Source organism: Lampetra fluviatilis, chromosome 12 (genome assembly GCF_964198595.1).
Source record: "Lampetra fluviatilis chromosome 12, kcLamFluv1.1, whole genome shotgun sequence".
In the NCBI taxonomy this organism is placed as follows: Eukaryota; Metazoa; Chordata; class Hyperoartia; order Petromyzontiformes; family Petromyzontidae; genus Lampetra; species Lampetra fluviatilis.
This window is the reverse complement of record NC_136286.1, coordinates 11,236,468-11,377,574: the sequence shown is the minus strand read 5'-3', so window position 1 is coordinate 11,377,574 and position 141,107 is coordinate 11,236,468. Positions and strand designations below refer to the sequence as shown.

Sequence of the window (141,107 nt, the reverse complement as noted above, 5' to 3'; positions counted from 1 at the left end):
GGGCTTCATGGGATTTTCAAAGAGTAATTGTATGCTTCAAGAAACGTTTAACTTTGCTTATTCACTTCATGTCACGCGGTTGACACTTATTAAGTCCCTTATGTACCTCAAGATAAGTTAGCTTTCAAAATATTTTTTTTATTATTTAGCCACGAACCTGCAGCCTCCGCAGGCTTTACCACACTATTGATATTGCCGATGAGACGGGTTTTCACATCTCACACAAAACCACAATACCAGTTTACTAAAGGTTACGTGGCATTACAACCATAGATTGGTTGTCATTAATGATAATAGAGTCATATGAATATGAAACACGTAATAGCTCTAACCTGAAACATATCTGCCAAAGATGTTATTGAGGACCAGAATAACTTATGCTGGCTTAGTATCATAAAACGTTAATATTTTAACCGTGTTTTTCCCAATATGATACTGTAAAAACTCTAATCATTTCTATTTTAATTCAATATTACATGTCTTTAATATGCGAACAACTGTATACAGGTATTGGAATAGCAGTCATACTGTGTATTTTATTTTACTTTTATTAATTTAAATGTTTTACCTACGTGACTTTACCGAAAAAACCTAAGATTATGAATCTTTGCAGTCACGAAAGCTTCAAATCTAGAATTCATACTGTGTAGTTTTACATTGCAATTGAACGTTGCATTGAAATGTTGAAGTGTTCAACATGCGCAAGTGCATTAAGTGTCCAAGATGCACGTGGATATTTACTTAAAACCAATCATTTTTGGCTGGAATATTGACATGAGCAACACCCCCCACCACCCTCCAAGCATTCCATGAATTATGAATCACGGTTGTGAGTCTATTCATGCTCTATGTTTTTCATGTGGTGGTGCCACGAGTGGCAGGCTATAGGTGTGATGCCAACCCATTGCATAAAATATGCGAAATGAAACACATTGATTCCTAAAATCATAGCTGTGGTGGGGTGAGTCACTCCACCACAACCATTATTCCATGAAAAGTAATTTCATAAACTGCAGTCACCGGTTTTATGATTAATTTCCTGCAACGATTTCACGGTAAAAATGTCCTTCAATAACTCGACGCGATGTTTGTGCTCCAAAGACTTGTAGTCGGCAGAATACAAGGAACTCCAGAACAACATGACAGGTATAAACCAAAAGCATGTTGCAAGAAGCTTGGACAACAATTTTACAACGTTATAGAAATGTTGTTTTCACCGCACTAATGGGTACAAATAAAGGTCTGAAGGGAATAACAAAGCCACCCACTGTAATTATCATGTCCCCTGCAAGAAAAGCGAGATGATTGCGGAAACTGGGTTTGTCATGTTACCACTTTTCAGAGCAGCAGTAATGATGACAAACGCTGAACTGTGCCCAGCCTGTCGTGAAATAAATGACTGCCTGGTGTATTGTAATGCCCAAATGAAGTCAGTAGCACCGTGTAATGTTTCTGTTGCGGTGGATTTCCTCGTCATTTTCATATTTCAATTCGTACTTCGTACTGCAAATCGTCCGTGCCCATGGATTGCTTTTTTTTATTGAAGGTATAACTCGGTTGTCGTCAGAGTGGCTGTTAAGTGAAGTACACGGGCTTGGGGAAGGACCTGTTGCTCGACAAGATGATGGCCGGTGGGCGATACTAATGATGGAGTGGCACCAATAGGGGGAAACACGCATGAGAGGGCATCTCCTACAGAGATGGAACAATGACATCAGCTCATGTGTTGGCCCGTAGATAGATTGTTGCATTGCGACACCGTGAGAGATGGCGATGACCTGAAAAGGCCTTAGTCCAGCAGTGGTTTGATCATGGCTGATGGTGATTTAGGGGAAGGCCCAATGTAAAACTGACTTTAATTTCGGCGGAAAAGAGGCTGACGTCAGATACGGTCCAATGTGAAATTGTGTCACTTTTAAAGCGATAGAATACGATACCAACTTTGAGGATCTAACAATTGGCCTCCAAGCTTGGGTTCCGTTACCGCTCCTAAAATGCACACATATGGACCTAAAAGCATATCCAGGCCACACATTTTGGGTATTAAATTGCACCACAGGCCGAAATGCCCACATTGGCCTGGGTCCCCTTGCAGTGTGAACCACGGAGCTCTGTTGTTGGAGTGTGTGGCCACTCATTCACTGGTTGTTTTCTAATGACGTTGCATGGAAAGGCGGAAAATAGTTAACAACCAAGTAAAGAAGAAGTGAGAAAGATGGATAACTAAAGAGATAAAGCCATTTAAAACGGGTACGTTTTAGTCGAGATTTGAAGGTTTGTGTCTCAGAGATAAAGCCATTTGAAGCGGATACGTTTTTAGTCGAGATTTGAAGATTTGTGTCTCAGAGATAAAGCCATTTTGAACTGATAAGTTTTTAGTCTAGATTTGAAGGTTTGTGTCTCAGAGATAAAGCCATTTGAAGCGGATACGTTTTTAGTCGAGGTTTTAAGATTTGTGTCTCAGAGATAAGGCCATTTGAAGCGGATACGTTTTTAGTCGAGGTTTTAAGATTTGTGTCTCAGAGATAAAGCCATTTGAAGCGGATACGTTTTTAGTCGAGGTTTTAAGATGTATAAGTGTTCTTGGAAGTCCTGATCTCGAAGGGCAACGAGTTCCAAGGAACACCGAAAAAAATGGACATCACTTGATCATTTATTTCGTTCAGAAACCCCCACACGTGATTGTGCACATCCCTTAAACCAGTTCGAAACCTCTGTCGAGGTGGAGTAGAGGTGGAGTAAGAAGAAGGAGATTCGATCCACGTGCTGGGGTGAGATGGGTATCATAGAGCACTATGGTATCGCAGGATCGCGAGTGATTGCAATGAGATGCAGAGGCCTTCCATCCCGTAGTCGATACAGAATGGCCTCCTGCTGCTGCTGCTGATGATAATTATGAATTACAGAAGGCCAATATTTGTTTTCCCTTTGGAAAGGCGCAAATAAAACAAATATATCTAAACTTAGACGGGGCAAAATATGTATACAATGAGAAGTCTAATTCTTGTGAACGCATTTAATTGCATGTGCATATAAACAAAATGTGTATTCATTGACGCAGTACAGGCTATAGTTAGCTGCGAACAGCTACGCATGGGATGTTTATGGAGTATGGTAAATGATCCAATGAAAATGTACTTGTCGACTTAGTTTATGTGCGCTGCGGTCACATAAACAGCACATTTAAGCCTAATACACGACAGTATATCAGATAGAGTCGAACGCTTATTACAGTCGCATTATATAATAAATCAACTTTCACGGAATTATGTTTTTAGAAGACGTTGGTTCTTGGAAATCTGGGATTATCAGAAGCTTGTGTTAAAAATGTGCGAAGAACTGTAGCAAGCGTAGGAGGCAAATCCTCAAGCAAGTTTAGTTACAGCTGTGCTGAAGCATAACAAGCACACACATTCTTGTGCCTGGTCCGAGATTTTGCTAAAATGCTACAGCCCCACACAGCAGGAAATCCACTTGGCTAAACAACAGTTCATTCTTAATCAAGTCCTCATCCTCCTCCTGCGTATAAAACAACAGTCGTCTTACCCCGTAGTGACAACAGTCAAAACAGAGGTCTATACCATCGTTAGCAAATTGAGAAAGATAGGGTAAGTGCAGCGAGCGTATTTGTTGCGAGCACATAGTTTTACATTTTAGCATAAAAAGCCACGTTGGAGTCTTTGGCCACCCAATTGGCTCTCCGACGCGTGTCCGGGTTGTGCCGCTCATTTTTAAATCCTTTATATTAAGTTCGCTTGCTTGCTTAGGACCGTGCAAATCTTTCGGTCGTTTTTTAACCCACTTCCCGTGATCCAATCGAGCTGACATTTTGCACACAGACTCGTTGTGCGTGACAATGCATTTTCGTGAAAAAAAATTCCAAAATTTTACACTGTTTAGGGAAATTTTTTAAAATATTTAATTACCAATTGTTTAATGCTGCCAGACAATCATCTGACCCATAGGTGGCAGCCATCTCAAGCCAGAGGACGAGAGGACTCTAGCCGCCCCGATGCCACGCATATAAAGGATTTATCGTGAAAAACTTTGTTTTTACGGGTTTACTTGTTCTTCGTCGCGATGTCCCGACGTTCCGCTTCCACGTGCTTGGGAGCATTTTAAAAAATGTGTTCCTGAAAAAAAAATCTCCCGGAACTGGGACTAGGAGATCAGACATCATGCGAAACAAGACGCAGTACCACTGATGATCATGGTTGACTACGTACGGTGCGAAAGAGGTTCAACATACATACATACATGCAGTACAACGCACAAAAAAACGAATCGGAAAGAGCTACATTGCGCAATCGGAAGAAAAAAAACCGACGCAAGCAGTATTTTACCAAAAATGTCAAGGTTAGTAATTCAGTACCACCCCAGAGTGTGCGAGAATTTGAATGTTTATGTTCATGTTAGCACGTGTGCAAAACACACACAACCGATATGTTTGTACTTCGCAGCTAAGTAAACACGAGCTTTTAGAGATGTGAAATGAGAACTTTCGAGATTTATGAGAAAGATGTACGGTTCATTTCTCAGATTTACGTTGTCACGATTTAAAATAGGCATGTGGCAAACGTCTTTTGGGTTGACTGGCAGCCTCCTTTGGATCCGTGGCTCAAGCATCTCGTCTATAGCCCCAGGGCGGCTCAGGCAAAGCAAAAAACACAACAATTTAAATAACGTAGCGCAAGTCTCAGAGGTGGTCTCAAGGCTCAGGGGTCAGTCAGAGCGTAAAGCCGGCACCGGGCAAGAATCCTGCTTTTAAATCCGGGCAGTCACCTGTGATTAAACCGGCCTCTCAAGTGTCACAGAGTGAGTCGATGGTCTCGGCCAAGTTACAAATGACTGCAAGCATCGCATGAAAAAATTGCGGGGTCAAACTTCTTTTTGGCAAAATTCCAGCCTCTGCCATAATGACATTTCTCTGTCGTAGTGTGGGCGGCGGGAGTGGCAGCGCGCCGCGTTATGAACCTGGCGACCCGAGTTCGATTCCCGTTCACGGCCAACACCGGTGACGATTGTCTGATCCGGGCCTGGGCCTTCCCTAGGTCGACTCAGCCTCAAATAGTCACTTTAAGATGTTTTCATGTTTTTGTTTTTTGTTTGTTGCGGTTGCACCCGATTCAAGAGCCGAATGGCTCACAGGGCTATACCAAATAAATGAAACAGAAAAAAAAATGAGTACCTGGTGCAGTGTGTAAATAAATATTTCTACTCGGGAGACAAAGGCAGCCGGGCGTGGTGCTGGCCACCCACCCCCCTCCTGTGTGCCTTCCCGGCCTTCATAGGTGGTGCTCGCTAACAACTCTTGCCCCAAAAGTCTGTCAAGGCTACACAAGGGATCTTTGTCTTTGTCCCGAGTGCGTGCTTCAAATGTGTTACTTGAAGGGATCTCAGAAGCCACTCGAAGAGATCTTCTCCTGGGGGGGCTGCTCTTTAACAGAGGCCGGCACTGATCTGCAGGAGCTCTCAATGAACGCTTCATCTCATGGCCTCATTCCATGAGCACGATTTGGAATAAAACTGGCGAAAGGGCAAGTAATGGTATATATATAAATATATAACATATACAATTAGAGATTTTTTGTTACCTTTTAAATGTCAGGCTTATGGCACAGACAATCACCATCTAATGATCTCACAAGCAATGAGGAGGATACAAAAGAATGACCGCATGAAACTTGTGTTTATGTTCAAAACACATTCCTGCGGAGGGAGCTGGTAGGAACGTTGGGTTGCTCGGTCAATGGCCAGGGGCAACGGCGGCGTGGTGTATTCCGCAAATATGGCCGACTGTGAGGGCGGGCACAAGCCGGCGTGAGTAGGTGAAACGTTGAGTTTTATAAGGGCACCACGGGGTGACCAGCCCCTGCCCACCCAGCCCCACCCTCCCCACCCAGCCCCTCCCCACCCTCCCCTCTCCACCCAGCCCCACCCCTCCCATTTTTGATGCACGACGGACGGACACAATAATCCCCTGTGGGCTGGTGTAACGAGGAGGTTCCTACCAGTATAATAGCATGCTTGACTGATGGCGTTAGAGAAAGGAAGGAGAGTGGAATGCCTTCATCAGGATGCTATAGTCAATAAGAAGATACGCTCGCCTAATGGTAAAATAAGTCCACTGATCAGACATTGAGATACATACGTTTTAGTATCATTACTCAGGGCTTGCTTGCCTGAAAAGGTTTCTCACTTGAAACTGTCGATGTCGTTTTTCCCAGGAGATCCTCACTGGGTCTCAGTGCTCTTTTTCAGGAGGCTTCTCATTTGGGATGTTTGGCCAATCCCTTTATTATTATTATTATGAGGAGTATATTGCAGGTAGGGGGAAAACTGACTTACGCAGAAGAAGAAAAACACACGAAAACAAGGGCAAAACGCTCAAAGGTTAATGGCAGAAGGGTTCACAACTCGATTCGCCGTACTTTCATCTCCAGGCCACGTCACAACCCAGCGTGTTGTGGAGCTTTCATAAATGTGCAACCCTCCAACTCTTGCCTTCAAAACACGGATGTTGCCATCACGCTCGGCGTTCATTTGTGACAATTTCATAAAAATTTACACAAACGAAGTGGGTTACGTGGAAATTGAGTTCCATTCGTATTAATACGCGCGTGAATGTGTTATGCTGAACTTGTGAATGTGCTAAATGTTCGCCTAAGTTTGCCTATGACTAAATCAAATGGAATGTGGCCGATTTCATAAGATCTCAGAAGCTATGCAGAGTTTAACCTGCGTAGTGCTTGGCTGGGCGACCACCATGCACTATAAACAGGTCTAGTTGTAGGTTTTTACCCTTTCAACTGGTACAAAAACTGACACCTTTATACAAGGCATCATGTTTGCAATAACCACAATACAAGCAGTCAAAATGCAAACAAAAATAAAACAACTCTGATGATGATAATGATATGCACTGCTTGTATTGTGGTTATTGCAAACATGATGCCTTGTATAAAGGTGTCAGTTTTTGTACCAATTGAAAGGGTAAAACACTACTACTATATTTTGCCACTGGTAAAGGAGATGTCTCATAGTGTAAACAGGTCGTCATAGGCTGCTTCAGGGCCATGTTGTGAGCAGCAGAGGGCCGTGTAGACGAAACAAAACAATCGTTGTCCCGTGCTTTTATATTCCTGCATCTTATGCTCCACGTCTTCACCAAACCTCACTGATCAACATGGTGAAGTATGGCCAAACAAACCCCCATTGACCCACACGGTGTGTGGAGGCCCTCATCCCGTAGGGCATTGCCATAAGGGGCTCTACACGTACAAATGTAAAAAAAAATGTATTTATAAAACCCTCCATTCTCTCAATGGGAAATGTTGGATTACGTGCGTACGTACGGTGAACTTTTTTCGCACCCTACGTGGCCAACCGTGCTTCATCGGAGGTGCGATTGGGGTTGCGAGCTGTCGGATGTGTTCTCAGTGCAGCGGTGGCGTTGTGACGGAGACAGTTCGCGTGACGCCGTGGGAGGAGTGCATCCGTCCCCGCTGCACGTCTGCTCGGCAGCAATTACGGGACGAAAATCTTTTCTGAGGTCGGCGTCAGACGACGAAATCCCGCGCCCGATGCGACGCGAGATGCCGTCGGCCCGTTTCCACGACTCATAATAAAGGTGTATGGGTTAGATTGCGTAAGTATAAATGTGTCGTAACCCTCCACCACCCGACAAAGCCAATTAGTAAGGGATTTGTCACCTAAACAAACGCCAATTAGTTACGACTTCAGCCCACCGATGTGTTGGAGAGTATATCCACCAGAGGTGGGACAAAGTCATTGTTATGCAAGTCCAAGTCGAGTCGCAAGTCATCAAATTCATGACTCGAGTCTGACTCGAGTCCAAGTCACATGACTCGAGTCCACATCTCATAGGTGGGACAAAGTCATTGTTATGCAAGTCCAAGTCGAGTCGCAAGTCATCAAATTCATGACTCGAGTCTGACTCGAGTCCAAGTCACATGACTCGAGTCCACATCTCATAGGTGGGACAAAGTCATTGTTATGCAAGTCCAAGTCGAGTCGCAAGTCATCAAATTCATGACTCGAGTCTGACTCGAGTCCAAGTCACATGACTCGAGTCCACATCTCATAGGTGGGACAAAGTCATTGTTATGCAAGTCCAAGTCGAGTCGCAAGTCATCAAATTCATGACTCGAGTCTGACTCGAGTCCAAGTCACATGACTCGAGTCCACATCTCATAGGTGGGACAAAGTCATTGTTATGCAAGTCCAAGTCGAGTCGCAAGTCATCAAATTCATGACTCGAGTCTGACTCGAGTCCAAGTCACATGACTCGAGTCCACACCTCTGATATCCACAACATTTACAGTTTGAGTACGACGTTTCGCTGGTAATTACATCCAGCAACATCGGGCGATTTGACATAATAGTTTTTTTTCCTTCATGGCCCAAATACGGGGTGCTTCAAAAAAAATGTGAACACTTCTGAGAATTTGCAACAACACCGCAAGAAATGTGCCTCCGGGCTCTGGAGACCACCTGGAGAAGATTCCAGGCCACGTGTTGACAATGATGGCGAACAAGTAGAGAGTCTTTGACTTTTTGAAGCAATTAAGATACATTTGTAATCACGTTACAGTGTATTATTCGTTCTTTTTACATTTTAAACGCTAGTCCCATATAAGTGTTAACTTTTTTTTGAAGCACCCCGTATATCCAGATAAGTTAAAAACAAAAACATCCACGATTGGATGCATGGAAATACAAAAACCGTCCGTCAAAATTGTACAACAAAATGAAATCCAAACTTGCGTGGTTTATTTTTCCGAATGTCGGCGGAGAGGGTCTGGAGGAGGCTGAGTCCCACCCCCTGTTGAAGACTCCACCACCTTCTCTGCCTTCTGAGAGTGTGGCCTTGACGGAGCTCCACAGGTTGTAATGAAAAAACACACAAGACAAAGATCCCCCGTACAGCCTTAACAGACTGTTAGAGCAAGTGCTGTTAGCGAGCACCTATGAAGGCCGGCATGGCACACGTGGGGGTGGGTGACCAGTACCACGCCCGGCCGCCTTTGTCTCCCTAGTGGTAATATATACACACTGCACCAGGTACTTATTTGAGGCTGAGTCGCTCCCCACCCAGCCCCACCCAGCCCCTCTCCACCCTCCCCTCCCCACCCAGCCCCTCCCTCCCCACCCAGCCCCTCCCTGCACGACGGACGGACACAATAATCCCCTGTGGGCTGGTGTAACCAGGAGGTTCCTACCAGTATATCATTTGTTAACCAAGGAAAGCCTCAGTGAGTCTCATGACTCTTTTTTTCAGGAGGGTCTCGCCAAGTCTTGACAGTAGGGAGAGATGCTTGCTATGTATATCACAATTGAGTAATGTGCGGGTAATTTTTTCTAATTTGCCAACTTTTGGACCATGTCACCAGCACACAATGACCTACATCATGGGCAATCTCTAACGTCGTCTGCGAAGTAGGCGGTGGGTATTCATGCGGCTGACACTCTCGGCGCGGTATTAACCAGGGCGGCAGCTGTGCTGCTCCACCGACCACTGGTCCATGTCATCATCGTGTGTCCCCCCACCCCCAGTTTGTGAGCCCCTGGTTTTGTGGGTGGCCACGTGAGCCAGGCCGCGCTACACCGAGCCGGAAGACCAAACCGACAGATTCCTAGACAACCACGCAACCGCCCGTCGCTGCCTTGAGTTGATTTCTCTACGTGGCGGCATTGAGCTGCTCTTTGTCCGGGAGATACAACAACAACACCGGGGGGTAGGGGGTAGTGTGGGCTGGTTTTGGTTGCGTCATTCGTGTTTGTGACCGTAGGAGACAGCCTAAGTGAGACGCGCTTGGGCAATGCTGTTGTTAAATATTTGCCAAAAACTTCATATGACATAGACACGGGTTTCAAAACACGACTTTTGTCATGTTATGGGTTACGGGGCCTCTGCCCCAGTCAAACAAAGAGGAGGATCCGATTGGCAAGATACATCGATAAGTGCGAATTACATAAGTGCGATACCCATCCTCCCGCCGGATATTTGAAGAATTATTTAGATTCATGGCAACAATTTCATTGAATCAAGGGATTGTTTTTTGTCTTGGTTTAGTCATTTTGTTTGCATGAAATTTTTTGCCGTCTCTATCAAAGATGTTTTTTGTGCTGAGTTGTTATATCTCTAGCTAGCGCCTGGGGTACCTTGGGTGATAAAAGATGAGCAAGTCTGAATAATCCTTACAACGAAAATTGTGATTCATTATCGAGGTTTTTGGGTTAGATCATGTAAATATAAATGTGTCGTTAAACACGCCACCATCCGTCACAGTCAATTAGTAAGGTTTGTCACGTAAATAAAACATGCCAATTTCTTGTTTGAAGAAGAGTATCCTCCCGTTAGAGGTTAGTCAGTTTATATGTATGCGACCTAACCTAAAAGCCTCCATTATGGATCATATTGGTCGCGAAATCCTACTGCGCGTTAAACCAAAATTGTGATTGAATTATTGTCTTGAAGAGCGCACATGGGATAATATGAAAAGAGAGCATTGCCCCCTTGAGTCAGAATTGCTTCTGATCATTGTTTGTTTTAGACTATATAGTTGGACTGAAGAGAAAGGCTCTGTAGAGTTGGTTATGATAATCCTAATCTCCGGGGCCTTAGAATGCTACTTAGGCTTCTGCCTGTGTGTGCAGCCAAACATAGACACGGATTTTCAATCACATGGCATGTGAAAACGAATGCAATTATCAATAGGAATTGTTCAGCTTTTCCTTCACATGAGGTATATTTAGTGAACCCATATGATTACAACATTCTTTTCACAGAGCCATGCACTGTAGATGTAAAGGTGCAGCTCTGAAATGACCTGCTCACGCTGCTGCTGGCAGAACGGTTAGAGCTCTGTCGAGCCCCTCTACTGCAGTATTTTGGCCTACTCTTCCACGGTGGCCAGACGTCTTGGAGGAGGTGGGAGCACCTGTACAGGCACTGCAGTCTTTTTTTCAAATGGCACAGCATCAGTCGCAGTAGTCATATTTAATTAAACAAGGTACTGTGTGTCGTACTGGCACCGTTCATTTTCCCAACAAAAACGTCGCAGGAAACTGCCCCAGCCTTGACATATTTGGGGAAATTGGGCATATGGTGCGCTTTCCAAAAATATATATATCGGCCCTTCAAAAAAAAACGAACGTGGCTTGTATAATGAGAAGAGGGCCTCAATGTGCCAGGTTACAAAACCAGCTGTTTCGAAAGAGCTCTTTGGTTTCGCAAACTGGTGGAGTTTTTTGTTTCACCGTGGGTGCTGCATTCACCCCCTTCTCCCACCACCCCCATAAACCCCCCTCGGCTGCACGAGCGAGTCAGAAACTCCCTCCCCGTTCTAGATTTGAAGCTTTCGTGACTGCAAGGATTCATACCGAAAGAACTAAGAGTATCCCTCCCCGTTCCCCACTCCGTGGCATAGGATACAACGCGGCTCTCGGGAAAACGGTCAATTCTCTGCGTAAAAAAATTAAATCTTCTGGCGCCGCATCGCCATGGCCAAACCCCCGTTGATGTGGAGTTGGTCGGCAAAATTGATCCTGTTATGCGGAACGTTGGGCGGATAACGCTCGAGTGAAATTTGCAGGTAACACCGAGGATAACAAGCGCCGCTATGTTCAACAGCCCCCCCTCCTCGCCCCCACTGTACAGGGTGGTTAAAAAAGTGAACACTTATATGGGACTATCGTTTTCAATGGAAAAAGAACGGATAATACACTGTAACAGGATAACAAATGTATGGTAATAGTTTTAAAAAGTCAAAGAGTCTCCATTTGTTCGCCATCATTGTCAACACGTTTCTGGAATCTTCTCCAGGTGGTCTCCAGAGCCCCGAGGCACATTTCTTGTGGTTTTGTTGCAAATTCTCGAAAGTGTTAACATTGTTTTGACGCACCCTATATTCTACCGTATTCGTAAACTGTAAATACTGTCCATAAATAACTGTGGAGTTTGTAAGTCAAAGCGCGGAGAAGCTCGAGTTATGGGGATGCGAGCCGGGTCTTGCGAGTGCAGGGTGCCCAGGAATGTCGGAGGGCAGTGCAAATGTTCTGATGTTGCAGCTTGTGGCTTTTTTTGTGGGCTTCGGGGCGAGTTTCATAAAAACGCAAGGTCACGTGATCTGCGAAGGTCATAAATGTGGGTTCTCGTACACACAGAGAACCCAGTGAGGCCTGCATTCTGGGGAAGATGGACACGTGCGCGTCACATTTAAAAGGGGTGGTTGTATTATTGATAATTGTTTTTTTACCCTTCTATCTGGCAACAAAACTGACACCTTTTTTTACAAGGAGTCATGTTTGCATAGACCACAATACCTGCAGTCATAATGCAAACAAAACTCGGTTTCAAAATATCAGAGTTATGTTTTTTTGTTTGCATTATGACTGCAGGTATTGTGGTCTATGCAAACATGACTCTTTGTAAAAAAAAGGTGTCAGTTTTGTTGCCAGATAGAAGGGTAAAAAAACAATTATCATATTTTTTACTGGCAAATGAGGTTCCAATGGTGGTTGTATTATTGTTATTGTTTTTGAAACCGAGTTTTGGGACAGTGTGGGGACGGCAAGAAACGATGCATTGTTGTTGTTTGCTCCAGAGTTTAATTTTTTTATTTATTTATTTAAAGTTTCGCTGCTTACAAGCCACCCTGAGTGTTATAATCTGTGACTACCCAAGTTAATGAGGTGCCGAGTAAGAAAACACACACACACACACACTAGTTCTGCCCTATTTGTGATCTCAAATGTGAGGGGGTTAGCAAGTTAACTGTGTAGCAAGCAAATGTGTGTTTGCAAGTTGTACAATGTAAAAAAAATACTCTCACAATAGAATAGGAAATGTGGGTGCCCCTCAGTTAAGTCTAATGAAGTATACCTCTAAATAGAAAATTAACCATGTTATTACATTAACTTATTATTTTGCCCCGACCAACGTTACTTATCGTGTGCTGGCATGCGATTGCATGCTATTAGCTGGAGTTGGGCCACAAACAAAAGCATACTCGTAAACTTTCTCCATTTCTGCAGAGGTTTTGGCTTCACCGTCCCCTTTACTTCCTGAGCGGCCGCGCTAAATCAAATCGATTCACGAGAGGCTGGTACAACTGCGATTTTGGTTAGAGGCCACATTGGCGTTCAAAGCTTTTCGCAAGGTGAAGTGTGGCCCATAGCGGTGCAGCGTCTGCAGTGAATTCTAAAAGCCAGACCCAGAAAAGAGAAATTAATAAGCCAGCAGTCTTTTGTTTAATGTCTTTTTTTACGGCAGCTGTGGTCACGTTAAAGTCAGAATAATAATAATAAACAGGTAAATGCGCAGTAGATGTACAAGTTGAGACTTTTTTTGTCGATCTGCTACCGGATGAGGGCTTTCCATGCCATGTGGGGAGTCATGGGAAGCTTTTGACCAGTGTAGAGTCACCATTGAAGTTAAATGTGCAGGGCAGATGTAATCAAATTGTAAATATCTGTGGTCATTATCATTTTTGAGGGGTGGTATAAAAATTTTGAGAAACAATAATGAGAAAACAACAGCCACCTAAAACTGCTTTATGCCCTTTGAAGCCTCGGTCAATGTGAGTTAGTCATCAATAAAATCATTTATCAACCCATCCATCTCCAAATATTATTGGGCGAGAATGAACAAGTTTAGTTCTTCTTTCATACCAGATAAACATCAGCTATTGTCATCTCCGTAATACACTGCAGGTGGGATGGAGAGTGTGTAACGTGGCTTGTATTACAATATTTAAAGAGTGGGCTTCAGAATGACCACAGCATTATTACTTTTTTCATTACACATCAAATTTATAAAGTTTCACGTAAATTTCTGTCAAAGTTGGCAGCGTAAAATACATTTTAAGAAATCCTCTACTTCAAACACGGTTAACACTGCGAAACAGCCGAGCACGGCTTATGCCCGTGCATTGCTCATTCATTGTGCAAAACGTAATTGACGGCTGGTGAATAAAAATGATCCCATTTTCCTGCGAAATTTTCCGCATGACTGGAAATGCAATTAAAGTTCATTAGAAGGCGGCGAGCGGCCAAACACCAAGGGGGCACGTCGGGGGCCTGATCCCTCGCGCAGATGTGGCCCTGTGAGGACAAGGGGGTTTTAGGCGCAAGCGCCAACTGTTTCTCAAGACCTTGCATGTTGGCCACGCCCTTAAATCTGTCCAAGCCCTCTGGCGGACCCCGCTGCAAGCCCTCAGCAAGCACCGTTAACAAACCATGCACAAATAATTAATATTATTAGTTTTTTTCGGTAAAGTCACGTAGGTAAAAAAATTAAATTTTAATTAATAAAATAAAAATAAAATAAAAATCACGACGTTTCGGAAGCAACACAAGCTTCCGTCTTCAGGTGGAACCGTCACAGCACGATAGCTGCATTTACCTACGTGATTTTACCGAAAAAACCTAAGAATATGAATCTTTGCAGTCACGAAAGGTTCAAATCTAGAATCATGCACAAAGAAGCTCAGTTTGCATTTCATATCATTCGAATTCAGAAATTAAAATGTCTATTTACTTGTGTACAATTGCTGTGTTTTGTGCCGTCATGCTGTGTGCAATGATTAGCACACTAGACCTACAATCCAGAGGTCACCGGTTCTACGTCTGCTGGCTAGGTAGTTGAAGCAATGAGCATAAAACCCACTCGTCTGTGTCCACTCAGCAGCATAAATGGGTACACCACAGTCGATTGGCGGGTCATGCGCAGTGGGGTAAAGCGTGAGTACCTCTTGTCCAAATCAAGAATCTGGCCAAAATTAAATGCAGAATAAAATGTAATATGAACTTTTTTTGATGGAGTTTTTTGTGTGACTAGGCTGGGACCACGAACTACACTTGAGAGCCTGGTTTAATTATCAGGCAGCTTCTCAGATTTGTAATGCGGGCGAAAGCGACCTTCCGGATGTGACGTCACGAGGAGGCGGAGCCAGGTGACGTGGGTAAAAGGTAGGGGGTCCTTAAGCGGGAAACCGGAAGGAGAAGTCAGTCGGGGTGTGAATGGAAAGGTGTGGGGCCACGCGGGCGTACGAGCCGAGGGGGCACCGTCAGAAGCGGGAGCCAACCCTGGGAACAGTAGGGAGCTACTGGGAGGTGTAAAGCTGCAGATAGAGATAGGCAGTAAGGCTGTGTGTGAGGGGCAGCGGGGTGGCTGCCAAGAGTCGCAGGAGCGACGAGAAGGCGAGACAGCACGAGGCTGTCAGAGCTGCAGCAGGAACAGCCAAGGGAGCTGTGTGAGAGTACAGCAGCGGAGCTGCTGTGGGGGCTGCAAGAGCGACAAGAACAGCAGCGGGGCTGCTGATGTGGACTGGAGTGACATCGGAACCAGCACAGAGAGAATAAGAGAGACAGCCGTGTGGGAACGCAGTACGGACCGAATAAAGGACACTGAGCCAGAGATCGTGGTCAAGTCTTTTATTACACTGGGGTCAGAAGTGAAACGGCATGTCTAAGCAAGTAAGGAAGAAAATTCCCCCGGCGCCAGCATCGGCTTCTTCGTCCGACGACGACGAATTCCCTCCGACCACGGATTCTGCTGGGGTGGTGGAGGAGAGCCCTGCTGAGGCGAGCACGGGGACGGGCGTGGAAGATGTCGGCGCGATGGCGGGTCCGTCAACAACATCGGACGCTGACCAAAGATGGCAACAGGTGGCAGAACAACTGGAGACACTCAAGGACGTCCTGGCGCATCTATGCCACCTCGTTACGCCAAGGACGACGATGGAACGAGAAGGTGCTCCACGGGCCGCCACGTTGCCTGCCCTGCCGCCGCCATTGGCCACGCGGCAAGAAGACGCCATCTTGCGCGCTCCGCGGCGCCAAACCGCCATCTTGGCCACGCCGCGGGCCGACGCCATTTTGAATTTGCCTCCAGAACAACCATCATTGGAAGACGGCGTGAAGAGGAGTCGGAGTCGCCACCTTACTACAGTTAAAGAATTCTCTATCGGGGGCGATTGGAGCGCTTTCGCCTGCCGATTTTTGGCGGCGGTTCGTTCAGCAAGATGGACCGATGCGGAGGCCTTGGAAGTGTTGCCGACTCTACTGGACGACGAATCTGTTCGATTTTTCCGTTCCATAACGGCCGATAAGAAGAAGACTTTATGTGGAGTTTTTGAGGAAATGGCCGACGCCTATGAGCCACCTGACGACGCGCATCGGCGATTTGCTCAACGACAACGAGCACCCGAAGAATCGCCCGTGGCGTTCAGGGGTGCGGTGTTGGAGCTGGCCATGGCAGCATATCCTGACACGCCACAGGATCTGCTCGAGCCTCTCATATTGGGAAAAATGCTGGAGCTGTCTCGGGATCTGGGGATCCCCATGCCTGTGTGTGGGCATGAGAAGCTCACGTCCCGGGCGGCAGCAAAGTGTCTGGATGCGCAGTTTAATCTCCGTCGCTGGAAGCAAGTGGCGGCATGGACGGGTGGGCCCGTCAAGGAAGGAGGCGCGATGGGGTGGGACCCCACAAGGGCGATCTATGTGCCGGATGAGCGGGGTCCACAGGAGCTGACGGCTGCCTCCTCTCCATGGTCGGGACGCGGAAGGCCGGGGCCGCGCGCTACGCCATCGAGACGGGGCCGCCGGGATGCAAGACCTGCGCTTCGGCGCAACGAGGCCGATTGCTTCCGCTGCGGCCGTAGGGGCCATTACGCCAAAGATTGCTGGGCCCGCTTCCCGGGTCCGCCGCAGCAGGAGCCCACAACACCGGACAAGCCGACCAAGGAACCTCCGAAACAGGCATGTCGGCACGCACCAGACACTCGGCAAGGCTTTACACCTCACCCACCACCTTTGTTGCGCGATCCTATTGTTGTTGTTAAAGAAAGGCCATCGACGGGGCCTTGTCAGTCAGTTACGCAGTGGCGCAAATTGGCACGGAGAGTTGTCGCGGCCGCTACGGGTTCGTCCACTGTACCGGGGTCCATACAAGGTGTGGACGTGCGCATTTTGGTCGACTCGGGAGCGTCTGCGACTATTATATCGTATGTCATTTTCCATCTGTTGGGCATTCCGCCGGGGGCTGTGCGTCCGGTTTATGGGTCTTGCGTCGCTGCGAACGGGGGTAGTATGGGTATCGTGGGCCAGGTGGATGCTAAGATATCTATAGGGGATGTGTCGGCTTCGGGCGTTGTGTTAATATCGAGATCTTTGGCGGTTCCTTGCTTACTAGGCACGGATTTTTTGGCTAAGATGCCCATTTTGATTAAAATCAATGAGAATTGTATTGAATTGCCGGGGGGCCGTCGAATCTCGTTTCTGCCGTCGCCCTGGGGGCGACCTGCTTCGGCCGTACAGGTGCAGGCGCTGTCCGTCGCATCTGTGGACATCCCACCTGGTTCACAGATGCTTATACCCTTGCGGTATCGGAAGCCCCTGCCCAATCGGCTAGGAGCATTAGGGGTCTTGTTGTCACCATCCGCCACGATAACAACGGGATTGGCGTTAGTTGGGGCACAGACCATCGTCCGGCCGGATCAATTACCGGTTTTACAGGTGCTTAATGCGGGGGTGGAAAACATCCGTGTTCCGGCCGGTACGGTTGTGGCACATGCCACTACGGCGTTTGCGACGCACGATTGTCCGCATCGCCGAGGAGTGGTCGCTGGTGTTTCCGAGCCAAGGGGTTCGGATAATCGTTGGATCGCTACCTTATGTGACGAAAATTCTTCCCTGTCCGTGGGGCAACGTGATGCGCTGCGTAAATTGTTGCTGACGTATTCGGATGTGTTCAGCTCCGACGATTTGGATTTGGGACGCACATCGTTGCTTTCCCATCACATTGAGACGGGCGACGCTGCCCCTATTCGGTTAAATTCGCATCGGATGAGTCCAGCGGAGCGAGAACACGTTCGGGGGGCGGTGGAAGACATGTTGGCTGCGGACATTATATCGCCATCTAACAGCCCATGGGGCGCTCCTGTGGTCTTGGTTAAGAAAAAGGATGGCAACTTGCGATTTTGTGTCGATTTCCGGAAATTGAATAAGATATCGGTGGCAGATGCGTACCCCCTGCCGCGTATGGACGACTCCCTTGACGCATTGTCGGGGGCTAAGTTCTTTTCCACACTGGACCTCTCTTCGGGATTTTGGCAGCTTCCCCTTGACGAGTCCTCACGGGAGAAAACCGCATTCCGTACGCCGCAGGGGTTATTTCAATTCAACTGCCTCCCGATGGGATTGAATGCGGCCCCTGCTACATTTCAAAGATTGATGGAGCTCGTTTTGACGGGGTTGCAGTGGGAGACGTGTCTTATATATTTGGACGATATTATTGTGTTCAGCCGCACATTTGAGGAACATTTAACGCGGCTGGAGACAGTGTTCACGAGGATGCGCTCTGCCAATTTGAAATTCAAACCAAAGAAATGCCACCTACTGCAACGGTCCGTCCGTTATTTGGGGCACATTGTGAGTGCAGAGGGGGTGTTCACGGATCCGGAAAAGACGGCGTGTGTCCGGGATTGGCCGACTCCGGCCTCTGTGGGGGATGTTCGCCGGTTTTTGGGATTTGCCTCGTATTACCGAAGATTTGTGCCGGGGTTTGCGACGATTGCGAGGCCCTTGCATCTCCTTACGGGTAAAGGACGGAAATTTGTTTGGGGAGAGCCGGAAGAGGCGGCCTTTCGGAGTCTGCGTGATCTATTGGCTACGGCCCCGACATTGGATTATCCCGATTTTGATCGCCCTTTCATTCTTGATACGGACGCGAGTGACACAGGTATTGGGGCGGTATTATCACAGTCTAAAGGGGGCGTAGAGCGCGTCGTGGCGTATGGTAGCCGAGTCTTGTCGCCTGCGGAAACACGCTACTGTGTCACTCGTAGAGAACTTTTGGCGGTTGTTTTTTTCCTACGGCAATTTCGACCGTACCTTTACGGTCGTTCTTTTATTGTGCGTACGGATCATGCGGCCTTGCAATATGCACTTAAAATGGACCAGCCATCGGGACAGTGGGCACGTTGGTTGGACACGCTGCAGGAATTTTCCTTCCAAATTCAACATCGGAAGGGAGTGCGCCATGCGAACGCTGACGCACTTTCCAGATTACCAGGGCGCGCCCCTTGTAAATGTGCGTCGGGGACGCATAGGTGTTCGCCGATTCTGAACCCCCCTCAGCCGCTTACGTTGGCCGTCGGGAAGTCGGATACTCCGATGGAACCGGGACCGACTGATGGGGTTTTGAATCTGCCGCGGTCTGTCTGGATTCGGGAACAGATGATGGACGAGTCGTTGTTGTCCATGCGGAAGCGGTCTATGAGGGACAATGGGAGTCCGAGTTCGGCTGTGGGGCCGCGAACCGCTCTCCGAGATGGTCTGCTTATGTGGCAAGAAAGGTTCCAGGAAAGCTGGCGTGTGGTGGTACCAACGTCCTTGCGATTTGAGTTGATTAGAACTCTCCATTGTGACACACTATTGCATTTAGGGGTGCAGAAGACCTTGTTGACGTTACAACGTCATTATTTTTGGCACGGCATGGCGACAGATGTCGTAGGGCACGTGCGCGCGTGCCCTGAATGCGCCCGGCGTAAGCCGCCTAAACATCCTTACGTGCCGCCTCTCCAGTCGATTCAGGTGTCTCGAGTCAATGAATTGGTGGCACTGGACATATTGGGACCCTTCCCACCATCGGCGAGGGGAAATAAATATTTGCTGGTAGGGGTTGAGTATCTCTCCCGTTGGCCGATGGCCTGGCCGTTGCCCGATCAGTCGGCCGCGGCCATCACCGACGCCTTTTTGTTTGGGTACATTATGGACAAGGGGGCGCCGGAGAGACTCCTCACGGACCAGGGCCGAAATTTCTCTTCTAAATTATTGGCTGAAGTGTGCGCAGGCCTTGGGACTAAGAAGATACGGACATCTCCATACCATCCGCAGACGGATGGTATGGTTGAGCGGCTGAACAGGACATTGTCTGCCATGCTTTGCCATACTGTGAGTGAACAGCAATCGGATTGGGATCTGCACATCCCCGGAGTGCTTGCGGCGTACAGGATGACGCCCCATGCGGCTACAGGGTATTCGCCGTTTTACCTTATGTATGGTCGGGAAAACGTGCCTCCGGTGGATGTGCAATTGGGTACTGGGGTGAAGGGACCTCGTAAACCACTCCCTGAATACATTCAGGACACGGTTCGCCGGGTTACGGAGGCGCGGGAAAACGCCCGCGTGGCTACGGCCAAAGCCCAGGCCCGGAACGAGCGGTATGCTCGGCGGTCTGAGGGGGAGTGCCCCTGGAAGGTGGGAGACCTGGCCTGGCTCCATTGCCCGCAGGTGCGGCCGGGGACCTCTCCTAAATTGCACAAACCTTGGCATGGTCCTGTGCGCCTCATTGAGGTTCCCAATCCACAGTCGGCGCGCGTTCAGTTTGGTTCTCGCCGTTGGTTTGTTCATACGTCGCGGTTGAAACCATATGTTGCTCCCCTACGTGATGCGTCATCTCCCAATGTTGCCTTGCCGGGGTCTGTTGCTGCTGACTCTGACTCTTCCCCGCCTGTGTCCATTGATCTTGCTGGAGCGCCTGTCGTACCTGTTCCAGACAGGCCGACCGTGACACCGCGGGGGAGGAGTGGGCCTGTTCGGAGGGCGCCTGCCAGGGCTGCGGTACCTTCAAGCCCGGCGACCCTTCCGACCCCGCTGCAGGCGCATTCGCGGAATACGACCAAGACTGATTCGTCAGGGACACGAGATGTCGGTGGACTTCCAATCGCAGCAGGGGAATTACCCCCTGTCATTTCTCGTGTTCCATCGCGTCCCCGTTCTACAAGTGGGCCGCCGACCGTCCGGGACGGGCCGGCGACCCGCACTCGTTCCAAATCGCTTACGTTTCGTTGATTGTATGTTGTTATTGTTCTTGTTCTTGCCGTCGTATTTATCGCATGCTTTCGTACGTTCGTCGATGTTACTTGTGTGTTGTTCTTGTTGTTATATTGCATGCTTAGTGTCCTTTAAGGGGGAAGGTCGGTTCACCGCATTACGCTTTGGTGTTGTTCAGCCGAGGTCGGCTGGGTTTTTTCTATGGGGGAGGGTGGTGTAATGCGGGCGAAAGCGACCTTCCGGATGTGACGTCACGAGGAGGCGGAGCCAGGTGACGTGGGTAAAAGGTAGGGGGTCCTTAAGCGGGAAACCGGAAGGAGAAGTCAGTCGGGGTGTGAATGGAAAGGTGTGGGGCCACGCGGGCGTACGAGCCGAGGGGGCACCGTCAGAAGCGGGAGCCAACCCTGGGAACAGTAGGGAGCTACTGGGAGGTGTAAAGCTGCAGATAGAGATAGGCAGTAAGGCTGTGTGTGAGGGGCAGCGGGGTGGCTGCCAAGAGTCGCAGGAGCGACGAGAAGGCGAGACAGCACGAGGCTGTCAGAGCTGCAGCAGGAACAGCCAAGGGAGCTGTGTGAGAGTACAGCAGCGGAGCTGCTGTGGGGGCTGCAAGAGCGACAAGAACAGCAGCGGGGCTGCTGATGTGGACTGGAGTGACATCGGAACCAGCACAGAGAGAATAAGAGAGACAGCCGTGTGGGAACGCAGTACGGACCGAATAAAGGACACTGAGCCAGAGATCGTGGTCAAGTCTTTTATTACAGATTTAAAGCCAGCATCTCAGTGGTGCCATCTCAGCTCTTCCACTCATCCAACTCCCAATGTTTTTGCCTACAGGCTTTAAAAAAACACGTTGTCCACGTCAAATTATAGCACTGTACATCAGACTAAAGTTACTCATGGCAAAATGAATACAGGCCCGTCACGAGAAATGCGCCATTCCGGTACATAACCCGAACCCAAACCCTTCTCTTTCCATCCTCGGTCACCATTGTCAACGTGAGGATGTTCTCCTCATTCTAGATGATACCCTGAGTTATAATATCGACGAAGCACACTTCGCTTGTATTAATATTTATTGAGGACGGAGATTAGATCCAAATACATGTCACGTATGAAATAGGTGGCTGAAAAATTCACCACAAAATTGCATTGCACTTGAGGCCCATGTTGCACACTCTAAATGAAGGACGTGGGCAGGTGCTCCAAATCGAGGGCAAGCACATTTATTTATTGTAGTTAATATTAATCTTGTGAAGAACCGCACCGTCACTCTGTAAAATGCAACAGCGCATGTTACACGCAGCAATTCTTCCGAGACGCCATTAACCATGTGGCTGGTTTACACGTGCGGTTATTCATTAAACCTGCCAGCCAACTACAGGCCCGACTCGGTCATCACATGCTGCTGTACACACATGCATTGATGCACTGCACAGCACATCAGGACCTTCACAGAACCACACTTTACTCCCTTGCTGCACAAGGACATAATTAAAAGAGTGATCCATTCCTAATGTGCCACACCCAGGTACAGTTATACCCCCTCACCCAACTGTTCTCGTCAGGCCTGTCTGTAACACTGAAATGTAATTAAAAACACAAACCAGCATTTCTACTCCGAAAAATACTTGCGGTGCCTCCATCTCCTGGGGCATGCGCTGTGTTGCTTTAGTCTCTGGCAGGAGTCATCATCCTTGTCCGCAGGCCACATGTTCCCTAGTACGAATCTCTATCCCAGAGCCTCTCCCAGATCCTACGCTTTACGGGAAAAATACAACTGTTATTGTAATTGCACAAACAAGCAATTTCCATTTTAAATATCGCGTGCTGTTTACTCAATATAAGCATCACAGTTTCCTCGGATGTTGGCCAGCACTGTTTTTGCTGTTTCAGGAACTGCTTGTTTGCCTGTGGTCAGAATTATGAAGCACCAATTCATCATCAACAGCCATAGGTCATCCACCTCTGGATGAAAATCTCCCCAGGCTGATATGATTCGTCATGGTAGAGTAGTAGCATAGTGTGGTCGGCATGGGACCTCATGCAAAGAACTAAAAGGAGTCCGTTGTCTTCCTTCCCCCTCTCTATAGCACGGAACCAAAGCCACACTGGCCCATAGGCCCCGGTGCAGTTACACTGCCTGCACACTGCACTGCTATGTCACTGCCTCGTGATTCCACAATGCTCCAACCCATCTTGCTCCATCACATGACCAGATCTCTTTGCTTCATCTCCACTGTCGTCGTCCTCCTGGGCATGTGCTTTTGATTGGCTGCCATTCCATCACGAGTCTCATGAATTGGCCATCATCCCATCGAGCAATGTGTCCTATCCAAGCTCCTTTACTTTTCTTAAGTTTCAACATGATGGCTGTAATTTGCATTTGTTCCCTGATGTTTTACACTTTGTCTCTAAGTACAATTCCCAAAGTTCATATCTCTACGCTTTTTTTTCCACACTTTTGAGGCCATTATTAAAATAAAGAGATAACAGTGCATCTTGGGCATATAGTATTACTGCAACAATAAACTACTGGTTTTCTTACATATCAGGTCAGGAAATGGCCTTTACTGATGTTAGCAGATATAATTCCAAACAATTCAGTGAAAGATTATGATACTTTATGTCAACTGGTGCAGTGGTTTGTGCACTACGCTCGGAACCCAGTTTAATTCCCGACCGTGGCCAATTTCAGCGGTGAGCGACACCCGAATAGATGCCAGCATTCCCCAAACATTCGCAAACCCACAATGACGAGTTTCATAAACTACGATCAAACGACTCCCATGACCTATGCACTCTGGGGAAGCTTTCAACCAGCAGCTGATTGCAAAGGGATGTTGATACATTATCTTATCTATGTTTATTTTATAGCATGATAGTGGTTGAGATAAACAGTGGGGTTGTTAAAAGGTGGTGGTGTAGTATTATTAAAGGACACTGCACATTCTCACACGTGTCAACAATTCTCAGGCACAATTTGTGCAAGCAATTTATTTTCAAACACCATGTAAAAAAAGAAGCTACGTAAGATCTCGAAACACATTCACACTTATGCGCAAGTTAATAGACATCCTAATCATCAGTCTTTAGTAAGGATTATATTATGACTTGTTTCCCCATATATAGTTACACAACAGGGAGAAAGAAAACCCTTGGCAATATTTACTTTCCAAAAACCCGATACCTGTACAACAGTGTTGTCACTGGCAATGCCAAGATTTTTTTTAAATTGGAACACTAATACTTAAGCAGAGCCTGGAATCTTAACAATCCGAAACCAAAAGCCATTTAACACGCACAGACTGAGCAAACACACAAACGACCAATTATTGTGTAATTCTTTTTAATGGAGCGAGAAAATGGCATGGGTTGGCACGACACAAGCATTCTCTCTGCGCTCATTATGCCGCCTCCTGCATGTGTTTTTGATAGCGAGCACAGAGCAATTATTTAACGTTGCACCTGCCTCCTGGTGCGAGATTCTGGGAAAAGAATTATCGTAATAAAGTTGAGCGTAATTGTGGTATGGTTGGCTTACACGTCAAAGCAGTGGGGATTATTAGACTTTGACAAACAACGCCCTGTTCGCATTTACGGGAACACAAATTGTACATTGATGACATTTTTTGCGCAAGTTATATATTTATTTACATGAGCGATTATTAAAGTCTCATAAAAATATTTCTTGCCATTAAACAACCTTTTATTGGCTGCTTATTAATAAAAAAAAATGCCGTACTTTTTAAATAATTGCCAGCAGCAAATTGTTATATATATGGAAACGAATTCAATGCATGAAAATCTGTTCAGTGGCAATGTTAATATCTAAGTGAACATGCATGGGTATAGGCTGAAAACTATTTAACTGGATTGAATCTAGAACATACAGTTCCAGGCTCTTGTGCAGAAACTTTATAACTTAATTCATTTGTGATCGTATCGGAACATCGCATAAATGTTTGGATACATTATGCACTAGCAGAGATTCCGCAATGCAAATAATTTGAACAAATTCAAACAATGGCACGTTACCAAGTGATCAACTCGTCCACTTTTACCAATCTCTGAGATCCACCGCAATCTGAGAGATCCACTCCAATCTAGACATCCATCCCAATCTTTGAGATCCACTCAAATGTCTGAGATCCACTACAATCTATAAGATCCACTCCAATCAATGAGATCCACTCAAATCTCTCTCTAAGATCCACTCCAATATCTGAGATCCACTCCAATTTTTGAGATCCACTCCAAAATCTGAGATCCACTCCAAAATCGGAGATCCACCCCAATCTCTGAGATCCACACCAATTTCTCTCTAAGATCCACTCCAATATCTGAGATCCACTCCAATTTTTGAGATCCACTCCAAAATCTGCGATCCACTCGAATCTCTGAGATCCACACCAATTTCTCTCTAAGATCCACTCCAATCTGAGAGATCCAATGCAATCTCTGAGATCCACTCCATTATCTGAAATCCACTCCAATCCTTGAGATCCATTTCAATCTCTGAGATCCATTACATTCTCTGATATCCACTCCGATCTCTGAGATCCACTCCAATCTATGAGATTCATTCCAATATCTGAGATCTACTCCAATCTCTGAGATCCACTCTAATTTCTGAGATCCACTCCAATATCTGAGATCCACTCCAATCTATGAGATCCACTCCAATCTATGAGATCCACTCCCACATCTCCCAAAGCTCTTGGACTGGATATTAGCACTTAACATCACACTATAAACGGTATTCTTTCTTATGCTATTATATTATCGACAATTCACTTGTGATCACCTTTAGGGTAACGAATGAACACGTCAAAGTTGATGCTCATTATCGAGGTGAAATTCTACATTCCCAATGCAAAACAATACTTTCATTTAAGTAAAACAAGAAATAGCTGCTGCTGCAAAACATCATTGCCTCCACAAATGCGAGGGCTTTTGTAATATGATGGTGACATTGGCTGCACGCTTGGACACCTGAAACTCCCAAACCGGCTACCCAGGCTGCACTACTGGAGGGATGTCAAGCTGAATGGTTTGAACTGCAACATGGCAACAGAAGTGCCCTTTCTGACCCCCCTCCACGTTCCCGGGGGTCAGAACATTGAAAAACACTTGCTTCTCCATGAAGCTTCTTGCCATACTGGGTCACAGAGACAAAAAACAGCAGTGATCTGTTTTTTTTTCAACGTATACTTTTTTCTTCAGACTCGCAAGGCTGTGTCGCGCACATTGGCGACAGGTTGACGTGAAGAAATATATTTACATTTTGCCCGCGATAAAAAAAAAGATCAGAATTCCCATGGCACTGCACACAGAGACGGAATGTCAACAGATTGTCAGCAAGTCCCAGCTGTAAGACGCGTGAGCTTCTGCAGCTCGTGGCTATGCACGCAAATTCTTAGAATTGCTTCGCCCGGAATTATTCTACAGAAAATGTGACGGCTGGATTTCTGCTGCGTATCGACACGATGCAATTAGCGAGGTTGCTCAATGTCCGAGGTGTTAAACAACTAGAGCCTGTTTCCTTCAATCCACAGACGTGTAAATATGTAACACAATTTTTCAGAACCAAGTGATTAATCGGCATACAGGAGCTCATAATTTGTTGTACACTCTTGCAGCAAATATTTGTGAGAATGTTTTTGAATAAAGAGTTGTGTTTGAATTCAAAGGGCCTTATGTGTTAGGGGTATGTTTTTTTTTTTATCAAGTAATCATATGTAATCGTAAAGCAACTTCTTTTAAAGGTAAGATTTACATTTTAAGTAGCATGTGTGCTAACCGTCTATGGGACAAAAAAAATAGGTTTTTGTAGCCAATACAATGATCCATATTTGTGTTTTGGTTCGACCACGTGGTGGTTTTATGCCAAACTTTTACAAATATGAAAATAGGTTTTCCCCTTTTTCTGGCAACAAAACAGGTGTTAAGATGTTAAAACACCAAACTGAAACCTAGAACAAGAAATCACGTTTGCATTAAGCACAATACTTGTGATCAGAATGCAAACAAAAAACATACTCTGATAATATATGCATTGTCTTTGAAACTGATTTTACAAAGATATTATACATTCGTGCCAATGCATGGTTCAAATGTTGACCAATAAAGCTCATGGATGCTGATGAACATTTCAATAATCATAAGTCTTAAGCCACTGTTGCCCTTTATTGGTCAGAATGTGATCAAAACATTGGCCCCATATACATTATATTTTTTATACTCTTTGGTTCTTTCGGTAAAGTCACGTAGGTAGAAAAAATAATCGATCACGACGTTTTGATCGCAACAACAAGCGAGCTCACCTGAAGATGGTCGCTGGTTGTTGCGATCGAAACGTCGTAATCTATTTTTTGTACCTACGTGACTTTACCGAAAGAACCAAAGAGTATGGATTTCTACAGTCACGAAAGCTTCAAATCAATATTATATTTTTCGTAAACCTGACAATCTTATCCGGTGTTAGAGAGTAAATGACAAGGATTTTGGCAGAATCCTACCACGTGACCTCACCCAAGAATAAATACGGAACATCTTTGGAACCTGGTCTCTCATGCAAAACATTGCAGTAAGTTCCAAGGTCGCTGTTGTAATTTTTTTGGAAACAAAATATAAGTGAAAGATTTTTGAGTAAAGCCGACTTTATAGAAGTAAACAATAGTTTTAAATAAACCAAACAGGCCAAAATTCTGCAGATGAGTAGCTGTAATCTGTATCTAACATTAACCATGCAGCTGAATCAGCCGCAGAGATTACCTTGAGGTTCAGGAAGTGAAAGCTACAGAAGTTTTGCTCTGATCCAATACAGATGGCTCCAACAGATGTCTCCAGAGGAGTGGCACTGTGAGATGTTCGAGCATATTAAGCTCAGACACGTGTTAAATGCCCCTGTTGGCCAATATGTTTTGGATTTCATGCGTACGTGCAATTACCGATGTGCGTGCATGAAGGTCCTTAATGATCGTGAGCAGAGGGTCAGGGACTCCGAAAGCACGAAGAACAACCCAGAGCCCAAGCCTACTGATGGTATCATAGGCCTCGACCAAGTCAATAAAGCAGAGATGTAGGTCTTGTTGGAATTCCCTACACCTCTGCTGTAGCAGACGGACAGAAAATATGGCATCCGTGCAGGACCGCCCTTTCCTGAAACCGCATTGGGGCTCCGCAAGCCTCTCCTCAACGTGCCTAGCAAGGCGATGTTGAAGAATCCTTGCCAGGACCTTTCCCGGCACACTGAGGGAGTGAGATGCCCCTGTAGTTGTTACAGTCTGTGCGGTCGTGGTGACGTCACTGCCACTTAGTGGTGAATGGCGGTTGTTGTTGTTGTAGTCAATTACAAGGGAAGGAAGGGATGTGTTTTACTGGCAACCTGGATGCAATTCAGCGAGAGGTGCACTGCCAGGATTGCCTCGACCGCAACTGTCGTTTCCATTGTACACAGTGGCACGAAGTTGTAACAATGTGGGTAAGATAATGGTCTGTGCCCATACATGCAAACCGACACAGCCAATTGGCTAAGGTTTGTCACGTAAACAGAACATGTCAATACGTGACAAACCTTACTAATTCGCTGTGTTGGGTGATGGCGAGTTTAACGACACATCTATATATTTACGCGATATAACGCCCAAAAAATTGTATTACCAAATATAAACCTTTTGCACGTCTGCATTAACTACACGTACTTGTGATGAACATGCAAACACACACGCTCTGATAATATTTGATGCTTCGTCTTTCAAACTGATTGGCCTACACCAGAGACAGCAGCCTTCGTTATGGCCTAGTCTCACCAGTGTCAGACCAGAGAACGCCAAAAGGCGAACAGCACGTGTGGTTGATGCAGACTTGATTGCTTGCAAAAGGTTTATATTTGGTGTTTGAACATCTTAACACATGTTTTATTGCCAGAAATGGTAAAAACTGTTCTTATTTTTCATCCATTGATACTGGCAACAAAGATCCCATGATATAGGTGCTCACCAAGCAATGAATACTCTGATAGTGCATTGTCTTTGTCCTGTTCGACTTTTGGCGCTCTCTGGTCTGACACTGGTGAGACTAGGCCATAACGAAGGCTGCTGTCTCTGGTGTAGGCCAATCAGTTTGAAAGACGAAGCATCAAATATTATCAGAGCATGTTTGTTTGCATGTTTTTATTTTGAAACTTGGTTTAGTATATGGGCAGTGTTTAGTCTATGGGTAGTTTTGAGTCTATGGGCAGTGTTTAGTCTATGGATAATGTTGAGTCTATGGGCAGTCTTGAGTCTATGGGCAGTGTTTCGTCTATGGGCAGTGTTTAGTTTATGGGCAGTGTTGAGTCTATGGGTGATGTTTAGTCTATGGGCAGTGTTGATTCTATGGGCAGTGTTGAGTCTATGAAATGTATTCCAGTGGAGGATGCAAGAAGGCAAAGAGATCAACAAAGAGATTCGGCATAGGGATATGGAGGGACAGAGATAGAGAGAATATTGTGAACGAAGAGGATGAGAGGGGATGTAAAGAGAGGTGAGAGAGGCAAGATCAGCTGGGCCAAGGCCATGGAGAGATGTAAAGACGTCATGATGTAAGGTCTTTGAAAAGACAGCGGTGGAGTCAAACGGGGAGCCAGTGAAGTTGATGGAGGAGAGGCGAAGTGTGAGATTTAAATTGGAAATGGAAAATAACCCGCGTGGAAACTTTTTTTATTTGTTGGAGGGGAGTGAATGCGTCGGCAGTGAGACCTAGAAAAAGACAATTGTATCTTCTTGGTTCTTTCGGTAAAGTCACGTAGAATGGAAATAATAAAATAAATAAAATAAAACATAATAAAATAAACAATTGTAGTATTCCAGACGGGTAGAGATCAGAGCATGAACCGGGAGTTTTGGCGGCCAAAAGTGAAATGAGATGGCGGATTTTCCTGACATTGAAGAGATGAAAGTGACAGATGCGAGCAGCCGCGGCAATGTGTGTGGAACAAGTGAGGGAAGAGTCAAAGGTGACACCGAGATAGAGAGCAGAGGAAGCAGGAGCGAAAGAGAGAGAGAAAGGAGGGAAGGAGATGGTGGGAACGGGAGGGGGAGAGCCAGAGGCCGTATAGAAAATGAATGATGTTTTGAAGGGATTAAGAGAGAGTGGAGCGCCATCCGGGATTGGATGGCAGCCAGGCATTGGAGATGCGAGCGGAAAGGTCAGGTGAGAAAGAAGGAAAGAAGAACAAATTAACCCGTAAAAACAAAGTTTTTCACTATAAATCCTTTATATGCGTGGCGGCTAGAGTCTTCTCGTCCTCTGGCTTGAGATGGCTGCCACCTATGGGTCAGATGATTGACTGCCACCATTAAGCAATTGGTAATTAAATATAATATTTTTGTCCTAAAAAGTGTAAAATTTTGGAATTTTTTTTTTCACGAACATGAATTGTCACGCACAACGAGTCTGTGTGGAAAATGTCAGCTCGATTGGATCACGGGAAGTGGGTTAAAAAACGACCGAAAGATTTGCACGGTCCTAAGCAAGCAAGTGAACTTAAATTTCGATTTAAAGCTTTCGTGACTGCAGGGATTCATCTTCTTGGTTCTTTCGGTAAAGTCACGTAGAAGGGAAGTAATAAAATAATAAAAATAAAACATAATAAAACAATTCTCACGACGTTTCGGCCACAACGCAAGCAGCCATCCTCAGGCGAAGAATGAAACACCCCAAGCTTGGAGCGTATATTTAAGCTGGGTTAGAGGGGGGGGAGGTGGGAAGAAGAGCGCCTAAACAAAATAATTTGCATATCAAGAGGAATTCAGCATATGGAAAATGCGTAGGAGGTGGGCGGGGGGGGTTCCAAATCAATACTATGCCCGTGCATTATGCAGGATTAGCAGCATCAAAGGGGGGGGGGAAGGGGGGGAGCATTAACAAAGGAAAGGAATGTTAATAGTATGTAGCTGTAGTTACTAAACAACCACGTAAAAAACTACAGTATAAACTGCATGACAAACTAAAGTATAAACTACATAGCATCATCAGTAAACTTACTATACTCTACAATAAGCTGAGTTACTAACAGTAAGTAATACATGAAAAATTCTACGTTGTAAAAAATTATATAATATGCTTCCATCTAAACTTTATTCTCTTACATCACACGCGTCTATACCGTACTATATACTTCCATAGGCAAAACCAACATTAAATTACATACTGTATGTGACTTTACCGAAAGAACCAAGAAGAAGTGAACTTAATATAAAGGATTTTAAAAAGACGGCGTGGGTGTCGTCGACAAAGAAATGGCGAGTGGAGCAGAAAGAGGAGAAAATAGATCGAGAGGCGAAATATCGAGAGGGAATAGTAACGGACCTTGAACCGAACCTTGGGGAACATGGACATTGAAAGGGGAGGGCGGGGATATGCATGCGCTATGTTGCACTTATTTTGCACCGTACGTAGCCAACCGTGTTAATCAGAGGCGTGGGGGAAGGACAACAAACTAAACACACAACAACACATCTAAAGTGAATCAAGGAGACGGATGATGTGCGATAAGTAAGGTCAGACTTGATCCGGGAGAGGGGAGTGCAAGAATGCCGAGGTCGGAGAGAGAGTGAGAGAAGGGGACAATGATTGCGATGCAATATTCCAATTGATACATTTTCTTGGTAATTTTAGATCACGACACCGGCACAAATGATGGCCACGTGATCTCTAACATGCACTGTGAAGCAGACACCGCCTATTTTTAAATCCTTTATATTAAATTCACTTGCTTGCTTTCTTGCGTGCTTACGACCGTGCAAATCTTTCGGTCGTTTTTTAACCCACTTCCCGTGATCCAATCGAGCTGACATTTTGCACACAGACTTGTTGTGCGTGACAATTTATTGTCGTGAAAATTTTTTCCCCAAATTTTACACTTTTTAGGAAAAAATTATTATATTTAATTACCAATTGCTTAATGGTGGCAGGCAATCATCTGACCCATAGGTGGCAGCCATCTCAAGCCAGAGGACGAGAGGACACTAGCCGCCACGCATATAAAGGATTTATAGTGAAAAACTTTGTTTTTACGGGTTAATTTATTTATTCCTTTATATTAAGTTCACTTGCTTGCTTGCTTGCGTGCTTACGACCGTGCAAATCTTTCGGTCGTTTTTTAACCCACTTCCCGTAATCCAATCGAGCTGACATTTTGCACATATACTCGTTGTGCGTGACAATTTATGTTCGTGAAATTTTTTTCCAAAATGTTCCACTTTTTAGGAACATTTTTTTTCATATTTAATTTTTAATACCAATGTGATAAAAATGAAACTCTTACTCAAGAAAAACAGAAATGAATAATAAAATTAAACCAATGCCACGCATATAAAGGATTCATAGTGAAAAACTTTGTTTTTACGGGTAAATTTTTACAGTCGATGCAGCCGCAGCATTAACCGAGGTGGCTGCTAAAATTCGAACCGTGAGCCTCTGCGTCGAGCGGTGAACGTTTGACTTGCTGATATAAAAAAAAACATTTCGCTGTCACCAAATAGTTGATGCTAGAGAACACTGAACAAAAGGAAATGTGCACACGCATGTTAAACGTATGTGGGGACTAGGTGAGCTGAAGAATATTTGTATTTATGTATGTTGAACTTCGTTCGCACCGTACGTAGCCAAAATCGCTAATCGGAGGTAATCGGAGGTGCGTGGCATAAGGACTCTTGGGTGATGACCCGAGGTCAGGGCTGCTTGAGGCTGAGGTGATTGAAGGAACCACAAAGCCAGTGACCTCCGAACGCTTTGATTTAATCTCGCCATCTTTCCCAACATTCTCTTCCTCTCACTCTTCGGTAAAGTCACGTAGAAAATAAAATCAAATAAGAATAGAATACGACGTTTCGGTTGCACCACAAGCAACCATTATCAGGTAAGAATGATTGATAAAACACAAACGCGGGAACAGCATAGGCAGACACACGTGCACAAAGAGAGAGACACACAAAGACACACAGCGAGACACACACCAAGACATCGATCTCCACTCCGTAGTTAATTGAGTTTCACCCCCCCCCCCCCCCCATGAAGCCTTCTGCACATCTGCACATAATCAATCTTGTTCGAACAACGCCGCTGGTTACCTGTGTTCTTCTCTTTATTTTGGTCAATGCCTTCATCCCCTCATCTGTTATCTGCGTAGGAAAAGTTGGGTGGAAAATGTTCAGGCGAGTCCAAACAGGTTCGCAAATGTGCAACGCATTAACGCTGCTCATTACCGCGAAGTAAATCACAGTGGAAAGTGCAGCACGTTCCTCCTGCATGAGCCATCACGGTGACCCCCGAAGAGAAATCTTATTCCGCTCTGTCATGCGAGTCGTTATTATGAACGCTGGCCTTGTTGCGTGCTTAATTTCACGAGCAAAACAGTAATATAAAGGAGCATGGGCACACGCAGACAACAGCACTAGCCAGCAAGTAGAGACCACGCGGATGCAGAGGTTGTTGCGCTTGTGCGTGTTGTGTACCGGCATGGTGTCTGACGTTTCGATCAACATGCCCCGGGAACTTCAACAGCTGTGTCCTGGAGCGTCGTGCACATGCAGCGAAACACCCCACGATGTACCAATAGGGGGTTTCCCCTTTTTTCTGGCAACATAACTGACACCTTTTGCAAGGAATCATGTCTACATTAACCGCAATACTTGCAGTCAAATGCAAACAAAAACACAATGCTCTGGTAATTTATGCATTGTCTTTGAAACTGATTGGTCCACACCAGATCCCACGATGTGCTGCACGCAACCCGAAACCATGACGGAGAGTTGTGGACATCGTCATGTTCGAGGAAAGGAGACATCTGTCAGAGAGGGGAGCTGTGTCACAGTGTCTAGTTAACGCAGTGCGCTGCTGCCGACCTGAGTTTGATTCCCATCCACAGCCAGCCAACATCAGTGGCGGCTGAGGGGCCGTCCATAAATGACGTCACGTGATTTTGGACGATTTTTGACCCCCCCCCTCCCATCGTCACACGGCGTCACAAAAAGTCAGACTCCCCCCCCCTCAAATATGACGTCACAAAGCTCTGCCCCCCCCCCAAATAAAACACGCTTCAAATCGCTTTAAACTATTGTCATTGTAGTGCGTATTTAATGAGTGCTGCACTCTGATGTTGTCGAATAATTTTTTTTAAAAGTCTATTTGATTAAGTAGAACGTGTTGTCTATATTTATTCAAAGCTGCGCATTTTAATGTGACGTCACATTTCTCACCCCCCCCCCCCTCCTCGTCACACATCGTCACAAATGTCTGACCCCCCCCCCCCCCTAGGTGCGTGACGTCATTTATGGAGGGCATGGCGGTAGCAAACGTCAATATCGCGTATCCTCGCCTCTCGCGTGATCTCAGTGCAGATGCATCTTGCTGAGAGAGAGAGAGAAAGAGCGAGAGAGAGAGAGCGAGCGATAACACAATGATTCAATGAGAGAACATTGAGTCGGCAGCATCCGCGTGAATCTGCCGCACGGACCTTCTCGTGCTACACGAGCCAGGCTCGGACAGGCGACAGGGCAAGTTTGGCTAAATGAGCGGTGGGCCGCTCCATTCCGAGGGGCCGCTCGGTTTGGAGAAATTGCAAATGTGATGAGAGTAAGGAAATTATCAGTTTGAAAATGTATTATTTTATTACCTCTAAACATTTTAAAAAAAATCATGTTATTACCCCTAATGTGTACGCTCCATTGCTTATGTACACTTTCAGTTGGCGGAAAAAATGCTTCCTCATCGGCCCATTTGTGTGTTTTTTTGTTTGACCCAGCCCCAAAATGGGCCAAATAAGACCGCGCCGCGATTTTGGCCCGGTGTGTTGACAAAACGCATGAGCTAATTTCTAGCCCCAGTCCGTCACTGTGCACGGCAAGGAGATGGCGGTGCACAGTATCCCATCGACACGACCGCGGCGATTCTGACGGCTGGCTCAGCCTTTCGCCACCGCACTCAAACAAGACAAAGAATATGGCAGAACAACAAGAGGGGGGGAGGAGGAGGCCGGCAGGAGCGGTGGCGAGAAGAAGATAAATTAATTGCAATTGCAACATCCACAACACTCTTACTTGCTTTTTAAAAAACTAATTTATTTAGAACTGCTTTTAGTTTTTTTTGTCTTTCCCGAGCACCTCGATTAGCACGGTTGGCTACGTACGGCGCGAAAGAAGTTCAACATAGTCCATACCTGTCTAATAGGTCAACAATGGATTGATTGTGATAATTATGCAGATGGTGTGCAGTGCGTTATGGGTTTGGTCTGGAAGCCAATCCCATAATCTCGCACACGTGGGGACACCGCAGATGAGCTAGCGCACAGAGCCAGGAATGATTTTCTAACATTCTGCATGGGATTCAACTTTCTCGTGTTGAATCGTTTGTGGACTTTAGGAAATTAAAAAAGCCAGCGAGCGAGAGAAACCCCCGATGGGTGTCTAAGGGCAAATTGCGGTGAAACAAAAATATGCACGCTTCTGGCAGAAGCATGAAAGAAGTCCCAAGCTATCACACCACTTTCATCTCCCACTGCTGAATCGCAAATCTCCCAGGACAAAGCTAACCCCCACCCTCATCCTCTCTTTAATAAATATAATTGGTGTTGCACGCAGGTGCCAATTGTTCAGTTGTGAGCTGTGCAGCATGTTGCAGAGAGAGCTTGAACATCAAACCTTGAGCTGTCCAAAGCCCAGAATACTGACTCTTGCATACACGTGTGTGTGTGTGGGGGGGGGGGGGGTGCTCATAGATCAACTCAGCCTCAAATGAGCACCTGTTGCGGTGTGTTAATATCGCCACTAGGGAGACAAAGGTGGTCGGGCACGGTGCCGGCCACGCACCCCCTCGTGTGCCGTGCCGGCCTTTTCGGTGCTCGCTAACAGCACTTGCCCCAACAGTCTGTCAAGGATCTTTGTCTTGGAGAGCCTATGAAGGCTCATATTTCAGTTAACCAACAACTTCGTTGCACGCTCGCAACAACAACAGCGGGAAAACAATATCACTCACTCACTACGTGTGTACGGTGCTGGAGACGAAATTTGTTTAATTTATTTTCTTATTTAGCAGCCCACAGTTCGCGAATGCATTTGCTCTGCATGGCAGGTGCTTGAGCCATTGCCATGCGGTAGAAGGCCCCCCACCCTGAGTGGCCGATTTATCACACAGAGCCCTCATTCAGCACATTCGGGGCTTGCCTCACACCCACGAGCATTTTTGACATCTCACACGAGAGCCCTGCAGCAAGGGCACTTTTCACACTCCATTCAGAACCCAGTGGAGTCATCCACCATTGAGTTGTGTTCTTTCTCCCAACATTGCCCCCCCCCCTCTCATGCCAGGTGTGGGCTGGCAGATGTAATTGGAAGCCAGTTTGTGGAGGCCAATGCATTTGCGATGATCTGGTGAGCGAGTAACCACACCCGGCCCACACGCGCGTGCAGTTTTTATGTCAAGAATCTGGACCCTGAAATAACCTGAAATGGCCTGAAATGACCTTAAACAACCTGCATATGTAATCACGCTTCATATGTTGTCCTTCCGCATGCAACATATCATGGCCGTGTCGTTTAACATTTTGGCAGGAGATGCCCAATGGGCTCGTCAGTGCCACTCAATAAACAAAACATGGCATTTCATCTTTGACTACTCCTGGTAGACACTGGTTGAAAGTCTGGCTAACTCGCGAAGTAGGAAAGAGCCAGCCCACGCCAATACGTCAGTTATATTTAATTAGCACGTGCACACATCATTGCATACTTATACGGATGTCTTATTGTCTGCCCCTTGTCAGTCCACTGTTGATTGAGGTTGTTTGCCTCCCCATGCCAGTCATGGGGAGGCTTTTTGGCCATACTTCACCACGCTGGTCAATGCAGGTTGGTTAATATGGGACACAGGAGCAGTTCCGTTATCGTTCGCCGCTGATGTTCGCATTGGCTGCTGATTAAAACCTCCCGGTTCACAGGGCAGTGTAGTCACCGCTGCGCCGACACTCCACCCTCTAAAATCTCTCTGTACGTACAATAACACTGGTCAACACACTTTTTCTGGCATAAGGTATTCTAACGGGTTTAAGGTAATTTTGGGGTGCTGATTCCAAAAATCTGGCATCAGTTTTTGTCTATCACATCAGGTTTTTGAGATATCAAATATTGCATTTTCAGTAAAAACTGCAGAAGAAAAATATAAAATAAATGTGGATATCTACATAAAATTATATTATAAACACACTATCCTAAAAATACAGCACCATATTTTAACACTTAAGCAGTCACTGACTGCTTAAGTGTTAAAATAGACTGCGAATCCTGTACGTCACATTCAATGGCCCATCCATTAACGTGTAATCATGAATTAATGTTGAAAAGTTAAACCGTATTGTACAGTAATTCGTTTGTCATGGGTAACAGCTGACATTTCCCGTAACGTCTGGGATTTAGATTCTGTTTCATAACAGGCCTTGTGTTCGCTTTCAACACATTAGAGAATTGTCCCAATGTGCTGTACAGTGACGAAACACATCCACCCAATTCAAACGTCTTCTAAGAACAAAAGAAGTGAACCCCCTCCCCACCCCGCCCAGACAACGAAATAAAAGCGTCACCATCCTCCATGCGAGTGCGTTGCGATTATAACCGGGGTCAAAGCCCCCCCCCCACTTCGTGAGAGATGCAAAAAACTCGGCATCGCCTCGCCTTCCTGATTCCGTCAAACAAAGGCCGCTTCGCTTCCACACGAAACGGGGGCTCTATTGCCAAAGTCGTTGCGGCAACCCACACAGCGGTTTTGTTCCAGCGGGCGAGATAGTGTGGGGGGACTCGGTCAGAATTGGAAGCTCCCCGTTGCGCTGGACGAGGCAATGAATGAGGGCTCTTAGAGCTCTGGGCTTGGCTGTGGCTCTTGGGGGGGAAACGGAAGTTCGCCTTTCGTGCAGAATGATTCTGTGCGACGGGTGAATTTGGCGAGGCGTTTTGCTCCGAGTTTCTTGCGGCAACGCTGTCATTCGTAAAGTCATGGACTAGATGTTCTTCAGGCCTCGAAAATCTGCTGGTAAGTATAAGTACGATTATGATCATTGTACAACTGACAAATATTGGATTGTTTTGTATTCCCTCGGACGACTTACAGATTTCACCAGGATGGCAACCTTGTACAAGGAAAAATAACAATCTTGGGAAATCTAGGACAGGTAGTACACTTGCATTGTGCTGTGATTCTGCTTTACGACAAAAGGTAGGCACTAAAGACACCGCATGGCTCGGAGTGAGCTGCCAATCCTACTCAAAGGCAACTTACGCGACATTGCGAAACTATGTGTCGTGATTTAATTTATTTTATTTTATACCTACGTGACTTTACCGAAAGAACCAAAGAGTATGCCAGGGAGTTAAAATCTTCGATAGGCAGGCAGACTGCTGTCAAGACAGCACCCCACCAGTCTACCCCGCTCCCCCTCTCTCCACCATGTCGTGTGGTTATTGCAAACAGTTTTAAATATTTTTCGCCTGCTATGCAGTCAAACGGCACACGGGTCTGAAGGGAGACATGCCAGCCGTCGCATGCACTTGACGATATTAAAACGCGACACAACAGCACGGGCTACATTGCCAAGTTGTCACTTAGTGTGTGCTTTTATCTTGGTACAGAGCAGAAACTGGTGATTATGCAATAGAAAAAAAAATATCCCGTGTTTGTCAAATATGTCCCGTTTAGTTCACCTTGCCGTTTCTCTCATCCTCCGTCCTGGAATTAAATGAGAATTGCATGATTGATGCGATTGCTCTGGTTACAGCTAAATAGCGTTAATGATGCAGCAATTACACACGTTTCCCAAGCTGATCGAGTTACTCTTTAGTCTAACCTCATGTCAGTAATCATTGCCTAGTTCCAAGACAATGAGTAGCACCACCAACAACAACAGGTAATTATTCATAGCTTTAAGGGATGGTGTTAAATTAATTCGTCCAATGTGTATTTTCGCACCATACATAGCCAACGATGCTCATCAGAGGTGCGGGGGGGGGACAACAAACTAAACACAAAGAGCAGTTCTGAAGAAATGAGTTTTCAATCTCGATTGAAAAGTGCATAGCTCGAGTGGCTTCATAACATCGGAAGGAAGAGCGTTCCAGACGGCCCGCAGAAGCGCGCATCTGACAGAGCGCGATGCAGCGGCCGTCTTTGTGCGATGTGCCAGCCAGAAGCCGCTGCGTCGGGGACGAGTGGTTGTGAAACAGTAAAAGGGAAGGAATTGAAAACACAAAGGGGCCGCCAAAACTACAGCAGCCTCGGACCTCGAACAAACTTAATACCGTACTCGTTCCGCACAGGGCGCGGACAGCATACAGCTGTTCCAAGCACAGCATATACAGCTGTTCCAAGCACAGCATATACAGCTGTTCCAACCACAGCATATACAGCTGTTCCAAGCACAGCATATACAGCTGTTCCAAGCACAGCATATACAGCTGTTCCAAGCACAGCATATACAGCTGTTCCAACCACAGCATATACAGCTGTTCCAACCACAGCATATACAGCTGTTCCAAGCACAGCATATACAGCTGTTCCAAGCACAGCATATACAGCTGTTCCAAGCACAGCATATACAGCTGTTCCAACCACAGCATATACAGCTGTTCCAAGCACAGCATATACAGCTGTTCCAAGCACAGCATATACAGCTGTTCCAACCACAGCATATACAGCTGTTCCAACCACAGCATATACAGCTGTTCCAAGCACAGCATATACAGCTGTTCCAACCACAGCATATACAGCTGTTCCAAGCACAGCATATACAGCTGTTCCAACCACAGCATATACAGCTGTTCCAACCACAGCATATACAGCTGTTCCAACCACAGCATATACAGCTGTTCCAACCACAGCATATACAGCTGTTCCAAGCACAGCATATACAGCTGTTCCAACCACAGCATATACAGCTGTTCCAACCACAGCATATACAGCTGTTCCAATCACAGCATATACAGTTGTTCCAACCACAGCAAAAACAGCTGTTCCAACCACAGCACATATACAGCTGTTCCAATCACAGCAAACAACTGTTCCAACCACAGCATATACAGCTGTTCCAACCACAGCACATATACAGTTGTTCCAATCACAGCAAACAACTGTTCCAACCACAGCATATACAGCTGTTCCAACCACAGCACATATACAGTTGTTCCAATCACAGCATATACAGCTGTTCCAAGCACAGCATATACAGCTGTTCCAACCACAGCAAAAACAGCTGTTCCAACCACAGCATATACAGCTGTTCCAATCACAGCAAAAACAGCTGTTCCAACCACAGCATATACAGCTGTTCCAATCACAGCAAACAACTGTTCCAAGCACAGCATATACAGCTGTTCCAACCACAGCAAAAACAGCTGTTCCAACCACAGCATATACAGTTGTTCCAACCACAGCATATACAGCTGTTCCAATCACAGCAAACAACTGTTCCAAGTACAGTGTACAACTGTTCCAACCACAGCATATACAGCTGTTCCAACCACAGCATATACAGCTGTTCCAACCACAGCATATACAGCTGTTCCAAGCACAGCATATACAGCTGTTCCAACCACAGCTCCCCTTCCACCTACACCACTTGCACGGGCAATTTCTGGCCAGCACAACGACAGCATGAACACTAAAGCGGCATATTTTCCCTCAGTCAGCAATGTGTGTGTGTTTTTTGTTGTTGTTAATATTTGCAGATATTTGTTTAAAGTGTAGTAATAATTAAGCGTACAGCATTCCTTCCTCAAGTGCTGAAGTGTGTTTTTATTTGGGCATGGGGGTATTCCCACGAGGAGCTCATGTGTGAGAACCGTTCTGAAGTATTATTTTAGTTAAGATGCCAACATTTGTCCCAGACATTTACGAAAGTTTTCCTCACAGTCTTCAGCAGCAGTCTGTATTTTCATGCCCGCTGTGGAATGAATTGGCAACATTTTTTTCGTGCCATTTTTCCCCCCGTGTAATATTTGTAATACGCCGAGATCAAAATGAGTGCAAAACTTTTACGCGTAATTCTAAGCCACATTGACAATTGTTTTTTTATTGTGTATGAAGCACATTATCTGTGAATATCAACATGCGCAGTTTTTACAAGATGTAATGAACGTTCGTAATAGTAACACGTGTGCATATTTACACAGCATCATATCAAAAAATTGCAACCATAATCGTGAAGGTATTACTTTATTGAAAGGTGATCTCTGAAATTAACGTTGAGGAAAAGTAAGCAGACTTTGTCAGGACTTGTTGCTCGAATAGCTAATGGCCGATGGTCAGAAATAGTGACTGAGTGTAATCCAAGGAATGCTAGAAGCTAAACAATTGAACCATTTTTTATTTTGTTTTTCCAGGTAAGGCTCAGATGAGCTATATTGCTCTTTTTCAGAAGCTACCTGGCCAAATACTCTAAATCCCCCCCCCCCGTATTTGGTCTGCGAGAACGAAAAACATTCATTATGGAAGAGAGAACGTCCACCGAGGGAGATGGAGTGATGAAATCAGCTCGTTTGCAGGTGGATTATTATATTGCAAGATTACATAGTGAGAGATGACGATGGCTTGGGGACGCCTTCGTCCATCAGGGGATTGGTCATGGCTGATCATGAGGATTACAATTTAAAATATGCCTGCCACTCTTCTGTGGCTAAATCTGATGTTATTTACTGGTAGGAACCACCTGGTTCCACCAGCCCACAGGGGATTATTGTGTCCGTCCGTCCATCGTGCATCCAAAAATGGGAGGGATGGGGCTGGGTGGAGAGGGGAGGGTGGGGAGGGGCTGGGTGGGGAGGGGATGGGTGGGGAGGGGAGGGTGGGGAGGGACTGGGTGGGGAGGGTGGGGCTGGGTGGGGGTGGGAGGGGTGGGGCTGGGTGGGGAGGGGCTGGTCACCCCGTGGTGCCCTTATAAAACTCAACGTTTAACCTACTCAGGCCGGCTTGTGCCTGCCCTCACAGTCGGGCATATTTGCGGAATACACCACGCCGCCGTTGACCCTGGCTATTGACCGAGCAACCCAACGTTCCTACAAGCTCCCTCCGCAGGAATGTGTTACGATACTGAATGAGCAAGCTGGCAACGAAAGGTATGGGGGAAATGTATTAATTATTTCACTTAGGAGCAGGTCAATCTCTCATGACATGCAGTTACTAATTAGCAGGAGCTGCCTGTAGGGTTTCATACGTTCAAATCGGTACAATGTTATCTGCTCCTATGAGACCGTGAAATATGTTGAGACATTATAAAAGAAATACACATTTGCGCGCGTTACATTTTTTTACTTTGCTTAATGTGCACATAGCCAGCCATTCTATATTATAAGGGTTGTCCTGACAACCGGCACAACCATATCTTTATGCCTTTGGAATTGTATTTCTTAGCATGGACGTAGAGCGATGGCTTCTTCACTCTGACATTGAGAGGAAAGATTTGTTCCTTGTTTATTGCCGTTGCTGTGCCAAAACGTCGCGGCTGAAGAATTTAGCTAAATGTAGCGAGGGGGCAAACTTTGGGGGTGGGTGCACAGCATTCAGAATCCCATGCGTGTGGGCATAGTTCAGGGGCTCCCAGCGACCTCCCACTGCTGGGCTCGCAGCGGCAAAGCCAGAAAGCAACACAGCAAACGTTACGGGTGTTGATAGTCATCTAGTTTCAGGCAATTCTATAACAACAACAAAGCTCATCTTCTTGGTTCTTTTGGTAAAGTCACGTAGAAGGGAAATAATACAATAATAAAAATAAAACATAATAAAATAATTCTCACGACGTTTCGGCCACAACACAGCGTCCTGAATGATCATTCAGACGCTGTCTTTCCGACAGACCTGTTCTTCACCTGAGGACGGCTGCTTGCGTTGTGGCCGAAACGTCGTGAGAATTATTTTATTATGTTTTATTTTTATGATTTTATTATTTCCCTTCTACGTGACTTTACCGAAAGAACCAAGAGGATGAATCCCTGCAGTCACGAAAGCTTTAAATCGAAAAACAACAAAACTTTCCTATTTTTTTTATTTATTTGATTTTACCAGGTAAGGTCCACTGAGCTAAACTGTATAGCTCTTTTTCAGAAGTGACCTGGCCACAAATGATAGCTCAACGAAGTGGCTTATCATCATGTGGACATTTATAGCGGCCAAATACGTTTAAACGCACACGTTGATTCTTAATGTGGAGGGAAAAACCGATGGACCCGGACAAAAATGCACACTACTCGTGATGTGTTTTTATGGAGCATTATGGATAATACAAAATAAATAGACTTACATTTGTCTCTTCGCGTATACATGAAATCGATTTAATTCACCGGTCTGCGGCCTTCAAGACGTACATTGTATTATCTAGCAGCATGTATTTAAGCAAATATTGGCCTGGTTCTCACTGACTAGATTCCATCAGCAGAGTCAGCCTTGTTAAACAAATACTGCTGGGTTCTCAAATGTTATTGGCCAGGTTTATATATATTCACAGTGGGGCACTGTTCAGGGAAAAGAAAAATATTGAAATACTATACAGTATATATGAAATCATTGTACACTGTATTGGTGAATTATGGGGAATTAAACATCATGGAGATAATCCACGTCGTGGGTTTTTTGCTTTTATTATAATTTTTTTAATCTTATTTTTTTAATTTATTTTTTTCTATTTTCGTGACTTTACCGAAAGAACCAGGAATATAAGACAATCCACTGTGATTAATTGTTGCAAATGGGAACATATATTTGTATTTTTAAACAATGTGTGTCAAATATTCGTAAACTGGCTCCACAGACCACTCTCCCTCCCCGCGTTACCGTTGTGCGTGTTACCCGGATCCCTGGATGACAAGCGCTACAATCATAACAAGCTGCACCTGTGCAAGGCTCGCACGTTCTGTCAAACCTTGACAAGAGAGAATTCATCAATGCCCGCATGCAACAGCGGAAGCCACGGGCTCTTCAATTAGCGACGAGTGCCACAGCAACCTGCTTTGTGCACAGGTGTGGATACCAATCATCGCGAAGTGCACAGCGCAACACGATGGTGTTGCTTTCTGTTATAGGCAAAGATCTCCCCCGACTGTTGGGGCCAGTGCTGTTAGCGAGCACTCCATGAGGGCCGGCATGGCACACGAGAGGGCGGTTGGTGACCAGCATCACGCCCGGCCGCATTTATCTCCATAGCGGCGAAATGTACACACCGCACCAGGTACCCATTTGAGGCTGAGTCGACCCAAGGCAGGCACCCAGTGAAAGTGACCTGCAAATATCGCTGGAGTCGATCACATCACCCTCAATGGCTATTCATTCCTGCAACAGTCGATTTGTGCGCCTGCCTAAGCGCCAGTTCGACTGACTGCAACGAGCACAGGTGTCAGGGCGCTGTCATCGCCGGCACTCAACCATGCGAGCGCATCACACCTGCGCCGCGCATTCACTCACCTCTGCCTGACTCCGCCGCTACCAACAGCACAACGCCTGCATAGCAGGCTCTGGCCACTCTGCGCCACCGGGCAGCAGAGGCCACATTCACAAGAAGCAACATTTGGTGTTCTTAAATTTCGAAACGTCGTGAGAATTATTTTATTATGTTTTATTTTTATTATTTTGTTATTTCCATTCTACATGACTTTACCGAAAGAACCAAGAAGATTTGGTGTTCTTGTAGAAGTTCTCACATCATACCACGCTCTATATTTGAAAACCGCCCTCAAGTTGCGTCCATTTCAGAGGCCGCGTTGGTTTGGCCGTGGCGAGGGATGCAATTTTATTTAGTTGGCATCATGGTCATGGAAGGCAAGGAGCTGTAGCGTTAGTCCGTCCTTCTCCTCATGCCAGAAATCAAGTCACCGAAGTAGTTTTTTTTTCTCCCTTTAAAGAAAAACTCACCGACAGAGTTTTCAGCATCAAATGCAGCTCTCGTTGTTGGTCCGCATGTCCCCATGCCGTGCTCAATTATAACGCCACACTCAGGGTTTCTCCCACAGACAACATTTAATGAACCGTACTGTGAAATGAGTGGAATTTTGAAACCCACAGTAATTGGGAGAACATCATTATCCATTCCCGAGCAATATTGTTGGCCAATCCTAGCCCAGCCGTGCAGACCACCGTCAGAATGTCCTAATTCTGTTAGAAAAGCCCCTCAAAATAAGAAATCTCCACAGCCATGATGCGTGTGGCTTCTCCGATTGGATCGATCATCTCCAGGATACAAGCCCGAATCGTAGAATCTGGAAGAAAAAAAAGATGTCATCACAGGAGTTGGATTGTTGGTGCAATTAGACTTGTGATTTGAATAATGACATTTGCTCCTTTCTGGACGTGAGGCTCAAATTTGCCACAGCTACTAACGTTACATGAAATGCAGCGCTTGTGCACACATCACAACCGCCTAGCAAACTGAACCCGACTACAAAATGAACCTTTCCTCATTATGATAGCGACACGAAGCTGTGCATAGAAACAAACCCAGACGGCGGTCGGCAGTCACGCCCAGAGTGTTATTACATGGTAATTGCTGTAATTACGTGTGACTACTGTAATTACCCAACAATTACCAGGACAAAGCTCGTTACTTAGCAATTACATCGCTGTTACTATGTAATTATCTCGTGAAATATATATTCATACAAGCATTACTTTTAACCAAAATGGAAAAATCCAACCCGTCCCTGCAGCCCCCCCTCCCTGCCCCCCCTCCCCGCCCGCCCCCCAAAGCTCTTGGCCAGCCGTACCCCCATTTAAAAAGCACCCCGGAGCTCCCCGATTCAGATTCGCGCACTCGCTGGCCAGGTGACATCCGTGCAAATCTGCAGTGGCATTGGGGGGCGAACGTTGTTGCATTGGACCAACGTTTATTTTCTCTCGTGTACCCGAACAACTGGGCATCAAGGCTCTTCGTGCACCATGGAACACGGCGGGTCAGTTGGGAATGGGCAATTTTCACCGCGGCGACCGATTGAAGGCGCATGGGATCTGGCCATGACCTCCGCCAGGCCCAAGAGACCCAGGGAAGTGCGAGACATGTGGAGGGCGTTCAGCCAGGAGGCCGTTGCGGGAGACGGCGTGGCCACCGCGCATCACATCGCCACTGACCACGTGGTGTTCGGTCGCACGCGTGGAAATCAGGAGGGCAAAGGTGTGGAGGTGTCCATGTCAAGCTATTCTGCAGAGCTTTCCCATGCTGCGAGGACTGGTGGTAGGTGCACTGTGTTCACCTGCGCTGTATGGGGTGGGGTGTGTGGTTGGGTTGTGTTTTTAACACTTCTAGCGCTGTAGTGCTACTTTGTGCCGTGATTTCCATGTTGCAAATGCTGGTGTGGAGACTGTGGTGCTGGGATATGCGGGTTTATTTTTTAATGTATTTTCTCTGCCGGCCGTTCGCTGGCATTGATTGTCACGTTCTTGCAGGGTCGTACCCAATCACTGGTGTCGTTTCCTCAAACATAATCTGACCATCTATATCATCCAGCCCATGACTTATTTGGGTGCTATTTACTGCAATTAGCGTTCGTCAAAAATATAATTGTAATCACACCTCTCACAATGGGCTGAAATAAGCCCCACCTATATAAACCTACGTTAACTTAAAATCAAAAGATGACACACAGGTGAAAATTACACGAGAGCTTAAGCAACACATGGGAACTGTTTCAGGCTGTATAAAAGTAGGAAAATAAATGGTTTGCTAAACTTACACAATTACACTCAATGGCAATCACCTGTGCCGTTTTTAGGACGTATAATGAAATCATGGACACGTAATGCCCACACGTTTGGCAGCGAAGAACATTGCCACATCCCCGCAATCTGAAATAGGCGCGCGCAAGAAAAAAAAGGACCGCTCAAGCAATCGGCGCGTTCATGAGACCGGGTCAGAGAGTGCGGGGCTTCTGCTGAGCGAGCCGGGAGCCGCGCGGTTACGCCGGTGCCACATTGAGCTTCGATCATTCGTGCCCGCGGGATGCGTTGACGGCCCCCTTTTTGGTTCCAATATTTGGCCCACTCGCTTTAAAATAAGTAAATAATAATAATTTACACGAGAGAAATAAAAACCCCGATCCCAGCACTAGTCTGTGTAAGCGATGAGAAACGCGTCAGGGAGAAAAGGGCGAGCACGCTAGAAACTAATACGGGTAAAACGTACTCGCTAATGAAGGAAATGTATTTATGTGGGCAGGTAAAAGGCGATATTTTTTTGTTCACCTCTATTGAGCCAGGTAAAAATAATAAAACCTCGAGGTTAAAAACCTATTTCGCGAGGGGGGACCGGGCATGTGAGGCATGCATGGAAGGACCCAAGGCGCGTGCGGGGTCACGATCGTGCCTTTCGCCGTCTACGAATCACCTTTTGCGTGTACCATTAGCAGGGCTTCGTTTGTTGTTGTTGAAGGTATTTCTTTATTCTCATGTCCGACGTGTGGTACATTCCAACAACAACAACTAAACACAGAGTCTGGCACGACAGGTCGTCCTAGTTTACAGGGCTCGTTCTGGAGATGTCACAGGGTTGGCTGATCTTTTTCTTCAACGAACACGCGAGGAGTGGGACCAGACGACGTTGTGGGGGTGGGGGAAGGGCTCATATATGGGGGCGGGGGGGGCTAAGATATGGGAGGCCTAGGAGCCGCGCATGTTGACTGGGAGGAGACCTCACCCTGTTCACTCGGGGTCTGTCCTGGTGACACTGGGCCTGACGGTCTCAGATGTGAGGAGGATTCAAATGGGTTGGTCCCGAATGGATGCCACGTGCTTTTAAAGTCTGCCTCGTTTCCTTTCAGCACGCATCCCCGCTGGTCAAGAGAGGCTCACCGAACTGTTTTTCAGCGCTCAGCCCCCAACAACTCCAGGTGAAATTGAGCCCTGACTGTTAAGTCCACTCACGTTGAGCAACGCGTTCCTCATCATTAGATCACAGCCAATTAGAAAGGATTGTCACGTAAACAAATACGTGGCAATGAGTTACTACTTCACATTCATATTTACGCGATCTCACCCAATTTCTTTTTATGATGGACAATATAATAATATATAGGGTGCCACGCTGGCGAGATGTTAACTACCTCGCTTGGTATAGAGGAGGTCGGGGGTTCGATCCCAACCATGACGCCTGTTCATTTGGAGTTTGCACGTTCTCCACGTGGTCGCGTGGATATTTCCCTCCAAATGTAGAATCAAAGAATCAACACATCACGCGTTTATAGTATTTGACTGCTATAATGATGATAAGCCACTTCGTCGAGCTTGCAGTCAGATCTCTTCTGACAAAAGAGCAATATAGCTCAGTGGCCCTTCCATGGAAAGAATGATAATAAAAATAACACTGGTCAACACACTTTTTCTGGCATAAGGTATTCCAACGGTTTTAAGGTAATTTTGGGGTGCTGATTCCAAATCTGGCATCAGTTTTTTGTGATATCAAATATTGCATTTTCAATAAAAACTGCATAAGAAAAATATTAAATAAATATGGATATCTACATAAAATGATATTATAAACACACTATCCTAAAAATACAGCACCATATTTTTACACTAATGCAGTCACTGACTCGCAACAACTTGCAATCATTAGTGACAGAGTTAATTTCTGGTAAAATCAATGAAAATGGGGTATGCCGATAGCATAAAAATGATGTGATAGAGCAAATTTGAGATCAGATTTGGAATCAGCACCCTGAAATTAGTCTAAAACAGCTGCAAAAGTCCAGGCCAGAATTTGTTGTTGTTGTTGACCAGTGTAATTAAACATTACTGTACCAATAGGGTTTTGCCCTTTTTTCTGGCAACAAAACTGACACCTTTTGCAAGGAATCATGCTTACATTAACCACAATACTTGCAGTCAAATGCAAACAAAAAACAATACTCTGATAATGTATGCATTGTCTTTGAAACTGATTGGTCCACACCAGAGACAACTGGTCGCGAAAGCCCACGCGTTGAACGTGTTCTGCTCGTCCGACAGACGTCGTGGAGCGTCCTGGCTCGCTGCTGCACGCGGAGGTGCTGCGGAGGGAGCTGGAGGCGGCGAGGCACCGCATCGCCGTGCTGGAGAGGAGCAACAAGCACCTGCAGGCAGACAAGGAGTTCCTACAGAGCGTGCTCAGCAAAGGAGGCGAGAAGCTCACGTCTCAAAGCCGCCCTCGGTGGAAATTCACAAAAAGCCGGTCGCTCCGCTTCGCGGACGTTACCCACTATTTGTCGCAGTAATGTACGTGAGAGCCCTTGGTCAATCCACTGCTGGATGAGGGCCATCCCCACGTCGTGGAGGTCGTGGGGGATTTGACCATACTTCACCTCACTGGCCAGTGCCGATTGGTGAAGGCAGGGAGCATAGAAGAGTACAATACAATTTAGTTTTTTTTTTCTTGCAGCGTCCTCTTCTGCTCGCAGCTTAGCCTATAAGACACCAGCCGTGCGTGGCGCTCACCCATGCAAGATCTATACAGGCGCAATCTTCCATGATCTCACAAGATCGGGTGCATACATTGCAGGTCATTGGGTCATAGATCTTACATTCATAGGTATCATGGTTTAAAATCTGTGTATTTATGCTTTGTCCTCATGCTCTCCCCTTGTTATAAATATTCATGTTTTACGTTGGGGTACGGTCGGTAGTGTAAGGCAACGTTAATGTGTCATGCACCCTTCTTTTGAGCAGTATTAACTGACACAAACGGGCCTCCCGTAAAGAGTGTCACAGGCACAGTATATCCATCTTGACGCAGCTGCCCAGTTAAAAGTAACAACTTTCGAACTTTAATCGAAAGGAACAGGCAAACGCTACTGAACCCAAATATGCAAATTCAGAGAAGTTGTTTAATTAAAAACAAACTGCAGGTTTGTGAGAAGTGTTTCCCCCCACCACCATCCCCCCTCAAATAAAAACAAAAATAAGCACGCATATAAACACTGTTGGCAAATTTGCGTAGTGCGCACAGAGAGACAGTGAATATGCGCGCGCAAAGCTCACATAAGTGGCCCCATTGACCACGCGGCGCGTCGAGTTGGCACGCGGGACGCTTCGAAAAAAGAAAAAGTGTGCACGTGACTGCCTCGGCTCACGGCTGGGCACGCTCCCAACGAAAACAGCAGCACGCGAAGTGCGCGCACCTCTCCCCCGCTCTGTCACCCAAGAGGGGCAACAACACGTGCCATTGTGTACGCCGCAACACAAGACGATTATCTCGTAACCCAGTCCCGGCCCTGTTTTTTTTCTTTTTGGGACTAGTTCGCCAAAGGGCACGTAGGCTCGCAAACTCGCGGTCATTTTAGTTTCTCCGTGGCTCAGGAGCTTTCCGTCAAGAAGCGTATTGCGCACTTTTCAAACAACCGCAGGAATTTATTCGGGCGGCCGTTGCGTGCGGCTGGCCTGCAGAGAGGTTTTTTCTGTCTTTTTTTGTTGTTGTTGCAGGTTTTTGACATCGAGAACTATGGCACGTGCGCAACTTGCCCTCTCTTACCCTCCTTGAAGTGATTAATTTTCTGATTAACTCGGCACGCTCACTGCTCCGCACGTTGTCGTGACGAGTAACATGTAACCCGACGACGGGTCGATGTGAAGCGGCGCGTTAGAATGCGCCGCTCAGCCAAAACTTTGCTTTTTTTGTTTGGCGACTGCCACGATGCTGGGACATGCGCAAAATAATCGCCTCTCCCCTGGTGCCGGTTACCCCAAACCAGGATGAGATGAAGCACAACTCACAGAGATCATCGTACAGCCTCTGATCTGACCAATACCTTCCAATTCCCCCAGCTCGCGGCGTGCTTGCTGGCACAGAGCATGGCACATCTAAAAAAAACCCAACTTTGAAAAAACTGTTGGGTGGGGAGAGAAGCCAATGGAGCCTAGCGATATGGCAGAATAGCTACCTCCTGCTGTTAGGGCTGGACAATCGGGCTTAGAGAACAGGCCAAGAAAAACCGTTAAATTTAGATTTAACAACAGCGAAGGCACAGAATATTAGTACAAGGAGAAAAACAATATATGCGGCCGATCCCGTGCAATAATAGGCCTTTTTGGCTTCGAACAAGAGAAGAAGAAGCCATGATGCTAGCTGGCCATGAAAATCTCACTGTGACACTCGCCATGTGAGGTGTAGCCAGCTTGAGCACAACTGCCCGCGGTGGCACATGTCTGCGATACAGCGCTTTGGAGGCGAGGGTTGGTGCATCGCGTAGGTTTGTGAAATTCCCAAACCTGCTGGGCTGTGAGATGCCAATTAATGGCAGTACAGTAATTGAATTATTTGCATCTTTCCGTGTGGAGCTTTGGGTATTATCTCCTTGCATGCAAGGGTCTTCTCCAGGTATTATGGTTTCCTCCCAAGTACCATTAGATGATCGCTCAATTTGGCCAAACTGGACCACAATGTATGACCCTTGAACAAATAGTTTTGGGACTCAGTGATAATTTCATTGTCATTTAAGTGTCAAGTCCTGCTTGATAGCTCAAACAAGTGTTCTCCTTAGTGGTTTGTATTCCAAACAATACTGAGCATCAGACTTTGGTACTCAATGTAACTGAGAATCCAGTTGCAGACGTGGCCATTGTGTTACCCTCTCTCTATATTACCTGCATATGAATTAAAACCATGTCCATCAAGGCAAAAACAATGTTCATGCTCAAATCTGAAATAAGCCAAATTTAATTCAATACATACAGTCATTTGGTGGCCAGGCAAAAACCATCACCTCAATACACTTGAGAGCCCAGGTGGGTGGCTGCCTAGAGTATGCCCTTTATAAATCAGCGTGTCACATGCAAATGTGACGTTTCTAACTAGGACTCCTATCATAAAGAGAGGGTCTTTGCCTGTGCAATCGTAATTCCCCAGCATTGAATCAAGCAGGGCTGACTGTTGATGAGACACTGTTGAAAACAGTCCAGAGTTTGCTTGTCTTAAAGCAATACTGCTGAAATGATGCACTCCCAGAATTATGTGCGGCTCATGGGTTGCGCAACAGATACTTTTATATTTTTACGTGGAGAGACGGAGATGTGATGGAAACATTGTCCGGTTGTTGATTTTGTTGTGTCGAGCATTAGCTCAATGCTCTGACCATTCAGCCACCCAACCACCTTATCATATTTTCGTTGTTGTTGTTGTGCGCGTGGATTGTTTCAGGGCAGACATCAAGCTCCAACAAGGCCCCGCTGCCAAAACGGTGCCGTCCCACAGCGGACGCCGACGCGTCGCCGCCACCGTCGCCTGGCGACTCGCAGAGCAGTTCCTCCTCAGACACGGCCGACGGAACGGACCCAGAGGCAGGCCGACACGCGTGCCCTCCAGGGAACTACCACCGAGGCTGCAGGAAGGCGAGCAAGGGGGGCTGCGGGAAGGAAGGCTTACGCAAGGGCATCCGAGGCGAGTGCTTGGATAGATGCCACGAACTTGTGAAATTCGTTTTGAATCAGTCGACCTTTCGGACTAGATGTGCACCGTGTGTGTATTTTTTTGTGAGTGGTTCAGCTGGGCTGCGGAGGAAATCAACTTGGATTAAGGTCATACAAGCCTCGTTGTATGTACTGGGATACTGTTTCCCATATATATGAAATATTACGCGACTGCCTTATATTAATAAGCGCAATTAAAGAAAAGCCACTGCCCAATAACTCACCTAGTCCAGTATATGATGTATGTTATTTCCTTTCAGGCAGTGTTCATGGCAAATATTGAGTTTTGTTATTTGTACTTTTCATCCACTGCCAATGCAGCACTACATATTAACATATTAACCCTTTCCCATTCGATGACGTACGTGCATGTATATGTACTTCATCAGAACGGAATCGGAATAAAAACTTAACTAAAATAACTTTTCCAGTACGCCTTCAGGCCGGAAGAGCGTGGATGCGCTCGTAATAGCCCAGTGCATCTTTCTGAATGCTCTCTCGTATCGTCGCAACAGTCAAGTCGGTGGAGGACGTCGTCTGGCGCTACAAGAAGGTGCTGTCGGTGTACCAGAAGACGAGGAGCGTGAAGCGTGCTTGCGAGAAGATGAACGTGGACAGGAACACCATTGCCCTCACGGCCCCCATCGTTGACCTGGAGGTCGTGTCGCCCGGCCTCTACGCCGCCGTGGGGCCGTACGACGGGCGGACGGAACGTCTGCTCGACTTCTCCCGCCGGTGCTGGCACGCCATGGACGAGGAGACGCGCGTGAACGTCGACAAGATGAAGGCCGAGGGGAAGCTGCTGCCCATCAGCTACAAGTTCAAGCGAATGGCTCCACAACTGGCTCCACAGGCTCCACAGTGAGCGGGGTCCATCTCCCCGGCCTACTGGGCCAAACTACTTTTTGGAAATGTACGAGATTTTGTTCATGAAATCTTTAATTAAAATCTACTCTCATGCCCTCCAGCGTGGTCTAGTTTGCGGGGAAGGACATTTATTTCTTAGGTGGGGTCAACTTTTTTTTTTTAGTTTTCACCATACACCAGCGAATGCCACAGGTAGTGTGCGGTCAAATGATAATGACGCTGTTCCATCATCTGTACAACGAACTCCAAAATCTACGTGTGTGGAATTTTCAACGTTTAACCATTCATATGCGTGGGTTGTCTCCTCCCACAAGCCACACACTCATTAAGTGAATCGACCAAACACCCTTATGTAGCAGGGCCCTCCTGAAAAAAAGTCTCAAGACTCAATGAGGCGTTCCTGGATAAATACAATGTATTACTAGTATTAGCATTGCTATATAAATATGCAATCATAATATGAAAAAAATTGTTCCAGAGTTATACAACCTAAAACTGTGTTTGCAGCAAACGACTAAGCTCTATATGGAAGCAGAGGAGATACCCACTTTCCATTTGCACAAGAGGGCCCTCACGGTAAGGTGGGATTACACTATTTACCGAGCCAAAATAATGAAACTTTGGCTTCTTAAAATATATTATTATGGCTTAGAGCCAATAGTAGCTGGCCAGGGAATGAGTTTAAAGCGTATTGTCGTACTCATCGCGCGTGGCGTGAGTGGCACGGCTCGGGTTCTGTAGTGGAAAAAATAACCTGGCGCCTCCTGAGCCGAGGTGGGTCTGGCTCAGGACAACTCGGGCGTGGTTCTGTTGTAAGGACAAAAAGAGATACAGGAGTTCGAAGGTCAAAAAAACCTGACATCTAATTCTGTCTCTATTGTGTCGGGCAGTGCTGCCTCAGTCGAAATAATAAACCAGGCTTTAAACATAGTGCTGATGGAAAGAAAGGTCTTGCTAGAACGGTTCTGAATGAACCTGGGATTTGCTGATGCCCTCTACCATTCAGAGGAAGGGTTTCAAGGCACCATTTGTAAAAGATGCTCAACAAATAGAGAACATAAGACGTGGAGCCTCTTGGCCCCCGGAGACCACAAAGGTTGCCTTTGTCTGATGATGATGATTCATGAAGAGCGAATAATTATGAAGGGTCAAACAGTGCATTAAAGTGTGGCAAACCATGACTAAATATTGCACCAGAGAGCACGTGTGGGGCTAATCAAGCTGTCTCATGGCCAAAGTCTCGTGCAAACATTAGATTTGATGAATGTTTGTGAGTAAAATATAGCACTCGGTGTGAATTTATCCATTATCTTGCTGTGTTCGTCAGTTTTCCGTAGAGGAATGTGATGACAAGCTAACAAGGAATACGAAAACATCACACAATTAAAAACACAACTCAACATCAACTAAAATATTGCAAGTTTAACAGCAAACATTAACAAATGTGGTTTACTTGCGTAAAAATAAATAGATGTTTAGAAAATATGACATGTTTATGCGGCCACTTCCTCGTGTCCCAGTAGTGATAGAAACATTGTTGAGATAAAAAAAAACGAGCTGCTATCCACAGACCAATATAAATGTTCCAGCGTTCCCCGGCTCAAAATAACGACTGCCCTGTCACACAAACGTAACATATTTCTAGCTTTTCATATCGAGACATCAAATATCTTTCCTGGGGAAGGGGGGGGAGGGTAATGGCACATTGATGATCACATTGCGCCGTCAACCCAGAAACCTGAGTTTGATTCCAGCCACGGCTAACATTCGTGGCGAGTGATATCTGAACTAGTCCTGATCACCATCCACTCTCATCGCCAAGCCACACTCACCAGTGTGGTGAAGTATTAATAAATAATCCGCATACATTACACGGCGTTTGGAGACCTTCATCAAGCAGTGGACTAACAAGGGGTTTTCATTATTACTGGAGTCAATACATTTTGTTTTTTTATCGGAAATAGGTTTTCCCCTTTTTTCTGGCAACAAAACAGGTGTTAAGATGTTAAAACACCAATCTGAAACCTTTTACAAGGAATCATGTCTGCATTAACCACAATATGCAGACATGATTCCTTGTAAAAGGTTTCAGTTTGGTGTTTTAACATCTTAACACCAGTTTTGTTGCCAGAAAAAGGGGGAAAACCTATTCTCATATTTTGTTACTGGCAAAGGAGGTCCCATGATGATATATTTTGTATTGCTTGCTAAATGCATTTCTGATTAACTACATCGACTCTGCAACCGTCCAACAGTGGTGATCCACACGCTGAATGCTAACAATTGTAGTCTTTGTGCCCCATGTACCTCCGAAGAGCAAATTGCCACATCAAGTGTAAGGTCAAGAAGTCATCTTGGCCAATGCTGCTGATGCTGCCACAATCGATAAATTAACGTCCCTTCGTCAAACTATTGCTGGATTAGTAATGTGGGTTGTCTGACTATACTTTGCCATTCTGATCGGTGCACATTGGTGAGTTGGGGGCCCAGGACCCGGTTTAGATATTTGCCGAGGTGGAAAATCGAACACGGGCCACCAGGTTCTCAGTGCAATGTGCCTCAGCTCTCCCCCTTACGTCATACATTACAAGGAAGCACTTTTTGAAAATATCTGACCAATGGTGGTAAAGTATAAAATGCACTCTTTACTTTGTTGGTCATGTTATATCTGGGCTAATTCATTGACGTTTCAGGCTGACTTCAAGGCATGTGCCTAGTCCCCTCGGATGTCAATTCATAATTTTCACATTACCATGCTGTCTGTGAGTTAACAATGACTAAACTGTGCTGTGTTCAAATACTAGTATGGGTATATACTATGGTTCTCTGTTGTAACGTAGAAAATAATGTAACCAGACACAGTGTTTGTGGAACAAATTTGTTCATTTAAGCAGTGCAATTAAGTGTCAAGTTTCTAAAGTTTATCTTTCTGAGGTCATCTGACTTTTACTATGAGGTCGTGTAAACTACAAAAAAATTCACCTCTCACGGGCCTCTGAAGGCCATTTTTTTCCCCGTTGAATAAAAACATTTAGAAAGCAACTTTTTGTCCTGTTACATACGTTGTATTTCTTGCTCCCTTGACAATTATCTGTACTGGCTATTTTAAGTTAATTAGACATTTCGGAGCCAACTTAAATGTAGAGATCGACTTTGTCCACATGACAAACACACAAGCACACGTTTGCGGTCCTTGAAATTGCATTGTTTTATCATTTAAATGACAGTCGCACGAGTGTAGCTTTCACCAGCAACGCCAACAACCATGCATCGCGTGGTTGTAAAGTGAAAGGTGCGTTGGCTCTAGCGCTCTACAAAGACAAATGTTTGCCACGGATGGGTGAGTGGAGACAAGATGGGGTTCACGTTGAGACCATAGTTCTGGGATTGCTAATCTTGGCTTTGGTTCCTGGGTTATCCAATGTGGCAGTGACACACGTGGCCCGGATAACGCCAACGATCCGAAACAAAGCTTTTGAACAATTTGAGAGGAAATTAACCAAAACTAGATTTACATTTTTTTTGCATTTTCAAAGAATGTTCAGGAGCTCAATTGGACCTCGAATGTTTCCTCCTAGTTTCCAGACGAACTCTTCAGCAAAGACTAATGGGATGTGTTTGGTAGAAAAAAGGCCCTTGATGAGAGCTTCGTGAACCTATCACGCACTCTGAAAGGGCGAATGTTTTTGCACGTGCCGTACCGCGGACTTTTCCCATTGTTATTTCACGCTCGGTGCGGCATAACAAAGCCCGTTAAATCTGCCAAGCAGACCGTGTAAGTAGTTGTGGCATAGCAGCGACACACTCGGGATGTTTAAAAGCAGCTGCGCAAACTCTGTTATCTGATTTGAGTGTTATTTGTGGAAGCGAAGATCAATGTTAATGCACATCCTATCCGCCTGGCCAGCGCAGGCCCTCTGGGTGTCCTCCACACGGCCACAATGATGTGGTGTTCAAGGTTGATTGAGACTCTGACGGTGGGTGACAAGCCTCGAGCGCTTTTATTAAGATGCGGTGTGTCTGTGCGACGCGGCCCTGGATTCTGTGTGTGCGCAAGCACTTCCACAGTTTTGTAAACACTGTGGGTGAAGCGATGGACACCCCCCCCCCCAATGAGTTGATGAATTACCTCTCTGATGCACTCAGTTTATTCACCTGAAGAAGCTCGCAGCACACGGAGCAAAGCGTTAGATATCGTGCCAAACATGAAGCGGAACAAACCGACAACATCACATAACTGCATGGCACAACGGCTGTAACCCCACGCGGTTGATCTGATGGGCTTGCAAACTGCACCGCCGTAATTTGATCAAATGATTAATCATTTTATTTTTACACATCGCGAGGAATGGCAGCATTTGTATTGGCTGCCGCAGAAGCATTGCGAAACCATTATGTACAACAAACATTTTAAATAAGTAAATTGAGAATTCTTACACGTACAATTGTACGGCTGCTTCGTGAGCTTAAGAATTAATATTAATCAACAAATTAATGCATCTCTACCACCCCGAGCAAACGCTTAACTGAAACCTCCAGTTTGGACTCGGAACTTTATTGTCACTGAGAAAAAAAAAATATCTCAATAATGAATTCGGCATAGTGCAATATATCAAAAGCTTGTCTACCCGACAGTATAAAAGGGGTGCACCTCAGAAAGTCGATCAGCAGGTCACACATGTTGGGATCATTTGTGGGTACTCCTACCTCTACCACGAAGTCTGGATGGTCTGAGGGAAAAGGTCAATTACCTCCCCCATCACCATTCGAGCTCCCCCTATTCGGGAACTTTCAGCCATCAGTGGCATGAGCAAGACAAGGCAGGGCTGCACCTGTGTGCTTTTGAACAATTTCACAAATTCTGTGACAAAAATGCATTTGAAGTAATGGTAGGAGATTGAGTGCATTTCTGCACGGATGCGAATATGCGCAACACTCCACTGGGTTCACTCAGAGCTACTTAAACCCCTCTCGGTGTGCTGTCAAACCACGCGGTACGGTGACAGTCCCAGACTTTGCGACGTGCAGCTTAGTGTAACCCCGCATCCAGTCAAACCAACCACCCAGCTGCAGCCAGACATAAAGAAGGCAGCTGCTACACAACAATCGTAGGCTTAACCGAAAGCCCACCCATCTTCGGAGCCAGACACTTTCCATGGCCTGAGATTGCGAATGCTATGGATTGCCTGCAGGAAATAACAGTAGTTACAGAGCCATCTGTGAAGGATCAAAACTTGGGATGCAACTCCCATGGACATGTTTTGAAAAGCATGTTTTCTTATTTAGCTTGTCATTTAGCACGCAATTTTTTGCAACCTTTCTTTCCGGTTGCTTTTTTTGACTCACACGCACAGTTGAAGTTTGTTGTGGTGCATGTGTATGAAATAATACATTATTGGATTTATTTTAAAGCGGCTAAGCGCTCGATGGATGGATTATTGCATTTGAGGATTGTGAGTAGTGGTGGCAGCTTGGGCAGGTCTTCGTCCAGGTGTGGTATGAACATGGCTGACAATGATGACTAAGAAGAACCCATTGCATCAGAAAGAATATATTTCAAGGAAGACCTGATTTAGAACAAGGACGGGATAAAATGCAAGAAAATGGTACACAAATAAAACAATTAAACGGTAAAATAAAATAGAAACTCAAAGATCTACATCATTGTTTACAGATTGAATATATGGTTCAACTGACCGAGTGACAAGGCATTTTGCTTCAATAATGCAGTCACACTATCTTCGCTGAGATTCTAAAAGGTGAAGATTGGTCGTGATGGACCAATGTCTAAGTATTATTAATACAACTGCAAAGTGGGGCTCAAGATAAATACTGTATGAGCAAAAACAAAAGTCACGTAGAACCGAATTTGGCTCAACAATTGAAATGATCTGTTAGTGGGACACAGCTGGAAACAATGAATATTTATTTAAGGTGGACTGACATCAAAATGACGATATAAAAACGTGAATAAGAGCAGGTTAGAGTGGTATTACTTAACATGACTTATGGATCAATAATGTGGATATTTATTTGAAGATGGAAATAAAGCTGAAAACGTCCCAGAAACCGCTTATAGGTGCATGCTTCGAATTACACCGTGAGACGAACAGAGGAACACGTGCATAAGATAATGTATGAAAGTTATATACATCAGAAAACCACATGGTCTTTGACAGTACATGTGTGTAACTAGAAGTGATGATGGAGGACGGCTGCGACTGGTGACTGAATGGCAGCCAAAGTCGGACGCCACACGTGAGATGATAACCACCGTCGAGATTAAACCACGTGAAGGTGCTAGATGGGATTGTTGTATCGCAGAATCACGAGAGTGGCGACGACTTCGTGAGGTCTTCAATCAGCAGTGGACTGATCATGGCTGAAGATAATGAGGATATAAATCAATGGATATTCTTTAGAACTAGATACTCGCTTGTTGAGATGAGTCTTTTTTTTTTGCGAGGGAGATATGGAGAAAAGACCTGGAAGCATGACGCTCTACGCATAATTTTGGGCAATCTTGTTGTGAAACCAATGTTGGGTGATTTGAACTCTGGCTCTTGTCGCCATGATGTTTTCATCTGGCAAGTTATGAGACACACAATCAATACTTGTCTCCTCCTTTGAAGAGATGTGAGGCTTCCAGTCCCATCTGTTTCTTCTCAAGATGGCAAAGTGAACATGGGGTTGTGAATCGATCATCATTCCCGTTAAATGTTGGCGTGAACGACATGCATTCGTTTTAAGATTAATACTTATATAATGTCCTGAAAATGGCTCGCAACATCTATAGGAATGACTAATCTGGTAGTGGTGGTTGTGGAAAAAGCATGTTTTAAAATCCATATTGCTGCGTAGGCTTATGATGTTGCACTGTACCGCTTTCCGTTGTGTTCTTTGGCATATACCGCACGATATTCGACATGAAGTCCGATTTTGATTTAAAGCTTTCGTAACTGCAGGGATTCATATTCTTTTTTTATTGTTTTATATGTATTATTATTTTATTATTTCCCTTCTACGTGACTTTACCGAAAGAACCAAGAATATGACGTCAGATGTTTCGCTCCATGTGCTGGAAGCTTCTACAGGAACGGAATACATTATTTCAGATGTACATGAAATTATGTACGTGAAATCGTTGTTATACTAAGAAATAGTGATATCACCTACGAATACGACACCTCTAAGGCCATATATGCTATGTATGAGAGGAGGTCACACATACATAGTTATAGTTTACAATATAGTAAAATGTATTATTTGTAAAAAAAAAAACGTTGCTTCAATAAAACTGTGCACTCATTGTAGAATAACATTTCAATTATAAGAAAATGTTTCGTGTAAACATTTTTCATCACAGGTATCCCATTCGCTAAAATATTGTGACAGTTCTTGCATAAACAAACGGAGCATATCGTTGCTTTGGAACATTAAAACAAAATGAAACATTTTGTACTCCTTTAAAAAACACACTCTGGAAAAAAACTGAACCTTTCAGTTGTCAGATGTCATCAAGCCTAAAAATTCACAACTTTCTTTTTCTTGCTCCAACTTTAAAATGTTCAGTGCGTGTACATAATTAGGGGAAGCATGACAACTGCATACCCCAGCTCAAGACACCCAAGCTTCCAATTTTTTTTTTTAAACCTGTCTCACGTACTCCTTGCCTAATTTCTGTGTTCAACATTGATCAGAATTAGCCAGACGGGAGCTGATGGGGGTGAGCACAGAGGGACTTCGTTTTAACCTGCGGGCAAGGCGGGCTTGTGGCCCAGACGGAATGCTTGGAGCCAGACATGGAGCAGGAAGGGTGGGGGGATCACGTTTCTGCCAGAAACACACGGGATCCTGAAAGCGCTGACTCGGCACGTCTGCAAGAATTAATTTTAAAACGTATAATTGCACGGCACGGGTTTCTCATAAAAATTTCCAAGAATAAACCACCCAGAGGCTTTTTTGTGTGTGTGTGTGATGTTTCGGACAACTGTGGTAACGAAAAAGATGTCTCGTAGCTACATTCGGAAAAGTTATATCGAATGCAGTTTTTGCAAATTACTTGAAATGCAATTAGATGAAAAAATGCTATAACTGTGTACTGTTTAGAGATGTTTTAAACTAAATCACATTACATTATTATTGCCCTAAATAACCCAAATTACTTCTGTATTAACGTCAATGTTTTATGCACTCTTGATTATGTAATGAGCCTACAATGCAGCTAGGACTGTGTTCAAAGGCCATAATAATTATACATGAACGGTAATGAAGTGGAACTTTAAGCAAGTGTAATTGCAATTCCACTTTCTAAGTCTACATTGTTTTTTTCATGGGAAAATGTAAGTTGATGTAATTCAAATAGCGTTACAGGAAGTTCGTTTAAATGCTTCCCCGTGCAAAAAAAAAAACAAGGCAGCTTTTGTTATACACTGTGTGATTTCATTAATTGTATTCTTCTGTTAAAACAACGGTAAAATGTTATTTTGGCCGGCAATAGGTCTTGTGACTTTATTGCCAAAATTACGTCTCATAAAGCCTTAGATCCAGCTATACCTTTAATATTTGTGCATATAAAAAACGCATTAGCCAATATGGATAAGCATTGAAAAATGTGGAAGCTTTATACATTATTTCCCAGGTGCAGGTTTTCAAAGAACTTGAAAAATCGCCTGTTTTTGTGATCTTGGTCCTACCAACCCACAAATGCATTTGACGAGCACCCACAATTCAAAATTGTGGCCTGGATGTGGGGTATCCCAAGGCCCTGAGGTGTCATCTTTGGACAAGAACCAGCTACACTATATTCCCATGCTGTCGGACAAATTATACAAAAGATCAAAAGTAGTCGACAGATGTTCCAAAGGTTAACTTCCATCGGATCGTTTAACATACGATTTTGAGTAGGAATTTTTGTGTTGTATGTCATTGTGGGTTTGTGCAAATGTAAACGGAGGCTCCTTTCATAAACGGTGCATGAAAGTTTGAATTCGTTTAAGTAAATATGTGCACAGACGCGTGACACACGCGAGCATTTTGCGAGACGTTTCCTGTAAATGCATAAATCACACTCACACCGTTGACCCTGCAGATCACAGTGGACTTCGGAGTTGACCTCCCGAGGGCCCCGATCAGCTGAGCCGTGACTCATGAGGGCAGGATGATGTTGTTTACCTAATTTCACTCGCAAATCCACGCACGCACACTCCGTTTGATAGAAGAGTCCCCCGGGGTGAGGGAGACTGCTCTCCGTGCTGTCTGGCTGATGTGCGGTGCTCGCGCAGATGCATTACCTTCAGCTAAAGGTGCAGCCCTGCAATTGCGTGCTCACGCCACTGCTGGCGAAGAAAGCCCATGTGAAGGGGGCATTTGGCCTACTTTTCCCACCCTGGCTGGACATCTTGGAAGAGGTCGGGGTACCCACACTTTACCCCACCACACGCAAACCCTGCTGATTGTCCGTGGAGTACCCATTCATACTGCTGGGTGGACGTAGGCCCAGGCTTTGTAAAAAAAACGTGCACCATTGTTTCAACTGGCGCGCCAGAAGGTCAACTCGAACTGGCGACATCTGGATTACAAGAGGCAGGTTTTTTTTCTTCTAACCGTTAGATGCCAGCAGCATGCCTTTACGTGGCAAGAAAAAAAATACATTTGACTCTGCCCTGGCTGTCAGGAGTTGACCAGACTTCACCGTGACCCACACAGGCAGAACCAATCCCGCACGGCGATTAGAGACGCCAGTGCTTATACCCCCACCCCCACCCCTGCTTGCAATAGACTCCAGTTTGGCCTTCAACAAAAAAAAACGCAATGACTTTTTTTCTTGTGACCTCAATGCCATTAAAGAATCCCCAGTGCGGTGGGCCAGGAGGAAGCTATAGAAAGTTGGAACTTTGTGTAAAACATCAGGCAGGCATTTCAAATGTAACGCTGACCTTTTCGCTTTAAGTTGTTCTAAATTGTGAAAGCCCGCGTGGAAGTATACCAGATTCCCTGACCGAGAATTCCCATGCATGTGTGCAGTATAAAGAATAAGATACTTTTAAAGACCATTACAGCCCTTGTCAATCCAGCAGTGGATTGACAAGAGCTGTACATCTACATAGGCATTCTTTGCCATGTTAATAGGACGAAGCAGACCTGGGCACAGCAACGGGTTTAATCTATTTACGATGTGACATTGCTAAATATTTGTCTTTTCATCTCTTTGCTTTACGATATATCTCACGGTCATCCTCCCGTACTGAAAAGTTAATGAAACGTTTTGTTTGCCATACGAATGAAGCAGAGCGATAAAGCATAACTCACGCAGACGTTTAATTAAATGTGCCACAAATGTGTGATCAGATATAGCACAGAGGAGTTCTAAACGCTGACAAACAAAAAATGTCACTGACTCATCCGGGTTGTGAGGCGGAGGAGGAGGCGGAGGCGGCGGTGGCGGTGGGTGAAACATCACAAGACAAACAGTCTGGTCACGTCGAGTCAAGAGAGGCCCCCCAAACCACAAGAGGCAGGCGTCTGCTGCGCGGATGAGTGCGGCGATTGATGAGCCAAGTCCAGCAGCTGCTCCCCGTGCAGCAGCAGCAGCAGCATGGCACGAGTGTTTTATTCTGCCATCGTTATTGCACTGCCGCTGTAAGGCCACATCTTGGACAGACAGTTCAAGTTCATTTATTAGGTATAGCCCTGTGAGCCATTCGGCTCTTGAATCGGGTGCAACCGCAACAAACAAAAAAACAAAAACATGAACAAGAAAATATCTTAAAGTGAATGTGTGACTGAGCGCAAACGGAAAATCCAAGAAAAGACAGCAAAATATTGCAGAAAAAAACACCGTGTACACCAACGCTGTGTGCAAAAATCCCAGACAGACACACATACGAATTGGGGGGTGGCGACGCCCCATCAACCCCCCCCCTCACCATCTAAATAACCTATTAACTACTTTTTAAAAAGTAATACCAAAAAAACACAGGATGCGTAAATAAGTCACGCTTCGTGAAAGCCCCCTGCGATAGATTGCAGTTACCACGGCAAACGATTATTATCCTTGAGGCAGAAAATAATATACATCGGCAGGCACGCGTTCGACGCATTAACAATCAAAAGGGGGGATGGGGGGGGGTTTCGCTTGGGACAGGTCGCAAGGCTTTCTCAGAGCCAGATACGAATCTTTCCAAAACATTCAAAAGGGACGGGAATTTGCCCCGGGGAAGGAAGTCGGAACAGAGTGGACGCGTGAGGGCGGCTCGTTATTTTGATGCTTATCCCAGTCGATAACCCACCCCCTGCACGTGTGCAGGGTGTGAAGTGTTGTGCAAAGAGGTCCCGGGGTGAGGAGAGAGCGACAGGGGAGGGAGGGAGGCAGGGCCAGGAGATGCGGGCAGCAGTGCGCGGTCAAATGCCAACGCAGGAGGAACGTGCACGGTTGTCGCCGTAGCTAAGGCGACAACGCAAAGGGATATTCATGGCCAACGGAATTGCAACTGAAAATGTCAGCTGCGGGTCCTTTTAATAGTGCTCGCCGCTATTTCTATCGCACTGCTTTCCCACCAATCTTCCCCCCTCGGTTTCTCCCTGGCATGGGGCACTAAGCGGGTTCCCGTTCTCGTGCCACGAGGCGCTGTGTGGGTCCCTTCCCCCCCCACCCACCGCTGTCTTGACGTGTCACATTGTGGGTGAGTTCTCGTGACGTGGTGGTCAGTCAGGGTGGGAACAAAATATTTCACAACAATTTTCCTGGAATTGGCGGCATCGGTGGAACGAGGACCACAGAGGACGTGGGAGGAAAAAAATAAATGGTCCGATGCCTTCGAAGAAAATTTTCTTAAATTGGGAGTGGATAGGGTAGAATAATTTACGGGATCTAGCCCCCCAAAAAAACTTTATTATGGATGATATTGGTCGCGAAAGTCTACGTGATTAACAGCGTAGAATAACTGTCTGGAACTGGGAATCACACGCCCAATACGCAGATAGGCTGTAAGGCAGAAGCAGACACAGTTGGAAGTTGACCATGAGTCAGCTGGCAGCACGCACTGGCATGTTGGTGTAACCGAGACGTTAAGTTCAGTAAAAGATCAGGTATCTTCACCAGGCCACCAGTCCGTGTCATGAGATGGTCAGAATTAACCACGGTGCGGATACCGAGAGAAGGCAAACGTAGCAGAAGAAGACGACAGCGGAAGAGATTGCGAGATGAAATCAAATAATTCGGAGACCGCCACTGGACCAAGACCAACTGAGTGAAAGGAAGGAATGGACGAAAGATGGGAGGAGGGGGCATTTTTCCAGAAGTAAGATGCTACAGATTGACAACAACAACAACCACAACAAAAAAACGACACGGGGCGCTGAGTGAGTGGATCCCCTCCTCCTATTCACACACCCCACTGCCAACTCTCGTGTCAGAAATCATTAATATCAGTGTGTACATTGAGTAGAAGCAATGCAGTTTACTTACGGTGAAATTTCACGGAGGGAAAAAAAATCACTCAAACGCTATTTCCGCCAGTGGCCTCACCTTGCAGAATCATTCTCATGAGTTTTAGCAACCAAATCGAGTGAGGTTATGGGTGGTATAAACCCATGCCAACGCCCAAATACCAGGCGACCGAAGCTTCGAAAAGCACGCATACGAAGAACGTTTGGAACACTCTCACGCGTACCTCTTCACGTTCTACCTGTACACGCCGGAAAGCTTGACAGAGCACAACCGCCAAATCCGAATTGTTCTCTTGAGGCTGACAGAGAGTGGCAGGGGGGGGGGGCAGTCCGGTTGGTGAGTTACGTTAATGACCTCTGCGCTACTACTGCGACGCGTGAGAGTGCATTCCCACGCGTTATTCCGGGATCATCCATTGGAGCCGACTGACATTTAACAGTTTTCCGAAACGTTTCACACCTCTACTGCCAAAGGCCCAAATGAATTCGTGTGTTTTCTTTGTGCGAGTGCGTATGACTGTGTGTGCGCGTGTAAGTATGTGGGGAGCGGTAGTGTAATAGTGAGCACACTGCGCTACAAACACTGCCACCCGAGTTTGATTCCTACTCACGGCCATCACCAGTGACGAGTATTTGAATCGGTCCTAGGTCTCCCCTGGGTCGACTCAGCCTCAAATGAGTATCTGGCGCGGTGTGTAAACATCGCCATTGGGGAGACAAAGGCGGCCGGGCGTGGTGCTGGCCACCCACCCCCTCGTGTGCCGTTCCGGGCATCATAGGTGCTCGCTAACAGCACTTGCCCCAAAAATATGTTAAGGCTATATGGGGGATCTTTGTCTTTGTGCACAAGTTTGACGACATGAAAAGTGATTACTGTATGTACGCGTTCCAGAACGATAACACAATTTTATGATATAATCTATAAATGTCAAATTTTATTGTCATATAATCTAGTTTGTAAGAGGTTTACTGCTAAAAAACATCCTCATAAATACCCTGAGTTCAAATCTATTAAACGCATTTAAAACTCCTAAAAAGCAACACCACGGATTGATTTGAAGGTGAATCAAAATGTATATTTTCTCTGTGTAGGCTAGTTTGGTTTAGTAACGCCAATTATTTACCTATAAAAGCCTCCCTGAGCCTCAAGACATTTATAGGGGGAGCGGTGGTGCAGTGATTAGCGCACTAATATATGAACCTGGCGACTCCTGCGCGACTCCCGGCCTTTGCTATCATCCGCAGTGAGTGCTATCCGAAATGCTTCTGCACCTTCCTTCACCAGTCTAAAACGACCAGCATGGTGAAGTATGGTTGAACAACTGCCATAATTGACAGGGCATCGGGAGGCCTCACAGAGCATTGTATTGACGATGGGCTGTGTAATTTTTGTTCATGTTATTTTTGTATTCTTCCCAAATGCATGCTTCATTTACTATAATTCCCACGGTTTGTGGACAGGGAACTGCAACAGTGAATTCTTCAAAATTTAATTCACCAACAATTTTGCAGCAGTCGTGCACCACCACCACCACACACTCTAGGTCATCAACAACGTTTCAGCTACCTCACCTGAGGCAGCGGATTGACAAAGGGACTTCAAGTTTCGCGTTCGTTTCTACATTCGAGGTTCAATGTGACCGAATTGAAATCTGCAAAGAGGACACTCGCGATGGGTGCGGCATTCCGTGAGGTGGGCTCGTGAATTCAAACAGAACATTTTGTTTTTCATTCATCAAATTGGTTAAAGGCATGCAAGAAACATCGTGGGGAAGGATACGCTTCAGAGGCCAGCTCAAGATGACTTGCACCCTAAGAATAAAAGCTACATGGATAGGCGTTGAAGGCGGCGTGTGCGGTTCCTTCCTTTTCAAAACACTTAGCGGCTTCCTCTCGCTGACCCTGGGGTGGGTGGGGTTGCCGAGTCGGGGTATAAATCACTTCCGAAGCCCATCGCACAAGCGGCGAAGTGGCATTGGACAAACGCGCGATGCCGTTAAGACGAAAATCTGCTGGTGCGCACAGGAAATCTGTCGGGACACTGATCGACTCTCTTGTCCCTTTGGACATTCACCCGGCTCTGGGTTGCCGAGACCAAAACAGTTGGAGGCTTTACGTGAGCGGGATGATTATATATTTTTTTAATTCGCTTTCGCTTGCTTGCGACGATCCTTTCCTAGAGTTCAGTAAACGCGTTAGATAATGAACTAACGTTATACATGTACATTTACAGCCATCGCAAGTCTGCATTTGCTGTGCTTTGGGATTTTTATTCAGCTAAAGTAAGCACGAGGATTTGATCTGCCTTCCGCGATTTAAGTTGCAATGCATTTTAAATAAACCTACATTTACATATACTTAACCGTTTGCTCGAGTAATTTATGAATACGATGATTCTGTGCGCAGAGTATATCAACACAGCTTCTTATTAAAGGTTCAGTTTTATTACACCAATTACACGTCAGTCTAAGCAAGTTGCCTCCATTAAAGTATAACGCATTACAAGCAAGTGTATTGTAAAGTGGGCTATTACATTACCAATAACAAACGGTGCGAGGCAATGCGCTTTTGACAGCTTACAATGGGACTCTGTCGTTCAGCGAATGCCTACAAATCACCCGTAATTCACTCCGATATCTTCTGGGCTCAGCAGCTAAGCAGGTTTGAGCTTGTTTACCGTTTGGATGGGTACACCACCGGGGCTTACCACGTGCGTGTAGACATTCGGCTTCAGGATGACCTCGAGGAAGCCTCGTGGAGTGTCACCCCCTCATCCACGTGGGTTCCTTCCGTGTTTTCTCCGTGTACTCAGATTTCCACCCCCACGTGCCAAACACTAATTCTGGAGCCGGTCAAACATCCTCACGCAGGATCCTCCTGGGAGAATAACCTTGAGTCTCAGTGAGGCTTTCCTGGGTAAATCATATAGTAAAGTTATAAATACGTGAATATAAATTCATAGTTGTTTAACCTATGTACAACTTGCTGACAAATTAGCACCGCTTGTGTTTGGAAAATACACAAAGATAAAAAAAAAGAAGCACTGCATCGGACTGCATTGTCTGTCGAATAACGGGTGTTTGATTTGGCAGTGGACCTTCCAAACAATGACATACATTCGCAAAGAGTGCCGTGGGAATCACGGTCGTGCGCGGTTCCAGCAACAATTTTAATGGGTTTCCCAGGGGGACACGTGCCAGGCAGGAGAGGGCTACCTTGCGCCACTGGGCAGGGCTTGTGATCACACGCAGACGGGAAAAGTTACGCCCGGTGAACCACAGAATCGCACGAAACCCACCTTTGACTAAATATGTGACACCAAGAGCCTTGCGCGTGATCTTTATTTGATGAAGCGAAGACTGAATTGAATGTATTGTTCACGACGTGAAATATCCATTGACGTGAATGAAGGCTGTTGTGGGGGTTTGAACTTGTGACTCATAATTTCAATGGACACTTTTTTTGTTAACTGACACAAACAGGAGATGAACGACGCAGACAGTGGCTGGAAATCGAAAGCGCCCCAAACGACGTTTCGCCAGTGATTGCAACTCCTCCGTTTTGCAGATTATAACTGACTGGTGTAAATTGAATTGTATTGTTTTTGTTGTTAACCATTGCCACAGGGTGGTGGAAGGCCGTGGGGGGATTGGTTGGGTTTCATCCTATGGCCTTCGTGCGTTAAACCAAATAATGTGTAATATATATATTTTTTTTCCAGAGGAAGTTTCCGTGGCTTTCTGACATCCCAAGCAAAACAGCTTAAGTGCATCACATCTGGGATAGCAGCTGTGAGCAAATAAGAAGAAACACACATGCTACCCAGGGGAAGCCTATTCTCTCTACCTAGCTCTGGTAGTCAACTTACACCCGGGCTTTTTGTACTCCAAAAGCCAAATATAAATCGGTAATGCGCATATTGGTGTCAATTAAAGTACTCTCAACAACTTATATATTTTTAATATGCTTTTGACCAGCTGCATGCGTCTATATAAATGTAAAATAAGTATGCACACTGTTTCTGCCCAGTGCCTTGAGACGCTACATAAACCCACGCTTGTGTTGCATGACGTTAGAATGAGTCCCGGCAGCACGGAAACACAAAGGGCTCTGGAACGAAATCGCCACTGGACGTCTTTCGAGAGCTCAGTGAATGTCGGAGGTTTTTTGATAAAAAAAAGGTGCTCTTTATAGTGAGGGCATCTGTACGCAAATGCCAACTAACGATGGGTCAAAATACCAATGCATGTTGAATGAATGGTCCAGTGTTTCAAATGTATGAACACAGTGAAAGTCTTCAATGCGTTGAAAGACAAGTGGGAGCATTGTATTATTTTTCCTAAGATATCTCAAGCATATGAGATGACTTCATAAAATAACTATTAAAATGATCTGTCGGAATATTAAGTTACCGGGAGCCTCTTTGAGTGAGATAAATATTTACTTTAAAATGTGATTTAGCTACAGGTTGCCTTATATCCAGGTGTAACCAAAGTAAACAAAAATAATGCTGCGTGGCCACACTGATGCGATAAAATCGAGTACTGTGAGATCCTTGATTCGAGTATACCTCTAAGAATGAACTTTCCGGCCCAGAATTTAGATTGTGCTTGACATTGCCCAGCATCGTCGCTTTCCTCACGAACATCCCCCCTTGCCGGGTGGAAGGCACGCAATACAGGATCAGGAAAGTACAGTGTGGCTACTGAGGGTTGGAGGAGAGAGAGGAAAAAAAGAGCACAAACCACATGCTTCCTTCCATGGCATCAAACCAACTTTCATGTGGACGAATAGACGTGGAGTAGACTACTAAGAAGCTGGGGCATAAACTCCAGCAAACGTGTGCCTTGTGAAAGGCGTACAAGTTTGTCACGCGCATATGTTTTTCCCCACACGAATAATTCGACGCATTTCGGTGACATTTTTGCACTTTTATTGCTCAGCTTCTCGTTTTGTTTACAAGTGGTCACTGCCGCACAGGGGGTATAGAAAGGAGCTCCCGAAGGGCTTCATGGCTTGTCCCAGTTTCAGCTGACACCTCGCACCTGCCACGCAGCGGCATCGGAATCACGCGCTCGGTAAACGCGGGCCAGGTGGCATTCATTAAATCTGGCCCAAATGACAAATAAGCCGGAGAGACCTGATGACAATCGTTTGCACTTTAGTTTTACCCCTGGCATTGCACTGGAGACACGCGGAACAAAAGCGAATGCAAACACGAGACATTAACGGCAGCGAATTAAACAACTACTGCCAGTTCCTTCACTCACACGAGGGGGCATTCCGGTGCTCCCCACCCCAACTTCAGCCTTTGTTACTGGTCCATTGAAACGCATCACTCGCCAGCGCGAGCCGTCTGCTGCATCTGGCATTCCAAAACATCCGGGCAAATGTGGTGTTAAATTGTTAGAACAAGTAAACTAAAAGCAAAAGCGCATTTGCTACGCTCCGATCGATCCAATTGCCATGGGTTCCACATGCCCACCACAGCTTAGACAACTCACACATGTGGCTGACAACGATGCTTGATTCAGCTGGGCTCACGGCTCGGTTGGTGCATTCACTCTTAAAACAAAAAGTTTGCGGCGCCTGCATTATCGGCCTTTCTGTACAAGGGCTCTTGCACGCTTCCATACAGGGTCATGTACATTTGAAATGTTTAACGGTAACTATTTACAAAAATTTGCAAAAAAAACTATTGAAAAAAAAACACAACGCTTCAGCAACTTGGACGTGTTTAACTCCTAAATGTGTATTTTTAAAAAAGTATTTTTCTTACATTTTTGTTGTTTTCATTTATTTTGTACTTTTTTTTTTCTTTCTAGAGAGCACAATACTTTGACAGATGCCGTATTTCCTTTGCGTGGAAAACACGAAGCAAAATTGTGCTTATTCAATGCAATTAACAAAAATAATAATCTAAACTGAATTTGTGCACATTTCTAGGATTTAAACACTGAACTGAAAGTATATAAAAAATGAGTGTAAAAATACATTGCTATGAGCGGCATGGGGAGGCTGTCTCCATCAGGGCCAAAAGCACGGCATGTCTAATCCCATCTTGGTGGCCTAATTCTGCTCGTTGCCTGTGAGGCATTGATCAGAAACTGAACATATTGATTGTTATGGAACCTCACCAACCATCCAGCCAGTCCACTTCATGATTCATACCTCTACCACCACCACGACCAACGTTTTCCTGGGACAACCATTGTATTTATATTGCTGAGAAGAGCTTAGGGAAAATTCCAATGGACTACATACAATGGAATCAGCAAGAACGATCATTCAGCAGTCGATCAAACATCGTTTCAAGACGCATAACCGAGTCCCTTCGTGATTGACAGGAAAAGAGCGGGTGAAGGGAAAGAGAGTCACGCATGTCCAAAATAATCTTACCGAACTTAATGGTAAAAAAAAATCAAACTCAATCACGAAGCACTGGCAGGGAAAGAACATACTTTGTGTTCGTCATATTTGATTGATTCAAGTGTTTTTTTTTCTCTTTGCTCATAAAGACCCTGTTCACAGACTCTATACAGCGAACGCATTATTGTAGCACCTACAGATGGTATTTCACAGATGCGAATAGAGTACATTGAGCAGCCCATACGACATGGGTATTGCACAGTGCTTGCCAGAGTTTAATTTTCACATGCATATCTTGCGCGGCACCTACATCAATAATTCCACAACACCCCACTCCTATTTCGCTCCCTACAAATGTGTAAAAAGCACACGGCCTTTGTGCATTATGAAAAATAATAATCAGCTTTAACTGAAGAAGTGTATTGTGGTCCTTTTGACTTGGATTACCACCAAAATACATTTTTTAAAAATGTGACCAAATGACAGCAGCAGTTATTGAGTGATATATGATTGCGGAGCAGTGATCTAAGTTAGACGAGAGAACCACAGTGCACTTTTTCAGGAAAAGCTGAATGAATTTTATACAACGCACAGCAGATGTGTGCTTTTGTCAAATTTTGGCATCTTCTTTTAAACTTGTGATTTTCCAGACTGCACGTTTCTTCTCTTCTGATGGATATAGCTCATCATTTCACAGATTTTAATTTATCTACAAAAACAAGCTTGAGCCCTTCGATAAGGGGAATAGACACCAATGTTTACACAGTGCTTCTGGGTTGCTTATGGAAACAGCTTCAACAAATCACAAATGTTAGGCACTTATAAATTTTCAGAAGCCGTTTGGAGCTCAAAGGTGTAAATTTACGATCCTAAAGGGTGTTTAGGCTTAGTTTGACTCATTAGCTTATAAAGATTTGTATTACTATTGCATAAACGTCAAAGTAAATGTGCAACTACCTACAAATCATCAGTGGTTAACGATTTATCGTCTGACACTCAATAATGAATGCAAAACATTCGAGTTTGTTAAAAAAACAAATATTTAAAGTAAATGCAAAGAACTGAGTGTGTATAATAGTTCTTACGCTGTGAAAAATGCAAAATATTTGCTCTGGTAGCTGGATAATGCGATTGTATGGTCAAGACTTCCAAGGCAAGTTTGTCGTTTGAAACAACTCCTTGCAAACACGCACAGAAGCGTGCATGGTTGGCCTGTCGTAAAGTATCACGTAGTCCTTCTTTCTAGAAACACACAAGCTAAATATTCCAATAAATGTGTGCAAAGGTCTCAGATTAAAACAAAAATCGTGAAAATTGGCGTGTTGTGGGTGCGTTCTTTCCCATGCGTGTACCATGCGTGTGCTTCTGTATTCGTACACGTGTGTGTGTGTGGTGCATAGCTGTGTGCATAGTTGAGGTTCGTCTCATCCTAGAAAAACCGCTCAAATGGCCAGAGGGATGGGATGGTGGTGGGGTTATTTATGGGAGGGGAACAATTGATGGATAACGAGGGGAGAAGGGGGCTTGAATCAGCATGAATCGTGAGGCACAGACGAATCAACATTGAACCGCGATGCCAAACTCCACCAACTGCACAACTCGAGCAAAACAATTGGTCACGCAACTCAGAGCCACGTGCACGTCTTGGCGATTCCTCCAAGAAAACGAGCGATGTGAAGACGGTTGACCGGGTGTTGCGTGGTTGGAAGGGATCTAAGGGTTGCGCGTATGTATGCATTTCTTTTGCACCGTACGTAGCCGACCGTGCCAATCGGCGGTGCTGTTTGATTGAGGGTGGGACGACGGGCGTTGGACAGAGCAGCCAGAGGACGATCCCGAGTCGACGTTTTTTGACGCGGGCGGACGCAGAGAAACCCGAGCAGATACCGGAAACGTGAATGTCAACGCCGCGCTGTTGTTGGCGTCGATCTCACCGTTTCCACTGAAACGAGGCCAAAGAAAATGGTGGGGAGGTTTCCGCTATTTGCGCCCCTCCTCTGGGCCGACTCTGGCAGGGGGGGGGGCCCATTTTGGGGCGGGGTGGAAGATCTGACCCCCCCACCCCCCGTCCTCGCTCAGTGGCACGCGGCTCAGTCCATGGGCATGGGCAGCACGGTGAACTTGTGGTCCTCGGAGGCTCGGCGCACCGCGATGGAGAGCGTGTCGTCACGGCGCACCGCGTCCGTGACGCTCTGCGTGTCGCGCACCTCCTGCCCGTTGATGCTGATGATGACGTCGCCGTCCCGCATGCCCGCGCTGGAGGGGGGGGGGCGGATGGAGTAAAGAGAAATATGTGAAGCTAATAACAACAACGACGACGAGACAGTTATGAAGGTAGTTCGTTTGCATTCTGCTGAATTTCAGCGTGAAGCTACAGAGCCGGAGTAGACCCAAAGGGCCAAAACGTCGATTGGCCAGGAACAAACAGCACTATCAAAGTTGTAGTCAATAGAAACGTGTCAAAATGCTTCTCGACTTGAACAAGATTATAAAAACATGGGAAAAGAGATTCTGAGAGGGGAATCCACAGTCAAGCAGTGCGAGGTAAGATTCCAAATCAGAAGTATTTTTGTAACCTGCAGTACGGTGGTTGAACGCAGAACAGGTGAGATGACAGAGTCCTCATCAGGGGTCGAGGAATCAACGAGTGAAGTTCACAAGAGCACGAGCCATAGTCGTCACAACGGAGGAGTGATATATGTTTCTAGATTTGAAGCTTTCGTGACTGCAAGGATTCATACTCTTTGGTTTTTTCGGTAAAGTCACGTAGGTAAAAAAATAATAATAAATGAAAATAACTAAATTAAATCACGACGTTTCGGAGGCAACACAAGTCTCCGTCTTCAGGTGGGAGTGTCACAGCCAAATTCACTGAGACTTGTGTTGCCTCCGAAACGTCGTGATTCAATTTATTTATTTGTTATATATTATTGTTTTATTATTATTTTATTATTATTATTGTTTACCTACGTGACTTTACCGAAAAAAACCTAAAAGTATGATATATGTTTGCATGTTCAACTTCTTCCACACCGTACGTAGCCAACCGTGGCTGATCAAGAGGTGCGGGAAATCGGAGTGATGGAGACGACAAGAAGAAGGGTGCGCTGTGGAAAACAGGCCACGCTCTCGTCACGTGCCGCCTCCCCCGCCGCCGACCACTCACGCGTAAGCGGGCGAGTCCCTGATGACTTCGTGGATGTAGACGCCCGTGCTGACGGTGGGCATGTCCCCGTAGCGACGCAGCTCCTTAATCAGCCTGGGTGAGGGAGGTACACGAGGATTAGCCTAATCTTGGGCTGATGCTGCTGCTGCTGCTGCCTTCTGCTTCCACACGCGTCGTATTGAGCTGGTGCCTACGCTTGTAACTAAGGGAGGCGCGTTTCCCTGCACGCTGATAGGTGCCCACCATTGCTGATAAATTCGGACATTATCATCATCATCAGCTATCGATTGTATCAGGCCTTCCATGCAATACATATGGTTGTCACCTGTTCTGGTTTTCCAAGATCATCCTTGTCCTGAGGCAGCTATCCTGGAAAATCCTGAAAGTCTTCCCAGGACATTAGGTGTCCTGGGTTTTGTCAGTTGCGTAATTATACGGCACTCAAGACAAAGCATGTACGTGTGTTCTTTCTCTCTTCCAGTGTAAAATAGACTTCTTCCCACAATGCCCCGCTTTGTTTTGTACTTCAGGAGGTGGAAACTCTAGCAGTACATCTCGAGGTACCAAAACCAAGGGGTATTTAAAATAATAATAATAACAATAAGAGATTACTCAATAAGGAAGTGGCTGCAGACCACACACAATATGCAAAACAAAGCAGTATAGAGAGCACACATACAGAGGCAAACATGAAAAAGCAAAACGAACAGCGGAACTTTAGACGACTGCACTCTCTTTTGAGATCCCCTGCGCATACACTTACTTGCATGCCTATACGTCACATTTCTCAAACCCCCCCCCCCCCATCTTCACAAAAATCTGACCCCCCCCCCCCAGGTGCGTGACGTCATTTATGGACGGCCCCTATGGTCAAACAACCCCCGTGGACCAACAACGCATTCTTACAGCAGTGGATTGACATTTGCCTGAAAACAAAAAATATCCTCATTATTCCGTGACGAACTTCCAAAGATTAACACTAATGTCAAGTTCAAACAGCGTCGCATAAAACAGGGTGCTTCAAAAAAAATGTACCGCAAGAAATGTGCCTCCAGGCTCTAGAGACCTCCTGGAGAAGAGTCTAGGCCATGTGTTGACGATGATGGCGAACAAGTGGAGACTTTTTGAAGCAATTAACATGACATTTGTTACCACGTTACAGTGCATTATCCGTTCTTTTTCCATTAAAAAAACGATAGTCCCATGTCAGTGTTAAAACATTGTTTTTAAAGCACCCTGGGCAGTGCCTCGAGGACTGTGCACTGGCGGCGGATTGCCAGCGACGTGTCGAGCTTGTCACACGTGTCGACTTGGAAGGCGCCACCGCACCACCACACCACCACCACCGTCACTGCACCACCACCACCGTCACCGCACCACTGCACCACCGTCACCGCACCACCACCATCACCACACCACCGCACCACCATCACCACACCACTGCACCACCGTCACCGCACCACCACCACCGTCACCGCACCACTACACCACCGTCACCGCACCACCACCACCGTCACCGCACCACTGCACCACCACCACCGTCACCGCACCACCGCACCACCACCACCGTCACCGCACCACTACACCACCGTCACCGCACCACCACCACCATCACCGCACCACCACACCACCACCACCGTCACCGCACCACCGCACCACCACCACCGTCACCGCACCACCACCACCGTCACCGCACCACCACCACTGTCACCGCACCACTGCACCACCACCGTCACCGCACCACCACCACCGCACCACTGCACCACCACCACCACCGCACCACTGCACCACCGTCACCGCACCACCACCACCGTCACCGCACCACTACACCACCGTCACCGCACCACTGCACCACCACCACCGCCAACGCAGGATGGCCGGCCTGCACGTGTGCAGGCCGAGCAGGGTTCCACAACTTGTCGTGCCCACTTACAGTTGTTGAAAACAAACAACTTTTATTTTACTTATTATGCTGCTGCCCCCGGACGCAAGGGCGGCCCCAGCCCCCCCCCCATCTCAACGTTCATCCTACAAAGTCCCATCGCAAGGAAGAAACGCAAACAAATAGACAACTTTCTTTGCCCGTATTGAAACGGCTGTACGCCGTATGGACCTGAAAATTCAATTTCCCTGTACAAGAACACGGGTAAACCGTATCGGTTGACAGGTATGAGTTGATCAGGGGTTAATGACATCCAGATTCGGATTTCAGCTCTCAGGCACCTTGATATTCAAACTATTTTATATGTACCTATCAACTGAGATACACGAAAAATGTGGCAATATGTAATGCATTGCGATCATACATTTGTAATTACAGTAAGTTATAGACTTTGTATTATTTATAATCTAGAGCCCTTTGTCAATTCACTGCTGGATGAAGGCATCACGTTGTGTCAGTCATAGGGGTTGTTTGACCATACTTCACCACGCCGGTTCGCGTGGTTTTAAGAATGATCAGATCATCAGATATCACTCGTCGCTGATTGGCAATGATGGAGCCGGTGTTGGCGGTGCTGTGGCCAGAGTTGGGTCACCTGTACTTAGTAGCACAATCCACTAACTACTGCGACACTGCGCCACCGAGTCAAAATATACAATAACACGCCACACTAGATGACAGCAATAGTTTGATAATAAAAGTTATGGTGATCTCACCGAGATGTGAGTGTAGACATTCTGATCCCGATGTATTTCTTCTTTGGCTTCGTCTCTCCTGCAAACAAAACAAAAACAGCCCCGCAACAATTTAATATTTCAATGTACCCTAAGGTATTAGTTTTGCTTAATAGCGCTTGATGTATAGGCCGACGGAGTGCTGCAGATGTCAGATGCCCATTGAGGACAGCAAAGCTGAAGTAAGATGAGAGTGAGGGTGTCATCCAGGTGTGCGGGCATGTCTTGAGAGATTCGAAACGTCGCTCGAGTGAACATCGAGGCACTTTGAAAAGTTCTGAGCTTAGTTTAAATATTCGACATTGGGGTAAACACAGGCGAACAGTCTATTGCAGTCAATAAAAAAGAAAGAAAGAAATTTAACTATACGCCAAGCATAGAGTATGAGAAATACATCATCTTTGCACCACTGATATGTTAGGTATGTACCTCAATTCCTGAAATGAAATGTTTTAAGCAACTTATTTTGACTTGGGTTGTCTGTGGGTTTCTAATTTATTTCAAAACCGTGGCTTGTGTTGCCGTCATCCGATGAGGATTTGAATGTTCAGAGTGTTACTTATGGTGGTGGTGGTGGCGAAGAATAGTGTTGGAAATTCTATTAGTGTTGGTGGTTATGGCGATGCTGGTGGTGCCATTGGTTATGGTGGTGCTGATTCCGCTGGTGGTGACAATGTTGCTGGTGCTGATCGTGGTGATAATGGTGCTTGTGATGCTGCCAGTGTTGGTGGTGGTAGTCAGACTCGATTGGAGGTTGTCTACCGGCTGAAGTGCCCTTGAAAAAAAGCCTCTTAGACTAATGGGCTTTACTCGGGAAATGCACTTTGGATTCTAATTCTTGTTTGAATGTTAGCAGTGCTGGCGGTGCTGGTAGTGATGCTGGTGGTGGTGCTGGTGGTGGTGCTGGTGGTGGTGGTGATGCTGGTGGTGGTGCTGGTGGTGGTGGTGCTGGTGGTGGTGCTGGTGGTGGTGCTGGTGGTGGTGCTGGTGGTGGTGGTGCTGGTGGTGCTGGTGGTGGTGGTGCTGGTGGTGCTGGTGGTGCTGGTGGTGCTGGTGGTGGTGGTGCTGGTGGTGCTGGTGGTGCTGCTGCCACTGCAGCGTGCGGCATTGAGAGGCGCGTGGTCACCTCGAAGGCGGCGCTCGTGCGCCTGCTGAAGGAACTCTCGGATGCGGTCGGACGGGATGGCGAAGGAGATCCCTGCCGTCACTTTGAGGGTGTTAATGCCGACCACCTCGCCGTCCTGAAAAGCGTTTACACCACGGGTCGTGAGAATACGATACAGGGTGCAGGGAGGTCTTTATCCAGCAGTGGATAGACAATGGCTGATGATGATGATGATGATGAACATTTTTTTTAATTCGTAATATTCACGTCTCACCGTGTTGTACAATGTTGCTGTGGACCTGTCATCCCGTGTTTTACTGCACTGGTTTATTTTGCGCAGGTCTCACTTGCAAAATAAATAGTCCTATTTGGGTCTCACTTGCCTTTGAATAAATGAGACACATTTATTCGTATCTCTTGCCTAAATTCTGTCGTGAGTATTGTTGCTCAACTCACCCCGGTGAGCTGAATAATAATAATAGTCTCGTTAGATGCTTGAACATGTGAACCTTATGGCAGTACCACAGTACCCCGGCTCTCGCATCATGTCCGTGATGCAGTCATTTTTAGTCTGCTGATGGTCGGAGATGCGGCAATCGACTCGTCTCGACGAGCTGTACACGATGCACCACTACGGTGCGTGTGAGCGTTCAGGGTTTCGGCGCAATCGTCCTCGCTGCGTTTCGACATCGCGGAGTGGCACTGATTTCGGATTGATTGGTACCCCAGTCGCGGAGTTAAGTAACACCCCTGGAAAAATTAGTGTCCCAGAAATAAAATATTCATTTGCCTCGGCCAGGTGGTATTATTTGGCACCCCGGGGTACCGCCATAAGGATCACGTGACAAAAAATGTGAGGCTGTTTCAAGTGGTGGAGGGCGCTTAAAGACACAGATTTGGTCAGACCATTACACGGCCTAACCCACACACATAAATTTCGAATCATAATATTGGCTGCAGAGAACATACGTATCATGCTACATTCATTATCTTAAAAAAAGGGGTAAAGGTGCAGCCCTGCAATTACTTGCCGATGCACCTCTAAAGGGAACTCTAAAGAGCCCCTCTAGGTGGTATTTGGCCTACTCTTTCATGCTAACCAAACGTCTCTTGGAAGAGGTGGGCGCATCCGCACGTTAGCCCAGCACGCATGACCTGCTGATTGACGAACTGTGGTCGTGCACAGGAGTTATATCATGGGACCTTTCTGCCAGTATCAAAGTATGAAAAACACGAATCGGTTTTACCCTTTCTGTTTCTAAAACAGATGTTGAGATGTTCAAACAGCAAAAAGATACCCTTTGCAAACATGCTCTAATAATATGTTTGTTTGCATGTTCACCGCAACTGCTGTGTGTGATTAATGCAGACTTGATTCCTTGCAAAAGGTTTCTATTTGGTGTTTGAACATCTCAACGCCTGCTTTATTGCCAGAAAGGGTAAAACCTATTCTGATTTTTCATACCGTGTTGTAACGAGTTATACTGTTGGGTGGACAGGGGCATGATGGGGGGGGGGGGTTCAAGAATCTTCAATGCTGGGAGATATATTCGGCGCGCTCACCGGGACAGCTCGGCAGCGTCCCACAATATCGGCACATCTCTTGGGCTCCACTCGCTCCGCGATGCTGTGCCATGCCTGCTTTACGACCATCCCTGACCTGTGTACCAGAGGTCGCAACCGGGTACCCGATACCCGTACCCTACCCGATACCCGGCTACCCGTACCCAGCCGGGTACCCGTACCCAGCCGGGTACGGGTACGGGTACCCGTTTGCGACCCTGGTGCGGCCGGGTACGGGTATGGGTAGGCCGTGAGTCACTGGCGAGTAACTGTTTGTCACTCATTTCCCAACGTCTTGTCTCTTCTCACAATTCAAGTTCCTAGAATCAACCCACCTGCGCCTGCAACATGGCTTCATCCCAAAGGTCGCAATCAGGTATCCGATACCCGTACCCTACCCGTACCCGGCTGGGTACGGGTAGGGTATGGGTACGGCCGGGTACGGGTACCCGTTTGCGACCCTGGTGTGGCCGGGTACGGGTAAGGAATCAAAACCCGTTTGCGACCTCTGCTGTGTACCCTACTCGTGAAATTGTCGCGAGGACCCAGTGCTTTGTCTGTTAAGCCAATGCAAACAGCCCATCGGACATTGTGAGGAAATACCATGGCACTCCCTTCCTGGGAACTCACAGAATGTGAACCGCGCAGATATCCTTACGAAGCTTGCGCTCGTAAAGAGATATGGACTTAAAGGTCACTATACGAGGAACACCCAGATTTTATTATTCGAGGTCACAACACCCGATAGCATGGATACTCAGCTCGATATCATATCAGAATGTTTTCTAAAAGAAACACAGTGCACGTTTATGATTTAAATTGTTCTTACAGCATTTGACAATTTATTATGACGGTATGATTTTCGATTGTATTATATAATAGTGGTTGGTGCACTGAAACTACGCGCTCCGCGACCTGAGTTTGATTCTCAGCAGAGGTGGGACAAAGTCATTGTTATGCAAGTCCAAGTCGAGTCGCAAGTCATCAAATTCATGACTCGAGTCTGACTCGAGTCCAAGTCACATGACTCGAGTCCACATCTCATAGGTGGGACAAAGTCATTGTTATGCAAGTCCAAGTCGAGTCGCAAGTCATCAAATTCATGACTCGAGTCTGACTCGAGTCCAAGTCACATGACTCGAGTCCACATCTCATGGGTGGGACAAAGTCATTGTTATGCAAGTCCAAGTCGAGTCGCAAGTCATCAAATTCATGACTCGAGTCTGACTCGAGTCCAAGTCACATGACTCGAGTCCACATCTCATAGGTGGGACAAAGTCATTGTTATGCAAGTCCAAGTCGAGTCGCAAGTCATCAAATTCATGACTCGAGTCTGACTCGAGTCCAAGTCACATGACTCGAGTCCACATCTCATAGGTGGGACAAAGTCATTGTTATGCAAGTCCAAGTCGAGTCGCAAGTCATCAAATTCATGACTCGAGTCTGACTCGAGTCCAAGTCACATGACTCGAGTCCACATCTCATGGGTGGGACAAAGTCATTGTTATGCAAGTCCAAGTCGAGTCGCAAGTCATCAAATTCATGACTCGAGTCTGACTCGAGTCCAAGTCACATGACTCGAGTCCACATCTCATAGGTGGGACAAAGTCATTGTTATGCAAGTCCAAGTCGAGTCGCAAGTCATCAAATTCATGACTCGAGTCTGACTCGAGTCCAAGTCACATGACTCGAGTCCACATCTCATAGGTGGGACAAAGTCATTGTTATGCAAGTCCAAGTCGAGTCGCAAGTCATCAAATTCATGACTCGAGTCTGACTCGAGTCCAAGTCACATGACTCGAGTCCACATCTCATGGGTGGGACAAAGTCATTGTTATGCAAGTCCAAGTCGAGTCGCAAGTCATCAAATTCATGACTCGAGTCTGACTCGAGTCCAAGTCACATGACTCGAGTCCACATCTCATAGGTGGGACAAAGTCATTGTTATGCAAGTCCAAGTCGAGTCGCAAGTCATCAAATTCATGACTCGAGTCTGACTCGAGTCCAAGTCACATTACTCGAGTCCACATCTCATGGGTGGGACAAAGTCATTGTTATGCAAGTCCAAGTCGAGTCGCAAGTCATCAAATTCATGACTCGAGTCTGACTCGAGTCCAAGTCACATGACTCGAGTCCACATCTCATAGGTGGGACAAAGTCATTGTTATGCAAGTCCAAGTCGAGTCGCAAGTCATCAAATTCATGACTCGAGTCTGACTCGAGTCCAAGTCACATGACTCGAGTCCACATCTCATAGGTGGGACAAAGTCATTGTTATGCAAGTCCAAGTCGAGTCGCAAGTCATCAAATTCATGACTCGAGTCTGACTCGAGTCCAAGTCACATGACTCGAGTCCACATCTCATAGGTGGGACAAAGTCATTGTTATGCAAGTCCAAGTCGAGTCGCAAGTCATCAAATTCATGACTCGAGTCTGACTCGAGTCCAAGTCACATGACTCGAGTCCACATCTTAGAGGTGGGACAAAGTCATTGTTATGCAAGTCCAAGTCGAGTCGCAAGTCATCAAATTCATGACTCGAGTCTGACTCGAGTCCAAGTCACATGACTCGAGTCCACATCTCATAGGTGGGACAAAGTCATTGTTATGCAAGTCCAAGTCGAGTCGCAAGTCATCAAATTCATGACTCGAGTCTGACTCGAGTCCAAGTCACATGACTCGAGTCCACATCTTAGAGGTGGGACAAAGTCATTGTTATGCAAGTCCAAGTCGAGTCGCAAGTCATCAAATTCATGACTCGAGTCTGACTCGAGTCCAAGTCACATGACTCGAGTCCACATCTCATAGGTGGGACAAAGTCATTGTTATGCAAGTCCAAGTCGAGTCGCAAGTCATCAAATTCATGACTCGAGTCTGACTCGAGTCCAAGTCACATGACTCGAGTCCACACCTCTGATTCTCAGCCATGGCTGCATCAGTAGCGAGAGATATCTGAACCAACCTGCACTGACCACGGTGGTGAAGTATGGCCAAAAGAACCGAAAGGATTTACAAAGGGTTGCAAAATATTATTACATCAATGTTGTAATGAGGGTTGTCATCAAAGCATCTGCCACCAAAGGTTGCAGACGATGCTGTGAATGAACATACAAAAGTGGATATATTTTGACAACGTCCTAATTGGCAATATGCTGAATTTTCTTTGTGCACAAATTCCCATTAGTTGCTTTCTATTCTGGTGCAATAAGGAAATAAAACCCACTTGATGTTCTTTATTGTTTCGTATGTTCCCATTCTAAAATATTTCAACATGTCCAGTATTTAATTGTGAATATGTTAATATTACCCAAACGTTTTTACCATTTGAATACAACATTTTCTCTTGAGATTAATGGGTTTAACCGAAATAAAGAACAGATAAAGCTTTGTAAACCACTTTCTTTAAAACATGGCATAAAAAAATGTATTGGGCTCCAAACTTAACAAAATGATGAAAGTATGTTTAAAAAAAGGAGTAGTCACCTTAATTCTAGATTTGAAATTTTCGTGACTGCAAGGGTCCATACTCTTTGGTTTTTTCGGTAAAGTCACGTCGGTAAAAAAAGAAAATAAATTAAATTAAATCACGACGTTTTCTTCTTTGAAGACGGAAGCTTGTGTTGCCTCCGAAACGCCCCAGAAACGTCGTGATTTAATTTAATTTATTTTCTTTTTTTACGTACGTGACTTTACCAAAAAACCCCAAAGAGTATAGTAGCCACCTTGTATGGTCAATTGCTGTAATCTCCCAGCCTGCTTATAGATCGTGTGCCTGCTTGAACATTGCTGTGGGTTTGGAGATACGGTCTTTGCATGAAGCCCTGCATCAGGTGCTCTGGGTTGCAAGTCCAATGCCAAATAAAAAATATTCCGCTGGCTCTGCAACGTCGCTTCGAGTTGTGATTGATCAGCTGCTGTGCTGTCGTGTGTGGCTTTGCGATGACTTTAGCGAGATGACCGATGCCACTTGGTCCCGGGGCTATTCTTGTGAAGAAGGAATGATTCAAGTAACACGTGGAACTGGAGCGTCTTATTGCGGGCAACACAAACGACTAGATGGCACTAAATCACCATCGATATGTGACGCACACGTGAGTGGTACTAATTCTCATCCCAAACTTAATTTTAAACACGAAGAAATTTGCTAAGGTTCATTAGATTAAATGCGGCGCATTAATACATTGAGGGCGCTGGGTGCGATGCAGCGGTGATCTCATTGAGAAACGAACCTGTCGATCTGAGTTTCAATCGCAGCGACGGCTATCATCAGTGGCAAGTGATATCTGAACCTGTCCTGGGTGTTCACTCCATCAACCCACACTGACCTGCGTGATGAAGTATGCTCAAAAAACAACCTTCAAGACGGACGCAGCGTGGGGGAGGCATTTAACTGGCAGTGGACTGACAAGAAGCCACAATTGACATTCGCTGTAAATTTTCAGGTTTATCTGGTTGCTGCTCTTACTCCAGCGATACGTGGGCAAGCTCAGAGAGGGCACTTTGCACAATTCCAACGTAAGTGAGTGGTAGGTTCTGTCCTAGATGCTGCTGCTGCTATCTGCGCGCTGTCACCGCCTCGTTCGCGTGATGTCAGCAGACATTGCCTTGAGTAGCAGCGTAACGTTTTGGCAGCGGGGCCAGGCCCATGGGGAAAACAACTTCCAGATTTAAGGCAAAACAATCTGAGCTAGACATTAAAAGCAATGCATAGGCTGTTTAAGCTTTAAACGTTACAAGCATTCCTTTACATTTTTTTTTATAGGAACAGAATGTGAAAAGTACTACATTTGAGAAGTGCAGTTCTATAAAGATTTAAGTTCAGCAGCACTGAATTACCCTCTTAGTTTTGTTTTTAATACAAGCTGCGTTCTGTTCAATCTCCTCTCTGACATAATCATGTGCAGTGCATTCCACGCCTAGCACATGCATACTCAAGCATTTCACAAGACGCCACTAATCTGCATGATCTCTACATATCGCAATTAAGGCCGCATACATACAAGTGCTTTGCATGTACTCCGGATTTTTGGGCAAAGTTGTTTTCAATCTCCATGTATCATGAATTAATAAATAAAATCACTATGTTGTACACTGTATAGTTCATCAAGAGTACGACCAAATCACCCGGAATGTACCCAATCCCATCATATCTCAGAAGCTAAGTGTGATAAGGTGTGCAATGGGTCACGCACTTTGCACAACTGATTGTTGTTGGCTGTGGAGCTACGACATGGGCAGCAGGGGAGAGTGCAGCTAGAGCTATTGTACTGCACTTCTATGTTATCCCGCGTCAATGCTCCCATCGACACTGACCAGTGTGGCGAGGGAATTGTTTCACATGCGTCTACTTTCTCCAGCCAGCCAGTGAAGCAAGGACAAGCGCATTCCTTCCAACGATTAAGCTAAGCAAAGTAAGATTGTGATCAGCATTATCATTGGCAAACAAGCTTATGGATTAAAACAAGTGGATGCCCAGAATGCACGAGTCATTAAAACAGTAAGAGTCCTAAATATTTAGGCTAACTTGACAGATATAAGGAGATTGAGACCTTTGTTTGACTGGAGACTTGAATTTCAACGACTGATCTCTTGACAAACGTGTGTATCTGACATCTCACTGTTCCCAGGGGTGAATGAAATCGCCTTTTTTGACAAATCTTATTTTGACGAGCATAATCCTTTTTCCCCGTAGGAGGTGGCATCCCGATTAGCACGGTTGGCTACGTTACCCGTGCGAACGAAGCTCAACATACGTACGTACGTGCAAATGTCACTGGCGTGAAAATGATGATTTTTTAAAATCCACTTACCAAGTTGACCAGGGGCCCGCCAGAGTTGCCGTACTGTCCCAACGCCGAAGGATCCAGCCACACGCAACGAGAGACACAATCGCAATCGCACACGTTAGTAGCGGCGGCACAAAGTATCGAGTCGAAGCGCGTTCACCCCGAAAACGGTGACATCGATAAACGGACGGGCAACGGGGTGTACAGACCGGCGTTACCATTCAGGCGCGTGCGATAGGCGGTCAAAACATTTTGGGGCGAATGGAGATAGTCGAAAATAAAGCTGCCATAAATCACTTTAGTCTCGATGTTATTAAAGACCTGGAATGTTTAATAATAGAGGTGATGGTGAAGGATGGCAGCAACACGAGTGCAAACTGTTCACGCTCCGCGCTTGAAGCGTTTCACGATACCTTCTATGTAAGTCTTCATCCAGAGGCAGAATCTTTATTGATACTGGAGGAATAATGGCCTCCACAGTAACTACAGTCACGCCATGCTTCCCTCTAGCGAGTCTACTCCGTGACCTCTCCTGCCTTTGAGTGAGCCTGACCTGTGGTTGCTGTTGAACGCCGATTATATGTCCTTGATTAATTTTTCATCAACCGATGAATCTGAATGTAACGTTCTCATTCCCATAATGCACATGCCATTTAGTGTCATAGTTTCAATTCCGATTAACTCAACGTTGGAAAATGATGTCCTCTCCCCAAGAAAAAAACGGTGGCAATATGTATATGTAATAAATACAAGTCTGTAATGTTTATAATTGTTTATATCTGTTTCAAGTTAGTCTGCCCAACTTATATAATTTCATTCAACTTTCCATATATGTGTGTATATCAATATATACATTCTACTGCCATTATGCCCACATTTACAATCAACTCAATTTAGTGCACATTGGATCTAAAACAAGGATGACATTTTTTTACCGGTAAGGAGTGACATCAGTGAATGCATTACACTGAATCTCTCACTGCGTACTCTCTGGGTTCGCTGGTAGCCTTCAGTCGGTGGCACAGGATTAGTAGCTGCAGACATATAGCCATAGATGGACGGGATTTTCATTTTAATTGCAGTGGAAAATACCTCAGATGAGCCCATATGAATAGTTGTTTTATTTTACATCAACGTTGCCGACTACAGGCTCAGAGGCCCAAAATGCCAAACGACCATCAACAAACAGCACCATTGACGGTGTAATAGATAAGAATGAATAATTAATGAACATTTTTTTGCGGTGTACCAGTTTCGTAAATATTTTTCCGGGGTTGCCGACTGGCACAGACCCAAGATGAAACCGCAACGTGAGAGCCCTAGGCGGCAGTCGAGCTCCGTCACCACCGACGACGAAGCCGCCCGGGCCAGCCGGCTCTCATTCACGCTCACGTTGATGATGGCGTCGGTCTGGATGTAGTCGGCGTCTGAGTCCTCGAGGCCCAGCTCCTGTCCGCCGCGCTGCGCCGTGCTCACGATGCCGGTCGTCACCGTGTTCTGCAGCTTGAAGGGGCTGCCGATGGCCACGACGAACTCGCCGGGACGCAGCTCGGCCGAGCGAGCGAGTCGCAGCACCGGCAGCTTTTTCTGCGATGGGAGAGTTCAAGTTCATTTATTAGGTGTAGCCCTGTGAGCCATTCGGCTCTTGAATCGGGTGCAACCGCAAAACACTAAAACATGAACAAGAAAACATGTTAAAGTGAATATGTGACTAAGTGCAAACAGAAAATCCAAGAAAAGACAGCAAAATATTGCAGAAAAAACACCGTGTACACCAACGCTGTGTGCAAAAATCCGAGTGGGATGCAAGTCAAACAACAGGGGCGGCAGCGACGTCGGCTGAGCTCTTAAAGACTCAAGCGGCCCCACGAACCACGTGGCCGTTCGCTCGCCACCCCCCCGCTCCCCCGTCATTAATAAATACATTTATTTCGATTTAAAGCATTCGTGACTGCAGGGATTCATCTTCTTGGTTCTTTCGGTAAAGTCACGTAGAATGGAAATAATAAAATAATAAAAATAAAACATAATAAAATAAAATTCTCACGAAGTTTCGGCCACAACGCAAGCAGCCGTCCTCAGGTGGAGAACAGGTCTGTCGAATGACAGAGTCTGTCTTCTCGACAGACCTGTTCTCCACCTGAGGACGGCTGCTTGCGTTGTGGCCGAAGCGTCGTGAGAATTATTTTATTATGTTTAATTTTTATTATTTTATTATTTCCATTCTACGTGACTTTACCGAAAGAACCAAGAAAATGTATTTATGTATTTATAAATGCACTCGGCACTTCCACTTATTTTCTCATCCAATAAATTTTCGATGAAGTGTTTTTTGCCAGTTTTCCAAGTTATGTCACGTCCTGTAAAATAAAAAAAGACTATCTTAAAATTTCTAAAAGGCGTAATGTTTGCTTCCTATTGGTGTGCCACTCATCATGGTATTACTTTAGTTTCTCGAGTTGTCAGCAGAATGACAAACATCTTTCAGTCAATTCATAGTGGTGTGAGGACCACATGGGAACAGCGAAGAAAAATGCCAGGAGGCAGTAGCAGCAGCACAAGCGCTGGTACGAGGCTTGCCAACTCCAGCGTACAAAAAACCACGACCAGTGTTGGAGGGAAACATCTACTGGAAGAGGTGAGAACTGTCTTGAGCAGAGTGTTATTCACAACTGACAAGGTTGGGGACTTTTAATGTCCAAAGGAAGACCTACAGATTTCCCAGGACAGCTGCATGGAATGTAAGGCGGTCACAGGAATATCGGGACAGAGGGCAACCCTAAGCTGGCAAGTCACCTTGGCCTTGATGCGGATGGTAGCGATATCGGCCTTCTCGTCGGCGTCCACCACAAAGGCTTCGTAGGACTCTCCGTCGTGCAGCTGCACCTTCACGTAGCGCTTGTTCACCACCACGTGCGCGTTGGTCACGATCACGCCGTCTTCCGACACCATGAAGCCCGAGCCGCTCGCCACGGAGATGTTCCGGTTGAAGAACGGGTGCCTGGCCACGTGAGAAGACTGCATTAGCGGCTATTGGCTCGCCATCGAACAAAGACGGTCGCCACATCGCGCGCTTTCAGATGTGCTTCTGCGGCCGTCCGGAACACTCTTCCGTCCGATATTAGGAAGCCACTGGAGCTATGTATTTTTTAATCATCTAGATTGAAAACTGCTTTCTTTAGAACTGCGTTTTGTGTTAAGCTTGTTGTCCTTCCCCCGCACCTCCGATTAGCACGGGTGGTTATGTACGGTGCAAAAAAAGTTCAACATACTTAAATATATTCCCCTGGAAAGTGACGTAATAAAAGTAGTGGTACCAATAATAATGCTTGTTATGTATGCAGGAAGGCTTCACTCAGTATCAAGAATATGTGTACAGAGGGTCCTGCATTGGGGGGCATTTGATCATTCAATTAATGGGTGTTTGGCTTGTGGAAGGAAACCAGATTACTCAGAGAAAACACACGGACACAAGGAGATAACATCTTAAGCTTCTCACACTTATATTCAATCCATTTCTATGCTGGGAGTTAAGCTGTCAAGATCTGAGAAGATTGGGTGCATCCGGGTTAATCTGGCCACGCTGACTCTCATTTGGAAGTTTTTGAATGAAAGTCCTGATCGAAGTCGACTCAGCCCCATCATGCCTACAGGGTAATTAAAAGTCAACATGGAAATCCCATCGCTGACTTAGGATCCACCACTGGATACCAGAGGTGGGACAAAGTCATTGTTATGCAAGTCCAAGTCGAGTCGCAAGTCATCAAATTCATGACTCGAGTCTGACTCGAGTCCAAGTCACATGACTCGAGTCCACATCTCATAGGTGGGACAAAGTCATTGTTATGCAAGTCCAAGTCGAGTCGCAAGTCATCAAAATCATGACTCGAGTCTGACTCGAGTCCAAGTCACATGACTCGAGTCCACACCTCTGCTGGATACGAACACCACTCCAGCGCTCGTTTGGAAACGGGGGGGGGGGCTCGTTTATTTACTTAAAAACGATCCCCCAATGCAAACACCGGTACCTCCCCAGAGAGAGAGAGAAAGCACCCCACACGCTCCTCTCCGCCACACCTCGGAGTTCACCGCCGCGGTCTCTCCCGCTGCTGTGCCTCACCGGGAATAGAGCTCGATGTGCACCACCGCGGGCACGATCTTCTCCACCACGTCCGCGATGAAGTTGAACCTGTCGCGAAGGCTCTTGTGCGGCTGCGAGCCTTAGCGAGAGAGAGAGAGGCAAGTCGGGGGACACCCCGATTAGCCCAGTTGCTTGGGGCCCGGAGTCACAGTAAACAAAGAACAACAACAACAACAGCTCCACGTGGACAGTGTCTACAGGTGGGGACCTTGACAAATTGTGGTAGCAAGGTAAACAGCAATAGCAGGGTGCTCCCTCTGACAAGAGGACGCATTAAGTCGTTCCCTGCACCCCCCTTAAGGCTGTGCCAAGACGGTATCGACTCACGGCGGAGGCGTCCCGAGCTCGCAAACTCTTTCACGGGTGAAACGAGAACCTCTGGCTGCTAATGAATGAGTCAATTAAATAATCAGTGCGGCGTTCGGGCACGGCGCTGGGTGGGGGGGGGTCCTCACCACTCTGTGCGTCACTGGCCGTGATGCTGGCGAGAGGGCGCGCCTGCAGAGCCGTCAGCTCCGGAGGGAATGGGGACGCTGCATCCACACACAAGGACAAAGATCCCCCAGCGTTGTAGCCTTCGAATGGGACTGTTGGGGCGAGTGCTGTTCCTATGTATGACAGCGTAGTGGTGGTTGTCGTTGTTGTTGTTGGTGGTGTTGGTGGTGGTGCACACAACGCAGGACACGAATACAATTGAAGAGGACTGAAAATAGGCTGAGCCAACACGTGCATTTTGGAATGGGAGTATGTTGAATGTACGAATCTCTTTGGTTCTTTCGGCAAAGTCACGTAGGTAGAAGAAAAATAATAGATCACGACGTTTCGATCGCCACACAAGCAACCGTCTTCAGGTAGGAGTGTATGTATGCTTTCTAGATTTGAGGTTTTCGAAAATGCAGAGATCCATACTCTTTGGTTCTTTCGGGAAAGTCACGTAGATATAAAATAACGAAACGTCGTGATTTAATTTGTTTTATTTTATACCTACGTGACTTTACCGAAAGAACCAGAGAGTATGTATGCTTGTTGAACTTCTTTCGCACCGTACGTAGCCAACCGTGGTGAAATCGGAGGTGCGGGGGGCAGGGATAACAAACTAGACAGAAGTGGCAGTTCTAATATCAATGAGTTTTCGATTTAGATTTTAAAGCGCATCGCTCCAGTGACTCCGCGAGTGCATGTGAAGGCCGGCACGGCACACGAGGGGGTGGGTGGCCAGCACCATCCGCCTTTGTCTCCAAAGTGTTTACACATCACAGCAGGTACTACATTTGAGACTGAGTCGACCTAGGCGAGACTCAGAACCGTGTGGCTGTGAGTGGGAATCTACACTACCGCTCCCGACAAGAAAACGTATGATGTTGGCATATCGAAACGCAGGCATTCACATTCACACACAGCACGTGCACACGTTGAATTTTTTGCAGCTGGGCACGTCTACGCACATGCACGTTCAGATTCACACACTGCACGAGACACACACACACACACACGTATGGACGTGTGCACATCACATGAAGGCACATCCACACAAATGCACATAAACACATACACACAGCACGTGCACACGTTGAATACATTGCATCTGGGCACGTCCACACACATGCACGTTCAGATTCACACACTGCACGAGACACACACACACGTATGGACGTGTGCACATCACATGAAGGCACATCCACACAAATGCACGTCAACACATACACACAGCATGTGCACACATTTGAACATACGTAGACACATCCACACACACATACATTGACATGCACACTCGCTGGTAATGGGCAAAGCTGCCTCTCCCGCTTCCATTTAGCCTCACAGACTGTTCGACACACAAACTACGCACGATTAAATAATTCAGTTTGTGTGCTTACAAGTGCACTAACTACTACGTAAGCCAATCTGCTCGCACACACACACACACACGCGCACACACACACACGCACGCGCACACACACGCACACACACACACGCGCACACACAACGTGCGTGAACACACTGTCAATCACATTTGTAAAAACAACCGTGCATGAGTGGGAATACATTACCCTTCAAGCAGAGCATTGTATTAGTGACATGAACTCGTTAACGCAGCAACGCGTTTATATTTATTTATTAACTTTAGAAATTTAACCCGGATCCCATGGCACTGTAACATCTGTTTTTCATACATAACGTGTGCTGTTTCGTCGTCGTTGTTGTCGGAGGAGGAACGTCGAGCGTTCGTCAAAGAGCTCATGCCAGGTTTGTCGGCGATGATTTGACGTCGCATTGACAGGGTGGAGTCTCGATGCCAGTCGCGTGGCGATGCTGCGTGCAGCGCAGGGCACGAATGCAATAAGTACTGAAGGGAGCTTGAAATAGGCGCGTTTATTTGGACTGGGATTCCGTTGTGTGTGTTTGGACGTTAAACTTCTTTCGCACCGTACGTAGGAAACCGTGTTCATCAGAGGTGCGGGGGAAGAAAATCGGCGGTGTGGAGGCAGACTTGCAGCCAATGATTGAATGCATAATTCTTACTTTGCTTATTCGTGAAAGGAGGGCTCACCGAGTCTCAATACTCTCAGGAGGGTCCTGTAACTGGGACGTTTGGCCAATACCACGAATGAGCATTCGGCATCATGCGGGAGGAACGGCGATGGGTCAAGAAACTCCACCGCGCATAAATACTCCTCTGGGATCACTCGATCAGCACTGCCATCTCCTGGCCACCTTGTAGGCCCACACCTACGACACCTGGCAAGCCCCTGGTGGTTGCTAATTTAAGTACGAAAGGAAGCTCAGCTTTGCTTAACTTTTGAGATTCGGCGAGACTTGGGACATTTGGCTGCATTGAGATACAGGCATATGAAAATACCCTCACATTAATGCGCTCCCTGTGTAACATTGCCAATGCAATATAGTGTATTGCTGAATTAATTCGCAAAATATATGGATCTGTGGCGTTGGTTTGCACGAAAAATAAAGTATATTATCGACGTACTCTATTATTGTCGTCATCATCAGCCGTGATGAGCGCACCTCCGGTGAGCACAGTTGGATACGTACCGTGTAACATAAGTTAAATAAACATACGGCCACGATTGATTCACTCCTGGACAAAGGCTTCCCCCCCAAATACACTATATAGAGCGACTTAGCAATAACTCTGGACTAGTAGAGCCTCGGTAGTTGCTACTCTTTGGATGAACGATGGACATTACAATTATTATTCATGATTCTCACAATTAATTACGTTTCTGTGCATCTGCCCATCCGTTTATCTGTTGGCGCGTGGTCAAATGTAGATATATTTCGCACTTTTGTCTTTATGTTGATTTCATTTCACTTACATCGCAGCTCAGAATTAGATTTTTGTCTGCGTTGCTCAATCTATAACCACCTGTGGCCGCAACAAATCATTACCGCATCATGAGCACATTTCCCAGCCGTCCGTGCTGTGCATTCCCTGCCCATATTGAAGCCGATGCTTCGCCTTTGTTTGCCAACAATGCCAGGCCGTCTCTATCTCTCCGTGAATAAATACACCCCACTGATCTGCACGGCAGTCGCATTTAGACGTTAAGTAATTCCACATTGCATTGTATGCTAAAGCCCTGGGCTTAAACTATGAGCAGCAACAATCCACCATAGAGACAGCCAATACACTCCGCTGAATTCCCACCCCCTCCCCGAACTCCCATCAACTAGTTCCAGTCCCATTATGTGAAACAGTAATCTTTAATTTTCCTTGAGATGATGTCCCTTTTATTTTAATCGCTCCCACGGACGCATGCAAGCCCCGTAGAGTAGTAGTAGTAGGTCCTGGCATCACACCAGTTCAAATAAAACAACCCTCTTTGTTGCTCTGCTGGTATTATGTCAGTTGCGTGTAATTATCCGTAATTTTACTGATGTATTGTGGTAACCTTACACTGCTCCTTCAGACTGGGACTGGACCGAGTTTCCTGATTGACAAATAATTAATTAATCAACCCCCCTTCATTGTGGAATTTCTGCAACAACGGAATGACCAAACCATTTTCACGAACCATTCTGTCCCGCTGAAATCGGGGCAGTCGTGTCGACAAGCCACCGGAACAAAGCAGACAACAGGACGGCACTAAAATGTAGCTAATCTCGGCACAGAATTGCTGACATTATTCTTGATGTGATTCATTGACACCGGTCGTGGCCCATTATAGCGTCCACTAAGTATACAGCCCCGTTAAAATACCTATTTAGTGCTGATGCCCTCAATCATGATTTCACCACTTCTCATCTTTAATTACCCATTTGTATCTTAGTCCGTGCACGAACTCACTAAAATTTCACAATTCGCACGACTCCATACTCAGTTTCAAGTAACAGTTTTACATCCCCGGCATAGAGTAATCGTGTAGAGTCCTTTTTGGCCATTACGACCACATCAGCCGAGGTTGGCCACAGAGTGCTTGGCCGGAGTGTCGGGGGACACCAGAAGGGATTCAGATTTCACTCTCCACTGATCTTAGCTGCAGCCGCCACTGCTGCAGAATTAAACATACTCTCAAATCCCTTTACTTAGTGCCGTTAACAAGAAATATATATTTTTAAAACCATTACAAATCCATGCGTCTGCCTATGCTTTGCTCCCAGCTCGCATTAAACAAAATGCGCTCTTCAATAATTTACAACCAACTCCTCTTCATATGACTATGACGGAGCCATCAGCTGATCCTTAAAATAACGCCCGTGTCCGATTGCCCGGTCGTATCTCTCGGCAGTTTAACTTGCTCACGGGACACCCAACCCACAAGCTCAACCGTGTGGCCGCGACTGCGCGCGCACACGACTCACGCCGCCGTGACCATGACCTGCTCAGCCAGTTTGCTTATTCAAACGAAATCTTGGCTTGAGACTTTCCACCCTCCACCCCCCCAACATGGATCTCGGCCTCGGCAGGCACCTTGCATTCCTCTGCCTGGTGTTATCACTCCGGGACCTTTTGTGTAGTAACTGTATAAAGGAAACACAATTACGTTGGCATCTTCGTGTTGCAGAAACTAGGCACCAACAAGGGATATACATTCCATTCAATGGATTTCCCTTTGAAGCGTAATTATATATATGTGCTTGTGTATATTTAGCAGTAACAATTGGTCTCAAAGTCAATGACCTGTACTGTGTATACATTCCTAAAGAGATTTGAGGTCACGCTTGAACTTGGATTGAATGCGTGAAAATGTACATAGGGTACTGAGTATGTTAAAATAATTTGAAGAGTACGTTTCTAAATGTGGAGGGAAAAACGGGAAGACCCGGAGAATAATCCACACAACCATCAGGGTCGGGATCGAACCCACGACCTCCTGTATACTAGAGGGGGCAGTTAACATCTCACCACCGTGGTGCCCCTATGATAGAGCCATCAGCTGGGTCCCACGGTTTCCTTCCAAGTGAAACAAAAAATAATCAGTAATTGAGAAGAAATAAAACAGCATCTCAAGACTAAAAATAATCATTTGCGTCGTTGCTGAGAATATAAATAACGAAATAAATAAACAATGTCTCCACATATCTTTGCCTCCACAGAAAAAAATGCAATTTTTTTTTACAAAGCCGTCAGCCACATGGTCTTCTGAGAGCATACAATTTCACCAGCATTGTTTCAAGACAAGCACAACTCTGGGCCGGTTTTGACAAACACTATCTCATCAGCAGAGTTTGGATTGCTTGAATCAAGTCTCAAGAGTCAGGTGGCTTTTCAGGGTAAACTTTTGTCCATATATAAACACAGAGTAAATCATTAAAAGCACAGATCGGACTTCATGGCAATGTTTAAATCTGTGTCACCTTGTTGATGTCTTAATACTTTGCAGTCTGCTGTCTACTACTTTATATTTACTTTATTGCTGTAATTTATTTTATTTTATTTTTTTACTTTTGTCATATTGGCGACCCATGCCACTCTCGCAAATGAGACTACCCTGGTCTCTTGAGCTCTGACCTGGCTAAACAAAACAAACTTGAAGCCTAACACAAATAGTACTGTATTCGTGATTTGAGGGCAACATAGACATGCAAAGCCTAAGCATGTGCAAGGCAATACTGTATACCGAGTATCCGTAACGTAACGACAATGGCATCACACAGAGGGGCTTGGAACTACGTGGTGGCAGAGCGGTGTGGACCAGGTTGTCGCTACTCTGCGCAGGAAACAAAAATATTTAAAACCATCTGGTGGGAAAGTGCTGCCCCCCCCGACTCTGTGCTTCACAGGTCACTTGAAGAGATCCCAGAGGTAGTTATGTTATATCTGGTTCCGTGGGTCTTACTCTTACACCAAGTGTTGCACTTGTACCGACTGCTATGCGAGAGTTTTCCGAATGGGTTATAGTGGGGGGTGAACACACAACAACGATAGGACAGTGGGGATGATATTCTGGAGGAAAATAAGATAAACTTCGCATCTGATATCATTGGCACACGTCTGTAGCCAATTTGGTTTCATGTTTAAAAACGGATTGGCTAACGCAATATATGCGCTGGAAACTCTGAAAATGTGTGGCTCTCCGGCTCTCATATCTGGCTCGCAAATCTGGCTGGGAAATTAATGGAATTCTTGCGCGTGTGTGGGTTGGCAGCAAATGTTCACCCTGTCACCGGAGTGACTGTGTTTAATGGTACTACATACGTTCACACGCGCACTTCTCAAAACTTCTGCAGAGCCATCATCCTTCTATAGAAGAAGCACGCTACGTATCTAAGTCCTTCATATACCCATGTTGGTGAATAAATGAACGGCTTTAGGTAGAGTCTGATGACGGACATCTGAAATACTGCCAGTTAATGATTGAAGCGGGCGGTGGTCTACTATGTGGTCCATGATTTCTGCCATTCTTTAAACAAAAATCGATTTTGCTACATTGCCCTCTGCTGCCCACCACTCCGCCCTGCGACGGCCGATTGCAATCTGTCTCATGCACAGTATTCCCTCATTTTCACGAACTTGTTATCCGCGATTTTGGCTATCTGCGAATCGCATATGGAACTCTACACGACTGCATCGAAAGAGAGAAAGTTATGAGACGCAATTATGAGAACGTGATGCGAGAAAGTGACAAGATAAAGTGATGAGATGAAGTGATGAGACAGAAAGTGATGAGATAAAGAGATGACAGAGATAGAGAGAGAGAGAACTTCTCGAAGCTTTAGAAGCATCTGAGGACGTTGTGCGTACGATGTCCGTCGGCCAATATCGTTATCCGCGAAATGTGCCATTCGCGAGCATCTACGGAACGTATCCCTCGCGAATAACGAGGGAATACGGTATGGCTGTTGCCAATTCAAGCGCTATTCAAGCCCCAAAACCGGCTTAGCATGCGAGATGTTGCGAGACCGGGCACTTTTCGGGTGATGTGGTTATATGGCGCGGGTGCCGTGGCATTGGTGCGTTAGTATAATAAAAACACATTTTTTTTAAAAATATAGATGATTGAAACCACGAATTCTCTCCTGAAGCCCTCTCATGGCGAGCAGACCTCGACATTGGCATTCAACTCCTGAACATATTGCCGCCATACGCAAGAGTAGAATAGAATCTCAGCACAGTGGCACGTGTGTATTACGGGTAAAGGAGGTGTAATTAGATTTTTTTGGGGGCTCGAAGCCGTTCGTTATTTCACAAGCCACTGCTGGATGAAGACATGTCAGTCGTGGGAGGTTGCTTCGACCATACTTCACCACGCTGGTCAGTGTAGGTTGGCGAAGGGAAGGGGAGGGGGGGAGACCCAGGACCGGTTGACACATTACATTGATGTTAGCCGTGGCCGCTGAATCCGAACGCAGGTCGTCGGGTTCATAGCAGAGTGCGCTAACCATTGAGGCTACTGCTTGCTGCCCCTCACACGATTGGTCAAGATGGGATTATATTGCTCAGCTGGGGGGGGGGGGGTTCCGTTAGCTATTAACTTTAGTGTGTCTCGTGTGGCATTAGACAGAGACAAAGGTTGCCTGCTTAAGACTCGCAGGCTTGCAGGGAGCAAACACTGTTGTTTTTGTAATCGCACGCTGCGTGACACGTAAACATCCAGGGGAGGCGTGGGATATCATCACACTTAATTTCCCTCAATCTGTCTCCGAATATCATTTGATCTCCCAGTGTCCGTGACTAAGCGATGCCCGTGCACTTATCCAGGAAAACTCCTCCACGAGTCTCGACACCGCTTCTCAGGAGGGCCGATTCCGCAATTGGGACGCTTCACCAAATCAATGTTTTTGGTGCGTTATAAAAGCGTAAGGGAGGCTTTCATTCAGTGGTAGATTGACACATAGGCTGCAACTTAAGAAAAATTGTCACCCCCCCCCCCCCCGGAGAGACTTTTAGCGATCGAATCGCAGATGTTGCAAGCCACGCTCGCCCTGTTTGTGCCCCGTGACTCACTCTTCACGGCGGTGTCACGAATGTGTCGCCTTGTCGAGATATTGCCACAGGAGCGAGACGAAACGAACGCCAGTTCATCCACCACGGGAGCTGTGTTCTCCGGCAATTAACGTTTAGACGTGGGTGGCGTAGTACAGTCCAACAACAATGGATGTTGCTGCTACTCTGCCCCTGGGCTGCCCACGACGTGTGCGGTAGCGGTTTACGGCAACTTGTTACTACGTTGCCTGGTGGTCGCCCATCCGTGTACGGCTGGCTGTGTCGTGCATCGATTACAGCCGCTTCCGATGTTTCTGCACGTGGAATTTCAATAATTGTATTACTATTAATGCACTTTGTTCACCCAGGTAATCGTCTGTGAGTCCCAGAAATCTTTTTAGGAGGGTCCTCGGTCAATTCCAAATTGAGCCCTTTTTTGTTGTTGCAGGTGATGGTGTTTTTGCGTGTGGGGTAGAAACTGAGGTACGTGAAGGTAACACTGTGCACAGATAGATTCAAACAACAATCCATTCATGGCCACGAGACCGCAACGCATATTCTATCCCCCACTTTGCAGGACGGAGTTACGGTTTTGTCCTGTTGACAAAACGAGATGCACGCGGACCGCCGCCAGCGAGGGATGAAAGATTGCAAACTCGTCTGCGTTACGGCGACACCTGGAGCTGTTGAACGAATCACTCGATCTCCTTCGCCTGATCCCGTTCGATTGCAGTGTTAAGTCGATTTTGATCCTGTTTAGTATTTTTTGGTGTGAGATTGCCTGGGAAAAAAAACTGCTGTTGTGTGCGCTGGGGCTTCGTGGTGACTGTAAGATGACATAACAGCAATGAATGCTTGCATCCATCTGTGCGTATCCGCGGTGGGTTTTTAATCCCGAATGAAGTCTAAGACTAATTCATAAAATTTGGCCAAACATCCCAGTTACATATGCCTCTTGAAAAAATAAACCACACGTATTTTGAGACTCGGTGTGGCTTTTCGTGGGTAAACAATGGAAAGCCGGGGTATGATTGCAGTTGCTGTTGACCAACGCGCCAAATATTAACTTTTACAACACGCGCTCTGGAATTGCGGAAAAAAGTGACACGGGTACCCACTCTGCACATACACGAGCTTGTTTATATCCCACGGTATTTGTTCTACCGTAGGCTCACGATGACACAACCGTTTAAGGGTTGTTGTTGTTCTTGAAAAAAAGAAGAGCTCATTATTATTTACATGTAGATTGTGATGGTTCCGCTGTACTTGTTACAATACGTATGGTAGTCAAGAATTGATGTGAATAAACAAATAACGCATCACCATGCATTCATACTAATTATAGTTATTGCAACACAGCACCATCATGGATACTTATACTTGAAATATTAGTGCCTGTCTGTACTGTATGTTGAACTTCCTTCGCAACTACATCATCATTTCACCGGATCGCTATCTCACCGGACCATCATCACCACCACAATCTCAACGTATCTTCATCTCACTGCATCACCACACATCTCCATCATCTCACCGCATGAACCATCGCAATTATATTTCGAATTAAAGCTTTCGTGACTGCAGGGATTCATCTTCTTGGTTCTTTCGGTAAAGTCACGTAGAAGGGAAATAATAAAATAATAAAAATAAAACATCATTAAATAATTCTCACGACATTTCGGCTACAACGCAAGCAACCGTCCTCAGGTGAGGACATAAAACATAATAAAATAATTCTCACGACGTTTCGGCTACAACGCAAGCAGCCTTCCTCAGGTGAGCAGCCGTCCTCAGGTGAGGACGACGTTTCGGCTACAATGCAAGCAGCCGTCCTCAGGTGAGGACGGCTGCTTGCGTTGTAGCCGAAACGTCGTGAGAATCATTTTATTATGTTTTATTTTTATTATTTTATTATTTCCCTTCCATCGCAATTATCTCCACCCTCACCTGAGGACGGCTGCTTGCGTTGTAGCCGAAACGTCGTGAGAATTATTTTATTATGTTTTATTTTTATTATTTCCCTTCCATCGCAATTATCTCCACCCAGTCAAACCACATCATTGCCCACGACAACAACAACGAACGCCAATCAACGCCACTGCCCACCACGCCACGCCATACCGTTGGGACAGGGCCCCGCGTGGAGCGCCTTGGCACCGTGAGCGCGCAGCGCGCACACGCTGGGGAACGAGCGCCCCTCGCTGCTGCACACGGGCCCCGGGTGCTTGCACTCGCACACGCCCTTGGCACGCCGCTTGCCGCCGCCGTGCTGATGCTGATGCTGCTGAGCCCCGGCTACCCCCACCACGGGCCGGCAAACGAGTCCCGCCCGGCACACGCGGGTAGCCGGGCCGGGCCCCCCGGGAGTCATCACGGAGACGCACGGCTCGCCCTCCCCGGCGCGCTCCGCGCTCCCGCCCCGCTCTCCGGCCAAGGCCAGCAGCAGAAAAGCGACGGGCAGCAGCGCCTTGTAGAGCACTGGCGAGCCCATGGCAGCGCTGTGAATGCGTCCTTGTATGAAGTCTACTGCTGCTGCCTCCCTGTGCCCCCTCCCTCTGCTCTGGGATGGACCTGCGAGGTGCGTGCGGGAGTGCGCGCGCCCCAGGACTCAAATGCGCTTTCACGCACTGGCGACGCCGCTATTTAGCCGAATGGGAAGTCACTGGGCGAAGTCCGCACGGCGCTGTGAGCGTCAGCGTTGAGTGACACGCGCTGTTAACTACACACCCCACCCCCAGCAGCCCGCCCCGAAACTCCTCCTGCACAGCAGCAGCAGCAGCACCACCACCAGCACCAACTTCCAACCACCGCCACCGAGCGTTCTTAACCCCCCCCACCACCACCAACCCCACCCGATCAACCCAAGCCAGTCCCAAGACTCCCGTCCCATGCAGTGCCCCCGCACCCCTCCCCTTATCCCACAGCTCGCCAGCACCACCACGGCAGAGGAGTGTTGTGTCTGGACGCGTGCCCATCTGCCTCTGTGCAGCCCTCTTGGCACGGTGCGCCGTTGTCCCCTCCCTGCCTCCATCCCTCCCTCCCTGCCTCCATCCTTCCCTCCCTGCCTCGCTCTCTGCTGGCACGGATCAGCCCGCAAAGTGCCACGAGAGCCATGGGGCGCGATTCAACGGGGCAGGTGAAGCAGCTCCAATCGGACAAATTGCCTCGTCTTACTTGGAAAAAACACCTCCCTAAATACACCCCCAGCCTGCAGGCTGGGAGAGAAGAAAGAGGGAGGCCTGCCTACATTGTTCTATTCTCAATACACTTCTTGTAATGTTTGATTACCGGTAATTTCCCTTTACGACGAATTGTGCTAAAGAACATGTTTGTGTAAGAAGTCTGCTAGATTTAGGGAATTTTGCTTTCTGGGAATGCGTGAATGAACTCGCCACATTCCGAACGTGTGTGATTGAATAATGCCCTGAAATACACCGAGCACCTCCGTGTAATGGCATAATTATTGTGGTCTTTTCCCTTTATGTCATTTCCTCCATCTACATGCCCCGATTTAATAAACTATCAAACACTGACGTTACACCAACAAAGAGTGAATTACATGGGAAGTCTGACAGCTTGTCTGCTGTCAAGTTAAGTAAAATAATATTTACACAATGTGCACGGATATCGTGCTTCGACTGCAGTGATCTGTATATAAGGTTTTGTAAGCCCATTCCATGCTAAGAACTGGGGGTGCCGTGGTGGTGAGATATTCATTCCCATGCCTGAGGTCGTGAGTTCGATCCCGACCCTGACGCCTGTATATTTGGAGTTTGCATGTTCTTTCCGTGGTCGTGTGCATTTTCCTCCGGGTTTTCTCTCCACATTTAGAAACACGTGTTTTTAAGTATTTGGCTTCTATACATTTCCACGTGATAAGCCACTTCGTTTAGCTTGTGTCCAGGTCGCTTCTGAAAAATAAGCTATATGTCTCAGTGGGCCTTACCTGGTAAAAAAAAAATCAAAAATGTTTATAGTAAATTTTAGTTTATTTTTGTGTTAGGGATCACGTGGTTCATTTTTATGGGTTGCCATTTGTGAATTGTCGTTCCACCGTAGCTGCAAGTAGGAAGTGACGGGATACGTCGCGAGAAGGGATGATGGTAGGTGGTCGAGACTAAAGAAGTCGTCTCAGTTGAAGGATGGAACACTCCACAGAGGGGCTCGATATATATTTGCTTTGCAAGACCGTGAGCAAATTGTGGTGGCTTGGTGAAGTTTTCATCTAGCAGTGACTAGATCATGGGTGATAACGATTCAGGGTCAAAGTATTACAGAGCTCAGCTGTGTACTAAACGTGTACAAATACTAAATCAATGTGTACATTGGTGTTTAATCTCCAGGTTCTGGGCCCGAGATGATCACTTCTCGAGTTAGCATCTTAACTAATTTGCATTAACGTCGAACATTTGTATTCGCATGCGTGAATTATTGTTTGATGCTGAAGAAGCCACACGGGCTTTTCCGTAATTGAAAGTACACATGCCGTGACTTCTTTTAAGTGTGACCTCTGTCACCTGAACAGTCGTTTCGTGGCACGTGCCAGGTCATATATCAAATAGAAAATAGTTGGGAGACATCAACTGCTGGGCGGGGGGGGGGGAAAGCCTTCCTGATTCCCCTTAAGATCTAATCTTGATATTTACCGAGTTGAAATGAACAAATGCTCTTTCACATGGAGTGCTCGTGGCTGAATTAAATGCTTAGTGCAACGTGGTTCATGCCGAGGTAAACGATTGCCCACGTGTGGTCATACTGTGATAGAAACCCACCCTGCATCGTTCCACATATACCAGTCTCATCAAGCTGGTGAATGCAATTAAGCCGAGGCTTTCAACAGACGCAACAATATTTCATAGTTATTACACTATAGCAATGGCATGCGAAGAGTGGGTCACGTGTGCCGACGTGACGGTCCAAATTGGAAAGAAATCTAATACTGCCAAATTACTTTGAGTGAAACCGCGTAGCGACGTGGCCCCCATATTATTGGCAGACCATCCTCGTCTGTGAAACACAGCACCCTCTTCAGAGCCTTGTGCTACGAGAATGGGACAAAATAACAAATCTGCTGATTGAATGATTGACGTCAGTGCAGAGACGATGTCGGTGGTGCGTCTGTCTCCGCTTACATCTTTCTATGCAAGACGACAACCGCCGTCACGTGTTTATTCTCTCTCTCTCTCTGGATCTGAGCAACGCAGTCAGACAACGCAATGGATTTAACACCTAGTCGTAGTAGTGGGGCTTTCGCGACCAATGTTATGCATAATAGATGTGTTTGGGTTATATCGCGTGACTATAAATGTGTCGTTAAACGCGCCACCACCCGACGCAGCCAATTATTAAGCTCTGCCACGTACACAAAACGTGCCGATTCGTTACTACTGTAGGGGTGTTAGAGAGAGAGCCCGTTATGCATGGCAGCCTATGGTAAACAAACACAGTAGGCGGGGCTACATGTGTGCACGAGCAGGTGCCCTCTGCGACGTCCGCGCCAGACACCCTGGGGGGGTCGATTCGGTCATTATGATCCCCCGGGGCCCCACCCCTCAGGGAGGGGTTGGGTATAAAAGGGGAATGTATCGAGGGGCTCGGGAGTGTTGTGTTAGCTAAGAAGAGGAGACGGAAGACGTCCTAGATAGAGCCCTGGTCTCCCCCTGGCACGCCGTCCTTATCAGGACCCCGCAGGCTCGAGCCAGTGGCGTGGTACCAGAGCCAGAGCCAGTGCTGGTCTGGACTCTGGGTACCGGGCCCGACTGACCAGTGTCGGGCCAAGATAGCCTCCCCTAGCCCATTAGAGGAGGACTCAGAGGCAGGCTAGGGTTAGCCTAGAGGTGTGTCCTCAGATAGACGGGTGAGGGGGCCGATACCCCCTCAGTGTGTATGTCACAACGTGTGGTGTTAAATAAACAAGTGTGCCTCCAACTCCGGTGTGAACGAGTCATAAGCGTTACTACATCTGGCGTCAGAAGTGAAACAAAGTACGAACATGGATACACGCCGGACGACTCGAGTCGGGGTACCAGAGGCAGAAGACACCACTGCAGTCGGAGGGCCCGAGACGGCTGAAGATGCCATCGACCAGCCGGGGCTGGGCGCATCCACGCCACAGCAGCTGGAGGAAGGGGAGCCGTCGATGGAGGGGCTGAGGGAGGCGCACGCGAAGCTGACCGAGCTGCTGTACGCCGCAGCCGCCATGCTCGACACCATCACGCAGCTGGGGGCTGCGGGACCGCCACGGGGCAACGGCAGCCGACGATCACAGCGCCTTCCCGCCATTTCCACGGAGCAACATTTTGAAACTCCCGCCATCGCTGCAGCTGCTGTTGAGGGCGTGGCCGCTCTAAGCATCGCGTCCAACGGCGGGAGTACAGTACCTGCCGCGTCACCACCAACGGGCGGAACGTCACCACGGGTGCGACCGGCGATGCCATCGCTGGTTCGTGCCGACGCTGAGTTGAGTGAGGCGGACGAGGGAGTGCGTTCTTCCTCTGCAGCCGCTGCCTTACATCAGCGGCTACCTCCACTCAAGGAATTTGTGGGCGAGGATGGCGACTGGGGCGGCTTCCAGCGGCGCTTCCTCGCTCACCAGGAGATGGCACAGTGGACAGACGCCGAGGCTCTCCGCGCGCTGCCAGCACTTCTCGACAGCGACGCCCTCGCCACTCTAACATCGGCTTCGAAGGAGAGGCGCTCCACGCTGCAGAAGGCGATGCAGGTGCTGTCGGCGGTATATGGTCCACCATCGGACTGTCGCCAACTCTTTTACGATCGCCAGCGGGGGACGAAGGAGTCGCCCCTGGCGTACCGCACAAGCCTCCTGGCACTGGCGAAGGAGGCCTTTCCACGAATGGATGACGAGGGTGTCGACGCCATGGTGACAGAGAAGATACTTTTGCTGGCGGACGACTTAGACATCGTCATTGTCGCACAGGACGATGCAGAGATGTGCTCCCTCCAAGCGGCCCGTCTTCTCCACGCAAACCTGTCCTCTCAACGACGGAAGGCCAGCAAGGCGGCGAGCGGGCGTGCCGTCGCTGCAGCCACCCTCCCGGCGGAAGAGGGTTGCGCCATCGACCATCAACGGCAGCATGGAGCGGGAGTACGGGAGGACCGGGCCGGTTCAAGCCGTCTACAACATCCATCGTCGTCACCAGCGCTTCCACGCTGTTACAACTGCGGCATCCGGGGCCACGTCGCCTCGGGGTGCCGCTCTCCTGGGCAGCGCAGGACGACATCTCAACGGGACGCCGGCCCTCGTCACAAGCTCCACCATCATAATCCGGCGAGTCGCGGCACCCCTCACGTTTGGCCCACGCACACGCCCGTCGCACACTTAAACACCGCAGCGAAGGGGGGGCCAATATCGCGTACCATGGCACCAACACGCACCGCTCTGGGTACTCAGATTGAACCCAGCCAGTGGTCCGTGTTGGCCCATCGGGTTGTAGCCGCGTCGTCAGGGTCGTCGGCCGTTGTGGGTCACATCGATGGGGTCGAGGTGCGCATCCTGGTCGATACAGGAGCATCGGCGACCATTATTTCGGAGTTGATTTATAACATTCTCCCTGCCCAAAGCCGTCCTTTGATGCCTGTTAACGTGCCATTCTTTGCTGCTAACGGGGGTTCACTTGGCATCATCGGACAAATTCGAGCCCAAATTTGTGTCGGGGATATTAAATTATCTGGGCCGATTTTTGTTTCCTCCTCGCTGGCGGTTCCGTGCCTGCTGGGGACGGACTTCCTGGCCAAAATGCCGATTAGGATATTAATCGACCAGGGATGCATTGAGCTCCCATCGGGCCGACGCATGGCGTTTTTGCCATCCCCCGCTACGAGCCGGACGGCGTTCGCGACGGTGCCGGCGTTCGTAGATAGAACGGTGCGCGTTCCTCCGGGGGCGCAAATGTTAATTCCTTTGAGACTTCGGCGGCCCTTCGCTAAGGGCATTGGGGCTCAAGGGGTTTTGCTGGGACCGTCTAGGGCCGGGGTCAGTGGACCTAATTTACTCCCGGCCCAGACCATAGTGAGAGGGGATGGAGAACCCTTCATCGCGGTCCTCAATGTGGGCTCGCAGACGGTGGTGGTCCCACAGGGGACCGTGCTTGCTCACGCAACGCCGGTGCCCTGTGAGGAACCCGTCGCGAGTCATGTCGGCGCTGCCCCTGCACCGCGACCACATTCAGACAGCGATGAAGGGTGGCTCGAGGCGCTTTGCGCGGGATCGACGGACCTGTCAAATTTAGAGCGCCAACGTCTTAAGACACTACTGAGGGAATTTTCCGACGTTTTCAGTCGGGATAAATACGATTTGGGCTGCACTCATCTGCTGCGTCACCATATTGATACGGGTGACAGCGCGCCAATACGCCTAAATCCTTTTCGGTTGAGTCCCGCCGAAAAGGACCATGTCAAATCGGCTGTTGATGACATGCTAGCCGCCGACATAATTTCTCCCTCCAACAGCCCTTGGGGAGCGCCGATCGTCCTGGTTAAGAAGCAGGACGGTTCGTTGCGGTTTTGCGTTGACTTTCGGCGCCTTAATAAAATTACGGTTGCCGACGCATACCCGCTCCCACGGATGGACGAATCGCTTGACGCCTTGGCGGGAGCGCGATTCTTCTCCACATTGGACTTACTTTCGGGATTCTGGCAGCTTCCTCTGGACGATGATTCAAAGCCTAAAACTGCTTTCCGTACTCCGCACGGCCTGTTTCAATTCAACCGGTTGCCGATGGGCTTACACTCAGCGCCGGCAACTTTCCAGCGGTTGATGGAATTGGTTTTGGCTGGATTGCAATGGGAGTCGTGCCTGATTTATTTGGATGACGTCATTGTCTTTGGCAAAACTTTTGAGGAACATCTCCAGAGGTTGCGGGCGGTTTTCCTAAAGATGCGGGCTGCTAATTTGAAATTTAAGCCCCAAAAATGCCATTTGTTACGCGAGTCGGTGCGTTATTTGGGGCACATCGTGGGGCGCTCAGGTATTTCTACCGATCCCGCCAAAACGCAGTGTGTAAGCTCCTGGCCGACTCCCACCTCAGTGGGAGAGGTTAGGAGTTTTATTGGGTTTGCGTCGTATTATAGACGCTTCGTCGCTAATTTTGCGACTATCGCCAAACCCCTACATGCTTTAACATCTAAAGGGGTTCGGTTTTGCTGGGGTCAGGAGGAGGAGGCTGCTTTTTGCTCCCTTCGGGACGCTTTGGTAAACGCTCCTCCCCTGATTTACCCTGATTTTTCAAAACCGTTCTTGCTCGACACCGATGCGAGCAACACGGGTATTGGGGGCGTGCTCTCCCAGGTGGTTGACGGCGTGGAACATGTGGTTGCGTACGGCAGTCGGGTGTTGTCTCCAGCGGAGCAACGGTATTGTGTCACCCGTAGGGAACTGTTGGCAATTGTCCATTTCGTCCAACAGTATCGCCCATATCTGTACGGTCGGCATTTCACCGTCCGCACAGATCATGCGGCACTGCAGTACGCCCTGAGGGTCCAACAGCCATCGGGACAATTGTCCCGATGGTTGGAGGTCCTCCAGGATTACGATTTCCAAACCACATACCGTAAGGGCGTTCGCCACACCAACGCGGACGCTCTGTCACGCTTGCCAACCACCTCCGAGTGTGCATGCCTCCTGGGGTCTGGACGTTGCAGGCCTCCAGGGGACACATCGGTACCTGTCTTGGCGGCCGCCAACGACGACGATGCAATGGTTCCTAATTCGATCGAACAACAGGGCAAAGATTCCCTGTTGGGGTTGCCCGTCATTGAATGGGGGCGCCTCCAGATGGAGGATGTCTCCCTCCTCGGGTGGCGACGTCGCGTTGGCGGTGCGGCGGGGGGAAAAAGAGGTGGTTCCGACGCATGGGAAATGTGCCAAGGTCTGCTAATGCATTGGGACGGGAAGTCACGTCGACATCGGCTGGTTGTCCCTACTGGGTTGCGGGGTAGGGTGGTATGGGCCGCTCATGAGCGCCTCCTACACCTGGGGACCCAAAAGACTCTCGCCTTGCTGCAACTTGATTTTTACTGGCCTGGCATGACGAGGGATGTGGGGGATTTGTTGGGATCGTGCCCTCAATGTGCACAACGCAAACCGCCGGCACGGGAGTCTAACCCGCCCTTGCAATCGATCAAAGTGTCCAGGATAAACGAGCTGGTCGCTCTGGACATTTTGGGACCATTCCCCGCCACCCCCAGAGGGAATAGATATTTGTTGACGGGTGTCGAGTATTTTACACGCTGGCCTATGGCCTGGCCTTTGGCCAACCAGTCGGCAGCAGCCATCGTGGAGGCCTTTGTTCAGGGTTATGTCCTGGACAAAGGTGCTCCGGAGAGGCTGCTGACCGACCAGGGCAGAAATTTTTCCGGTAAACTACTCAGACAAGTCTGCGATCTCCTGGGCACAAAGAAAATTCGGACCTCCCCATATCACCCACAAACTGACGGGATGGTCGAACGTTTGCATCGCACCATCTCGTCCATGTTATCACAACAAGTTTCGGACTCGCAAACGGATTGGGACCTACAAATTCAGGGGGTCTTGGCGGCGTACCGGATGGCACCCCATGCGGCTACGGGGTTTTCTCCCTTTTACCTCATGTACGGCCGAGAACCAGACCCGCCTGTTCGTGCCCAGTTGCGGATCCCCGTGCCGCAGGGAAAAACTAATCTGGCTGACCACGTTAAATTTAATCTGGACAAATTGACCGAGGCACGGGATGCTGCAATGCAAAACTCTGACCTCCGTCAGAAGGCAAATGAGCGCCTCAGATTGAGTCGAGCGCACATGCTGCAGTGGAAGCCGGGGGACAAGGCATGGTTGCACTGCCCCCAGGTGCCACTGGCAACCTCCTCTAAACTTGTGCGGCCGTGGCGGGGCCCTGTGGAAGTGGTGGAGGTGTTACGTCCGCAGTGCGTGCGCATCAAGTGGGGGAAGCGGCGATGGTTCGTGCACCCCTCCAGATTAAAACCCTTCGCTGCGGTACACGACCCCACTTCACACGCGCGTGGCCAAACATGTGGGGGGTCGGCCGACTTGCTGGGTCCGTCTCTGTCGCTCTCACCTGATGCCTTGCCGGCTGTGCCACCTTCAGGAGCATCAGGAGTGACGGGCTCACGCCCGATCACCCCTCCTGCGGATACCGAGGGTCACGCGGAGTCAGAGGAATGCTCACCTCAAGACGGACAGTCGCCACCTGATGGTCCGCCACGCGGGGTTACCCCGTGTGAGGGGCCCGCTGCAAGGACGCGCGCTAAAATGCGCAAACTGTTGTGAGGCCGAAAATGTGTACATAGCTGTTGTGTTCATTGGATGTTGTGTGGGTGGTGTGTTCCCCACTCCTCGGATGTACATATGTTGGCTTCACCGTGTGTTGTGTGTGCGTGGTGGGTTCCCTGCTGATTGTATATAGGCTGTTTTTTTTACGGAATTCGTATTTATTCGGGGGGGGTGCGACGGGTTGTTTTCTCATCTTGCTGTTGCGTTCTTGTTCTGGTTCCTGTTATTGTTCAAAAATAGTGAGGCACACGCGCGGTCAGGGGGTGAAGGCACCTTTATTGTCAAATTTTTGTATGTTGGCAGCCGGGACGGCTGCATGCTATGCGGGGGGGAGTGATGTAGGGGTGTTAGAGAGAGAGCCCGTTATGCATGGCAGCCTATGGTAAACAAACACAGTAGGCGGGGCTACATGTGTGCACGAGCAGGTGCCCTCTGCGACGTCCGCGCCAGACACCCTGGGGGGGTCGATTCGGTCATTATGATCCCCCGGGGCCCCACCCCTCAGGGAGGGGTTGGGTATAAAAGGGGAATGTATCGAGGGGCTCGGGAGTGTTGTGTTAGCTAAGAAGAGGAGACGGAAGACGTCCTAGATAGAGCCCTGGTCTCCCCCTGGCACGCCGTCCTTATCAGGACCGCGCAGGCTCGAGCCAGTGGCGTGGTACCAGAGCCAGAGCCAGTGCTGGTCTGGACTCTGGGTACCGGGCCCGACTGACCAGTGTCGGGCCAAGATAGCCTCCCCTAGCCCATTAGAGGAGGACTCAGAGGCAGGCTAGGGTTAGCCTAGAGGTGTGTCCTCAGATAGACGGGTGAGGGGGCCGATACCCCCTCAGTGTGTATGTCACAACGTGTGGTGTTAAATAAACAAGTGTGCCTCCAACTCCGGTGTGAACGAGTCATAAGCGTTACTACACTACTACAGCAGTGTAAACCCACGACATTTACAATTAAATGCTGTGGTAAATCTCGTGGGTTTACTCTCCAATACATTGGTGTGCTGTATTAGTAACGAATTGGCACGTTCTGTTTACGTGACAAACCTTACTAATTGTCTGCGTCGGGTGGTGGCGGGTTTAACGACACATTTATATATTTACGCGATCTAACCGAAAAAAAACCCCCTCTATTGAAACAATGAATGTCGTCAAATGGCTACCGTTCGTATGGGGTAAAAAAGACCTCTCCCTCGTTGCAGCAAAAAAAAACGACTTATCCTCACACTGAGCCGTACGAACACCCTCTTGATTAATTTTGACAGTGCCACGCTTTTGGGCCAAGACCAACATAAGATGTCATCGCAACATTTTCCGACTACTCCAAGGGGTAGAGTTTCAGTTATATATATTTATTTTACTTTATGCCGAAGCTTCTTTAATGAAATCCATTTTAAACATTTAAATAAATATCGTAAAAAAAGGTCTCGTTTCCCACCACCGCTCCCCTTCCCTCATTTTCACACGCAGAATGACACACCGTCTCGCTCGCCTTCCTGCCCTTTCTAATGCCACCGGGAGTATTTGCGGCGATGAGCGTTGATAGTCGTCTCGTTGATCCGCATGCAGCACAGGAACTAGGACTGCTCGAGTCCAGGGCAATGAATGCTCACGCGTCATCGCTGCGCCATGTGAGACAGCGGGAACATTGTTTGAATCGTCGTGTTGCAACACAAATCATTCATTCATAATACAGAGTGGCCCAAATGTTAAATGTCAAGTGCAATAGCCGGCCATCCGTTTGGCCCTGTTATTTCACAGGCGGTATCCGGGTCAGCGCAGCCCCTTGGTTCATCCGGAGATGAGTAAACAGCAGCGGACGCAAATCAGTTCCACTTTATCAAGAGGAGGATGGCGAGAGTTCGGCGTGGGAGGGCTCACACCGGTATCGTATCAAGGGATTATATTCAACAGGGGATGGGGGTGGATCGCAAGAGGTATTTTTTTAATTAAAGTATTTGCGGGAAGGAAGGGACCGCAGTGGTCAAATCTAGGAATTCTTAAACAACAGAAAGTGTCTTCTTGGTTCTTTCGATAAAGTCAAGCAGCCGTCCTCAGGTGAAGACGGCTGCTTGCGTTGTGGCCGAAACGTCGTGAGAATTATTTTATTATGTTTTATTATTGTATTACTTCCCTTCTACGTGACTTTACCGAAAGAACCAAGAAGATGAATCCCTGCAGTCACGAAAGCTTTAAATCGAAACAGAAAGTGTCTCCACTAGTCACTCTATTTGCAGGGCTTGCTCAGCAAGGGCGACCGTTCCATCGGAGAGGGTAGGCAGCGTGCACCAGTGGATTACTCGGGGATTCTTCAACGGGGACACACGAGGAGGCTCTCCCCATTCGCGGGGAGTGGAATATCTCAAGAATTCGAACCACGACGCCCCACAGTGCCAGCCTCTGTTGTTGACATATTTAAACAACCGCCTGGGGGGGGGGGGGTTAATTAAGTGGGGGGGGGGGGGAATAAATGTTGCTTCCTCTCCCCGACCCCCCTCTTTCCCATGACCAGGCCGATGACGCCGCTTGTGATGGTTAAACATTACTGCTCGTGAAGGCAAGCGGGCACTGCCAGTACCTTGTGGTCCGCACTCTTGAAACCTCGTGACCTGAGTTCGAAGTTTGGTCGAACCACCCCACGTGACCGACACAATTTGAGAAGGCATTAATCCAGCAGTGCCGTTGACCAAAGGGCTGAAATTCATTTCTTTTAAACCACTGGCCCTGGAAACTGTGGAATGCTTGCTCAAACGTGTACCACATGCCACCTACTGGATAAATAGCATATACGTTACAATTTCTCATTGGTCATAACGGAGTCGTACAGCACTGTTACACTTTAGGTATTCAATCTGGATCTATTTTTAAGCGGCTATTTTTTTAACATACAAAGTCGTGTCAAATGAGCGAGTCATCGCAGCCCACGAGACAAATCCACAAAAGCACTTTGCAACAACATCCCAACTCGCCTGCGGGGTTTGCCCGCCGTCTGTCCGTTACTCAATATGAATTCCGCAAACACGTGTGTGACATTTACCAAACGGGGGAATCGAAGCCGAGCAATGAAGGTCACGATGCTTAACGTTACATCGGAACGTTGGCAAACAGCTCCTGATGCCATGTGGGTGAGGTTAATTGCAACAGCCGAACCTCCTTGTTTTTGCAAGCCGATGCGACGCAGTCAATGCACATGCCTCCACGCGAAAACTATAGCTAAACATTTTCTCATGATCCATGGAGATGTTGGCGAATGCATCCTCCAATAACACGTACGTCACAGGCATGTTGCACACACACGCCGACGCGCGGGCACGCAGCCGCACAAAAATAAACGTTTTTTAAGAGCCCCAAGTGTTCACATTTCCAACCGTATCCTGTTTACTGTTTTATACGCAGGGCACAATCACCAGTTTGGTCAATTTGAAGGTCATACGTTATTCTAAATGCAAAGCTCCCTTATTTTCGCCAAGTCGTTTCGTAAGCCAGCGGCTATAACTGTCCGCACCGTAGTAGATTCGGAGTGCCTAAAAATATGCTGGTCCAGTCCAAAAATAATCCTCACCAGACACCCATGTATCCATGGTCAGCATAAGACAGCACTGGGAATGTAATACGTTTAATGAGTTACAGCGGTTTCCTCTCAAATATGAACCTCTGAAGCAGCGCATGTTGACCTCCCGTCCACTTGCGGCGCTAATGGGCGTTGATTTATGAGGTCCCCCCTCGACTGTGTATTATTTTACCCATATTCTTTTGTAGTTCAACCTTGGCCTGTTTATTAGTTACAACCAATCGGTGTCCTTCGTTGGGGGCTCAGCCACGTTCACTTGAACTCATGAATAGTTGTTTTTTCTTCGTAGAAATAATATTGGCATTTTAGCGTGTTTACAAAGAGAAGCAGCGAGGCGTAAAACAGATAAGGAGGAAAATGTTTTCCCAGTATCTAATCTGGTCACCGCACGAACGTGATAATTCATGTTTTTCACAATATTGTCTGTGACCTTTGTGCAGATCCTCCTTAATTTGTTACTTTTTTTTCTTTTTACTCGGAATTGGCGCACGGTGGTCCCACGTGGCATGACCGGTTATGATGCACGTGGTGAGGGCACTCATAGCAATACAAAACTTGCCGCTTTCCATTTTGGAGCTGTTGTCGTTTCACAGCCAACACTGGTGCCATGTGATGGTGATTTACACGCTGTTTTATGGTCCGATTCATAATTATAGCTCTCCAGTATGGGTTAGAATCTATCACGTGCAGCTTGTGTACAAAAATGCTGTTCTAAATATGAATTTATTGACAACAATACAAAGGGTCTTCATATTATTTTTCAAAGAACCGGAAAGCCAGGAAATGTTTAAGGCAACACGTGGCATGATTAATGCCACTTCAAATGAGTTCGGTAAATATATTTTTACGAAACAACATTCAGCAACACAGCCAAGCTTGCCAATTGCACAATAACCAAATGTGTCTCACCAGCTTCCATCCAAAGCATTTGGCCCATCCCCAAAAAGTTTGGGAAAAGGAGAACGGTCAGCCAGCCAACCAATGTGAAGGGGGGGGGGATGGACATCAAGGCTCCAGGTTAGTACCCATGTCTATTTAAGACCAGAAGCAGGTGACTCTCTTCACAATTATAGCAAAAATTGCCCGATGACGCTGGATGTAATTACCAGCCAAATGTCGTACTCAAATTAAACATGTTGTGGATTTACTCTCCAATACGCCGTGTGGGCTGAAGTTGTACTAATCGACACGTTTTGTTTACGACACAAACTTCACTGGTTGGCTGTGTCGGGTAGCGGCTGGTTAACGACGCATTCATACTGACGTGATCTAACCCAAACCCCCCCCCCCTTGATTATGAATAACAGTCTTCTTGGTTCTTTCGGTAAAGTCACGTAGAAGGGAAATAATAAAATGATAAAAATAAAACATAATAAAATACAATTCTCACGACGCTTCGGCCACAACGCAAGCAGCCGTCCTCAGGTGAAGAACAGGTCTGTCGGAAAGACAGCGTGACTTTACCGAAAGAACCAAGAAGATGAATCCCTGCAGTCACGAAAGCTTTAAATCGAAATATGAATAACAGTGTTCGCGAAAGCCTACAGTGTCAAACTGCCCATGTCCGTACCTGTGTCTGGTCGCTGGAGGAGGAGCTCTCGGATGCGGTCGCTTGGAATGGCGAAGGAGATCCCTGCCGTCACCTTGAGGGTGTTGATGCCAACCACCTCGCCGTCCTGCGGGTCAACCGCACGCCGCTCCGTTAGGTGGCGACGACACGGACGAGCGGCCGCGCGTTTTGCCACTCGTTGCAGCGGTTTTCAGTTTTTGTGTTAATACTGTGGGCGCATCAACGAAACAACAACAACAACAGACGCGCCTTCCGCTTCAAAGATGGGCATTAAAGTCCCGTGGGAGTTTTTTTTTCTCGAAAAAAAACAACAGTCATCCATGTGTGCAGGCATTTCACAGTCCAAATTTTACCCAAAAAAATTGGGAATAATTCGCAAATGACTCGAGGGTGAGGCCACAAAGCAACATCGCCTCCCTCCCCCTACTGTGAAATTACCACAGCTGTTAAAGCGCACGTGTGTGAAACACAGCACCTCCACGATGGCCTTGCACTGTAAGAATGACGCGTACACCAAATGTACTCGTGGTTTGATTTGAATTACTGCCCCGTTGTTAAATCACGACCACAGCGGGGTTCTCCACACAGGCCACGATGCTCATGCCAGCGGAGGAGCCTGCCAACGGTGGGCTCAGGCGGTTTCAGATTACTTGCGGTGATTGCAGATTTTTAGCACAGAGAAGCAATGCAGTTGACGGTTAAGACTTGCGCTCCATAATGGAGGTTTTTTTTTGGGTTAGATCGCGTAAATATATAAATGTGTCGTTAAACCCGCCACCACCCGACACAGCCAACTAGTAAGGGTTGTCACGTAAACAGAACGTGCCAATTCGTCACCTGTACAGCACGCCGGCGTGTTGTTCAAACCAAAACTTGTGCTACTCGTAAAAACAAACAGCGATCTGTGAGCAACGATGATTCAGGGCAGCATTGTGATTGCAGAGTGTGACTCGCAATCGTGGGTCCACTCGCTGCTGTATCCCTCTGAAGTGTGGATACACTATGCGTATACCCCGTGTTGAGACCCAACATTGACTGCTATTCTGAATGAGGTGTGCATCCACTACGCGACTCAGGGCCGTCAACGGGAGATGAACGCCAACACGCGCCCTGCTTCAGCGGCAAAACCAACGAAGCATTGAATCAATACAGCATGACAATTTGAAGAAAAAGCAAAGGTAAGGGATGATCATTGGATAATTATTGGAGAGAAAGTGGCATTTCACGATGAAGTTATCCGACACTACCATCATATGACAATGTTTGAATAGTTTTGTTTGAGTCCTAAATGTTATTCTAATTGTGATGACATGGGGTGAAGTATCCGTTCGATTTTCTCACAGACCCGTGAAACCATTTTGTGTTCGAGATGAGCCCAATGTAAAGTATATGTCACAGAGCTACTTCTGAAAACCCCTTCAAGTGACCGGTGGTGCACACAGCCGGGAGCAGCACTTTCCCAAACACTGACCGACATCAATGTGTTTTTTTCTTTCTCAGAGCTGGAATAATCGCCTAAATTAACTGCAGATAAAAGTTTAACGTGACAGTTTAGGTTTTTTTTATGCGGTCATTGGCGAGCAGGCTAAGGCCATCAACTCGCCACACTTGAGAACTCTAAGATAAGAAACCCAGTTTGATCACAAGCGGCTACCTGCATTCGAACTCAGGCCCCAGCGGTGCCAGCTCAGCAACACACCAACCCGTGATCCACTCAGTCACCTCATATCATGGGCTTCTTTTAAAATGCCACCTGAAAGAGTGATGGAATTTACAAGCGGTTCTTACCAGATTCACCAGGGGTCCACCAGCACTCCCATACTTGATGTCCCAATGTGACAGAACAAGGAGCAGCAGTTACATGAAAAACAAAAGATATTATTATAAATGATAATAACAAATACTGTGCATGTTACTCATTTAAAAGATTATTATTTCTAATTCGCGAAATCATTCATGTCACATATTGAGCTAAAGGTGGGGCTTAACTTAATAAATGTGTCCGGGTCAATGACCAGGGAAATATATTCCGGATCTGGAAAATCACATCCAGAATATTCTCGCTCGGGCTGTGGCTACGAGCTAAGTGCCGCCGACTCCAGGTAACCAACGAGCGGAAAAATATCCAGTCAGAATTAATCTCTGACTGAACACTACATTTCAGGTCAAAGGGCCTCACTCACTTCAAATGATCGTCACGCGATGCCTGTGGCGGTGACATAGCAGAGCGGTAGGGGCATTCGCCGCTTGATGTGGAGGTGCCACGGTTCGACCCCACTGGCCACCCTGGTTAATACTGCAGGCTGTGCGCTACCTATCAACACGTGCTGCCTGGCGGAGACTTGTGTTGCCTCCGAAACGTCGCGATTTATTATTTTATTTCAATTATTATTTTAATTATATTTTTATTACTTATTTTTTACCTACGTGACTTTTTAACGAAAAACCTAAGAGTATGAATCCTTGCAGTCACGAAAGCTTCAAATCTAGAACGTGCTGCCTGCTTGACAGCGGACGTGAAAGATCCCGTGACGTTATTCGCACCACAATAAAAATTTGAAAAATATATGCAAATTATTTCGTTTGGGTAAAGCTACGTCGCAAAGCCGCCCCCCCTACTGGCAGACTACGTTCGCCCGTGTAACACAGTGCCATTGGCGCGAACACCAAATGCAACGTTGTTGATTATCTGATGTGTGTGTGCGCACGTGCGCGTGTATACGTGTGGCTGGCCAGCCTCACATTGACCATGGCATCGGTCTGGATGTAGTCGTGGTCCGAGTCCTCGAGGCCCAGCTCCTGCCCGCCGCGCTGCGCCGTGCTCACGATGCCGGTCGTCACCGTGTTCTGCAGCTTGAAGGGGCTGCCGATGGCCACGACGAACTCGCCGGGACGCAGCTCGGCCGAGCGAGCGAGTCGCAGCACCGGCAGCTTTTGCTGCGATGGGAGAGTTCAAGTTCATTTATTAGGTATAGCCCTGTAAGCAATTCGGCTCTTGAATCGGGTGCAACCGCAACAAACAAAAACATGAACAAGAAAACATCTTAAAGTGAAAATGTGACTAAGTGCAAACAGAAAATCCAAGAAAAGACAGCAAAATTTTGCAGAAAAAACACCGTGTACACCAACGCTGTGTGCAAACATCCCAGTGGGGTGCAAGTCAAACAACAGGGGCGGCAGCGACGTCGGCCGAGCTCTTAAAGACTCAAGCGGCCCTACGAACCACGTGGCCGTTCGCTCGGCCACCCCACCCCGTCATTAATTAGTTCATTAATCTATTAAATAATCTATATATATAAGTGAAATTCGTGAATATGTGTGTCTGTTCGAAATGTTTAGCATACTTCCCAACATGCAACACACTTGAAATTTGGCATGTGGGTACTTTCCAGACTGTACACAATGCAAAAAGTATAAAAATAGACTTTTGTAATTTTTTTGGGGGGCGGGGGGGGCGCAATAATGGATATATTTTGCACGGCAAGTGAGCGGTGACGTTACATATCTGTGACGTCACATATCTGTGATGTCACCCGCATGCGGCAGCATCACGCAGTGTGCCTGCTGACGTCACCCCCCCCCCAACCCTCCGCGTTGGCCGTGTATTAGTCCAAGACAAGAATCCAAGTTCCGGGCGAAGCCGGGTAGTAAAGCTCGTGTATTTATAAATGCACTCAGCACTTCACTTACCATTTTTATTATTTTTTTGCGTCGTCACCATTTCACTTTTTTATGTTTACAGGGCAGCTCGACGTTAAACTGCAAGCGGCGATTGTGGTGAAGTTGATTGTCTCGGTCCGGGCACCAATGACTGCGCAAATAATAGCAACGTATAACATTTGGTCATGCGCTTAATTGAGCTGAATTTAAGTTCTCGGAATGAAAATATTGGTTGAACTATTTTGCAAGAAGCATTTCTCTTCAGCAGGGTTAGTGGAAAATTCTTTCCTCTAGTGCATGAATAAGAGACCACTTGAGATTTGAGAAACATTTCCATGATATCTCCTTTCATAGATAAATCTCTCACAGAGGTTGATGGACTGCTCTGCAAACTTTCTGAATTAATTTCTGTCTCATGGAATGCCACCAATAGCCCAAATCGCATAAAGTTGGGGTAACACATAACAAACAAGAAACCGAATATTGTGATAGTGCCACCTACAAAAACACTGCTGATGAAGGCAACAGGAAACCACCTCAACTGTCTGGTGTTGCAAATTTAAAAGGGAGTGGGGCGGTTCTGGGATCTGATGGAATAGACGGAGCTTAAACCGGGGCCCTGCATCTGGGCAAAGAACTCAAACGAGAGATCTCGGCTAAGCAACCATCACCAAAATTTACAAAGAGCCTTCTCTGCCTGCTCACAGGAAGGGGCCACACCTCTCCCACGAAGGGGAATGCGAGAGTGGTCTCCCAGAAGCCCCCAGTGTCACGGAGAGTGGTGGCACGTGCGGAGTGCGCCGTCGCACGAGCTTGCGGGCACCTGGGCGTGGATCTTTATTTTTAATATAATGTTTTCCATAATATAGTTTTTTTTGGGGGGGTTAGATCGCATAAATGTGAATGTGTCGTTAAACCTGCCACCACCCGTCATCGTACTCTGATTGTAAACGTTGTGGATTTGTTCTCGAACACACCGTGTGCGCTGTACTCGTCACGAATTGGCGGGTTTTGTTAACGTGACAAACCTTACTAATTGGCCGTGTCGGGTGGTGGCGGGTTTAACGACACATTAATTTTTACACTTTCTAACCCAAAAAAAACCGAATATTATGGATGACATTGGTCGCGAAAGCCAACGCGTTCAAAATGTTTCCGTTGCATTTCAACAAGAGCCCGACTGCAGAGCACGCAACGCGACGTCCAAGGAGGGGGGCACAGAAGTCCCACCTGGGCGTTGATCTTGATGATGGCGATGTTGGCGTGCATGTCGACGTGCAGCGGCCACGCCTCGTAGGTGTCGCCACTCGTGAGCTGCACCTTGACGGCCACCAAGTCGCGCTTGTGGGTGACCACGTGCGCGTTGGTGAGGATGAGGCCGTCCTCGGACACCAGGAAGCCCGAACCGCTGGACACCGACACGTTGCGGTCGAAGAGCAGGTGCCTGCAGGAGATCGGGGTGGGACGGGGGTGGGAGTCTCATCCATGTTTGTTCGTACGTATGTACGTTGGACATCTACGTCGCCAAACCGCGCTAATCGGAGGTGTTCGATCGTCACTCAAGTCTGGGCGAATGGGCCCAGGTTAAAACCATAGACAACCTAAAATTGCTGTAAGTGTCAATGAGAAGGCCGCTTAATGATCATTAGTGTGTACAAACACGGAGGAGGTGAAATTTCGATTTAAAGCTTTCGTGACTGCAGGGATTCATCTTATTGGTTCTTTCGGTAAAGTGACGTAGATGGGAAATAATAAAATAAAACATAATAAAAATACAATTTTATTATGACACATTCAGACGCTGTCTTTCCGACAGCCCTGTTCTTCACCTGAGGACGGCTGCTTGCGTTGTTGCCGAAACGTCGTCAGAATTGTATTTTATTATGTTTTATATTTATTATTTTATTATTTCCCTTCTACGTGACTTTACCGAAAGAACCAAGAAGACGGATGAGGTGGTTGTCTTAGCCAATAGCTCTTTTTATGTGAAGATAATTATAAGTTAGTATATTTTGATTTGTAGTTGGAGACTATAATACATTTTCTAAAAATGTGATTGATTGAGAGCCTATTAGTGGAGGTAACATTAATCATCTCAGATTTCCTGGCAGCATAGTCACTATTTGCACCCGATGGAAATGTGAGAAGAATTTAATGATGAAGCCTGCACTGTTGCGCTCAGAATAGTTGTGACAAATACAACGTTCATGTGCAACAGTTTATATAAACGATTTGTAAATATCTCTCAGAGGGACACAACAACAACAAAAAAACTGCGATTAAAGGCGGAGAGAAATCTAAAAGATGAAATAAAGAGATGGACCAGAGTAGGTGAGAGTGCTTTGGAAAGCTGAACTGTGCAATGAGAAGTAAAGTAGCAATGTGACGAAATAATACATTTTAAATCAGTATGTACGACCGGCTATGACACATGGTTCAGAAATAGGTAATTGACAAAAAATATATAAACTAAAAGTGAAAAGTGCTCGACGAAGCAGGGAGAAAAGCGTGCATGGAATTTCTTTGAGAGACATGAAGAAGGAACACGTTGATTGGAGAACGTACGCTGATTAATGACGTTTATTTTTAACAGATTAACAACGATCTTGATCTTCTTGGTTCTTTCGGTAAAGTCACGTAGAAGGGAGATGATAAGATAATAAAAAATAAAACATAATAAAATAATACAATTCTCACTGAGAATTGTATTCTCACTGAGAATTGTATTATTTTATTATGAGAATTGTATTCTCACTGAGAATTGTATTATTTTATGATGTTTTATTTGTATTATTTTATCATCTCCCTTTTACGTGACTTTACCGAAAGAACCAAGAAGATGAATCCCTGCAGTCACGACAGCTTTAAATCGAAACGATCTTGATTTGAAGCTTTCGTGACTGCAGGAATCCATACTCTTTGGTTCTTTCGGTAAAGTCACGTAGGTAGAAAAATAATAGATCACGATGTTTCGATCGCAACACAAGAAATCGTCATCAGGTGGGACAACAAGTAGGAGATTAACTACGACGCAAACTAATGACAGCTTCGAACTGTTAATAAAAGTAGGGACACGTCGCTACAAGGGGTTAATGACCGAAGGTGAAGAATCGTGACGAACTGGCAGCTCAGAGGTAGACCGCCTCCAAGAGATTGTTCGCCCAGAGATGGAGCAATGAATTCTGCTTCTCTGTGTTGGTGCTTGGTGTATTCATCTTCTTAGTTCTTTCGGTAAAGTCACGTAGAAGGGAAATAATAAAATAATAAAAATAAAACATAATAAAATAATTCTCACGACGTTTCGGCCACAACGCAAGCAGCAACGTTTCGGCCACAACGCAAGCAGCCGTCCTCACCTGAGGCCACAACGCAAGCAGCCGTCCTCACCTGAGGACGGCTGCTTGCGTTGTGGCCGAAACGTCGTGAGAATTATTTTATTATGTAAATTTTTTATTATTTCCCTTCTACGTGACTTTACCGAAAGAACCAAGAAGATGAATCCCTGCAGTCACGAAAGCTTTAAATCGAAGCTTGGTGGATTGTTACATCATAGGATCGTGGAGGATGACGGTGGCTTGGGATGGCCTTCATCCAGCAGTGGACTGACCATAATGATGATCAAATGCGTGTATATCATCAGGCAGAGATGATCAGGATGGCGGAAATTTACTTTTAGGTCTGTGCTTGTGACACCTCTACAAACATAATTACACATTTTATTTGGCTACATTCATAGTTTTTCTCTGAACAAAGGAAATACCTCCTTAATGCTGAACACGTGCCTCAACATTGGGCCGAGTGAGTAAGAGAGAGAAAAAATAATCCAGTCTGTAAATAAAACTCAATAAGTAGAATTTATAGAATTATGAGATCTGCAGTCGTAATGCTATAAACGTGTGCGTGTTTTTAGGCACACGAAGCAAAGTGTTTTGTTTGGAGGCGGAAAGTCCACCAGGGGGCTTGTGGCTGCCAAGATCACAGAGCAACGAATCCTAACAAAAACTTCCGAGAAGGGGCCTCTGTGATGATGGTGTTGACTGAAGTTACACAGATTTGTGCTGCACCACACATATTATTCCAGGTGTTTATAGTCCTTGGTATGATATTACGAAAACCCTGTAGCATCTCAATGCCCTTTGGCCCGATTGGAATACACGTGGATATCTGTGGAACCTTTTCTTGACAGTATAAAAATATGAAAGAATAAGTATAGGCTTTGCCTATTCTGGGAATGACACAAGAGGTGTTAAGATGTTCGAACACCAAATTAGACGCGCCTATTGTAAAGCCAACAAGTCTGCATTAACCACACATACATGTGTCAAAACAATCCAAACAAGGATGTTCTGATAATATATGTATTGTATTCGAAACCGCGTGTGGACTAAACGTGTATTTCAGCACGCACGAACTTTTACGTGCCCCAGAAATGAAAACAATCTAAATGTATTTGAAAGATTCGTAATACCATTGGAACCTTCTTTTCCAGTAGCAAAAGTATGATAATTGGTTTTTTACCCTTTTATCTGGCAACTTACCCCGAGCTCTCATACTCTGATGGTGCATTGTCTTTGAGTTGTGCGCCTTTTGGCGTCATCTGGTCCAACACCATGTGAGACTAGGCTCTAAGGAAAGCTGTCTCGGGTGTGGACCAAACTATTTCAAGGACAGTGCATACATGACCAGAGTTGTGTTTTTTGTTTGCATTCCGACCGCAGGTATTGTGGTCAATGCAAACATGACTCCTTGTAAAAAAGGTGTCAGTTTTGTTGCCAGATAAAAGGGTAAAAAAACAATGATCAGATTAGTAATAGTTGTGTTAAAGTTAGATCTAGATATTCTATACATCCTCATGAATGATATAGCATTGAGAGGCCTTCATCAAGCAGTGTATTAACAAAGGGCTACACATTGTTGTTTTTATTAATTATTTGAGTGGGATATTAACTAGGCACTTTTATTTATTATTTGATAAAAAAAAAAGAAAATATTAAAATTAAGTATTGGCACAATACAAACACATTCCTAGATAAATGTAAGGTATTCTTTGCTAACAATGATATCATGGTAATTATGCTAGTAAAATAGAACTTTAATGTAAGCCTACTCGTTCTGGTGTTGTGACTCATATCCTGCGTTGGGTTCGCGTGAGTTATTTCTACGTGACAAATACCAATCTAAAAACATTGAGTCTTACACACGCGCAATTCAATGCGTCATTTCACCGACATTGTGGCGGGCGGTTTGTTTTTCAACTCGAGCCCTTGCCACTCCCGACATGGTAGATCGTTTGTGATGACCACCCATCAGGTGCGTGCAGTGTAAACAGGAATAGAACATTTTATTTGGCAAAGGAACGGAACTTATTGGTCATCATGAAAAGATTGGCCATGGTGGATCGTGATGACTGGAGTTAAGAAACACTGGCCTAACGCCACCATAATTCTGATCGGCTCAACCAGGATACATGGTGCCAACCCCTTCCTCTGTTAGCCCCCAAAAACATTTGTTAAGTTATTATTGGTGTGCTTATGCACCACGTCCAATGAACAATCACCCAGTAACGGGTCTATTGGGTAGTGAGCCTCGCCCTTCGCACACATGAAGAGTCAAGATTGAGGCCAAATCCGTCTTATACCAGGACAAAATACAAATTTTAGCAAATGTTCTGGGACACCCATTATGTAACCATCAGTACTGTCCTGACTAAACCAGGACAATGAATTGCTTTGCTAATATGTAGGTACTTGTGGTTGTACTGGAAAGTTTTTTTGCTGCGTTTTCGTGCACTGTGTTATTGGGCCAGACGTCCATCATCCAGTGTTGCTGCACACGCTGGAAACTTCAACGACGCAGTTCCTGATGAAGCTCCCAGCAGGTGGCCCGATGTTAGATATCGTGCCGAACAACAACAGGCAGCACAAAGACAAAGATCCCCCGTATAACCTTAACAGACTGTTGGGCCAAGTGCTGTTAGCGAGGACCTATGAAGGCCGGCACGGCACACGAGGGGGCGGGTGGCCAACACCACGCCCCAGGGGCCAGGGGAGGTCCAGGACCGGTTCAGATAATCGTCACCGGTGTTGGCCATGACCGGGAAACGAACCCGGGTTTGCCAGGTTCCTAGCGCGGCACGCTAGCGCTCCGCGCAGTGCAAAGCTCAACACCAGTCAGTGCCGGACCCAGAAACACACACAGACACGCATCGGAGAGTTTTGGTAGCTTTGGGAGGTTCGGGTTATTCGGGCAGTTGCGGCGTCACCTTGCAATCAGCTCCACGTGCACCACGGCGCGCCGGGCCCGCTCCGTCACGTTGGCGATGAAGTTGAGTCTGTCCCGAACGCTCTCCGGGTTGGGTGCTCCTGCACGGGCACAACAACAACAAAAAGTCCAACCCACGGTTATCAAAGTCCAGGCCAGGAATTATTGTTATGCTCACTCAACAATATCTGTAACAATGCGATGAGTTACTTTTTATAAACATGGCACAGATTACGGAATATTCTGGAACATGTATGATTTCGTTCATTAGTGCGCTTTTTGCTATTGTGTGATTTTTATAATTACATAAACATTTCTAATGAGATAGCTTTTGTATTTCTTCGCAAAGTCAACAAGATTAATAAGTTCACATTTTTGCGTCTAACATCTCACAGACTTTTTAGTGATTACAGGACACTCTTTTGCTTATCCATGATGCTATTTCGGACACTTTTGGTGGACCCTATTAGCCATGACTATTGACAAAAATAATTCCAGCTACCCACAATATTCTTTTCAGATGAATGTGGATAAGAGTATAAATTTGCCGAACAATTAAATGGAAGAACGAATACTCGTGCTGAAGCTAAACGCGGTTTCACTCTTTTGACTATCTGAGAAACAATTAGACAGGAATTTTCTGTTTAAATGCCAATAAACAGCATGAATCCCTTGGACATTGGCAGAGAGCACAGTTAGTTACTCCATAAGCCAAGTAACATTGCCACGAGGCAGCTTGCCGCAGAGAGATCTCCAGGTCAGCCAAGGAATGCCCATCCCCAGCACACAACGCGTAGAATAAACACGAGGGTAAATACATCACATCCTTTCATTTTTCACCAACTTCATTCACAGCCATTTAAACGCGGATTCCAATCATGCTTTACGCATTTCCCTGGGCGTATGAACACATGCGAGCATGCACTGCGGCGGCCTGCGAGGAGGTCGTTCAAAGCCTTGGCAAGGAGCTGCCTGGCTTGCCGAGCATCGATAGGCGGCGGGGCGTTTATGGAAAAAAAGGCCCTAAAGCAGAGACCCCGAGACGCAGGGAAAGTTGGACGGGAAGGATGCCCAGATAAGGGGTGGGGTTACCATGCACAAATGGCTCCGGTTGGGCACTTCATTATTTTGACCGCAGTCACTGTGACCCCCTCCAAGTTTTGTTTGGCTCTCGAAAATGCGATACGGTTTCACAGATGTCTCACTAGAACAACACGGCGAAATTTACTCAATTCTTTTTTTCCAGCATTCCCATTTATAAACACAAGCAGAATAAAAAAAAGATTACGTCCGATGCCAACTTTAGCGAACGATTACAAAGTGCAGCACGGTCAAGCCTTGAGAAGATGTGCTCCGATACAAACTGGGACGACGTCAAATAAGATTCATACTCTTAGTTCTTTCGGTAAAGTCACGTAGGTAAAATTTTTTTTAATAAAAACAATAAAACGTCGTGATTTTATTGTTTTTATTAATTTTAATTTAATTTTGAAATTAAAATTAATAAAAACAATAAAACGTCGTGATTTTATTGTTTTTATTAATTTTAATAACATTTTTTACCTACGTGACTTTACCGAAAGAACTAAGAGTATGAATCCTTGCAGTCACGAAAGCTTCAAATCTAGAGTCAAATAAGATTCTCCATGGAAACGGTACGAGCGTGAGCTGTGTTTTTTGTGGACTTAAGTGTGGGGGCTTAGCGGTAGGAGACAAATAAAGTGCACAAGCTCAAAAGGAACGAGTTATATTTGTTGTCATTCTCTCGGTAGAGGAATTTAAGAATGTTTATGCTGTAGTAGTTGTTGTTGTACTCCTCAAAGGGTCAAGTGCAGTTCACTTAAAAAAAAATTAAGCTACATTTACACACGCACAATGATTTATCTTGAGGTTTGCTCAAAATATTTCCGGTCAGTATCAAATAGTGGAAAAAGGGATCGTTTTTTTATAGTGCGAGTATTTTGCAAGTCTAAGGGCCCTCATATACGCACACACACCAGGGTTGCTTAAACACATTTCATTATGGGATATGAAAGAAAAACACACACAGAAACAACGTTTATTAAACCAGGGGGCAACTCGAACCCTATTAGCCCGTTATTTTTCAGTTACCCACACCACGTAACTTCAGTGCAGGATACGTAACGTTACGACACGCCAAAAGTGAGTCAATGAAGCCTTGTTCTGTCATTCGCAAAACTTTCGATGCGGCAGTGTGACACCTTGACCTAGCGATGTACCGGACTGTGTCATATTTCTACACTGCAATGGTGATGAGAGGCACATGCTCGAGAATGGATTTGCCTGCCACGTTTAAAAAAAAACACAAGTTCTTGTTTACAAACGTTGCACGGCCGCACATAAACCACTCGCGTGATTTCTAAACACACACATACACACACATACACACACCTTAAAGATTCATTTCCACACATCCGCCGACCGTATAACGTTGCAACTTGGAAAGAGTTCAAGTAACGGTGGCGTCACCGTACCTTTGAACATGTACATAGAGAGATGTTTGGAGAGCCGTTTTAAAAAAAAAGCGTTTAAACAAGTTATATTGCGGTTTTAGATATTTCCTGTGGAAGACAACATTGAAATATCGTTTTAATGCCGGGAGGCGCACGGCTGTAATCCACCACTGTGGAGACGAGGGTCAGTGGATCACACAAATGTCGTGACACCCCCATGGCCGTGACAATACCCTGGCTTGCCAGGAGAGGGCAGGTACAGCGAAGGTGGATCACACATCGGCGTGTTTGGACTGGATCGAGTGTCGCCGCCCTCACACGCGTGGGGGTTTTCTCGGCGTGTCCCGGTGCACCGTCAATCAATCGATAACATCTTATTGGTTCTTTCGGTAAAGTCACGTAGAAGGGAAGTAATAAAATAAGAAAACATATTTTTATTATTTTTATTATTTTTTTATTTTATTATTTCCCTTCTACGTGACTTTGCCAAAAGAACCCAGATGATGAATCCCTGCAGTCACGAAAGCTTTAAATCAAAATTTAATCGATAACATCTCAATGTTGGCGCTGGATAACCTCCCGACTGTGGTTCCTGGCGCCTCTGAGTCGTTCTCTGTCTCTCTTCGAGTGTGGACAAGAAAAAAAACGTACGTTGGGTATCACTTATTTTAGACATTGATCTGCAACATAGTCACTTTAAGATGTTTTCTTGTTCATGTTTTTGTTTTTTTGTTTGTTGCGGTTGCACCCGATTCAAGAGCCGAATGGCTCACAGGGCTATACCTAATAAATGAATATTGAATGAAACTTGAATGTCACAATGCCACATTCCTGTAGTGGGGGCGAAGCCACGTTAACGATCACGGACATGGCTACTGATTTTCGCCGAAAGGAAGCCTCGTAACAATGCATAGAATGCAGCAAGCAAATCGCGCCGCTTTTAAAACTCGCGCACACCACCATCACCAATCAGCCAACCCACCACCCACCCCGCTGACTCAGCGAGATGCCATCACATCATCGTCATGAGCAGCAGTTCGGCGTGATTGCGTTGCGTGGCGGTGGAGAGGGGGGGGTATGGGTAGGTGGGGGGGTGTGGCTGACCTGTCTCACAGGAGCCGTTGAATATCGGGAAGAGTGAGCCTCCCACCCCGGCGCCGAGTCGCCTCTGCTCGTTCCGCAGACGGCACACGGAGCCGTAGGTGCGTCCGTCGCTGGCGCACACGGCCACGCCGCGCAGAGCCGCGCACACGCACAACCCCCTTCCCCTGGTGCCCCTGCTGCCCCAGAGCCTGGCCCCGGTCTTCGGCTCCTCTGCGTCCAGGGGCTCGCACTCGAGACCCTCGGCGCAGCGGCGAGGCGAGCGAGGCGAGGCGGCTCGCAGGCACGGCTCCCCCTCCTGCGCTCCGGCGCGCGGATCGGCCTCCTGCGCCGAGATGAGTAGACACGGCACCAGCGACACGAGCAGCAGCAGCAGCGGCGGTGGCGGCAGTGGCGGCACCAGGAGGGGCCACCCAGCTATCGCACCCCACGAGACCATCCTCCGTGGAACGAACGGACAATTAAGAAAACTGATGTTGTAAATGTAATATTCAAGACCGTTGCGGACGACGCACGATACAAAGCGAAAAAAACTAAAAAAAGTTAAACTCAGGTGGAGGAATGTATTTCGCGCAGACGGACACTTTTTTTCAATCCCGCGCAATTTTTACGCAAAAAAATAAATTCCAAAGGTATTCTTCGCACGCTTCTCGGCTGCTGTGCGATGTGAACCAGTTCGCTTGAGGGTTACTCCGTGCGCGAGTGATAAGCAAAGTGAATGTTTTTCTTTTTAACCGAATGCGAGGGGCCACGTGTGTGCGTGCCGGGATGTTACGACACAGCATGGGCCAAGCTGCTGTTGCTGCTGCTGCTGCGAGCGCTTGGCCGAGAATAGCGAGGGGCGGCTGGGTCACGGGACGGGGACTCACATCCCACTGTTTATGTAATAATGCCATGAATTCGATTTCCCACGCTGTGGTCAGCTGATTATATCAATATAAGGCATCCCATACGCATGAGCTTCGTGCGTGTGTTTATTTGGTCTCTTCCCCTACCTCTGTTTTAAATGCGGTGATGGTGTTGTATGGCTCTATCTACTGCTGCATAGGGACGTATCCGTCCCACCCCCCACCCGGTTTTGGCAACGCTGCCTCTCCAGTCCCTTGTGGATTATCCATCTCAATCTTGCACGTGTTGTTATTTCATGATCTGTCCTGCGCTAGGGCGTGCCGGCCTCTTGGGCGTTCCTCCTCTTGACGGCCAATCTGTAAATGTCCCACCCAACCCCCCTTTCATTGAAACCAGACAGGGCTACGTTGACAATATTTCCACCGTTGTCAAAATTTGGCATGACTGACTTGGTGGAAATATGCTGCGCCTGCCTGTTAAAAATGTATTTTGCCTCCAAGGTCATAACGAATTTCATCGTTAATAACTATGTATTTAGGTCAGAGGCAGTGCATGTCCGTAACATTAGGTCATTTAGGATGATGCTTTATTTCCGAAGCGAGTGGTGCGGATTCCAACCACACTTATTGCAGAACCGTGTTTTTGCAACGCTGTATTAAGTTTATAAAAAATGTCGGTGCTTATGCACCAAGGACTGTTTTTCAACATGATGTATACTGTACAGTATTAGCACACTACAATCGGTGTGTCTCCCAATTAATAATGTTTATTGTTTAGTTCATTTGTTCTTAACCTGGGGTGCAAGATGCCGTTTCTGGGGGTGCGAGACACGGCCAGATTTTTGTTAGAAGGTAACTCATCGAAGCACACATGAAGTACGGACACGTAAGTATAACGACTTTGTTTCATCAAACCCGATGTATCTTCTTGGTTCTTTCGGTAAAGTCACGTAGAAGGGAAGTAATAAAATAATAAAAATAAAACATAATAAAATAATTCTCACGACGTTTCGGCCACAATGCAAGCAGCCGTCTTCAGGTTGTGGCCGAAACGTCGTGAGAATTATTTTATTATGTTTTATTTTTATTATTTTATTACTTCCCTTCTACGTGACTTTACCGAAAGAACCAAGAAGATGAATCCCTGCAGTCACGAAAGCTTTGAATCGAAAATTAAACCCTATGTATGTATTAAGATTAAAACATGTTCAAAGCTTGAGAGCCAAAGGGGTGCGAGGCTGCAGTGAAGGTTAAGAACCACTGGTTAAGTTATTTATATATGTAGCGCCGTTCATGCAAATTGCATCTCAGAACACCGAGGAATCACAGGCAAGTTGGCAGACAGGCGGTGGGTCACCCAGTGCCAACAATCACCAAAGCTCAATTTGTTCCCAATTAAATTTCGATTTAAAGCTTTCGTGACTGCAGGGATTCATCGTCTTGGTTCTTTCGGTAAAGTCACGTAGAATGGAAGTAATAAAATAATAAAAATAAAACATAATAAAATTATTCTCACGACGTTTCGGCCATAACCTGAAGACGGCTGCTTGCGTTGTGGCCGAAACGTCGTGAGAATTGTATTTTATTATGGTTTATTTTTATTATTTTATTATTTCCCTTCTACGTTACTTTACCGAAAGAACCAAGAAGTTGTTCCCAATTGTTCCCCCATTCTCATGGGAGAAACAATTTGTTCCCATGCTTACGTTATCCCGTCGCGAGACAGATCATTATTCGTTCTAAAAATCTCACGGAGCAGCGAGCACGCCCGATGAATGTGTCGGAAAATAGCTCCGAGCGAAAGAGATAATCCTTTACATTTCTCCAAAATAAAATCCTTCAAGTGCCACTTTAGCCTTTCCGCAATAGGGGGCGCACTTTGCACGTGACCTGCAAAGAGGTTAAATCAAAGTCAAATCAATACTTTAAAAACATTTCAAGCTGAATTTAACCAACTTAAGTGTAAAACTAAATTTAACACGACAGTGTTCTTAGGTTTTTTCGGTAAAGTCACGTAGGTAAAAAATTAAAATTAATAAAAGTAAAATAAAATAAAAATCACGACGTTTCGGAGGCAACACAAGCTTCCGTCTTCAGGTGGAACCGTCACAGCCACGACAGCTGTATCAAGTAAACGACAGTGGTTTTGTTTTCCTTCTCGTCGTTGGCGATAGGGTCGCAACTATCAACTCCCGACACTTGAGACCCCGCTCTATTCGCGAACGGCTGCCCAGATTCGAACCCAGGTTTATCAGCGGTGACGGCTCACAGCAAACAAAGCCCCCCCGTCGTATATAATGACGTTGAATATACAGTATGGCATGTGGGGGAGTGGAGTGGCTAGTCCAGTCTGCTATAATTCTGGCGATCTGACTTCTATTCTTGCGTATGGTAGCAATATGTTCAGGAGATGAATGCCCAATGTCGAGGTCTGTTAGCCACGAGAGGGCTTCGGGAGAGAGTTCATGCAGTTTTGATCATTATTCATCCCGCTCCGTTGACGGAGCGCTGACTGCGGGCGTTTACGTTACGGGCCACAGTTTTGGTTCCTCGCCACGACTTGTTACATTAATGGGAGCAACACGTCAACCGGTCCTGCCACCTTCCCCAACATGATGGTGAAGTATGGTGGGGTAAATCTACCCTCGTGAACAGGGGTCGGCAACCAAAATAACAAGAAGAGAAATTGTTTTATATTTTCGAATTCGGGTACAAAACTCAATATTTCAATGCACGTGGTTAATACGTGCACACGAGTGCAGTGGGATAGCGCCGGCTGGTGGACAGCGGCGCTATCCCACTCGCTTCCCGCTCGCTTCCCACCCGCTCGCTTCCCACTTGCTTCCCACTGGCTTCCCACTTGCTTCCCACTGGCTTCCCATTTGCTTCCCCTCGCGCTTCCCACTCGCTTCTCTCGCTAAACATTGCGCTGCGGAGGAGAGTGGTTGGCTGTCTCAGTCAGCGCCGTCAGTGTTAGGCGGCTCGTGTTGTGTACAGGCCCGAGGCTGAGCTCCTGTGGAGAGTGTGTGGACAAGACCGTGGATGTTGTTAATAAAGAAGGTGCCTCCTAGAAACTCTGTCTCTGAATCGTTGACACTACACATACATACACACACACATATACATACAAAGATCCCCCGTATAGCCTTAACAGACTGTAGGGGCAAGTGCTGTTAGCGAGCACCTATGAAGGCCAGAAAGGTACACGAGGGGGTGGGTGGCCAGCGCCACGCCCGACCGCCTTTGTCTCCCTAGCGGCGATGTTTACACACCGCACCAGGTACTCATTTGAGGCTGAGTCGACCTAGGGGAGGCCTAGGACCGGTTCAGATAATCGTCACTGGTGTTTGCCGTGAGCGGGAATCGAACACTGGTCGCCAGGTTCGTAGTGCAGCGCGCTAACCACTACACTACCGCTACACACATACACATACAAAAACAAACACACCGCCTTCATCCAGCAGTGGATTAAGGGGCTCTAAAGATGTGTTGTTATCATAAAGAATCAATGGAAATGAATGATAACTCTTGTTCAAGCCTCGAGGCAATGAAAGCTCATATGGAAGCGAGAACTTCCATTCAAGCTAAAACAAATGCTGATTTATAAAAATTATTGCCTTGCAGTTGTAATACACAAACTACACAACAAGTTTATAATTATGGCATTATGTAAATGTCTACGTTTCTACCAACTGGTATGCTGTAGTAAACAGTGACCAGGTTTCTTCTGCAGTTTGAGATTGCTGAACAAGTAAATTCACAGAATTTTCCAAAATAGTAGAAGCTCGCATCTTTAATGCACTACATTTTATGCGTCACGCTTGTTTAAAGACGCCCAAGATAAGCATCCAGTTGCCATCCTAAATAATTGTACCACTATGCGTATTAATTCCAGGCCAAAGTTGGATTTTCAAGAGTTTATTTTACACGAAAACATCAGAAAATATCGAACAATTACAATACACATTCGTGTCTGTGATTCTATATATAGACAAATGTTGTTCATAATATGAATCTCTGACAGTTACAGTACTGTGAAGACTCACGTCTTAATGTTTTGTGTTAAACGTGATATTTTAAACTTTTTGAAAAAGGTATCCACATCTGCCCTTGTATGTAAACATTGTCAGCCAGAGCTCAGACCTGGCATGCTTATTGAACGCTATGTAACTGCAATCATGCTTCCTTTAGTCTAGAATTTCACTTGTTATAAGCTATGTTATGTTATATTTTTTTCATGCAACCATAGCAATGGCAATGTACAAGAGTGCGTGAGTCAACGTTGCCAGGATCCCGAGTGTGTACAGGATGCTGACTCTGAGCTGTCTGCGTGGGATAAATCCTTCGTACAGAAAGAGAGAGAGACGGTTTCATGCTTGCTAAGTCCCACAGAGAATTTGGACTAAAGTTTTCCTCGCCATAACATCTGTTTAGCGCTCACATTGATACATCAGCACTATCTGCCACTCTCAGGAAATTCAGCTGGGGTCACTTGAAATAAGAGCCATTAATCCGTGGATATATTTTAAAATACAAATAAAATATCATGTTATGGTTCTTTCAATTCTCCTTCACTTGAAGAGAATGTTTGTTTCATCTTGCACGATGCAAGTCAGAAAACTCAACACAGCAATGTAAATGTAGCTGACATTTAAGCAAAATGCAACACCATTATAATTCAACCGGGACGCATGGCATATTCTTAGGTTTTTTCGGTAAAGTCACGTAGGAAAATAAATAAATAAAACACATTAATAAAAGTAAAATAAAAATAAAATAAAAATCACGACGTTTCGGAGGCAACACAAGCTTCCGTTTTCCGTCTTCCACGTGGCATGATGGTTAAGCACCGCTGGACTTGTAATCCAGAGTTCAATCTTCCGGTGCGGCAGTTCAAACAACGGTGAACGTTTCTGAAATTCCTCATCTCTCTCGGCCCACAGTTAACGATCGGCAGGTGGCGTGTGGTGGGGTAATATGAGGGTACTGCTATTCCAAGATGTTTGGCAAGCGCGGAAGAGTCGGTCGAAACACCCTTAATAGGGGCTCTTCATACCTCCCTCTAGCTGAGGTCTCCCTGCCAACTTCATGGGTTACGTGATATTTGGTTCTTGACCAGCATGCACTGACTGTTGGTGTTTATGGCAGCCCATACTTAGTTCCACGTTTCCCAGAACCGAGCTTTTAATTCGCAATACGTAATGGAATTCTTGAAAAGCGTTTTCTAATACAATGTGAAGCCAATCTTTTGCCACAAAATTCATCAGAATGTTCGCTGTGTCACGTTCGGAACGAGGCTTTTGAAGTTGAGCTGATGTTAAAAACATGTTTTTAGCGACACCAAAACAACAAAGCCATTTCAAATAACATTGGCAAATTAAAACCTTCCTAGTGATTTAGAGTATTTGTTCGGACAAAATGAAGAAAAAACCCCGCGTGCTTTCTTATTTTCCACGTTGAATAAAAATGTCCTGTGCCTGCCATGACACTTTGGCTTCACCATGTCACTGTGCCACGTGAGAGATTCGAAGTTTGTTTCAGAATATAATCACAACCCACGGCTGCCCAGACTAAAGCATCCCCACCACCTCTACAATCACAGCTGCCAACCAGATATCTTTTTTGGTACACTCTTTTTTGCTGCAAACAAAATATGAGATTTGAATCCACATCTTAACATCTAAACCACAGGCACACATGGCCAAAACCATATGTCTGCAGCAGACTTCTAAGCAGCAGTCACCGGGGATGGTACAATTGGATGGGTACCACCACTGCTGATGCTACGAATGGGGGGTTACAATAAACGTTGCGCTCTTCACAAAGTGTTCAAAGAATACGTACAGTCCATTGCTAATAATCCACAATTTTAATGTCAGATAAACACCAGTGGGCATATACCGCTGAAGGCAGCGATCCTTGATTTTGGTTGTTCTCACGCAGTCAATAGCCCCCCCCCCCCCCCCCGTGGTCTCTTTGTACCATAACACAGCCATGGAGGAGAGATTAACATCAATTTCAGTTAATAGAATATTAAGACGTTTTGTAAATTTAAGAACTCGCAAACTGCATTGCATTTCCAATACTACAATGAATTCGAGACAAAAGTTTAGCGAGCAAGCATTTGGATGCACAGCATGCAGTCACGTCGCCGGCTAGCTGCGAGCAGCCAGTTGCTAAACTTATTTTTGTTTAAAATTTCTGCGTATTGTACCGAGGAAAAACTGTCAACCACAGCTCCAGAGTTGAGATATCTACATGGAGCGTGAATGAAACGAGTAAGCATGGGATAGAGGCAGCATGACAATATGCGATGGGTTGAGGTTGATGTGAAGAGGAGGCGGGGGTAGGTGGAAAACCCGCATGGCTGTTGAGGAGGATGGAGACTCACTGGAGTCTTCAGAAGACAAAAGGTCAAGGTATTGATTTCTCACGGAGATAGGCCCTCTAGAAGGCGCTTGACGCTGGCCAGACATCTGAGGTGACCTGCTGATTGCCCACCTGTGGTGTTCTCACTTACACGGCTGGGTGGACAGAGGCGAGGAGCTTTAAGAAACTTTCCCATCGTTTGAACTTCCATAACGTGAGCACGAACCGCGGACCACGTGGGTTACAAGACAACCACACCGAGCGATCACACCACATGCAGTATGCTTATATAGAGACATCCCACTGGGACTAAGTGTATATATATTTTTTTATGAGATACCTGGATCACAAAGGCGTGGTACACATTGAATTAAAGAAAAGTAAAAAAAATTATATAATGCACGGTCAAATTATAAAACACTAGCTTTACTACCCAGCTTCGCCCAGGACTTGGATTCACCACGCCCGGCCGCATTTGTCTCCCCAGTGGCGATGTTCACACACCATACCAGTTACTCGTTTGAGGCTGAGTCGACCTAGGGGAGATACACGTGGACCATGCCTCTCCAGACCGCTGAGGCTAAGGCCCTGCCTTGAGTGAGATGTACGTACCACATGTGTTTTATAGGGGTACGTGCCTGAACAAGTGCACACCAATTAATTGTTTCACGAGTTTTACTTTTGAAAGGGAAGTTGGGGATGCTTGGATGAAACCATAACAACATCGGAATGTCAAAATAACCATCAGTTCGTGGACATTGCGTGAGCTTTGACGAAAGAGCCTTCTACGTGACAGGCAAGAGTGGAGACATAGCGTAGCGGAATGTTCAACTTAACGGTAGTGGTGTCCTGTGCACTTCCGTTTTTTTTCCAAATAGTGTTTCTTCCCCCTTTATGAATAGAAGAATGACCGAGGTATTGTTCAATACTTGAAAATGTTAATTGATATGTAAGCATTTAAATAATGTGAAGAAAAAAAACAAATGAGTAGCATATCTGACTCGATGTGGACTGAGATCATCTTGGATTTGTTAAAAGGTCGAATATGAGAATAGCTATTTAAAAATAAAATTACAGTTACACTATAAATTGCTTTAAACATGGGGAAATTCTTTACTCTACTTTATAAGCAAACTTTTGTAAGATTAAGAGTGCATCACATTAAAAGGTTGGATTTGTGAAGATCTATACAACCTTACAATATTTATTTATACAGAAAGATCCGATGAGCTCTTTTCACAGATGTCCAGTCGGGGCGAGTCAGAACGTTACAACAAATAATACAAAACACGGTCCGAGTGCAAATCAAAGGCAAGGTAAACACCAGAGGTGTGGACTCGAGTCATGTGACTTGGACTCGAGTCAGACTCGAGTCATGAATTTGATGACTTGCGACTCGACTTGGACTTGCATAACAATGACTTTGTCCCACCTATGAGATGTGGACTCGAGTCATGTGACTTGGACTCGAGTCAGACTCGAGTCATGAATTTGATGACTTGCGACTCGACTTGGACTTGCATAACAATGACTTTGTCCCACCTCTGGTAAACACTGAGACATTAGCTTCTTTTTCACCAGCGACCTGGCCACAAATGATAGTTCAACGAAGTGGCTCATCATGTGGAAATCCACAGCAGCAAATTAATACAGGCCAGAAAACAAATAAGATGTAACTTCACACAATGGTGTGCATTACATGTACCACATGTAGCCTGACTACCAGCTAAAATCTGAACGTGTGACCAGGTTTTTCATTTAGACAAGGAATGGCCTAATTTTCAAATGTTTTAGTTTGCCGAACGATATACTAGCCACATATTCAGTTATTTAGATCTTGCGGTCTGGATAATGATTACGTCTATTGAACATGCAATGCACACCAACGTGTGTTGTTAAATCTATTTATTTCCAGCCTATATGATTGTTTGTGCCCTGATTAGTTTTCTTGTCATTCTTCTTCTTCTTTCGTACGGCATTGTGAAAATAAATAGTTTTTATTTTTTCTTAATGATCGTCATAAATGAATGCAAAGGTTCCTCTTCCAGTCCACTGATGTGGATGACGCAGCGTGGATTTCAGCGATTCCGCCAGGATGTGCATGGATGGAGCATTCATCGGCGATGTGCTTGATGGTTTGGACTTCTCCACAGTCGCAGTTGGGCGATTCTTTGATCTTCCATTTATGGAACGTGTACACGCATCTGCCGTGTCGTGTTCGAGCGCGGTTCAGCGTGGTCCACAGTCGCCGTGGAATAGAGAATCCCGGTACTTCCCCCGTCGTATCGTCAATGATGTTTTTGTTGGCCACATCCGTCAACCCCCCATGAGTCAGACCACCCAGTGGCGGTGTTTTCAAGTTCGGCTGCTAGAGCAGAGGCGCGTATCCAGAACGGTTTCTTGGATGTTAGCCTTGGGCATGGGGGTTCATTTAGATCTTGATGGAGCGGCAGAGTGAAGTTATTCATGATCTTGTTGTTGTACTCCCGTGTCGTCACATCATCGCGTCGGATGTTGGCCGGAGAGATATTTGCCAGCCCGGGAAGCCACGGGAGTGGAGTCGACTTTAGGGAACCGCTGATGATACGAAGTGCGTTGTTAATTTCGGCGTCGGCAAGGTTCGTGTGAGGGCTTGCAGTGGAGTGATTAAGGGCCTGCGTCAATATCTTCAACGGGCTGGCATCGCTTCCCCCAGGGTTGTTCCTGCAAGTTTCTGAATAATGTTCACTCGTGCTTTCGTATTACCTTCAGCTTGTTTCTCGTCAGTTATAGATTTGAATAGTTGTTGCCCTTAGGCAAATGCTCATGGGGTTCCTCCAAAGTATAAAGCTACGGCCGCTCCATATATGGGGCTCAAAGAGGCAAGGATATTGCTGCGGTGAACATTGACGACTGTGCTGTAGTGATGAGTCCGAGTGGATTTGAAATGGGACTATGGGTGTCTCTGTGTTTTATTGCTGCCTATTGGAATGGCCACCATTTTCTCAACTCTTTGAGTCGATTTTTTTTTAACGAAAATACGGCCACACACTTACTTCCGTCGGAATGCGTTCTGGATAAGGATTAGAGGTTTTTGTACAAGCAATGCACACCTTTCTGTGTTCCGCATCTAGTATGCCATTCTCCAGTTCCTGAAAATGTTTCCCAGGATAAGGACAATGCAGTGTACGTTTAGAGTACACATGTGGGCTTATAGAGTGTTCTACTTGAATTACTTTGCAAACTAAAGTGGCCTTTTGAGACGTGTGGGAGTAGTTTTGTAAGCAATGAATACCTCTGTGTGATGCATCTCGTTCTCAAGTTCTGTAAAAAAAAGAATGTTTACCGAGATAACGCCGATGCTTACTCTGCTCTGCTTGAATAACTTTCGCTAACTTAAATGCCCGTTTGAAAAGTTTAACAGGATGTGTCATTCGTTAAACACATTTCCATGGCACGACATACAAAACACGGGGTTTACGAACAATATGAAATCTCACGTAATGAAAGTGGTAAAAACAAACATACACCATGTCAGGTGAAAGTAAGATGGAGTGCTTTTTGGTTCTTTCGGTAAAGTCACGTAGAAAGAAAATAAATTTGATAATAGAATACTTAGACATACAATGCAATCCCACACAGAGAGTCGGCTAACACAACAGTCAACACCTTACCTGGTTGATTACGTTCTTCCAAAGATTGCTAAATTTGTCTGTGTTTTGTCTCTCTCTCAAATTTAGCAATCTTTGGAAGAATGTAATCAACCGGGTGAGGTGCTGACTATTGTGTTGGCCGACTCTCTGTGTTGTATTGCATTGCATTTCTAAGTTCACTAAGTTTGTTTTCTACCTGATGACGATTGCTTGTGTTGCAATCGAAACGTCGTATTCTATTATTTCATTTATTTTATTTCTACGCAACTTTTCTGAAAGAACCAAAGAGTAATTCCTGCAGTCACGAAAGCTTCAAATCAAGTTTTAAGATGCAGTGCTTTGAAACCATAGCAAAATTGTTATAATCAGAATCAGAGTATTGATTTATCCTAGAGGAATCCCTCCAATTGAGCAATCACAAGAGTATGAAGATTAGGGTTGCCGTGATATATAGATTTATCATGTGATATAAGATCCATGATAATTGTATCTTACATTTTGTAAAATACCATATCGTTATCACATTTTTTTCTGACAAACATTCACATTCCTGACAAAAGGTTTATGAAATCATAGGCAATAAATCAGTTTCTAAATAAACATTTGGCAACAAGAAACGTGGATGACTGCACTGATGAGTCCTAAAGATGATGAAACCAGTCTGCCTGTTTGAATTACCACATTTGCTCAACTCTTTTAGTCGGTGGTCTAAATGGCAAAAATGACCACACAGTTAGTTCCTTTGGGACGTGGGACAGCATTTGTACATTGAATGTGTGTCATTAACGCTAGTGTTGAGTTCTGAAATATGTTTAATCTAAACAATGCCAATGTGGTGTACTTTTAGAGGCTATAATCGGGAATATAAAATGTTCTTATTTAATATTTTTTGCTATATAAAATGATCGTTTAATGAGTGTATTGGTATGTGTACTTTGTTAAACGCCATTTTTATGGAACTGCATAGACACATGGAGTTTTGTAAAATATATGACATCACCATAATAAAATCAGAAAAAAACCAAGCATACACCATGTCAGATAAATATGATGTTGCAGCAGCGTTTCATAAAAGTATGCCCACGCACGATTTGCCTTCAGTACGCCAACCTAATATTTAAGCTCAAGGTCACATGATTCCTGCAAATAAAATGAAATTTTTAGGTAAACGAAAAAAAAATAACTGACAGCCCTTTGTTTGATCGACTGTTGGATGTAGGCCTTCCAACACTATGTCAGAGGGGTTTGCTGACCATACTTTACATTGGTGAGTTGTAGGATTAGTTTAGATATCAATTGCAACGGATATTAGCCGTTGCCATGAATTGAACTGAGGTGTCTGGGTTTATAGCCCATTCGGCAAACAGCAGCGTCACCGACCCATCCCACACCGAATATACAGCATCAGTGTCACGACCAACTTTGCTGTTGGCTATATAATCTCAGGTTTAGCCTTGAGTGTGGGGATAGAATGCACACCAAAATATATTCCACAGTTTATTGTTTGTTTTTTTACTCAGAAAGCATGACAATTATACAATATAAC

The 141,107-nt window shown here is 46.3% G+C and overlaps 1 protein-coding gene across 3 annotated transcripts; it reads right to left on the bottom strand.

Annotated features, from left to right (window-relative positions):
• Positions 1 to 70,526: 70,526 nt before the first annotated feature.
• Positions 70,527 to 129,439, bottom strand: LOC144935175 (serine protease HTRA1-like). 3 transcript variants are annotated; one of them, XM_078861639.1, is made up of 15 exons: positions 128,716 to 129,439; positions 125,139 to 125,238; positions 120,107 to 120,320; positions 117,959 to 118,153; positions 117,005 to 117,037; positions 115,217 to 115,322; positions 90,871 to 90,948; positions 90,395 to 90,494; positions 89,071 to 89,275; positions 87,667 to 87,861; positions 86,299 to 86,331; positions 78,948 to 79,062; positions 77,804 to 77,861; positions 75,146 to 75,238; positions 70,527 to 74,235 (listed from the first exon to the last, which is right to left on the bottom strand). In XM_078861639.1, the coding sequence occupies exons 1-15, from the start codon at positions 129,149 to 129,151 to the stop codon at positions 74,070 to 74,072; spliced, it is 2,127 nt and encodes a 708-aa protein (XP_078717765.1). In that variant the 5' UTR covers positions 129,152 to 129,439; the 3' UTR covers positions 70,527 to 74,069. The 3 variants fall into 3 exon arrangements, with proteins under 3 accessions (XP_078717765.1, XP_078717767.1, XP_078717768.1); XM_078861641.1 differs by lacking the exons at positions 115,217 to 115,322; positions 117,005 to 117,037; positions 117,959 to 118,153; ... (1 more) ...; positions 125,139 to 125,238; positions 128,716 to 129,439 and adding an exon at positions 100,920 to 101,538; XM_078861642.1 differs by lacking the exons at positions 90,871 to 90,948; positions 115,217 to 115,322; positions 117,005 to 117,037; ... (2 more) ...; positions 125,139 to 125,238; positions 128,716 to 129,439 and adding an exon at positions 100,920 to 101,540.
• Positions 129,440 to 141,107: the final 11,668 nt, after the last annotated feature.

Coding starts and splice junctions, on each gene's coding strand:
- LOC144935175 (XM_078861639.1), bottom strand. CDS start 129,151: ATGGTCTCGTGGGGTGCGATAGCTGGGTGGCCCCTCCTGGTGCCGCCA. Junction 125,239..128,715: donor CAACGGCTCCTGTGAGACAG/GTCAGCCACACC, acceptor GTGCCCGTGCAG/GAGCACCCAACCCGGAGAGC. Junction 87,862..89,070: donor CCATCCGCATCAAGGCCAAG/GTGACTTGCCAG, acceptor CTCCCATCGCAG/AAAAAGCTGCCGGTGCTGCG.